At 38.6% G+C, this 144,179-nt stretch overlaps 1 long non-coding RNA gene across 3 annotated transcripts; it reads left to right on the top strand.

Moving 5' to 3' along the window:
- Positions 1-33,929: 33,929 nt before the first annotated feature.
- Positions 33,930-118,262, top strand: LOC131819926 (uncharacterized). 3 transcript variants are annotated; one of them, XR_009349386.1, is made up of 3 exons: positions 33,930-34,134; positions 107,025-107,084; positions 118,062-118,262. It is a non-coding gene; the product is annotated as an uncharacterized LOC131819926 (long non-coding RNA). The 3 variants fall into 3 exon arrangements; XR_009349385.1 differs by lacking the exon at positions 33,930-34,134 and adding an exon at positions 98,451-98,537; XR_009349387.1 differs by lacking the exon at positions 33,930-34,134 and adding an exon at positions 104,669-104,774.
- The last annotated feature ends 25,917 nt before the right edge of the window (positions 118,263-144,179 follow it).

Genomic DNA, 144,179 nt, shown 5'->3' on the forward strand with positions numbered 1-144,179 from the left:
TAAAATTCAATTAGTTAACATATAGTGTACCATTAGTTTCAAATGTAGATTTCAGTTATTCATCCATAGCATATAATAGCTAATGCTCAGTACATACTGTTATAGCTTCTTGAAAGCAGAATTTTAACCCACTGAGCCACCCAGGCGCCCTTGAAAGCAGACTTTTAGATCACATTTTCTGATTACTTCCATGTAGTACAACACTTTCCTGCTAGCAACCATCAAAACATACTGTTTGTTAGAGGAATTTCTTTAATAATAAATAAATAGGAATTTATTTAAATTTATAAATATATAAAATAAATAGGAATTTATTTAAATTTATTTAAAATTGCACACTTTCATTGTTCATAGTTGGTAGCACTGATATATCACTTTCTTTTTACTTCTCAGTGCATTCTCTTTACACAAAATAGATATATATTTTAAAAGAATCTGAATCTGTGGCAAACTTTTAAAAAACCCAATACAGTAAAGTTTATCATTTTTTTTTAATAATTTTTTTATTTTTTATAAACATATATTTTTATCCCCAGGGGTACAGGTCTGTGAATCACCAGGTTTACACACTTCACAGCACTCACCAAATCACATGCCCTCCCCAATGTCCATAATCCCAACCCCTTCTCCCAAACCCCCTCCCCTCGGCAACCCTCAGTTTGTTTTGTGAGAATAAGAGTCACTTATGGTTTCTCTCCCTCCCAATCCCATCTTGTTTCATTTTAAGTAATCTCAATTATCTTCCTCAATTGTGATAGTATATCCTTCTATCTAGGCCAGATATTGTATGAGGGATTTGAAGAGACATACTTTTCTAAATTTCACTTTTCTCATCTGCAAAATGCTTATCAGGATCCTACAATAAAATACACTTACAATTTTTAGATGAAAATTTATTTACTTATTTTAAGATTTTATTTCTTTATCAGAGAGAGTGGGCGAGAGAGCAAGCACAGGCAGACAGAATGGCAGGCAGAGGGAGAAGCAGGCTCCCGGCCGAGCAAGGAGCCCGATGCGGGACTCGATCCCAGGATGCTGGGATCATGACCTGAGCCAAAGGCAGCTGCTTAACCAACTGAGCCACCCAGGCGTCCCTTTTGATGAAAATTTAATCTGTATAAACAATATATTTGCTGTAATGCATGGTTCATGGAAAACATCTTATTTAATTGTAAGCAACAACAGTATTAGAAATTAAGTAAATGTGTCTATAATATTTAAAGTTTTAACACATAATGCCAGTGCTTTGCCTTATTTTCTCAAATCCCTTTACCACTTTCACTGACAGAGTCAAATGTACTTTTTGAAAGAAAGATGCCCTTGTGAATTATTTATAATAGAGATATTAGCAATAATAATAATAATAATAATAAGTAGCAATGAAAATGTTAAAAAAAAAAGTTTTCTTAACTAATTAGGGTTCTTAGACATCAATTAGAGGAACCACCTCTGGCAAGCAAATTAATCTGCAAAACATTCCCAGAACTAACAAGTCAGTCAGATACAGGGTTGTCCGTAGACTGAAAGGTGAAGCAAAAGGACTAGGTTTGGAAAATAGGTAAGGACAGTGAAAAAAATGATCAAATTTTTAGGCAAAATAAATTCTTAGGTGTCCTTTCAATGGAGTCCTGGGCATTATGTAGCAGAAACTCTGGAGATTATCTCAATCCATTGGAGTCACCCCGTTTATTAGCTTGCTATTGAAAAAGTTATTTACAAACTGTAGAGCAAGAGGTTGTAATGTAGAAAACTGATGGTAATGCACAAGATTCTTGGTAACAATAATGCAAGTTAGTGATTTTTCATTAGAGAACATAAATTCTATAACCCAAATTATGGGCCCAGAGCACTTCTGCTGCACAACTCTGCTTATATCCCAAATAACCATGTGAACTAGTTTTAATATCTGCTTCTCTTATTAATATTTGAATAAAAATTATTGACACAAGTATTTTATAATTGTGTGATAATCATATTTAATTTCATGGAGAACAAAACACACTTTAGCATAGCTAGGTTCGTTCACAGAACCAGCCTTGATAACACACTTCTATAAGTTAGAAATGATGTAATAAATGTAGAATATTGGGCACTTGTTTGGTATTCTTTGCCATGTTTTGCACTATCTAAAAAGAGATCAGTGAACTTGGACTGGAGTTAGTAGACATGGAAGAAAATAAAATATTACAGAGAAGAATACTCTGTGGTCCACAACCTAAACGGGCTGGGATTCCCATCATTTGGATCCCTGTAGCTTTACAAAAGTCAATTAAATTTTTGTATCTCCGATTAAAGTTGATCCCCCAGTACTTTTTCAAACATCTCTTGTAAAGTATTGTTTCCCAGAAAAAAAAGGATTTTGCACATATATCTGCCTTTGTCTCTGATCATGATCTCAGTCAGGATCCTGGGATCGAGCCCCATATCGGGCTTCCTGCTCATTACGGAATATACTTCTCAGTCTCTCTCTGCCGCTACATCCCCCTGCCCCACTCATGCTCTCTCTCTCTCTCAAATAAATAAATACAATCTTTAATTTTTTAATTAAAAATAAGATAAATAAAATAAAAAGTCTGGTCTTACTGCCCCATTTAGCTCCTTTTTTTTTCAGTTGTATTTAAAGCAGCATGAGAGAACATGAGGCTCTCAAACTTAAAAAAAAAAAGGAAAAAATTGAGTTTTGTTAGGATTTAAGATCTTGTCTGCTAGACAAAAATGTTGGCTTTGTTAACATGTGAAAATTAACAAAAGAGAATAAGATAGAACTCTAATAATTTTTGTAGAAATTAAAAATTTCCTCCAACCCAATTACATACAGACCCATTAAGTAAATTCATTCCAATGTCCCAAACCGACCTTTTCTAATAGTTATGCATCCGTGTAAACAGGGTCAACCCAAGGAATGAATAAATATTATTATTTTTTTCCTGTCTCTTCCACAGTCACATCTGGGTATATTGGTAGCAAGCCAATTATCTATCTTATAAGACATGATATCATAAGGAAGGGTATTCTGTCCATTTGGAACAACTGAAAATCGTTGTAATTTTATCTTGGTGCAGTAACTTGAGATGGCACAGTGTGGGTTATGAATATATTTTATTTTTTTTACTGGGAAGAAGAGATTATAGAGATATTGGTTATCCAAGAGAAACTGACAGGTGTTGATAGTTGCCAGGTCAATATCCATTTACTTTTTCCTTTAATATCAGAAAGCACTGAGGGATTGACAACAAGGAAATTTAAAACAACATCAAATATTTTATTGTCTCTTTTCTAGTTACATTGTAACCATATGACAAAGTATCAGTCGTACAAGATATCATTCTCTTTTACCTCTATCTTTCTGCCAGAAATGTGGGCTTAATAGTGAGAACTCCAACAGCAATTTTTGCAACTGTGAATAAAAAGCCATGAAAACCTCTAAGATACTTCACTTGACTTTCTTAGGACTCTGAACCAACACCAGAAAACACTCTCTGTAGTCTTCTTGTTAAATGAAAAAATATGGTTAAACCACTTTTGACAGTCTACTACATACAGCAAAATGTAAATCTTAATTGAAATATGTCCTCTCAGCTGTGCTTAAGCAACTGAGTCCTGAGCTTTTCAGGTTTTCAGTCTGAAAGAGTACACCTCTGGTGCTCTGAAAGGGAAGAGAAAGGACACCCTGTTCTCCATATAAATTAAAGAAGAGAAATCTGTGCATTTAAGTGGGCCATATAAAATTTATCAAGCAATTATCTCCTAACTCCTTCCTATCCAAATTACCTGATATGCTCTCCCTACTCCTTTAATCCACGTTACTGCCTTTTCCAGGATTCTGTATCACATCACAACATGTCTTCTGTTATTTCCTTCTTGCAAGCTAGTTTTGTTTTCTCCATCTAAAAAAATCAACAATCATTGTGTATTTCAATTCCCATTTTCCTCAAATGCATTGATTCTTCTTATCTATTACTCTTTTCTCATACTCAGTGTCTTTGTCTTTATGGGGTTTGTACTTTGCTTTACCCCATCCTTTACTGCCCTTATATAATCAAATCTAATAACTTCTTAGAGAAAGTTAAAAATTCCTGCATAGCCACACGTGAACACAAAGTCACTGATTTTTAGCAAACCTATAAGATAGTCAGACATCCATTCAATTTCTTTTTTTAAAGATTTTATTTATTTATTTATTTGACAGAGAGAGATGACAAGCAGGCAGAGAGGCAGGCAGAGAGAGAGGAGGAAGCAGGCTCCCTGCTGAGCAGAGAGCCTGATTTGGGGCTCGGTCCCAGGACCCTGGGATCATGACCTGAGTCGAAGACAGTGGCTTAACCCACTGAGCCACCCAGGCGTCCCTCCATTCAATTTCTTAACTGAGTCTCAAATGCATCCTGAGTTCTAACCTAAACCTAAGTTCTACTTCTTACACGTTGTTCTATGACCAAATTCTTTCAGTTCAGTATTTTGTAACATGTAAATATTACTCAATTGATGCTTTGTTTGTGTATTTCTATGAAAATAATTTGAATGATTTATTGTTATATTTATAGATTTATAATCAAAGTTTCATCAGTTGAAGTTTTTGGAAATTTCAGATATAATGATTAACCTAAAATGATACTGCCTCAAATCCCTCTGATATCAAGGCCCAACACCTGATTATAGCCAAACCTGTGGTGGATAGTTCCATGGGAAATTGCAGCTACTTAACACTGATAGCATCTCATGTTCTCTCTCTCATTTTAGAATGTCTCCAACACAACCCAAAAGTGTAGGAGAGTTAATGTCCTCTGAGGACAGCTCTCAGTGAAGTGGAAATAAGAACCATAGGTAAAATTGTCAGTTTTCAGGTCTTCATGAGGACAACTTAAAGAAGTTTCTTAGGACCTTTCAGTAAAAGCAAGCCTTCATTTTCTATCCACAACAATTATATCAACAATGTACCTCTTTGACAAAGTTGCTTCTTCACTGTATCACTTTCCCATTCTTTTCTACCTTGGGTAATCTCCCAGATAAACTAACAGTACTCAAATCCTTTGTCCTACTCTTTGCTCTCAGGATAAATGGAGCCAAAAGTCTTAGATTAATATCAAGTTCTGAATGGGATCTTAGAGCTATTTCTGTCCAGATTTTCATAAACATAGGGACCTTTGAATTATCAGGCTATAAGTAAGTTCTAAATGGAGGGGGCAAAAGCAAAAAGTAGAAATTTTTATGTTTGATTTTTAATCATGATTAATTGACTTTATTGATTATTAAAAATACTAAAATTATAAAAGCATGGATCTTTGTAAAACAATGTCATTATGTAAGAAATAAGTTGCATAGTCCTTTTGAGAATATTAAACCAAGTGTTCAGGTGCCATCTAATTTCTTGTTTAATCCAGAACTTTGGTGTGCATTATCTTGAGGAATAGGATTTTGAAGTCCAGACAGACTAACAGAAAACTGATCGAAATGTGTGTGTTTATATTTCTGCTTTTGTTGTAAAAATCAAAGTGTGATTGCTGGTTTAAAATGGTAAAACTAATAATTTTCATGGACTCTATTATAAATTTTCTAATTGTATGGGAAGAATCCAATAAACATAGAATTAATTGATTTGCAAATCCTCAAAGAGCTACAGGATCAGGTAGTGGTATGTTCTGATTCAACAGCATCATAATGCAGCATTTTATATGTGTGGCTAATAGATATTTTCATGAGTGTTTGCTAGCTAGTCATCCAATACAGAGAAATATTAGGTAGGGTAATTACTCACAGTTGTGTTTAATAAAATGAGAGAAAATTATCAAATGACACTAATAATAATAATCCTATAGCAGGCTAAATAATTCAATGATAATTACAAGTATTAATCCGGCTTTCTTCCCTGATTATGACTCTTTTCTCCTTTATCCTAATGGGAGTAGCAGATTGTCTGCAATGAATTGTGAAAACCCAGCAGTGACTTTGGCAGTGAAGGCCTCCCATCAATTTTGATAGGTTAAAATGATTCTGGTTGGTCTTGAGCAAATGTGCCAATTTTTTTTTCGGTGTGTGTCAGAAAAGAAAGAAGCAATAGTAAATTCTTGCTGTTATTCCATGGAGCCAATAAAATCATACTGCCAACAAGAGGCTGTTGACACCGTAACTGTAGTTAACTGTCTTGAATACTAGGCCTGGAAATAAAATTCCAATATTTCACATAACCTCTTTTTTTTTTTAAAGAAAAAAACAAAACAAAACAAAACAACTATACAGCTTACATATAGGGCCCTGCTATTGTGTAACTATTTTTGAACATGTCTACTGTGTGTGTATATATATATGTATTTTTTTTCTGTGCAATAAATTCATTTGGAGATAAATTTGGATTGCAAATTATTTTGGGGGAGGCATGGTATTTGTGGCTAGTCTTACAAGTAAAAAGGACTAAAAGAAAGAAGAAAAACATTGTTTATTACAGCATATTTACATCTGTCCAAAGTACTTATTTACTATAATACTGACTAATGTATAATACTGTACACAAAGAAAGAAGTTAAATGAGTTATAATTCAGTTGAAGTATAGCTGGCCATTTTAAAACTTACCACTGAATCTTTCTGGTATGAAATGTGATATCTGGCAATCTGGTCCAGTTCATTACATCAGGTCATTTGTATGTTCTTATTACCATTTTGATAGCATAGCACATTTTATAACCCAGACATTTTACAATGGAACTATGATGCATGTATTTTCAAAAGTATAGACATACATGAAGCTAAGAGGTCAAAAAAGATGAATGTCCGTAGTACCATATAGACTCAACAAATAAAAGTGTCCAAGGCTCTGAGTGAGATTTATGAATATTGTATAAGATTAGGCCAACATGTGGTTTTGATATAAATAATCTGTTCTTAAATTAGAATTACAGTCGTTGAGTACAGTGTTGAAAATGGCAGATAGATTTTAGCTATCTTTGCTCACTAGGGAAAATGGAAAAATGTTTAGTTTGGTCAGATTTTCACTTAACTTCTGAAAAATCTTAAGTTTGAGAGAACCCTTCTGAAATAAGAATCGTTAAAGACATAACCCCTTTGGCACAAGTTTTCAAGAAACTTGTTGGATGTTGTAGACAATTATATGGCACGCGTACTGCTCTAGATGTTTCATGCCAATAATATGTAATCCATACCAAGGCGACATATACATATAGAGATGTTCCTCAGCTTACAAGGGGGCTATGTACAGAGAAACACATAAAAAATTGAAAATGCATTTAATACCCCTAAACTATCAAATATCATAGCTTACCTTAAGCTTATTTAAACATACTCAGAACACTTACATTTGCCTGCATTTGGGAAAAATCATCTTAAGCAAAGCCTATTTTATAACAAAGTATCAAATATCACATGCAATTTATTAAATATTACACTAAAAAAAAGAAGAATGGTTATATATAGAATGGTTGTAAGAATATCAGGTGTTCACCCCTGTAATCTTCTAGCTGACTGGGAGCTGTGGCTCACTGCCGCTGCCCAGCATCACAAGATGGCACCACCACATGTCACTGGCCCAAATTTATAAAGACCCAAATTCAAAATTCAAAGTACAGTTTCTACTGAATCACTTTCACTTTCACATCATTGCCAAATATATCATAAGTTGAATCACTGTAAATCAGGAGCCATCTTATTTGAAAGGTAAATCACAGTCACCCATATACACACAAAAAAAGGCCTTCATGTAGGGCCATCTATGGATCTCTAAACAACATAGCATGACATATCAACGGCAAAAAATGGACGTGAAGGGGACAATTGCTTTGCGTCAGTACTCTGAGCAGTAACATACATGGCCTTACTCACCTAGCAGAACTCCAGAGCTAGCTGATGGCAAGGAATTTTACAAATGTTTGCTGAACAGATGAAGCACTATTCTTTTTAAATTAGTGTGCATATCTGTTTTCTAAAAATATGTTAATTTATTTTATTGACTTATTACAAAACCAAATAATTTCCTCTTATTTAAGTGGCAGGTAAACAGAATTCTTTTTAATTTAAATCAAATGGCTTTTTAGGGAAAATATACTAAAAATTCTGAAACTTGTATTGCTTATGAATCTTTTATTGGAATCCTTATCAAGTTGTATTTTTCAAGTTTTTCCTAAATAATCTTCAATGAATTGAAAATATTTTTTGGATTTTATTCAAGGCTATTAACACACAATTTCACTTTGTTAAATATAGTGCTAAACTTTCAACCAAAACGTTGTTTCTTTTTTTTTCCACTACCACATCCTCCATCTACTGACTGGATTCTCTCCCCAACTAGCACATATATACCATTGTCTATCTTTAGGATAAGTAAGGGTCATCTTTTGTCTTTATTCTATTCCTCGTATGCTTCTGAACTTGTTGAATTTTAATATAGTCACACCATAAGCATCACATATTTGATTCCGCTTTAAATAGTAAACAGTGCACAACCAGAGCATACCTTCAAAGCTATCAATAGACTTACTCTGATATATTATTTTTGTATTTTTGTAAATTAAAATAATTAAATTATAGAACAAGAGTTTCAGGTGGTAGGTATTGTAAGTTTTACCCAAACTGACTTTTGTCAAACTCGTTTTTGTCATCATATATGTCAAGTAGTTTTCTCGGGTTTATTTTTAGAATATCCTTGTATAATGAATATTTACACTGATATCTAGTATAAAAATCTTGCAATTTATTTTAGAAACATTAAGATATTGAAAATCAATCTATTTCTTTAATTCATTGAAGACATTTTTGGCTTGTTTCTAGTACTTTCTTACTGGTTAAAAAATAAATTTGAAGTAGTCTGAATTTCATTATCATATGGCACTTGCCCTTTGATGAATACAAAGACGATATTCTATATTAGCTATCTGAGAAGAATTTATTTTTTTAATTTTATTTATTTGTAAGAGAGTGAGTGAGAGAGAGCACAAGCAGGGGTAGCAGCAGGGTGAGGGAGAAGCAAACTCCCGGCTAAGCAGGGAATCTGTTGCAGAACTGAGTGCCAGGACCCTAAGATCATGACCTGAGCTAAAGGCTCAGGCGTTTAACTGACTGAGCCACCCAGGTGTCCCAATCTGAGAAGAGTTCTGTATGTTATTCCTATTAATATGCAGTTTAAAGTCTAGGTAATTAACTTAATATTTAAGTGGCTATTACATAGATAGCACTATGTTCCAGGCAGAGGGTAAGAAAGAAATATTAAATCAACCATATTCTATGCATTCTAAATGAAAATAATTAATCAATCATAATAAATCCTTCTATTTATGGAATATCAACTTATAAGCTTTCCTCCATATGAACAATGCCAAATACCAGAATAAAGGGTCATCTAATACAAATAAAGGATAGAATTAAAGAATTCTGGTAAGCCATTTAATTTTGAAAAATGGTGTTCTATTGTTGCTGAGTTGTGGTTTTCAGTTACATAATATCTGATAAGTGTAGAAGTAACATGAGTGTTACGTGAGATGAGAAATGGTATATAATTAAGATATTTTTAAATGTACAGATAAATACAAATTTGTAAACATAGCATTATGGAGGAATAAAAATAAATGATAGCTACACACTCTAAAGTGAATAAATCTTGGAAAGCTAATAGAGAAGTAAAACAAGGACAGTGCAAAAAGTATGGTACATTTTTATGAAGTTCAAACAAATTCTGTGAAACCATAGATGGACTTAAAGATACTATTATGTATCAAATATTGTAAAAATTAAGCAAGGAAATAGCAAACATAAAATAACCAAAGCATACAAACTTGGGTAGATACAATAGGTGTGATCATGTTCTACTTCATAAAGAGATGAGTTAATAGATAAATAAAAGTAACTAGACTTTTTAGAAGTTAATAAAACTTTGCCTGTTATTTCTTAGTCATATAAAATATATGGTTTTCTAACAAAAACGTTTATCTTAAAAATATTTAAAAATAAATTTCAGGCTACTCATAAGGTTATATTTACTTTTCCACTGAAGGAAAAGCTGGTTGTTGTAGTTGTAGTTGTTTGTTTGTTTTAGTCTCCTTCTAGTTTTTATTATTATAATGTGGAATGAGGAATGTTAGATTGAAAAGGGAATTATTTTATAGACAAAAATCATTACTTGATTCACCTCCTGGTACAGCAGATGGAACTCCTGAATATATGCCCTTTTGCCTTACGGAAGAGTAACAGTTACGCTTACTTCTGAAACATACTTGGTGGTGGCCCTAAATAGTGACACCATAGTAAACATTTTGAATATTTGCAATTAATTTTTATAGTCATAGGGCTCCAAAAGGCACTGCTGGTATCGTAGCAGGTATTTCAATAAAGCTTAAAGTTGCCTGACTGTTAAAAATATTAACAAGGCACAAAACATGGCAGAAGTATTGTCCTCAGATATTATTTTTTCCATATGCTCCTGATTCCAGACATGACAAGTTATTTTTTAAAAAATTTTTTAATAAAAGATTTTATTTATTTATTTGACAGAGATCACAAGTAGGCAGAGTCAGGCAGAGAGAGAGAGGAGGAATCAGGCTCCCTGCTGAGCTGAGAGCCCGATGTGGGACTCGAACCAAGGATCCTGGGATCATGACCTGAGCCGAAGGCAGAGGCTTTAACCCACTGAGCCACCCAGGCGCCCCCATGACAAGTTATTTTTGATAGATATATATACAATGTATTTTCCAGTTATAAGAAAAATGGTTCTGCTATTTTAAACCTTTTTTTAAAATTACATAATTTTTTAATTAAAATTTTATTTTTTAATGTTTTACTTTTCTTTTCTTTTTTAAAGATTTTATTTATTTATTTGACAGACAGAGATCACAAGTAGGCAGAGAGGCAGGCAGAGAGAGAGAGAGAGAGGGAAGCAGGCTCCCTGCAGAGCAGAGAGCCCGATGCGTGACTCAATCCCAGGTCCCTGAGATCATGACCCGAGCCAAAGGCAGCAGCCCAACCCACTGAGCCACCCAGGCGCCCCAATGGTTTACTTTTCAATATACTACTTAGAATATAAAACCTATTCCATTTTGTAAGAAGTTTAACCATTTAAAAAATGGTAATTTTCTCATTGTGTCTTCCCCTCACATTGCTTTATTTTGAAAAAAAATTTTCACAATAAACATAACTGATGCTTTCCTTCTGATGGTCCCTCTGTTGGTCATAGTGTATATGAGCCATGACAATTAGTTTTACAAAATTTATTGATGTTTGTTGATATGTTTTATCATAACTAATTTTCCCTCCCTTATCTAGATTCCCCAGCTTTCAGACAGGTGGACACTTCAATAAACCATACCCAAGGGTTGTATCAAGTACTTCTTAGACATTCTCTCAGATCCTTGAGGTCTAATTTTGCCTAGGGATTTGCAATAGGTTCTGCCAGAGGCACCACTGTGACAACTGATGTCCATGGTCTATCTCCTGCTAAGCTAAAGAGGTCACTGGTTTCCAAGTTTATCTATACAATTAATGCATTCCAGCAAGTTCTTTTTTTTTAATATTAACAAACTTATTTTAAAGTTTATATGGAGAGGCAAAGACTCACAGTAGTCAACATAGTGTTGAAGGAGAACAAAGACTGAGGACTGACTTAAAATTTACCATAACGATGGGGTGCCTGGGTGACTCAGTGGGTTAAGCCTCTGCCTTTGGCTCAGGTCATGATCCCCAGGGGCTTGGGATCGAGTCCCGCATTGGGCTCTATGCTCAGCAGGGAGCCTGCTTCTCCTCATCTCTCTCTCTGTCTGTCTCTTGCCTATTTGTGATCTCTATCTCTGTCAAATAAATAAATAAAATCTTTAAAAAAGTTTACCATAACGATAATTGTAAGCAAGATATTGTAATACCACAGAAAGACTAGATTAAAGCAACAGAATATATATTATCAATTATATTTTATATTTAATATAAAAGCAAAAGCAATACAAGAGAGCAAAATACAATCTTGTAAACAAATGGTTCTGGAGTAATGGTGAAGCTAAATGTAAAAATATAAAATAAAATAAATTAAAAATATAAAATAAATCCAGGCAGATATCATACACTCTTCACAAAAATTAACTCAGATTGGATTATAAACCTAAACATGAAACATGTAGAAGGTAATATAGAAGAAAATTTAAATGACCTTGGTTTTGGCAATAACTTTAGCTACAAAAGCACAAGCCCTGAATTTAAAAATGTCTACTCTGTGAAACACAATGCCAAGAGAATGAAAAGGCAAAGCACAGACTATGAGAAAAAATTTGCAAAATACACATCTGGCAAAGGACTGTTAATCAAAAATACACAAAGACCCCTTAAAACTCAACAATGGGGGAAAAACCTGATTAAAAATGAGCCAAAGACCTTAGCAGATACCTCACAAAAGAAAATATTACAGATGGCAAATAAGCATATAAAAAGATGCTTCACATCATATGTCATCAGGAAAATGCAAATTAAAACAAAAAAGAGACACCAGTACATACCCAGAATCCAGAGCACTGACAACAGAACACGAAATGTTGGTGAGGATGTGGAGCAACAGGAATGTTCTTCCATGTCTATTGAGAATAAAGAATGGAAAACAACTTGGCAGTTTCTTAAAAAACTAAACATATTCTTGCCAGATGATTCAGCAGTAGCAGTTCTTGGTATTCATCCAAAGAAGATGAAATCTATACCCACAAAGATGTCTATAGTAGTTTTATTCATAACTGACAAAAGCTTGGAAGCAACCAAGATATCCTTCCATAGGTGAAAGGAAAAATAAAGTGTAGTATAGGCAAACAATGGAATATTATTTAATGCCAGAGAAATGAATTACCAAGCCATGAAAATATATGGATATAAATATTTAATAAATATTTGATTTTAGGCTTCTACCAGTCTATCAATAGTATTAGTATATTTTAACAGTGAATGCTCAGCATTCATGAATTTACCTAATAAAATATTTTGGTCTCAATATTTTAAATACTTCAACCTCTATGATTATATTCCTAATAATTTTGAATTGGGGTAAATAAACCTTAATTTTTTGTAACTTGTTTCTTATTGCAAAAGAGATCAATGAAATTTTAGAAAATACAAATTTACAAAAAAAAAGTTTAGTTTACTATTGCCAAATAATTTAAAACTTTATCTTATATTCAAATACATATATTTTTCTAAATTGATTTATATGCTACTAAAACCAAAAACTTTTAGTTATACTAGATTTCATATCATGCAATCAATGCCAGAAATCCATCTGGCAATGATTTGTCTTAAATAGAGTTAAGATGGGTGTTATTACAATGCAAGATGGAAACAAAGATAGTATAACAATTGGTGTTACATAACTTTTCCGTTTTGATCAAGTTACTAATCTACAAAAGGCTTTTATCAGTGACAGACTTGGGAATTTAACAAAACTTTTAAACTAGCATGTGCGACTCATTCCTAGAAAACAACACAAGAAAACAACACTTTATTTAGATTAAATCATGACTATTTCTCCATTTGAATAAAAAAGGTCGCAACCCCAATAAGTTTATTGAACATGAAAAGTTGAAATGCTATAATGCTCCTAAGGAATTAAATGATCCAGTCATGAATTACAAAAAAAGGATATAAATTACCAAAGTGTTTGTATAATTGGAATGTACAACTGCCCATTATCGTTCAATAGTGTAGGCTTGTACAAGAACTCTATAAAAGAACTCCACTTCTAAACTGTGGAACATATGTTCCCTTTCCCCCTATATACAACTATTAAGCCATTCATTTAGCTTTTAAAATATCCACTTAATACAGGCTTTTTACACATTTGAACAGGCAGCAGGGCTCTATTCTTATTGCTTACATCTGAAGGATAGACGTCTAGCGTAAGAGGTAAAGCCCATAAAGGAGCCCAATAATAACAACAAAATACAGTTTAGTGAGCCCTTACAATCTGCCAGCTACCTTTCTGAGAATACTTCAATTAATAAAACATATAAAATACCTGACCACAAAGAGCTTACATTCTTTTGAAATATAATAGTGAAATAAACCAATAATAGAGGGGCACCTCGGTGGCTCAGTCCATTGAGTGACTGCCTTTGGCTTGGGTCATGATCTCAGGGTCCTGGGATGTAACTCCCCAGCACGCTTTCTAGGCAGTGGGGTGTTTTCTTCTTCCTCTGCGCACCCTCCCAATTCTCTCTCTCTCTGTCTCAAATAAGAAAATAAACCAGTAATAGAATAATGATTGATGGTTGATGGTGATAAGTGTTACAAAGAAATACAAGAAAGGGAAAAGCCATTGCAGAATGCTGGGATGAAAGTTAATTTTATTTTGTGTTGGGTGGTTATATCTCATTTAGGAGATATTATTTGCACAAAGACCCAGGAAGTGAAGGAGAGTTTTATACAAATATTAAAGGAAAAGATTGCTCTAGGCAGAGCAAGTAAGTATATAGACTTTGTGTGAACAGCTTGTCTGTTGCTTTTGAGGAAAAGCAAGGAGGCCAATGTGGAGTTCATACTGGTAGAGAGAGGAAGAATGTATTGATGTATGACCTTCTAGTACATTGAAACGCCTTCAGTTTTTATTTAATATGAAAGGGGAACATACCAAAAGACTTTCAACAGCAGAATAAAATCATCTGACTTGATTTTTAGGTTAAATTGCTGTACCAAAATAAATTTGCAGGGAGAAAGGAGTGCAGTATGTGTGGAAGTGGGGTTATCAATCAAGTCAATAATTCAGGAACATATGATGGTGTTTTTAGCATGCTGGGTGTTAATAGAAGTGGTGAGGTATGGTTTTCATTTTGTATATATTTGGATGGTGAATATTCTGGTGAACGGGATGGGGTATGTGCAGGACAGACAATATCAACATTTATTTTACCTGCACAAACAGAAGGGTGGAGTCTTCATTTCCTGATATGGAGAGAACTCTGAGTTCAAATGTTCTTCCTCATTAAATGGCATAGTGATGATGAGGATTTAGTCAGACAGTGAAAGAGAGCAGTAAGCAAAGTGTTAAGCGGTAAGACATTATAATACATTTGAACATCAAAAAACGTTGTGTTGGATCATCTGTTTATGTGAGTAAATAAATAAATAAAGCTTCCTGGGGTTCTGATAGAGGTAAAGAAGACTGCTATATGATCCAAAGGGGCACGTGCACCAAATGTTTAAGGCAGTAATATCCACAATAGCCAAACTATGGAAAGAACCTAGATGTCCATCAACAAATGAATTTATATATATATATATATATATATATATATATATATATATATATATGCGATGGAATACTATGCAGCCATCAAAAGAAATGAAATCTTGCCATTTGCGTTGACATGGATGGAACTAGAGGGTATTATGCTTAGCAAAATAAGTCAACCAGAGAAAGACACTATCATATGATCTCCCTGATATGAGGAAATGGAGGTGCAATGTGGGGGGTTTGGGGGACAGGAAAAGAGTAAATGAAACAAGATGGGATCGGGAGGGAGACAAACCATAAGAGACTCTTCATCTCACAAAACAAACTGAGAGTTGCCGGGGTGGTGGGGAGGGTAGGGAGAGGGTGGTGGGGTTATGAACATTGGGGAGGGGATGTGCTGTGGTGAGTGCTGTGAAGTGTGTAAACCTGGCGATTCACAGACCTGTACCCCTGTGGCAAATAATACATTATATGTTAATTAAAAAAGAAGAAGAAGAAGAAGACTACTATAAATCATATGCTCTGGTGTTCAGCAAAGAGTGTGTAATCAGGCATATTTTATTAAAGTAACCAAGTAAAATGATGGTCGAAAATTGGAATAACAGAAAACATAAAAATCAGAGATTTAAAAAAAAATATGGGACAGTGTAGAGAATATAGTGAATGATATTATAATAGTGTTATATGGTGACAGATGGTGGCTATATTTGTAGTGATCATAGAATAATGTATGGAGATATTGAAAACCTGAAACCAATGTAACACTGAATATCAACTATACTCAAATGAAAAAATAGTAAAAATTAAACATTTTAATTTAAAAAGATAAAAAGAGGGACAAGAATTTGAAAAGTCAATTTCAAAAAGAGTAAGATGAGGCTAAGACATACTCTGAACCTTGAGGAAAACACCATTTTGAAAATTCTTCCCATTTTGAGAAAACTCAAATGAATCAGTACCATAAAAGAACCCATTTTAACTGAGAGATGTAATGAATGCTCAAGAAATAATTTTATGACAGGATAATTCCTCCCTCTGAAACAGCATACAGAAACCAGGGGAAACACCTGGAAGCAAAATAAGCTATACTGAAAATAAGAATTAGGAAAAAGATAAATGATGAAAGATAAGAAAATTAGACCTGCGACAAAGACCTAGTGAAGAGAATTTTTAGCTTGTGGTTTAATGTTTTTGAGGATAATCTAGAGTTCATAACTGCCTTTAGGCAGACTGGTTGTAGGCAGTTTAGGCAGACCCCTAAGACAGGCCTACTTTGGGCAGGTGGTGTTGGAGGAGGCCATTGGGCTGGACAAAGACAAATCCAACCATTTGACTAAAGTGTCTGTGAAGATGTTGAAGTCAGATGCAACAGAGAAAGACCTGTCAAACCTAATCTCAGAAATGGAGATGATGAAGATGATTGGACAGCACAAGGACACCATCAACCTGCTGGGTCCTGCACACAGGACGGTCCTTCGTACACTCTCATGGAATATGCCTCCAAAGACAACATACAGGAGTACCTGCAGGCCCAGAGGCCTCCTGACCTGGAGTACTGTTACAATATCAGCCACAATGCAGCAGAGCAACTCTCCTCCAAGGACCTGGTATCCTGTGCCTACCAGGTAGCCTGAGGCATGGAGTACCTTGCCTCCAAGAAGTGCATACACCAAGACCTGGCCACCAGGGAAGTGCTGGTGACAAAGGACAACATGATGAAGATCTCAGACTTCAGCCTTGCCAGAAATATCACCACATCAGTTACTATAAAAAGACAACCGACAGTGGACTGCCTGTGAAGTGGATGGTCCCTAAGGCCATGTTTGACCAGATCTACATCCACCAGAGTGACTTCTGGTCTTTTGGGGTGATCCTGGGCAAAATTTTCACTCTGGAAGCCTCCCATATCCTGGAGTGCCTGTGGAGGTGGTTTTCAAGCTGCTGAAGGAGTCATTTGATGGATAAGCCAATAAGTGCACCAGAGAGTTATACACAATAATGAGGGGTGGCTGGCATGTGGTACCTTCGAGCTGCTGGTAGAAGACCTGGATCATACTGTGGCCTTGACCTCCAACCAGGAGTACCCGGACCTGTCCTTGGCCCTGGAACAATACTGTCTATGCTTTCCCAACACCCAAAGCTCCACCTGCTCCTCAGAGAAGAATTCCACCTTCTCTCATGTGCCGTTGCCCAGGGAGGCCTATCTGCCCTGACACCCAGCCCAATTGCCAATGGTGGACTCAAATGACTAGTATCCCTATTACTCCTGTCCAGATTCTGTCATAAGCTGTAACCCTTACCCCCCACCCTCCCTGAAAGACTCACTGCCTTCTCCTTTGTCCCTTTCCTACTGGCAGGAGCCGGCTGCCTACCTGAGGCCTCCACCCGTTGAAGTTCACCTCTCTTCCCCTTTCTCTTCCTCCTCCTTACAACCTGCTCATGAAAGAAAGGCACAGAGAGGCAGGTACTTGCTCGTGGCTACTTCCTTCCCTCCCATATGTTGGACCAAGACCCCTCCCTGTCATCTGGTACTGCCTGGACGTCGAGGGAGTTGGAGATGAGGCATGCCAGTGAAAGCTGTCGGAGCTTTCCTGTTTTGGTTTTGTCTGCTTAGCATAACATGTAAGACTGAGTTCTGGTGGCAGGGACCTAGTCCTTGGGGCTATAGCACTAGCGAGGGGAGGTCAACTGCTCTGGGCCTTGGCTAAGAGCAACCCCTGCTCCAGAGATATGGTGCCAAGGGCTTATTAATTTTGATACTAATTTGCTTTTCTGACCAAATACCTGGTATCAAAAGATGGGAAGGCAAAGACTGGAAGCAGTGTTGTGACCATTGGGTCCAGCCCCAAACTATGAAGAAAACACAAAGTGTATAAATCTGAGTAAGTATATATTTACACACCTTTTTAAATAGGTTGTTATCAAAGATTTAATCAATGGGTAATATGCTTCTCGTGGCTGGGAAGCATCAGTTGCCATATATTAAAAACAAAGAAAAGAGGTGTCTGGGTGGCTTCCTCCATAAGTGTCCCTTCTTTTCAGGTCATGATCCCAGGGTCCTGGGATGGAGCCCCACATCAGGCCCTATGCTCAGTGGGAAACCTGCTTCTCCTTTTCCCTCTGCCCTGCTTATAGTTCCTCTTCCTGTCTCTCTGTCTGTCAAATAAATAAAATATTTAAAAAAATACAAGAAAGAAAAAAATGTTTTTAAAAGGTCTTTTTTTTTTTTTAATTTTCTAGGGGTGCCTGGAAGACTCAGTTGTTTAAGCAGATGTTTGCCTTTGGCTGAGGTCATGATTCCAGTGTACAGGGATCCAGCCCTGCATGGGACTACTTGCACCCCAAGGAGCTTGCTTCTTCCTCTCCCTTTGCACGTGATTCCCCCTGCTTGTGTGCTTCTTCTTCTCTCTCTCTCTCTCTCTCTCTCTCCTGCTGTCAATAAACAAAATAAAATCTTTTACTAAATAAATAAATAAACAAACAAACAAATAAATAAATAAATAAATCTACTTTCACTCTAGGTCCCTTAACAAAAATTGGTACTGCTTTATTTAAAAAAAAAAAAAAAGATAATTTAGAAAGATGCTTCCAGAGTTAAAAAGCTGTTTTGTTTCTTTGTCAGGATTAAATATATAAGTGCTTTAAAAAGTAAAAGAAAATATATGCTATATTAACACTAATCACACTATAACTTTGGTGGTTATATCAAGATAATGAAAAGTGATTTTAAAGCAAATTTCATTATCAGACATAAAGATCAATTCAAAATTACAGAAGAGTAAAAGGATGAATTCATCAGGGAGTATAATAATTCTTGACTTTTAATACTTAATAACAGGGCACCTGGGTGGCTCCGTGGGTTAAGCCGCTGCCTTCGGCTCAGGTCATGATCTCGGGGTCCTGGGATCGAGTCCCACATCGGGCTCTCTGCTCAGCAGGGAGCCTGCTTCTCTCTCTCTCTCTCTGCCTGCCTCTCTGTCTACTTGTGACCTCTGTCTGTCAAATAAACAAATAAAATCTTTAAAAAAAATACTTAATAACTGATTTGGGGATATATAGGGAAAAACTAAGAACAAAAATCATAACTTCTACCTTAGAAGAGAAATGGAAAAAAATTTCAACACCCTTATTTTAAGATTATATAAGATTATATAGACAAATGGTCATCAAATTGGTAAGATATGTAAGACTTGAACTAAATTATCAACTAACTAGATATGCTTGATATTACAGAACACTCCCAACAACTGCAGACTACATATATCTTAATCCATGATTTTCTTTGCAAAATCAACATTGATAATGTTCTAGTCATACCGCCGTGTACCAGGAAAGAAGTAGCATATTTCTTGAAAAACACAGCTATCAAAGCTCCATTGAGAAACCGTAAAGATGGAGAAGGGATTTGCAAATTATATATCTGATAATGGACATCTACTCTGATTATTAAAAAATGAATAAAAATAAAAAACCTTACTAATAACCAAACAGAGTATCCAATTTTACATGTGAAGAACATTATTGAAGAGACATGTCACCAAAAGTATATGGATGGCTTATAAGCACATGACAAATTTCTCAACATTTAGACATTGAAGAAATACAAATTAAAATCATAATGAGACATGCTTACATATCTATTAGAATGGCTAAAATTATGAAGGCTAATTGTACTTCGTCTGAGCTCGATTGGGAAGCAACAAAAAATCTAAACTGTTGTTGGCATATATCATGATACCACCACTTTGGAAAATAGTTTGAAAATTTTTTTAAATGCAAAATATGTTGCAGTTACACAAATAGCCATTTTACTTCTAGGCATTCAACCAAGAGAAACAAACCCTATGTTCATACAAGGACTTGTATATGAATTTCATAGCAGCTTTATTTTTAAGAATTGAAAACAGTGGAAATGTTCATCAATGTCCATCAATAGAGCAAAGACAAATTATGATCTTTTCATTAAAGAGATTACTGTTCAACATCAAAATGAACTATTTACAATTGGAGATTCTCAAAGTAATGATGCTGAGAAAAGAAAAGCCAGACAATGAATAGTATATACTGTGTGATTCCATGACTATAAAAAATCAAGAAAATACAAATTTATATATAGTCACAGTCATCAAATATATTGGTGTGATTTTAGTGCCTTCTTCTGTGCTCCCATAGCTTCCTCCACTTGGATCTCCGAGCATTTGTTACACCATGTGAAAATATGAACTCTTTTTCTTTATTCTGTATTACTAGAATAAGAATCCTTGAAATTTTATGGACATTTGAACTCTCCGTTATTAGCAGAAATTCTATCACACAGTAAGTTTCCAAATATAAAAGCCAGAGTTTTACAATGACTTCTAAGCTTTTACATGATCTAGCCACTCATTTAACCTCTGTGACCTCTTTCCCTGCTACTCTTCAGTCACTCACAGTGGCCTCCTTGCTATTCCTCAGATATGCCAGGCATGATCCAACCTTATGGCCTTCAAGATAGCCAATTCCTTTGTCTGGAGTGACCTTATTGCTGATAGTTCTGGGCAAATTCATCACCTTTCCATACCTTTGTTCAATTGTCAGCTTCATTGTAACTACCCTGATCTTCCTATTAAAAATTTTAACTCCCCATCCCCTGCCTAGCAATCTTGATTTTTCTCACCCTGATCGAATTTTTCTTTTTCCCCATTGTACTCATCATTTTTGAATGCACTATGCAATTTTTATTAAGGTGTATAGCTTTTGATTGTCTCACCCATTAAAATAAAAGTTCTACAAAGCCAAGTATTTCATTTACCAGTGTAGTCTGAAGTAATATCTGCCATATAATAGGTTCAGTAGACAACTGGTAAATTTCAAAATAAATTAATGTTGAGAGTATACTGAATTTCATAAGTCATTTCAATATTTTTTCCAAAAAATAAACTATGTAAAACATACTTTATATTTACTTTCAAAATATTTTATAGCATATAATGGACAATATACATAAGCCTTAAAGAAACAATCATATAAATAACCATTTCATACCTGCTTAAAAATTGCATAATACCACACTCCTAGATCCTCTCTGAACGCTCTAAAATAACCCATCAAAGGAAATACATTTTAAAAAATAACAGAGTTTTTGGCAAATAATTTAATAAAATTAAAGTTTCATTCATCTATGTAGATCATAATAAATGTTTTTAATAAGCATGAAATTATAACTCTGAAGTGTGCTAAAATGAAACCACCTGCGAAGGGTGAGAGAACAAAAATAAACATCATTTTTCCAAATAAGAGGAATTTATTGCCTTTGAATCAAAGCATGTGGATTTGTTCAAACTGGCAATAAAGGATTATGGAAACACAAACCATAGAAAGTCAGATTTTAGATTTCTAAAAGACTTCGAAGTGAAGAGTATACATTTTTTAAATGCTACATAATGCTACATAATGACAAGATGACAGGTTGTGACAAATAGCATTTTAAAAGCTCTACTCATAATGGAACGGAAGGTGTCATTTCCCTATAATTTTATATATATCATTAATTTACTATATCTGGATACAACATATTACCAAACAGATGTTCATCAAAGACTAAATCATTTCTAATGGAACATAATAATTTGAACCTACATGTATTAATCATTTTTTCCGATCTAACATTTATAGTCTCGCTAAACATTTTATCAGTTGTCGACAAAATTCAAATAAAATAGGATAAAAAGTCGTGTTTGGAAAAGTAGATTTTTTTTCAAATTTGCATTTAAATGAAAATATTTGCTGATATTTTTAAAACTTTAAATGTAATTTTATATATATCTGACCTATCAGATGATATAAAATTCTTAGAGAAAATATGACATATTTTTTTATCTTGGTTGAAGGTATTAATAAAGAGTAACTGTTTGTATTATTTGTATTGTGATATCTTAGTTAATAAACATGAATAACTGGTATAAAATATGTTTTTTTAAAAATTTTATTTATTTACTTGACAGAGATCACAGGAAGGCAGAGAGGCAGCCAGAGAGAGAGGAATGGAAGCAGGCTCCCTGCTGAGAAGAGAGCCCACTGTGGGACTCAATCCCAGGAACCTGGAATCATGACCTGAGCTGAAGGCAGAGATTTTAACCCACTGAGCCACCTAGGCGCCCTAAAATATGTTTTTTTTTATATAGAATTATAGTTCTTGCCAAAATATGGAACTAGCTGGAACTGAATGCCTCCTTCAAAGTCCGCTCTGGAGAAATTATGCAAGTGTAATATGGAACTATTTCAGATATTAACCAAAAACAAAGAAATGATGATAAATTCCTTAAAAGACTCAAAGTTGCTCTTGACTGGTATGTTTCAAGCTCTATTCCTGGTTTGAAGACAGGTTTTAACAGGCCTGTCACTGTAGAAATCAGCTGGATGTTTAGAGGCTATCAGAACTGTACAAAAACCTTAAAGGGGTAAGGACTTGAAAATCCTTTAGAGAGATTAGATCCCTAAGGCATTATTCCTCCACACATTTTCCTCCAATCAATTAAGACTGATGGATGAGGGGCACCTGAGTGGCTCTCTCATCACGTGGGTGGTGGGTTAAACCTCTGCCTTCATCTCAAGTCATGGTCTCTGGGTCCTGGGATCCAGCCCCACATCGGGCTCTACTCAAAAGGAAGCCTGCTTCCCTCCCTGCTTGCCTGCCTCTCTGCTTACTTGTGATCTCTCTCTCTCTCTCTCTCTTTCTCTCTCTCTGTGTCCAATAAATAAATAAAATCTTAAAAAATAAAGGCTGATGGATGATAAATTATGAAAACTGCTCCCTCCAAATGATGCTTCTTCATAAGGATTTAAGAATTTAAAATTTTAAGAATTTAAAATTGAAACTTGATCATAGGATTTATCTTATAGAATAACATCAAGTGAAGGCAGTTATTATTAGTTCTTAAGTATTTGTGATTCTGAACTCTTGGCCTCATTAGTAAATTTATTTTTAAATTCTCCCATGGAGTGGTGATTGGCCTTCAGTCTTTCATTGATGTACATCATTGGGTCAAATGAGATGTGTGAGCCCAGAACTATATATAATCTTCTTTGTATTTCACTGGAGATGGCATTTCTGAGTTTTGTTCAATTGAATTTGGACAGATGTTTTAATAGTCACTTCTAGAGTTGGCCCTGGAGAATATCTTCCTTTTTTTCTCTTCCCGATTCTCTGAAAAACCTAATTCACATTATCACAGTGATATCACAATTCAAGTTTTTCCAAGCACTATAGCTGCAAAATAGAAGGAAGCTACTCAGAATGTAATACTATTGTGAATGATTGAGAAAGAAAACATTATTATAATTAAGCTACCAGGTTTCAATGTATTTTATTGTTGCTTAGAAAATCCTAGCATACCCAGACTTTACAGAGATTTGATGATCCGAAGAGGAGCTGAACTCATGGACCAAAATAACTATGCACATAAAAAGTACAATTACTTACCTAAAAAAGATGATGTGGTTAACTTTATATGGCAATCCAAGTGTTATTGGAACAGGAATATAAAAAAAAGCTTAGGGGCGCCTAGGTGGCGCAGTGGATTAAGCCACTGCCTTCAGCTCAGGTCATGATCTCAGGGTCCTGGGATCAAGTCCTGCATCAGGCTCTCTGCTCAGCAGGGAATCTGCTTCCCTCTCTTTCTCTCTCTCTCTCTGCCTGCCCTCCTTCTACTTGTGATCTCTCTCTGTCAAATAAAGAAAGAAAGAAAATCTTAAAAAAAAAAAAAAAAGAATGACTGTACTTTTAAAAAATAGCTTAAAAGGGGCGCCTGGGTGGCTCAGTGGGTTAAGCCGCTGCCTTCGGTTCAGGTCATGATCTCAGGGTCCTGGGATCAAGCCCCACATCGGGCTTTCTGCTCAACAGGTAGCCTGCTTCCCTTCCTCTCTCTCTGCTCGCCTCTCTGCCTACTTGTGATCTCTCACTGTCAAATAAATAAATAAAATATTTTTAAAAATAGCTTAAAAGTATATGATAAAATAATGATATACATATACAAAGAAAAGATACTATACTGTGAATATAAATTAAGTGAAAATTGTTGAAATAAAGAATACAATAAATGGAGACTAAGATGAATATAGCTGTAAAATGAATAAATGAGTTGGGAAAAACAAACAAACAAACAAATTAATGACTTCTGCCCAAATGCAGCAGAAGAGAAAAAAAAATAAAGAAAATATTTAAATAAGTACTGAGATAAATTTTGGAGAATTAAAGAAAGATAAAAGACACCAGACTTAAAATGATGCCAAACATGAGAAATCAGAAACAAAACAAAACAAAAACCACACACAAAAAAAAACCACTCATATACATTATGGTGAGTTTTAAGAATATCAAAAACAGAGAAGAGCATAAATGATGCCCAAGAGAAGAACAGATCACCTAAAATGTACAAGAATAATACTGACAACAGAATTCTCAATAGTAATAGCATATAAAGGAGACAGCTGGGTGTTTGTATAGATGGAAAAGATATTTGAAACTAGATATTATACATCAACCCAAATTATTTTTTTTAAAGATTTTATTTATTTATTTGACAGAGATCACAAGTAGGCATAGAGGCACAGAGGCAGGCAGAGAGAGAGAGAAGGAAGCAGGCTCCCCGCCAAGCAGAGAGCCCGATGCGGGACTCGATCCCAGGACCCTGAGATCATGACCTGAGCCGAAGGCAGCGGCTTAACCCACTGAGCCACCCAGGCGCCCCCATCAACCCAAATTATTGATTAAATTTGAGAGCACAGTAAAAATACAATGAAGCATGTTAGGTCTTAGAACATTTATCACACAGCGACACACATTTTAGAAAACTTCCTTGGAGGACAGCTCAATTTAGATAGAGAAAACAGAATTATGTACTCAAAGGCACATTTTGAAGGAAGGATTGAATATAGTCTGCACTGCAAATATTCTTTAATCGTATGTTCTGAATTTCCTAAATTTAAGAAGTATTTGTTTAAATATTTATCTTTAAATAAACCCTAGGAGACTTTTTCTTGGATTCTGGAAAATCAGTCCATTGGGATACAAATCTTTTTGCCACTGATGGAAATTGCCTAATGTATTGTTACAGCAATTGTGATTTGCCAATACATGGGTGATGTGTGTGTGTTGTGTGTGTTTATTTTTATTTTTGATGGTTTTACTCTTCTATGAGATTTTTAAGTAGACATAATTTTAATAAATTATGATTTGTTGAAATTTATCTGAGGTTATATATAATAAAATGAAATTTGTGTGAACTAAAGAAGTGCATCTCCATTTTTTTGTTTTAAGAGTAGACTGGTCTTTAAATATTGTCCAAAGAAGTACATTATATTCATTATTAAATTTGATAATATACAATAAAGTATTTATGGGCATATGGAACCATATCAAATTCTACTATTAATTCATATTAATAATTACCATAAGAGGAAAAAGGGATATTTTTCAAAATGAAAATTAGCATATTCTTCGGAATATGATATAGTGTTATTCACTGAACAGAGGGAACAAATGTCAAAGTTTAACACAGTTTACAGAATGTTTTAACATAAATTGAAATTTAAATCTGACCAAATTTCACAGTTTTAAGTAAAATGGTAGCATTTTATATCCTTGAAAAGTGGTAAGTGACCCAAAACATTGCTTAGAAAAACAAATTTAACACTACACTAGTCTGCGATGGTTAAGTGATGGTACAACTTGCCATTGTGTATCATCAAATGGTATATTTTTTTCTTTTGGTCTTGTCATTATATTTTATTTTAGCCATTCTGGTAAGTGTGTAGTGATATCTCAGTGTCATTTTAATTGCATTTCCTTGATGTCTAATTATGTCAAAATATATTATTTTGATGTTTAATGTTCTGAGCTTTCTCAGTTCAAGACCATGAAGCCACTTGGGAAAAATACAGTTGCAGATGCACTCATAGACCAACTCTTATTTAGAAATAAGAAGAAACATTACTACCCATTCCAACAAAAAATAGACTTGTTATGCAGTAGGGATTTTATAAATTACCTGACACAACTTATATAGTAAGATGAAATGGGACAGGTGGCTTCTTGCAGCTATATACAACATCATTTTAATTTCAATTTTCAGTATAATTTTTCCAAGGTATACACAGAATATATATTTAATGTAAATTGTGAACATTTTAAACTCTGTATATGGAAATTAATCAATCTTAAGTTTATAACAATCAAAATTAACGGAAGTTTATTTAAAATTAGTTAGCTTTTTGCAACATGGAGGCTTAAGTGGGTAGAAGAATAAATGAAACAAGATGGGATTGGGAGGGAGACAAACCATAAGTGACTCTTAATCTCACAAAACAAACTGAGGGTTGCCGGGGGGAAGGGGTTGGGGAGAAGGGGGTGGGATTATGGACATTGGGGAGGGTATGTGATTTGGTGAGTGCTGTGAAGTGTGTAAACCTGGTGATTCACAGACCTGGGGATAAAAATATATGTATATAAAAAATATATGTTTATAAAAAATAAAAAATTAAAAAAAAAAAATTAGTTAGCTTTCTCTGCATTGCAAGACAGAATAATCAAGAATTGGTAAGAAAAAAATAATCTCTGTAAAATTACCGGGGGTGCATTAATAAGTGTTCGGTAACCGATCAAACTCACAATTTGGATTGAATGGCAAGTGATTTTTAAAATCTGGAACTCATTGTCAATTTTTTTTTCTTCATTGTGTCTTAATAAATTACTCTGTTCATTTGCATGGAAGTGAAGAAAAATGCATGACATTTCATCTCAACACTAACACTTTTAACTGGCAACTCTGAATGTACTTTACAGCAGTGTCACAAAGTAAAGATCAATGATGTTTCATGAAATATTTGTTATAATTCTCAAGGAGATAGGGAGTTTGTGCAAAAATGCAAATCACTTTGCGACTAAACACATTGTTTATTTCAGCTAATTTTAAGAAAGTATGCTAAGACTCTCTCAAAAAAGGAAGCAATGATTTAGGTTTTCCTTCAAACTCCTTATCTAATCCTGAACCAACAGCACATAGTTCAAAGAGCAACTAATTGGAGCAGCTCCAATTTACACGTTTCCTAACAATGCTTAATTTAGTGGAATTTCTGTCCAATTATGTTAATTTGGTGTAGTGAAAGACAAACATTCAAAAAGATCATCCTTAATTTATATAGATTGCCAAACTCTGCATTTTCTGAATGACGCCCAGGAACGTATTTTCAAAAACAAACAAACAATGGCAGAACCACTATTATGTCATCTCTAGGCAGAAAGTGACTCAGAGCCTACATTACTCTCTACCTGAAAGTATACTGTAGGCACTGAAACTACTACCCTGAGTCTGTGCTATCAAATTCCTTAAGTTAGAAAGTTTTAAACCCGTCTGTGTGGGAGTCTTTCATTTACAGATAGAGACTTGGTTGTTTATACATTTTCATACTTGATTTTTAGGGTGTAATAACTATGTTTTAAAATTCATGGTGGTGGGACGCCTGGGTGGCTCAGTTGGTTAAGCAGCTGCCTTCCGCTCAGGTCATGATCCCAGCGTCCTGGGATCGAGTCCCACATCGGGCTCCTTGCTCGGCGGGGAGCCTGCTTCTCCCTCTGCCTCTGCCTGCCACTCTATCTGCCTGTGCTCCTGCTCTCTCTCTCTCTCTAACAAATAAATAAATAAAATATTTAAAAAAAAATTCATGGTGGTTTTGAATACTGTTGGATAATTGTGCTAAAATGGTATATCCATTCCTCCTAGGAAACAGAAATTATAGAAAGGTAGTGCTTTTCAGATCTGACATCTTTGAGTCATTGCAGTTTCAGTATAAATGCAATAGGAAAAGTGACATTCATGTTTATGATATTTTCTATAAATAAATTAGAATGTACTGGAGGCCTGATATAAAGTGGGATGCCTAAACTTCAGTAAGATCTTGTTTTCAATTCAAAATAAATTTTATTTTTTATTTTTTTTATAATGTCCCTCAATTTCAGATAAGTACCCCCCATTAGGTCCACTCCATTTTTTTTTAAGATTTTATTTATTTTATTTGACTTATAGAGATCACAAGTAGGCAGAGAGGCAGGCAGAGAGAGAGGGAAGAGGAAGCAGGCTCCCTGCTAGGCAGAGAGCCCGATGCGGGGCTCGATCCCAGGACCCTGGGATCATGACCTGAGCCAAAGGCAGAGGCTTTAACCCACTGAGCCACCCAGGCGCCCCCAAAATAAATTTTAAAGTGAATTATGCACCTCTAAGTTCAGAGACAATAAACATCAACCAACACAATTAATAAGTTCTATTTCTTGAAATTTCGGGAGCATTGATAGTCTCATCTCCTGGAAGAACAACAGCTAAAATTTTTGGTCATGGATTCTTGCTAAAATATCACTTTCCCAAAGAAAATTAATCGAATTTTCATTGATTGTTATTGATCATGAAGAATATAACAACCACGATAAAAAGAATAGGAAAACCATGATATCTCATCTGTAAGGGCATGTGGAAAGTAGGAAATGCTAATAAAAATAACTACCATTATTTCCTAAGTTTACATAATATAACAGAACAAAAATATTTCATAACAATATTTTCTAGGCTCATTCTGATAACTCTTTTCTACATTCAAATTTAAAGGTTGAGGCATGTGATATATATTACACAAAAAACATCCCAAGGAATTTGTTAAAAAAAAAAAAAAACTCTTAATAAAGGACAAATGCAAAGGAATTTTTTTCTAATTTAATTAACAAATTGTGAATCGACTTACCTATTTCATCACAGTGTATCAGGCACCAATAATATTTTTTAATCGTCATACCTGATGCAATAGTTACCATCTTTCAGACATACTGATCAGGAACAAGCAAATAAACAAGAGCACTGTAGCTTAAGATCTACCTGCATAAATATAGGACTACTTCAGACAATCTCTTCACCACAACATAGCAATGAATAGAAATCATACATGCTCTGTAATGGACATACAGATGAGATAGAAGGGGATGGGTGTTAATATATGCAGAATCTTTATTAATTACATTGTAAAACATAATATGGAAAAACAGAATACAATTTTAGAAATACCCAGGTCACCATCATTGTTTTATTTTTATATGTGTAGATAAGGAGTTTAATAAACAATCCATGACTATTCAACTTCTTATATTTTGTAAATTTTAGCAAAAGTAACAAACCTAGCAACTAGAAAATTGTATCGATCTGCAAAATACAGCTTTGCCAGTATGGTAGAGGAAAAGCAAAACAAAATAAGTAAGAAAAGTTTAACATTTCACAAGAGTTTTACTTTTATTTTTTTATTTATTATTTTTTATTTTTCATTTATTATTTACTTCTATTTTCTACTTTATTTTAATGAAAATGTCATGACCATAACATAAAAGCAGAATTAAACCAACATGAGAAATTATTTTTTCATAAGTTATAATAAACTAGCTTGGTGATTCATTCAAAAATTATATTACAAACTTCAGTGTTCTTGCAGTAAGTATCACTGCATAAACAAATGAGTCAGGAGTCATAAACTAATGATGATTCTAAATGTTATTTAGAGAGACATTCTGTTCTTAATATATTTCAAATATTCTACACAAGGCAAAGTGGATCCAAGTAATCTGTAGGCAAAATAAGATTTTAGAGAAGTATATATTTCCAACAGTATTTATAAAATATTACCTTTATGTAAGGCATCATCCTGGACTTTGTGGAGAACACACAAAGGAGTAAGAAGTGGCCCTTCAAGAAACATATACAATATCAAGGTTTAACATGAAGCAGCATGTCTTCTCTAAGTAAAAACACATTGTACCAACTGACTTTACTGAAACTTTATATTTATTGCTCTCGTTTTAGGTCATAGTGTCCTTCTGCATGCAGGCTGCTATAACGGACATGATATAGACTGAATAGCTTATAAAGAACAGGAATTTATTTCTCACAGTTCTAGAACTGAGAAGTTCAAGACTAAGGAAGGGGCAGATCCAGGGAGAGCCCACTTCCTCATAGATGGCTATCTTCTCACTGTAAACGTACATGATGAATGAATCAAGAGAACTCTCTGGGGTCTCCTTTAAAAGGACTGTCATCCCACTTATGACCTAATCACCTCCCAAAGGCCCCTATGTTTTAATACTATCACTTCCAGAGTTAGATTTCATAATATGATTTTGGGAGACACAAACATTCACACCATAGTATATATAAACAAAAAAAGACACAAAAACAACAAACAACAAAAATTATTTTAACTACCTATTATTTTCAACTACATAAAATTTTAATTTGTTTCTATATAATATTAAATAACTCATTTGAGTGATTCACTTATATCCAATGCATCTGAGTGCAATTAAATTTGCTTACCCAACATATCCAGCAGCACATTTCTTCAGACTATCCCATTCCCCACCTTACAGGATTTACCACAATTAGAAGACAGGGGATAGAGGATAGATAGATAGATGTATACGTAAACACACTTGTACATACACATATGCACAATTTTCCCTGTTAATGATACTCATGCAAATAAAATTGAAGCTCAAGGAAACCTGTCTTGTGTGTTACTTAATATCCAGTTTTTAGTCAACATCCAAAAACAAATAATCCAATAAAAACCTGGATAGAAGACATGAACAAGTGTTTCCCCAAAGAACACATTCAAATGTTCAGTAGATACATGAAAAGATGTCCATCATCATGTATCATCAGGAAATTGCAAAGCAATACTAGAAAGACATACCACCTCACACCTGTCAGAATGGCTAAAATCAACACTACAAGAAACAAAAAGTGTTGGAGAGAATGTGAAAAAGTAACACTTGTGGGGGCTGCCTGGGTGGCTCAGTGGGTTAAGCCTCTGCTTTCAGGTCAGGTCATGATCTCAGGGTCCTGGAATCAAGTCCCACATCGGGCTCTCTGCCAGGCATGGAGCCTGCTCCCTCCTCTCTCTCTCTCTACTTGTGATCTCTCTCTGTCAAATGAATAAAATCTTAAAAAAAAAAAGAAAAAGTAACAATTGTGAACTGTTGGTGGTGATGCAAACTGATACAGCCATATTTGAAAACAGTATGGAATTTCCATAAAATTTAAAAATAGAAGTCCTTTGTGATCCAACAATCCTGTTGGTGTGTATTTACCCAATGAATATAAGAAAACTTATTCAAAGGGATGCTAGCACCCCTATGTTTATAGCAGCATTATTTGTAAAGCTAAGATATGGAAAGAGCCCAAGTATCCATCAATTTATGAACAAATAAAGAATAAGTGGTATGTATATACAATGGAATTTTAATCTGCCATAAAAAAGACTGAAATCTTGCCATTTGCAATAACATGGATGGAACTAGACAGCATAATGCTAAAAGTGAAATAAGTCAGTCAGAGAAAGACAAATACCTTTACTCATATATGGAATAAAAGAAAAGGAAACAAACAAGCAAAGGGGAAAATAATAAGACATAGAAAGAGAAACAAAGCAAGAAACAGACATTTCATTACGGAGAGCAAACTGATGGTTACTTGAGGGGATCGGAAAGGAGTGATGGATTAAATAAGTGATGGGGGTTAATTAGAGCACTTGTCATGATGAGCACTGAGTGCTATATGTTATATTGTACACATGAAACTAATACAACCATATATGTTAACTAACTGGATTTCAAATGAAAACTTTTTTAAAATCCCAGTTTTTAGCTCACATTCTGGCTTACAAAAGGGATTTAGTCAGAAATTTGGAAATTAGTTAATGAACAAATAAGGGGTGAACAGGCAGTTGTTAGATAAAATTACTATCCTTTCTGGCATGATCTTATACCTTTTATCTAGAATTATTTTTAGCACATTAGACTCTTCTTATTTTATTTTGAGTCATTAAACAAAAATTTCCTCAAAAGACCTTAGACTCCATCCAATTTGAGCAACACTGTGAGAGAGGAAATGGTGTCAAAGAGGAAAAAAAAAAAAGATGAAACTACATGTGTTTACTAGTGAATGCATAGTTCTTCCACAGAAGAAGCTCTAAATGGTCATGGCTCCAGCTTTATATGTGTTCAGTCATATGTTCAGAAGTAGGTAACACTATCAAAAAATATAAAGCATCTGAGATTATTTTCCCTTATTTGAAAGCTGGTGTATGAGTCTGCCGTGGTTTCTTGGGTGTTGATAGAAGACGCAGACTCATGGTTCAGAAATAATATAGTTTATTATTCACAGCAATAGAGGTAGCCAGAATATTAACAGTATTTGTGTGTGTGTGTGTGTGTGTGTGTGTGTGTGTGTGTGTGTGTGTAGGGGTGGGAGTTATATATCAGTTCTGAGCCTCAGTTCCCACAAAAAGAATCAAAACAGAGGCAGATAATATTTGCAAACACAACAGGTTAAGTTAAAAAAAAAAGATACTATTTCTGTCTTCCAAGTCTATTCAATACAACCATCTTCAAAGGATGGTCTAGAACAAATAATAAATGCAGAAATGTAAGCAACCAATTGAAAAGTGTCTCCCAAGAAACACACTTTGAGAGTCTTCATTTGACAAAAATACTATAGGATATTACATGGATCAGGTGCATTGAATACTGGAAGGTTAAAATTACAAGGGACCAAATATTTTTAAGCAGTTCTGGCATCCAGTAGAGTTCAAATAGGTTTTATAAGATTGAGGAAAGAAGCCATCAAAACCTGGGCCCAGGGGCGCCTGGGTAGCTCAGTGGGTTAAGCCTCTGCCTTCGGCTCAGGCCATGATCTCAGGGTCCTGGGATCGAGCTCTGCATCAGGCTCTGTGTTCAGCAGGGAGCCTGCTTCCCCCTCTCTCTCTGCCTCTCTGCCTACTTGTGGTCTCTGTCTGTCAAATAAATAAATAAAATCATAAAACAAAACAAAAAACCTGGGCCCAATTTTCCCAAAAGTATGATTCTGATCCCAAAAGTATGATTCTGATTCTAGTCTCTATGATGTTATCCCTTGAAGACAATGTCTCTAATTGACTTGAATTAGTTTACTAAAGAGCATACCCCCATTTGTTGTAGGAGATGAACAATATTTTAACCTATGCTCACGTAAGTAACTTGGTGCATAATCCCTTTTCTATTAAACCATAGTGCAAGGACCAATGCCGCGTTTTTGAGAGAACCCCAAGCTATTTTTCTAGAATGGCCGTATGCCTATATATCAGGCGTCCTGTTTTCACTCCCTTTGTGGAGCACCTACCCTGGAGGTCATGTAATAACCAATGACCAAAAAACAATCAAAAAGCCCAAACATCCAGGTCGAAGTGCCATCCCTGCCTGGAGATGAGTAGACTGCTCAACAGATCCTGGGCAGGCATCTCAGCCCAGGCCTGTGCTGGGGAAGCTGGTTGCTGGCTTTGGGCGCAATCAGGAAGCCAGCAAACTGACTGGAGAGTGCAGCCAGGGTTAACAGGACTGATGACCTTTTCGCAGCCAGGCCATGGGCGGACACCCGCTCAGGGAGCCAGGCTAGGAGTCTGCCCAGAGCCGGCGCTGGCCACGCTTGCAGCCCCCCAGGGCTTCGGTCCCGCGCCCCAGCCCGGGCCGGCCTCAGGAGGGAGGGGGGCGGGGGCGGCGCAGAGAAGGGGCTTTGCTAATTGCCAAAGCGGGTAGTGAGCTCGGGGAGGACTCAGGAGGGATGGGGGCGGGGGCGGGTCGAGGGCGGCGGGAGAAGGGACGTTGCTAATTGCCAAAGCGGGAAGTAAGCTCTCGGAGGATGTGGCGGAGAGTCTGGGAGGAGGTGGAGCGGCTGGCGGAGGAAAGGCACGCAGCGCCGCGGTGCTGTGCTGCGGCCCAGTCGGGACTGCAGGACCCACCGGACTCGCCGTCCGTGGGCTCCTGCGTGAGGCCCTGCAGTCCCGCTCCTGCTGCCTGCTGCCCCTTCCCGCCCCAAGGCTTCTCCGAACCACCCTCTGCGCACAGGTAAAGTTACACCGCGCCGCGCCCTCACCAGGAGCAGAAAGCTGGGGACGCGACCTGGGGGCGGGGAGGGGGGTTGTCTAGGCCCAGCCTCCCAGGAACCCCAGGGCACCGGGACCACCCCGGACGCTGGGCCGAACCCGGGTCCGCATGGGGTCGGGCTGGGGACAGTGCCTTGCGAGGTGCCCCCCACCAGCGGGCGCACTAGCCCCCATCGTTGGGCACCCCCACTCCCGCGTGCTGAGGACCACCTTCCCTCCCCAGCCTTGGCCCCGCTGCTTTTGTTCTGGACTTGGGATCCCAGGTGGAAACTAGACCCTCAGACCTCCCTGGCAGCAAGGAGGGCAGGGAGGGATTCTTGGTCTTCTGCCCTGGCTCTTCCTCTCTCCCCATTCACAAGCCTTCTGGCTTCCCTTTCCTCTCCTCATTGTCAGTTTTATTAAATGGTTTTCTTCTGCATGTTGACCCGAAGAGCTATTTCATGAAAGAATATACACGAAACTGAGTCGGAGCCCACCTGTGAGAGCCCACCTGTAGAGGCCTTTCTTTAGAATGGTCTCTGGTTCTAGCCTCAGTTCAGAATACTGCATGTACCTGAGGACCTAGTCCAGATGTTTCTTTCATCTCTGACTTGAATTTGAAATCCTCCTCAGACTTCAGCTTCCAGGATTTCTCCAGTCCTTGCTCTCCCACTGTCTTGGTGGGGATCCGCCATGAGTGTTGAACCCAGGAATGAATGAATGATATATACCACAGGTCGCTGGGGCTTTGTCTTGTTTTGCTGAGGTTGGAAAGGCTTGGGAGAGACCCCCTGTATGCAGATACAGAGCAGCATGCAATTGCTTAGATAAACGTGATCCCCACTATATTGCTTGGGCATTGAACATTTCGCCCTTAACCTGTGGCTTGAGCAGTTAGGAGGAGACAATCTGGAGGTGAATCAGAAGATGGCTGAATCCACATGGTGGTGGTCTGGGTTTGGGAGATTTTCCTGGAGATTCAAACGAAAGATCTAAATTCTTCCAGTGGGGAGTGGTAAACATTTTATGGATGGGAGATGGAAAATAAATGGTCTGGTTAACCTTTCCCTCCCCCTCAAAACCCATTATTTGAAAAAACAAAAAGAGAAGTGAAGGGAGAAATCCTCCCACTCCCATCCCCACTCACCTCCATAGCCACCTCCTCTTCCAAGAACCGAACAAACAAGGTGCCAAGAAGTGTTAGGTACCAGCAGTGGTCTCAGATCTCATTCAAGGATCATGGTGAAAGGCATTCAGAGATTGTGGGGGCACAGGGATCCAATTAAGGGGGACAAGTTTAAGGTTTGCCTGGCCCCCTAAAAATTAATGGCACTAGAGAAGATGAGTTTTGGGAACTATAGGTTAATGGATACAATGTGTAAAAAGCTTCAGTGAGTCATGGTGGGAAGAGGCCATGAGGGCAGCAAATACAGTCTTAGATGATGTTATTAATAGCACTACAGGCTCTAGATTTCCTGTGGTGGCAAGACCAGCCCGGCCAAAGTGGATACTCACAACCTGGAACAGAGGGTCTTGGAGATCCCAGCACGTGAGTTATGATGAGAAGGTAAAATGATAGGAGGTGTCCTTTGGAAGGGCTGTCTCCTTGACTTTAAAAGGGAGAACCCACATCTGTAGGTGAAATCTTTTTGGCTACAAAGAGGGCCGAGGCCTCCTAAGGTCAAGGTCTCCTCGTCACTTGCAAAGATGTTGAAGAACATATTCAGACATTTCAAAGATGTCCTCATGTCCATCGGTTCCCACTCTGGAATTCTATCAATAAGGTGAGAGTTCCTCTAGTTGCAAAAAAGATCTAAAAAGACGTCCCTTTCTCATGTAATTTCTGTAACCTCCAGGGCACACCCACCTCCACCTTCCAGCTCTGTAATGAAGCCACAGCTGGTGCCAATTTGTGGAACTCCTTAAAGGCTATTCTCCCTTATATACCCCCGGACCAAGTTCCCATGCTCCCTCACCTGATTTCCTGCACTCACCTCCCACCTGGTGTGTTCACACCTGCAAGTGCCTTTTACCAACCCCTTTGCCAAAAGGCAGCCAGAGTGACCTTTCAAAGACCTATCAGTTCCTGGCATTTGTCTCCATAGAAATCTGCACTGATCTTCTAACAAATTCCCAGTCCTCCAAAGGCACCCATAATCCTCGCATCAGTTTCTTCATAGCCCTCCAACTGACTGATGCCTGTTCTGCCCCATCTCTCTGCCCTTCAACCACACTGCCTCCCTCTTCCTGTGGAGACCCCTCATGGCGCCTGCCTCCAAGCACAGGTGATTCCCATTGATGGGAAGACCCTCTTCCTCTCCCCTATCTCCCCACTCCAGTTACTCCCAGTTATTCCTGAGCTCACAAGCCCCATGGTACACACTCTCCATGCAGCCTGCTCTCTCTTTTCTAGCACTGGCCTCCGTTTCTAGCTGTGGTTGTGTCATGGATGTCCCTCCCCAGCCAGCCTCCAAGCTCTCCTTCCCTTTAGCTCCAACACCTGACACAGTGCCTGGCACGTAGTAAGCCCTGGCTAGCTTCTAAGAGCCTCACTGAGGGACTGAAAGCATTTTAAAAACGTCACCACGTAGGCTCCAAACTGTAGGCAGAAAAATCTTTGCCTGGATTGACATTTTAGAGACGTATTCGTCAAGTTGGATATGTTCACTGACTTTACCTTGTAAAATTAAAAAAAAAAAAAAAGGACCTCTGTATCGCTTCGCATCTAACGAAGGCACATGTATACTATTAGACCACGTTATGAGCTTAATGGAAGGAGACAAGATGTTTTCGCTAAGAAAATGTATAAGACTGTTGAGGTCAAGTGGGAGGAAACAGTCCGTTTGTTGGAGCATTGCTATCTTACTCTATCACAGCCACTCATAAAAATCTGACACGGGGTGAGTCAGAATTGTCTGTCGGAGATGAGTTAGATCTTGCTCATGTTCCTACAGACATGAAATCCAGGAATGAAGAAGGAGGCTTTGAAAGCCTGGGTTGAGGAGGCGGTGTGGTTCACTGCGATGAGCTAAGTGCCCAGGGCCACCGGAGGACATGCGGGCCTGTGTCCTTCCTTTGTTCTGGGGTCCCTCTTGCACCATGTGGTGAGGCTGGTGGCTGGGAGCAGCTCAGGACAGGACCCGGTGGCATCTTACCTCTCCCACCCTCCTGTGGGCTCCAGTGGGCTCCAGTAGGTCCCAGGGGACAGCCTGCCTTCCTTGCAAAGCCCAGTAGCACTGGGAGCAGAAACTGGGACCAAAGAGTGAGCACCCTGTTTGACAAGCTGGACCAGCCACCTCTTCTCCAGATGCAGGGGGAGCCCTGGCATGCTGACTCCTCCCTTCTCCCTTTCCCCTTTCCTCTCTTCCTCCCTCTTCCCTTCCCCTCTCTCCTTCCCTGGTGGTGCCCTTTCCCAATGCCCACTTCATCCCTTTTCCTTTCTACATGCCTGTCTTCTAGAGTTTCTTCTCTTTCCTCCCCATTACTTCCCTTCATCTGAATCTCCTCTTTGGTCCCTTTGTCCCTGCTCTCTGCTCCTCCTCCCCTTCCCTGGCCCCTGTTCCCCTCCATCCCGACTGCAGGCAGAGCTGGACTAACATGCTCACTTGCTAGCTCAGCCACCCTCCAGAGAATCACTCCTTGGTGGCCACCTTCCTGACCCCCTGGTCCCTTCTCCACTTGTTCAGATATTGCTCTGAAGTCTGAGGAGGACAGAGGCGGGGCTGCCACAGAATCAGGCCAGAGGAGAACCAAACCATGTGTCCACACTGTCCCCCAGCACTGCTGCTCTGAGAGCTTTCAGAGTCCTCAACAGGGTTAGGATTTAGGGGCTTCTTCAGAACCGGGAGTGAAAACAACCATAGGTCAAAAGAAAAGCTATGGCCCCCACACAAAAATAATAATCACAAATGAAAACTATGTAAACTCTGAAGTCCCAAAGTCGAAGAATTGCCTTGAATCTGTCGCCAGAAAGCACCCAAGGCCTCACTCTCTGGGTTCTGGGTGCCCTGGGAATGGCAGGAGGCTCTGACATGCTCCTGCCAAACGATGGGGGCTAGCCCGCCCACTGGCGGGGGGGTGGGGGTTACTTCGTGCAGCGCTGTCCCCGGCCAGACCCCTGGCGGACGGGGTGCAGGGAGGCGTCCGGGGTGTTCCCGGTGCCCTGGGGTTCGCGGGAGGCTGGGCCCCGACACCCACCCACCCCGCTCGTGCTCGTGGCCCGGGTTTTCTGCTCCAGGTGAGGGCGCGGTGCGGTATCACTTTACCTGTGAGCAGAGGGTCCTCCGGAGAAGATATGGGGCGGGGAGGGGCAGCAGGCAGCGGGAACAGGACAGCGCGGCCTCGGAGGCTAGGCTGGAGCACGGGAGCGCAAGGGCGGCGAGTACTGTAGGTCCTGCAGTCCCGACTGGGCCGCAGCACAGCACCCTGGCGCTGCGCGCCCCTCCTCCGCCAGCCCCTCCACCTCCTCCCGGACTCTCCTCTGCATCCTCCTCGAGCTCACTTCCCCCCTCAGGAATTAGCAAAGCCCCTTCTCCGGGCCGCTCCCGCCCCGCCCCCGCCCCCCTCCCTCCTGAGTCCTCCGCGAGCTCACTTCCCGCTTTGGAAATTAGCAAAGCCCCTCTCTGCGCCGCCCCCGCCCCCCTCCCGCCTGAGGCCCGGGCCCTGGCTGGGGTGCAGGGCAAAGCCCAGGCGGGCTGCGAGCATTGCCAGCGCCCACTCTGGGCAGCCTCCTAGCCTGGCTCCCTGAGCAGGTGTCCTCGCGCGGCCTGGCTGCAAAAAGATCATCAGTCCTAAACGCCAGCTGCACTCTTGGGTCAGTTTGCTGGCTTCCAGATTGCGCCCAAAGCCAGGAACCAGCTTCCCCAGCACAGGCCTGGGCTGAGATGCCTGCCCGGGATCTGTCTGAGCAGTCTCCTCTTCTCCATGCAGGGATGGCACTTCGACCTGGATGTTTGGGTTTTTTGTTTGTTTTTTTTGGTCATGGGTTATTACATGACCTCCAGGGTAGGTGCTCCACAAAGGGAGTGAAAACAGGACACCGTGATATATAGGCATACGGCCATTCTAGAAAAATAGCTTGGGGTTCTCTCGGAAACGCGGCATTGGTCCTTGCATTATGGTTTAATAGAAAAGGGATTATGCACCAAGTTACTTAAATGAGCATAGGTTGAAATCGTTTACTGAGAGTAAATATGTAAAATAGTTATATTTTAACTATAAATCTATCATCAATCATAAATCTATTACACGAAGGTTACAGGCAATTGAAATGCAAGAGCACTCTCTTCAGGGTTTTAAATAATCCGTGTCTGTCTTGGCACATGAGAATGCAAAGATAGGAAATGGTTTGTAAAAGATCATATAATAGCTTTTACTAATTCTATTTATTTGACAGACAGAGATCACAAGTAGGCAGAGAGGCAGGCAGAGAGAAAGATGGGGAAGCAGGCTCCCCGCCAAGCAGAGAGCCTGATGAAGGGCTGGATCCCAGGACCCTGAGATCATGACCTGAGCCCAAGGCAGAGGCTTAACACGCGGAGCCACCCAGGCGCCCCCAGATGAAATACATTTCTGACTTAGAAACTCCATATAGAATTTTTTTGTCCATGATGACAACTGAAGAAAATGTGTCATCCCTAAACCTAACCTTAACCCCTAACAACGCTGAAACCTAAGCTGACCTTAAAGCCCAAACTAGAACCCTGAATCCCAAACCTGAAATGGAACCCAAAGCCTGTACCTGAGCCCTGGATCCAAGCCCTGAACCACGAACCCAAACCCTAAACCAGACCTCCAAGTCATGAACCCTGAACCCAAATCTCAGCATGAAGCCAAACCCCAAATTTGACCTTGAACTTTATCCCCTAAGCCCTGAGTCTTAAAGCCTAAATCATAAACTTAAAGCCCTAAACTATAACTCTGTTCCCTTGTCCTTCACTCTAAATCCTCACCCTAACACTAAACCCAAAGCCTGATCTAGAACTCTGACTAAAACCTGAACCTGAACCCAAATTCAAACCCTTCACCACACTTTGCTTATACACTTGCCATGGATGGATATTTGCAGTTTCTACCTTTTGATTCTTGTGAACATTGTTTGGGTTGGGGGCTAGGGTTAGGGTCTTGGATTAGGGTAGGGTCCAGGCTTGAGACCAAGTTGAGGTCAGAGTGTGGGTCTGCATCAGGGCCATGTTCAGTGCCACTCTTTGGGTCAAGGACTGTTGTAATTCCACATTGTTTCCAATTCATTGTTCCTTAGCTATTTGGGGGGAAGTTGGGGGGTATTGGGCTCCATGCAGCTTGAATTTCCGGAATGAAATGGCGTCAGCTGGACCCCGGGAGGGAGCAGGACCTTCCACTGAAGGGTGAGCTCCCACAGTCCTGCACTGCCTTCCACCGCCTGCAGAGGGCGCCAGACCGCAGCTCCCGCCCTGAGCCCAGGCTGCGCAGCCACAGCTGGGTTCGGAGCCCCGGAGCCCCGCCTCTTCAGGACCCACTGTGGAGACTTCTGGAGAATGTGGGGCGCCTCCCACCCTGACAGGACAAGCTGAGGAGGGTGTGGCTCTGCAGCCACACTGACCGGACCCGTTGTGGAGGACGCGCCCACACTGGCAGCAGTCCGACCTCCTAAGGACTCTGGAGGAGGTGAGGAGAAGCCGCCTGAGTGGACTGTCAAGGGGTTCGTGGTCTCAGGACCCCACAGAGGAAGGGCGCCCTGTGTAGACACTGGGGCTTCCGTCGTTTTGTGTGAGGAGACGTGGCCTCCTGCTGTGCTGTGCGCGGGGCTGTGGGGTCCCCCCTTTCTGGGCTCGGGTGCTCCTCGGTCCTTGTCTGTGTTTGTGTGCTCGCGGATTCGGTTCCTGGGGCTCCTCAGATGGTCTGCAGTCAGGGAGCGTCCGCCTGCTTCGGTGCTTGTGCTCCCCCCACCTCAGCCCTGCGGGGTCCTTCCCGTGTCCACACCCACTCCAGGCTTGTGCCGAGTCCCGAAATTCAGGAGCCAGAGTGAGGACTCTGTAGACGGTTTTGGGGAGAGTAGGTATTTTCCCAGTGTGGGTTCTTCCCTGAGCACAGTGCCTCCCCATCTCCGTGTGTCCCCCTCCCTGTCTGTCGTCATTGTTGCAGGGCTGTCAGAGGACAGGTCTGTCACCTTCTTGGTTCAGGGGCCTCCCGGGTATCTTGCTGCCTTGGATGCAGGTGTAAATGAGATCGTTCTCCGTAGTCTCTTTCTGATGGTTCCTTCTGAGCACGTAGGAGTGCCACTAATTTGTGCATATTGATTTTTTTCCTTGCAAGTTCTTGAATGTATTAGTTCGATTTGCCTTAAACTCCATCTGCCAGTTATTTGACCAGCAGCATGGGTTTATTTGGGAAGAGCAGAGAATGGCAGTCTGGGCTGAGCAAGCTACGGTCCCATCACAGGCAAGTGCGAGAAACAAAGGAGAGGAACATTATTTCATGGAGGAGGAAGAAGTTGGGAAGGGTGCTTGAAGGAAAGTCCCCTGGAGAAAGGCAGAGTGATGGAGAATTCTCACCAGCTGAGCTGCAAAGCTCCTACAAAAAGTCAGGAGATGAACCTCCGGCTTCCCCTGTGGGGCCTGGAATTGGTGAGTCTCTCCTGTGGGGGATTGCAATGTGGGGTCTGTAATGGGCACTGAGCACCAGGCGCCCCCTTCCAGCCTCCCCTTCTGGCATCCCCCGTCCACTTTACTGGGGCTTCCCTTCCTGCTTTTGCACAGTTCTAACCAGCTTGTGGTGGAAGGTTGTGGAAAACTGAAATTCCAAGTCCACTGCTTCTACTGCACCTGAGATACAGGGGTCCATTATTTAATCCTCCCATGAGTCTCTTGCTAACATGTGTCCTCTCCATGTTGGGTGACCTGGATCTGGGAGGGCTTGGCCTCCATCCCAAAGTCTGATGTTCTCCCTGCTTCCGTGTCGTCGTGCTAACATGGATGTTTGGAAGAGTCATTTCCTCTGCGGTGATTTCAAAGTGCAGTCAGCTTGTTATAGCAGCACAAATACGTGCTGTCTCCACACTCAGATTCCCCAGCCGTCATTTCTTTACCACGTTTGCCACTTCACACGGGATGCTTCAGTGTGTTTGATCCCACACCAGGACAATGTCCTGCAGAACCACCACATAACCTGAAATGAGGAGATCATTACAGAACCCATCCAAGGGTTAGTGTTAGGGACCAGGGACATGGCAGGACTAACCTGAAGACCCCATGGAGAGCTGTCTGGGTGGCTGAGTTGACAGTGTACGTGAGGGTGTCTGGCTCTGGCTTTGTGTCCAGGAGTCAGCTCTGTGTGGGTGTGTCCTCAGCTGGGCATGCAGATTTCTGCTCCTCTGAATCCTTTCCGGAGTTCCAAATGGCACAGTTTCCTTCTGGGCGGCAGGCTGAGTCCTCTGGGATTGCCCAGGTGTCCCCAAATTGTAGGGCACCTACTGCAAGGCCTTAGGGGTCAGAATCCTGAGAACCAAACCAAAGGTTATGGTTAGGGCCCACCACATGGCAGGCCCGATCTGCCAGCACTCTGTCCATCTTTCTGGGGGAGGGGGCAGTCGAGGGATTTGTTCAGGGTGAGTGTCAAGCTCCAGGTTTGCATCCAGGGGCCTGCTGAATATGGGGGTGTCCAGAGGTAGGAATGCAGATTTCAGTTCCTCTGAATCCTTTCTGGGGTTCCAAATGGCATGGTTCCTTTCAGGGTGGCAGGGTGAGTCCTATGGTGTTCCTACTGTCTTCAATCTCTGAGGCTTTGGAGCCAGGCCGTCGGGGACAGACCTCTCAGGACAGAATCTAGGCTTAAGAGTTTGTGCCTATGGGCATGGCTGCACTGATCTGAAAGCACTGTGGCGAGGATCACAGGGGTCTGAGTTGAGAGCATGGTTCAGGATCAGTATCAAGGTCTGGGTTTGTGTCCAGGGGACCGCTGAATGTGGGGGTGGTCTCAGATGTTCAAGACGATTTCCCCTACTCTGAATCCTTTCCAGCATTCCAAATAGCCGGTGGCAAGCTGAAATCTCTGGGATTTCTCAGGTCTTGCCCTTGCCCTTGCAAGGGCAAGATACTTTTTACAGTAAAAGAATTCACCAGATGAGCTGAACAGCAGAAAAGACACAGCTCAGGAGTAAATCAGTGAACAGGAATATCATGCCAAAATCTTCTTTGAGAACACACTACAGAGCAAGGGAAGATAGGAGAGAAAGCTGAGATATAAAGGACAAACCCTCCAACTTTCCAACATCATTCCCTACTTGTTTATTTCCATTGCTGTCAGCTCCTCCCCAGTCAAAAATAAGTCACCTGAGCCAGCCTTTTTTCTTCCTGAGTTTGGGGCACTGCAAAGCCCACCAGAGGGGCCAAGGGCACCCCTGTACCTGCTGAGCTGAGCCCATTTGTACCCCAACATGGAGAAGGTACCAGCCTGGCCCTCTGGTGCTCCATGGTCTGTGGCAGTCCTTCCTTCTGGACCCTGCTTTGCTGCTCTTCCTTCCCTAACCCTGGTCTCAAACTAGGGATTGCTCCTGGAGGAGGAACTCAGGGAGATGAGGCTCAGGAGGGCCTCCCTGCCTGGAATCTCCGTGTGAGGAGTGCACAGCCAACAGATTTTGCGCAGGGACTTGCAAAATGCAGAGAGGCAGATTTCCTTTCTCTCTTTCTCTCTCTCTCTCTCTAGCCTCATACCAGCCGGGAGTTCTTAGAACTTTCTTCAGTGACTTCTAGGTGTAGCTTGGCCACTATTTCCACAGAAAGGCCACTTGAGCATGATCAAACACACGTATAAGCAATTACATTAAAAAAAAAAAAACAATAAGCCAATGCACACAGACCTTTGACAGCAGCACAGGACGCTCAAGGGACCAGAGTTCCTACCTTGGGCAATAGTGGTAGAGGCCGGGTTCTGCCACGCAGGTCCCTAGACCTTTGGCAGTTTCCATGATTGCAAATCCAGACATTCAGAATCCTGAGGGGCAACATACTAACCACAAAAGAGCAAAAATTCATCAGGATTCAGAGAGTGGAAATCCATTTGTACTGGAAAAGAAAGAAGTAGGCTTGCTGTGAATCCAGCAGGGAGGACAGGCATAGATAAAGGCTGGTGTATGGGTCACGGAAACTATTGTTTCTCAAGGGTCATGCTGTCTCTGTAAAATGCTATGAGGACTGTCTCTTGGGGAACTCCTGCTTTCCTACCAGTGACGCCCCCAGATTCTGCTTTGCTAGTCCCATGGATTCCTGGGGATACCCAGTTGATAAGCTACGCTGTCCTCATGACAACACTTGCTAATGGACTGAATGTGTGTGTCTTGTCCCAATTCAGATGTTGAAGCCCTGACCCTCAAGGAGTGCCATCAGGAGGTATGGGCTTTGAGAGGTGATGAGGTCATGAGATTGGAACACTTGTGAATGAGATAAAAGCACTTCTGAGAAAAGACCTGAGAGATTGTTCTGCCAGCTGTCATCCATGCAAGGCTACAACAGAAATATGGGCATCTATAGATAATGAAGCAGTCTCTTGCTAGATATCAGATCTCCCAGGATCTTGCTTTTGGACTTCTCAGTCTCTAGAACTGCAAGGAATAGTACATGTTTTGCTGTTTCAGCCACCCAGTCTGTCATCATTTGTTGCAGCAACTTGAGCTGAATAAGGCAGAGCCCAAGTCCTGGTTAATCCCTGCTTCTACTCATTTCCCCTCAGAAAGAGCTTCTAATCCAGAACTGACCTCTGCTTTCCATTCACGTGCTTCAGACTCCTTCTGTGAGAGCCCAGACTTTGTAAAAGACTCTTCCCTCATGGCAACCAGCATTCTGTGACTCCTGAGGAATGTCCTCCCTGACTATATTGAGTCAATCAATCTGATTTTGATTCTGGAGTCCCAGGATCAAGGACTGCATCAGGCTCCCAGCTTCATGGGGAGTCCGCTTCTCCCTCTGACCTTCTCCCCTCTCATGCTCTCTCTCTCACTCTCTCTCTCTCTCTCAAATAAATAAATAAAAATCTTTTAAAAATCTGATTTTAACGGACCATAAGCTTGTTCTTGCTGGTCTTTGGAAGATTAGGCATTAGCCCTTCGGAGAAAGTTCTGAATGTCTGCTTCATGAAGGGGTGAACTGTGTCCCCAAAGTCTAATCACAGATGCTGAGACAAATCCTCCCAGGTGCTGGTTTTTCAAAGCACTTAATGCTTTGGCTTTGAAGTTCCTCACTTGACAGTTCTGCTTTAATCAGTTTGTGACAAAACAACCAATTGGTGGTGGATGCAAAGTGCACTGATAAAGTTAATGTCAGGGAACAATTTTTTGAGTATCAAGCATGTGCATGTGTGTGCACACACATATCCATGTGCTAAGCATTATGGTAAATGTCTGACAAGAACTAAAACATCAAAATGTCAGGATACCCCATTAGCTGATATTTTTATTATTCCTACATCCTAAACTATGAAAATCAGGGTCAGAGAATAAGAAGTGGCAAAAAGAATCAAGATTTGAGGCAGTTCGATTTCACAGCCAGCCTTGATCAATAGGCATGTACACCTGTGTCTACTTTCAGCTCTGTGTAACCTTGCCATAACCTTGGATAAGCCATTCATCTCTCAAGTTCAGGTTCTTGGTCCAAAGAGGGAAGGGGCACAGGTTGAGTACCTCCGGTGGGACTTCCTGGCAGGCTTGTTCATCCAAGCATTCCTGTTTCAGTTTGAGTAATTGAATCAAGTCTTTGTTTTACCGAAGGCCAAGCTTGTCCAGTGTGTCCATGCCACCAGCCAACAACATTTGTCCATGCCATGTAACAACTGAGCAACGGTTCATAGGAATGGGGGGAGGAAAAGATGTCCACAGGTGTTGACAGATGTTCTGCATGGAGGGACAGGAGCTGGGGCCATCACCTGCTGTTTCTAGTGGCCTTCTCTGTCGAGTTAAAATAAATGGCAATAATTTGCAACGACAGGGATGAAAGTAGAGGGTATTATGCCAAGCGAAATAAGTCAGTCAGAGAAAGACAATTATCATATGATCTCACTCATATGTGGAGTTTAAGAAACAAAACAGAATCATAGGGGAGTAAAGGAAAAAAATAAAACAAGATGAAGTCAAAGAGGGAGACAAACCAGAAGAGACTTTAAAAAAAAAAAAAGATTTTTATTTACTTATTTGACAAACAGAGATCACAAGTAGGCAGAGAGGCAGGAAGAGAGAGAGAGGAGGATGCAGACTCCCCAGGGAGCAGAGAGCCTGATGTGGGGCTCGATCCCAGGACCCTGAGATCATAACCTGAGTTGAAGGCAGAGGCTTTATCCCACTGAGCCAGCCAGGTACCCCTCAGAAGAGACTCTTAATCACAGTAAACAAACTGAGGGTTCTTGGAGGGGAGGGGGATGGGTGGATGGGGTAACTGGGTGATGGACATTAAGGAAGGCATGTGATACAGTGAGCACTGGGTGTTATAAAAGACTGATGAATCACTAACCTGTATGTCTGAAACTAGTATTATATGTTAATTAATTGTATTTAGATTAAAATTTTCTTTAAAAATAATTTTAAAATAAAATAAATAACAATCAAATAATGATCAGAGTTATCCAGCAGGGAGTATCAGATCTAGATGTCAGTTAAATTTAAGGGGCTTGCCGAAGTTTAGGAGAGTCACGCTAGGTCATTTTCCTGTGTGGGGAAGTCTTCAGGGGCAGTTCCAAAGACAAAGAATATTAATATTTCTCCTTCCCCCATTCCTCCTAGAGCCAAAGATGTTTCCTCCACTCACCCACTGGCCCTGTATGTAGGTGTTGCTTTCTCTCTACCAATCAAAAAATCAGTGAGTAACTAGAACTTCACCTTTTCCAGTATCCCCCTACCCCCGACCTTTTGTCTTTAATGGCCATGGGCAACAGGGACAAAGACATTTTTTAAAAACTTACAGAGATCTATTATGCTCTACTACCTTGGCCCGCATGGGCCACTGCAAAGGGATTCTGTGAACCGTGTACTCAGATGAATGGTCATTATCTTCAAAAAGGCAGGGGCAGTGATAGACACAGGAATCAAAAAAGCAAGAGTTAATGGACCATCAGAATAATGGAGTACCAACACTTTTTTGTCCTTGGCTTGAATCCTCAAGGTCCAGTGTCTCAACAGAATTTTCATTTTGGTCTCATCTGACTCACTTGTCCACCCCTGGGCCAGTTGGCAGTTATACTGAGAACTGGAAATTTTCCTTAGAAGAGAGAAAGAGTATTTGTCAGGTAAACCAAGGAAATGTCCATTATAGGAAGTTAGGCCTTTTGTCGTGGTACTCCATTAGCACCCTCCTGACTGTTAAAGAAAAAAAAAATTTGTGACACCCATTAAAGACAGTAAGGAAGATTTTATTCAAGGGATGCTACTACGATGGGATTTTATTTTATAGTATGGGAGAGAAATCTGGCTCAGCTCAGACAAATGGAGATTTACAGCTAAAGAGCATGGTGGGGGTCACTGAATGTAAAATTAAGATGGAACATCAAGGGTAAGGATGAAGGGATTCTGGCTAAACCATCTGGACAGTAATATTGTTGAAGAAAGGCTAGGGTCATAAACTATTGAGATCAGGGGATAAGGAATTTTTTAAAAGACTTATTAATATATTTTAGAGAGAGGGAGCAGGGGTAGGGGTAGAGGGAGAGGGAAAGAGAATTTTAATCAGACTCTTCACTGAGCATAGAGCCTGAGGTGAGGCTTAATCTCAGGACCGTGAGATCATGACCAGAGCAGAAACCAAGAGTCAAACGTTCAACCAGCTGCACCAACCAGGTGCCCTGGGAATAAGGGATTTGATCAGATATTAAGCATTATAGATACTGAAGCACCTGGGTGGCTTAGTTGGTTAAATCTCTGGCTTTGGCTTAGGTCATGATCTGATCCCAGAATCAAGCCTGGCATTGGGCTTGCTGCTCAGTGGGGAGTCTGGTTCTCTCTCTCCCTCTGCTATTCCCCCTGCTCAGGCTCTCTCTCTGTCAAAATAAATAAATCTTAAAAAAAAAAAAAAAGAGTGGTAAGATACCAGGGGTGAGAGATAAGGAATTTGATCAGATATGAAGAGTAGGATAGGAGATTGCTGAAAAATTGACTAAGCAGATTTCTTGCTAAAACTGGGCTAAGTGGGCGGAGCCTGAGGTCAAGGCTGGACAGAAAGAGGACTCAGAGGAACTTGACTCCAGTCTGGTCAAGGAGAAAATCTTCATCATCCATGACCATTGTATTTTCTGCAGTCACACATTTTACTAATTCTTTTATCAGACATTCAGTGAACGAGAAACATGAACACAGCAGCAATAATATAACAAATGTAAGTGCTCTAGCAGAGACAAAGGCAGTATAGGAATCCACTTCATCAGATTTAGAATATGCATGACTCCATGACTGAATTACTATCACTGCTTGACTGTTGAGATTAAGATGTAGTACAGAGGATCAGAGGGAAGGAAGGGAAATCTGAATGGGAGTTATCAGAAAGGGAGACAAACCATGAGGCACCTTTAACTATAGGAAACAAACTGAGAGTTGCTGGGGCGGGAGGGGAGTGGGAGACATGGAGTAACTGGGTGATAGGCATTAAGGAGGACACGTGATGTGATGAGCACCAAGGGTTATCCACAACTGATGAGTTACTAAATTCTCTGAAACCAATGATGTACTATCTAATGGCTAATTGAATTTAAATATCTAAAAAAGACACTTAAAAAAAAGATGTAGCATAACTCACAATATCCTTTGAGTGGAAGAATGTGCGGACTTTCCACACCTCTGCTGTCCAAGTCCCATGGCTAGTAGCCACATGTGGCTAATGACCACTTAAAAGGTGGCCAGTTCAAATGGAGAAATGCTGTAAAAGCAGGATAAACACTGGCTTTCAAAGACATATTGTAACCAAAGGTCAGAGAGTATTGCCACCCTCACATCACAAACATCGCATGACTTCTACAGCTAATGAGAGTGGGACCCAAGATGGGAGAGGTCAACCTGAAAGTCCAGGATGTCAGAAAGAATATGGGGAAGAAAGAGTCACAATCCTGGAGTGGATGGGCTGAGGACTGTCAGATTGCCTTTCTTTTTTTTTTTTTTTTTTTTTTTTTTCTTGGTGATTCTGTCTGTATACGGACAAGGATAATTCACTGGAGATGACATCTGTATGCCTCACCTTTTCAAGGGAAAATTATGAAAACGCATATACACCCACAGCCATAGTTTAATTATATTTGAAATGTATTCAGAACTACTCCAGTCAGTAAATTGCATATTTTCACATTTAGCTTCTCAATTTTCTCTTCGGCACCTCCCATTCTTGAAATGCCAACACAAATCCCATCTCTTGACTAAGGACCATAAACTACCTCACTATCAGAGTCTACACAGTTCATTCATTCATTTGATTCATTCAAAGCAACCTAATCTTGAGTGATGTCTTAGGCGCTCTTCTAGGGACTGGTGACACGGTGAACAAAATAGGTAAAGATCTCACTTTCATGGAGCCTATCTGGTATTTAGGGGAAAATCTTTCCTTATCAACATAAAAAGACTTATTATGGATGTTGCTTAGAATTTCAGTTTTTTTTTTTTCTTGACAGTATCTCAGGTGATCATCTTTGAGGGGGTTCTCCTGAAAAATACCTTTGGGGGGTGCTGACTCGACTTTCTGAGTCAGACACTTTCCTAAAGACAGGGGTCACAGAAAAAGTGACAACTGTCACTCTTGCAGTAAGAACAGGGATCACAGTACTTGAAACAGAGATATGCTGCTCAGCTGTCAGAAAGTCCACAAGGCTCCAAATGTGTGTGGCCAACTAATGGAACCTGTAACTCAGAGGTTGTCATCCTGAGAGCAATGGGAAATCCCTCTATTTAAGGAATCTCCTTGACGGAAGCTTGACAATGGCCTTGATTTACTTACTATGATGTTTAGGTGATTATACACATTAAGAAAAGTGCACAAGGCACTTACATTTCCATGATACCATCAAAGATATTGTTGTTTTATTAAAATGTTACATCTAGAGCTGTAACGTATAGAGTAATTAAGTCAATCAGTATGTGGTACAGGTGAGACTATTGTAACAGCCATACTTCCATAAAAAAAGAAAAATTTTTTGTGGTTTCTGATCTAGGAATCAGCCAGTGAATAATTCTATATCAGTGTCCAGTTACCGGGCTAAACATGTAATCTATTTATATTTCTGAGGGTAAGCTGAATTGTGATCACTGAGCCAGCTGTGTTCTAGTAACTACTCATTTACCCAACATAACAGATATAAGAAGGTAAAAGGCTTCTAAGGAGACTGGTTACTTATATTTTGAACCACATTTTGGCAGGTATAACTTGCAACTTGTGCTTAGTGCTAAGATTTCTGATATTTACTTTCTCCTTCCTTTGGCAAGTCAAGTTAGTTAAAAAGTAATTAGAGTTGAGTCCATTGTTTTTCTTAAATGTTTACAGAGATATAGAACTCTCAAGTTTCTTTACTAGACAGGATTAGATCACATTAGTGATAAAGATCAGAATGATTTACATTGCTAAAACGAGAACTTCCTGTCAGTTTGGAGAAAGCTCATTTTTATAACCAACATATTGGCTGGGCTAGAGATTAATGAGTGCTATGGGTGGGGTGATGAAAGTGATATATTCAATGACCTGTGGAATTTGTTCTGTAATTTCCCCACTCCTCTGGTCAGCAGAGCGTCTTCTTCAGTACCCAGCACTGCCCATAACTGCATTCAGAAAATCACTCTCCAAAAATGGTTATTTGTTTTGCCTTTTTGATAATTTTTTAAAACATTTGATTTATTTACTTGTCAGAGAGAGAGAATGAGAGCATAAGCAGGGGGAGCAGCAGAGGGACGGGGAGAAGCAAGCTTCCTGCTTGGTGGGATTGCACAAGGGCTGAAGAAGACAGAATGGGAAGGGGACAAGGAGAATAGTGGGTTTCAGATTCTTGGGAACAAAGCCCACATTTATTTCTATGTTTATCTCACTGCTCTAAACCCAGGTCACAGCACAGTGCCTGCAGCAGAGTCATGGAAGTGCTCCAGAACTGATAACTATTGCTATTTATGCTACTCAAATTCCTCCACAAAGGGCCAAGTGTCATAGCTTCTCCCAGTTCCCCACACTGAACGCAATGAAGAATCAAACTATCGGGTTAAGGATGGCGAGGGGCATTTAACAGGACCCAGATCACAGGAGCCATATTGTATTGCAGGACCAGGGGTCTTACCAGTGACTAGGTATTCACTCCTCTTGAGAGGCTAGCTCCTTGGATCTCCCTCTTCAATCCTCTGAACCCATGTCTGGCATCAGAAACAAAAGTAAACATAACGTATCGCCCTCGTTTATTTTTTACTATTATTTGTTACAGAGGAAGAGAGAGATCACAAGCAAGGGGAGCAGCAGGCAGAGGGAAGGCAGGCCCCCTACTAGAGCCTGGTATGGGATCCAATCCCAGGACCCTGGGATCATGACCTGAACCAAAGGTAGATGCTTAACTGAGTAAGCTACCCAGGCATCCCTTATTGTCCTTCTTTAAAATTTAATGTATTCTCTCTCCCTCTCTCTTTGTCCCCACTCTGTCACTCATACTCACACAATCACAGAGTCACAGACAATAGCAAGGTATTTCCCATTCTAATTCGCTAAGGCACTATGAGCTTAAGCTCAACAGAATCACTTTGCCAGCTGCTGCTCTACCGTGCCCTGATCCCTGCTCTATCCCCAAGCTCGATCTGTAACTCAAGTGTCATGGTGGTGGCTCTTTCTGCCCTCCCTCCACAAGGCTGTCATCAGCACACTCTTCCCCGTGGCTCCACTCCCCGGCACTGGCTGCCTTTGGTCTACTGGTATGCCCTCTCCTAGAGCTTTTCCACTCTCCCTGAGGGGAAGACAACCCTTACTTCTCCCCTGTGGCTGTCACGTGTCCGCTATATATTGTGACGATCAGCCCAATTAAGAGATTGGGAACTAAAAGACCGGCTTCTGCTTATGGATAAAACTAACTCTGGGGTTTGGGAGACATGACAGCAGCACATGGTGGTAGAACTGAGATGGTTAGGGAGTTAATCTGCATTTTCACATCTGGTCAGCAGCAGAACAAAGAGGACACCCCAGATCTCCTATCTCCCAGAACAGTACTCTTCAGGTAACTTACAGCACCATCCTTCTCCAGCTTTGGAAGTGGCACTTTTCCAACCCCAAAGTCTTGATTCTAGGCAGCACTCCGAGAGATACTCCCTCCAGAATCACCCCTGGCTGGAAGTAGTGGTTGGCCAAGGCCTCTCAAATATCTTGCCTTCAGAGTTGCGCTTGCATCAAACTCAAAACTGTGGCACATACGGGACTTTCCTGTCGGCCTCTAGCTCTAATGACCTATTGGACTTCAGAGGTGCTCTTTTATACCCACTTACCTTATAACATCAACGTGTGACTCCTCTAGAATTCTCTCCATGGTTTTTCTCCTGTACTAATTGTTATGGACTGAATTGTGTCCCCACAAAAGTCATATGAAGAATTCCTAATCTCCAGTGTGACTGCATCTGGAGATAGGGCCTACCCAGAAGAGGGTACTGAAGGCTTGGTGAGGTCACAGGAGTCCTAATCTGCTAGGACTGGTGTCCTCATAAGGGCCCTCATAAGGGCCCCCTCTCTGGGGGCCCACAGAGAAGAGGTCATCTGAGGGCACAGTTGAAAAGATAGTGATCTATAGACCAACAAGAAAATGCTCACTGGAGACCAACCTTGCTGGCACCTTGATCTGGAACTTCTGGCCTCCAGATCTGTGAGAAAATACATTTCTGCCATTTAAGCCCTCCAGCCTGTGTTTGGTATAGCATCCTGAGTAGACAAAAATATACTGATAAAGCCTTCTGTCAAGCTTGGGAGAAACTTTCTATACACTGTGCTCCATGCTTTTGGGTCTAACCCTTCTCTCCATAGCCATTGCTAATATTTGAGCCAGAGAAGTCATAAGTACTAGCAATGTTGGAATTGGATAGGGGATCAATAACCATCTAACACAGTATCCCCAGCTATGAAGAATTAACACACAGACACACAGACACACAGACACACACACACACACACACACACACTACAAACATGGTTATCCCACTTAATTACATTGGTGATTTCTTGATACCCAAGCCCACATGCCAGCTCCCCTTCGGAGTACTAACCTCACTATCTCCCTGTGACCTACCCACCTCCATGCAGACCTAGGACCTTATAACTCAACTCCTGCTGAGCTAATGACAAAAGTTTATGATTCAGTTCCTATCTCTCCTGCTTTATTCATGACCTCTTAAAGTCTAGTGACCCATCCTCCTCTTCTTTCTAAAAAACAAAACAAAACAAAACCCACTGCTTCCTGGGAACCTTTCAGATTTTTAAAAAATTTTTAAAATTTTTTATTTCTTTTCAGCATAACAGTATCCAGTGTTTTTGCACCACACCCAGTGCTCCATGCAATACGTGCCCTCCCCAGTTCCCACCACCTCATTCCCCCTACCCCCCCACCCCTTTTAAATCCTCAGATTGTTTTTCAGAGTCCATAGTCTCATGTTTCACCTCCCCTTCCAATTTCCCTCAACTCCCTTCTCCTCTCCATCTCCCCTTGTCCTCCATGCTATTTGTTATGCTCCACAAATAAGGGAAACCCTATGACCATTGACTCTCTCTGCTTGACTTATTTCACTCAGCATAATCTCTTCCAGTCCCGTCCATGTTGCTACAAAAGTTGGGTATTCATCCTTCTTTCAGATGTTTTTTACCTCTATAATCTACTGGAGGATAACAATGTACCAGAACCCTTGAGTGACCATTAATGCCTATTGGTCACATCGTGTATGCTACGTAGGACCCTATTCTGTGTTCTTAACAATCATGGCTTCGACTCGTTCTGAAGGTGGACTTTAACTGGAGTCTATTGTGCAAATACCTGAAGCAGGAAGTCCCCTGCCCAGTGAATGAGGCATGCAGACTTCCAGAGGTCTTGAGGTCCTCTCTTCAAATATACACATTCACTTTGAGAAATCAGGATTCCCACCCAAACGAGAGACAAATGAAAAGAAAAAAAGTAAAAAAAGAAAAGAGGAAAAAAGAGAGAGAGAGAGAGAGAGAGAGAGGGGAAAGAAAGGGAAGATGAAAAATAAGGTTCAGCCCAGATGGGCCCCAAAATAAGATTAATGAAGTAGACAAACAAAAAGAGATAAAAAGACTGATACAAGTATATGACAAGAGAAATATATATATATATATATATATATATATATATATATATATATATATACACACACACATATATGTATATATATACATGTGCAAATAAAGAAAGAACCTCGTCAAAAAGAACCACAAGTGTAAAATTTATATGCTATCAGGACAAACACAAAAAACACAGAAACACTGGTGGAAGAACATGGGAAAGTTCTTATAAATTCTCAGTGTGTGCGAGGAAGGTTGTTTTGATTCTTCCTGGATGTATCTTGATATCTTTGTTAAAGGACTCAACTTTCCTAAGATAATGGGGATTAAAAATTGGTTTACCTATAGGGGTAGTATTGATTGGGGAAAGGGGATTACTTTAGAGTTTAACTCTATATGAATATTAGAGGATAAAACTAAAAAGGAATAAACTAGACTAAACTAAAATTTTAAAAAGGGAATTCAAAAAATAAAAATGCAAAAGAAAAACATAGGTGTATGTATCGAAAAGTTAGGTTAGAAAGGTATTTGGAATTTGATGTACTGTACAACTCGCTGTGATGGTAAATAGGTTAAAAAAATTACCTATGTGTAAAAAAAAAAAAAAAAATGAACCGGAATAGTGGGAACAAGTGAACAATACAAGTTTTCCTATGAAGTAGTGGTTGTTCTCTTGTAGTCGTTTTTTTTTTCTTTCTTGGTTTGTTTTCTCGGGGAGGGGCCTGCCACGTGGGTTGTCAGTCAATTATGAGTGGCTGCCTTCGGCTCAGGTCATGATCCCAGGATCCTGGGATCGAGTCCATCTTCAGTCTCTCTGCTCAGCAGAGAGCCTGCTTGTAACTCTCCCTTTGCCTGAAGCTCTGCCTACTTGTGCTCTCTCTGTCAAATAAATAAATAAATAAAATCTTTTTAAAAAACTGGAAGGGCTTCTCAGTCACTCTTTCCTACTATCCCCATTTGTACATAAGGAAAGGCAGTGCAAACCTGGAGGGAGGATCCAAGAATAAAAATGAAAGAAAGAAAGAGAGAAAGAAAGAAAGAAAGAAAGTGAAAAAGAAAGAAAATGAAAGGAGAACTGGATGAGAGACTAGAACCAGAGCTTCACCAAAGTATAGCCTTCCAGGAAGTAGAAAATGGGATGTTTGCTTCCAGCTTGGAGAGTATTGGAGCTTGGGTAAAAGAAACAAGCAAAATCCCAATGATTACGAGGCTCTGGAGGAATGGGGTGGGGTACCCAGGTGACCAGTAGGTTACAAACACTGATTCTACCCATTTTCATTAGAAAGAAAAAAAAATACCCTGCAGTTCATCCTCTTCATGCCCCTCCCTCCTGAAAAGAGAGTACAAAGCAGTGACTCTCGAGGTACATAAAAATGAGTGAGACATAAACCAACAATCACAAATGTTTCAGAAAAATCAAGCCACGGAATAAAAGAACAGCTTTAATATGTTTTATCCTTTCTTTCAAGAGAGAATATGCACCTAAGGGGGGGAAAAAGTGTTAGACATTAACATCAATGTAATTAAATTAATCATATGGATAAGCCAGAATATCTTATCATGAAATGAGAGCAGGCAGTTATAAAAATAATTAACCGATATCTTGGAAATACAAATAGCAACAGAAGTAAAAAGAAACCTTTCAAAGAGATGGGTTGAATAGCAGAATGAGCACTGCTTAAAACCAAACCAGAGAGATGGAATATCAAGCTAAGGAATTCTCTAAGAAGGCAACCCAAGGAAGTAAAAGAAAAAACCTCTGAGTGACAGGTAAGGAATTACAGAAGACAGACCTAAAAGTTCCAGTAGAAGTCTACAGACATCCCATCGGTTTGTTATCCTTCCTGCTTATCTTCTCAGCCAAAAGTAAAGCACCTTAGCGCCGTTGGACATTTTCCCAGTTATTGTTGGCTTCTGGCTCAGAGGCTCAAGTGCTGGTTTGGGCCCCAGTTTTCCCCCAGGATTCCCCTACCAGCACCTGTGACTTTTTCAGACAGCCTCCTCAGGAAGCCCAGGACAACCAGCAGCTTCAGCGCTACCCAGTCCCTAGCACTGTGCCTCCTAAGCTAACACTTCGTTACACTCTACCCGTCGAGAGCCGGTCCGAGGCGACGCCCCAGGACTCCAATGAGTCCAGCTGCCAGATGCCAATCCAGCGATGAGAAAGCTCCTGAGCTCCAGAAAGCCACATGGGGACGCTGAGCCCCAAGACCCCTGCATCATGGTCCCGCCCCTCCACGCAGACCCCGCCCCTTTATCAGCCAGGCTCTGTTGGAGTGCGGGGCCTTGTGGGAGTTGTGGTCTCCGCAGGGCCTCCAGCCTCCTGCGGGAAGGTGGGGCTGGCAGCTGGAAGAACCCGGGAACCACAGCTGCGAAGGACGAAGGACGCCTCTGCCTCCCTGGGAACTCAGGCTCTATGGCGGCCAATTAGGCAGGACCACGTGAGTCTCCAAAACAAAGAGCAGGAGCAGGCTGGGCGCCTTCCCCTAGGCCCGCCGCCCTCCTGTCCTCCCACCCTCTCGCACTCCCTCACTCCCATGAGCCCCCTCTCAGGTTTGGGACTTGATGAGGGAGCAGGAGGCTGACTGAGGAAAAAGCAAAAGCTGGCACCTTGCACCCCCTCTCCACCCGCTCCCCTCTGTAATATGTGTAACATTCCTCAGGCACCCCTGACCGCCATAAACGAGAAACAAAGAGTTAACTTGCAGAGCTCACAATCCTGCAAGACAGGCATCTCCCAACTATCTTGATGTTAATGGCTTGGTAAAAGACAACTCCTCTTTAGCATATGAAAACTCCCTTGAAACCTCCCTTACCCTCACCTTCCCCCAACCACAGATTTCTTAACCTGCAGCTCTTCCTGCCCACAGGTGCTGTCCCCATGCCTCAATAAACCACCCTTTTGCAGCAAATATGTCTCAAGAATTCTTTCTTGGTCATCAGCGCCGGACCTCAGCCCACTGAACCTCGACATTAAAGAAATACAAATTAAAATCATAATGAGACATGCTTACATATTTATTAGAATGGCTAAAATTATAAAGGCTAATTGTACTTGGTCTGAGCTAGATTGAGAAGCAACAAAAAATCTAAACTGTTGTTGGCATATATCATGATACAACCACTTTGGAAAATAGTTTGAAATTTTTTTTAAATGACTACTAATATCACCTACATTATTTTAAAGCCTGTTTAAGGCTTCTGAAATACATAGGTTTTGTAAACACTTATTAAGCATCTTGTATATATCAAACACTTTAAAAATCTCTGCTTTAAAAACAAAACAAAACAAAAAAACTCTACCTCAATGGAACTTTGAGTCTGAAAAAGACACAGGCAATATACAAGGCAACAGATAGAATAATTACATATTTGATTATATACTCCGAGGATGTCACATTAAATTGATATGAAAATGATGAGAAGGATCTGGATTTCTTGTCAAAATTTTTTGCCTTAAAAAGAAATTGATATTTAGGGAAAGTTGTTACTGAAAGAGGTCCTGTGTCAACCAAAAATGTTAAACCATGATCTGACTAAATTTTCCAGTTGTGATCATTGCTTTGTTTAGCTGTCTTATATTAAGACTGAATTTAGTAATTCAGTCTCAAATTTCAGTAAGTCTTTTTTTAATGATTTTATTTATTTATTAGAGAGCGAGAGGGAGGGGCAGAGGGAGAGGAAGAACCAGACTCCTTGCTGAGCAGGCAGCTGATGCAGGACTGGATCCTAGTACCCTGGCATCATGGCCTAAGCTGAAGGAAGACACTTAACCAACTGAGCCACCCAGGCACTCTAGACTGTAAACTTCTTAAAGGTAAAAACGTTTATTCTTCTAGTAGTTCCACAGACATTTCTAACATCCATAAGAAAGCATGTACTGATGTAAAATGCCAGCAAATCCAATTATTTAGAAAAGAAAGAAAGAAAGAAAAGATATATCTGGATAAAGAGAAAAACAGAAAATCTAATAATACATTGAATTATTAGAGCAAAGAGTGGAGGAAGAGAAAATAAATATGAAATAGAGATTTCCACTAAAAGAAAAAAATTGAATAAGGCAGGAGATTTAGAAAATTATTATGACAGACTTGAGAAAAAAATAAAATGGGAATTTTTAGAAAATAGCAATGAATGAAAAGGTAAATTGCTCCTACCTCTATAATATTAGCTGTTTGTTGTTGTTGTTGTTGCTAATTTACCTATTTAAGCTAATAAACAAAGAAAGGTTTCATTTAGGGATAAGGTTTATATATATATATATATATATATATATATATATATATATATTGCATTTAGGGATAAGATATATATATATATATATATATACATATATTAATTTTCATTGTTATAAAATGTGTCACAGGGCGCCTGGGTGGCTCAGTGGGTTAGGCCGCTGCCTTTGGCTCGGGTCATGATCTCAGGGTCCTGGGATCGAGTCCCGCGTCGGGCTCTCTGCTCGGCGGGGAGCCTGCTTCCTCCTCTCTCTCTCTCTGCCTGCCTCTCTGCCTGCTTGTGATCTCTCTCTGTCAAATGAATAAATAAAATCTTTTAAAAAAAATATGTGTCACAGAAAGTGTTTAAACTTTAAGATACAGATGCAACATGTAACGAACTACGTTGTTTGAACGTCCAATTTGTAAATGCTATTAGAGGAAACTTGGTGGAAATGTCCTTATGTGGTTGTGTTTCTGGAACTAAGTATATTTATTAATAAGGAATAGTTTAAAATTATGAAATGACCAGGAGTGGACAATTTTCCTAATCCTATCAGCTCTTTGCAGCTCTTTTATTAGCCCCCTTCAGGAATATCAGTTTTATTTATCTAATTAAATTTTATATTAATGTGCTTTTGACTTTTGGCCTTTCTCTTCCTTCTGTTCTTTTTTTCCCCCTAAATTACATGTTTCTGTTTAACAGCTACTATCAATTTTTTGATATGAATTCTCAGCATCAATTTACTAACTCCAGAGATGAAGCAGCATCAATATTTAGAAGCGAAGAATACAAAGCCTTGGGCATCTGGATGGCTCAGTCAGTTAAGCATCTGCCTTTGACTCAGGTGGTGATCCCAGGGTCGTGGGATGGAACCCCAGGTTGAACTTTCTGCTCAGCTGGGAGCCTACTTCTCCCTCTCCCTCTGCCTGCAGCTCCCTTTGCTTGCGTTCTCCCTCTTTTTGTCAACTAAATAAAATAAAATAAAATAATGTAAATAATACAATTATTTATTTATTAAAATGCATTTATTACACAATACATAATGTACTGCATAATTATAATAATGATTAAATAATTTATTAAATATTTATATTAAATATATCGATTTAATTAAATAAATATTTTTTAGAATTTAAAATATTTCAAATTTAGATTGTTAAATATTAAATCATTAAATTAATAAATATCTAAACATAATTAAATAAAATAATTTATTTATTAAAATGAATAAAATAATGTTGTCATTATCTGAGCATGTATTTTTAAATAGTCTAAAAAAACCATCTAATACAGTCTAAATACATTGAGTTCAGATATTTATACAAGTTAACCCAGACACTCAACCCACAGACAGTTTCAAAACATTTGTTTTTATCTACTACTCAAAATACGATTGTAATGTATTTATTTATAACTTTGACATAGCAAGGAAACTTGGAGGAAAAGGAGACATTTGCTTTTAATATTTGAAAATTATTTTGTTGATTTAAAAACAATAAAAACCTTAACACATGAGCATTTCTTCTTAAAAAACACTGTGAAGTTTCTGAGTCACATTCTATTAAAAGTGCTGATAAAATGGCCTCAGTTACTCATTTAAATTATCAGCTGAATGGGTAACAAATGAAGTAGAGAGCTTTTTAATTATTTATGAATGTATTGCTTGTGGATGGAGTGCCACATAGAGTTACCTCTCTTTTTGGCTTTGTTTTGTGAGCAGCAGTGGAATCTATGAATGAGATTAAACATAAGGACATTCACAGAAATTCTTAATGAACTTCTGGGGAAGGGCAATAAGTGCAAGGAAAAACTGCAGCAAGACTAATTACAAATTTCAAGTGGTCATCGCTTAATTATAGAAGCTTTTAAGTTCAAGTAATATATCTTTTTTATGAGCCTATCATATTGTATTAATTACCACAAACTGCACTCTTGAACACTTATCTTTTCACATATTTCTTATTCTTAGTACTTAAAATTACCCTTATGATTGATCAGTAAATGGATTTTACTGACAATGCATTTATTTACATAAATAAATAATGCTGTTTATATATATAAAAACAATTGAATATGTGTATGTGTTCAATGAAATTTTTTTTCAAATTAACATCTTAATTCTACCACATAGGTTACAAATAGATATAGACTTTATAGATTCATCAAATATTTTATTCTCAAATTTATATCTCCTTTGTGAAGTAAATGAAACTGTATATTTTAAATATAATCCTATCACATGTAACAGTTACTAGTGCATCCCAGGACATACATAGGTCAGGTCCTACTCAAGGCATCACGGATAACTGGATTTAACTTTCTATCCTGGGAGTCTTCTGTATATTTCTGTGGCTTTTATACTACAATCAGGAGGAAGAATTCTTTTGCTAAAAGCTTCCAAATCACTATGTGAGTAGATTATTTGTAGACTAGTGATATAATATTATAGTTTAATATGTAAAGCATGATAAAATAAAATGCTATTGCCATATTTAATTTGTTCAGTAAAGCATTCATTTAGTTATCAAGCATTCATTTGCTTTTTTTTAAGATTTTATTTATTTATTTGACAGACAGAGAGCACAAGTAGACAGAGAGGCAGGCAGAGAGAAAGGAAGGGAAGCAGGGTCCCTGCTGAGCAGAGCGCCTGATGTGGGGCTCTATCCCAGGACTCTGGGATCATGACCTGAGCAGAAGGCAGAGGCTTTAACGCACTGAGCCACCCAAGAGCCCCAAGCATTCATTTTCTTTATACAGAAGAGATAGAACAATATTATATAGTAGAAAATACAGTAAATAATCTAGAAACCTTGATCATTTTGTTTTGGCAATTTTAGAACATAAAATTAGCTAAAGCTCAAGTGCAAGTTATATTTGTATCATAGGAGGAAAAGTTAATTAAAAGTTTGTTTATTACCATAGTTTAACACTTCAACAAAATGATAACGAGTCAAAAATTAATGAATATATGAAGTATACAATAAAAACAATAATCTTGAGTGTACGTGACTCACTGTAGGTATTGATAGGCTAGAAATCAAAGGGAAAGTATCTATAGGGTTTGTTCAGTTCCATGCTCATCAGATTAATAGGCTTTCTCATATTGCTTCCTTCACCACATTAATTTGTCTAATGAAGTTTTCAAGAGTAAAAGACAGTGATAGGTTCATGGCTGGAGAGAAGGTACAGAATCTAAGATAGTTCAGCAGTGCTTATTATTTAAGAGAAAGACAGCATGGGAGGTGAGGGGTGGAAGTAAAGGGATAAGAAGAGAGAATCTTAAGCAACCTCCTTGCCCAGCACAGAGCCTATAGGGGCTTCGTCTCATCGCCCTGAGATAACAACCTGAGCTGAAATCAAGAGTCAGATGCTTATCTAATTGAGTCACCCAAGTGCACCATTTTTTTTTCCTGTATCTTTATTTTCATCTCTTTCTGTAACTGAGTTTCCCTTCAAAATCAGGACTTGCATACACAATCTAAATAATTATTTTGGGATTTGATCACGTGGAAGAGGAGAGAATGAGAAGAGCTAAGTGGTCCAGGAGAAACATATATGAGTTCAGACTGAGTGGATTATGATTGTGGACAACTGAGCATCAATCCTAATGCACAGAATACATCTCAGAATTATTTTCCTGAAACAAGAAAGAATCTGTTTAACCCACTGGCTTCTGCATCCTATCCACAGTGGTTAAAATTCATCCCAGAAGTAATTAATGTCCCTGACTTTTCTATTACTGGGCATGAGAGAGGAGCTGAGTGGGCTTGGTCAGTGTCCCACCTAATGAAAGGCAGAGCAGATTCAGGCAAAAAAAAAAAAAAATTATTAGTTCTTTCCAAATTAGATTTAATGGGATTCTATTTTTCATTCATGAATTCATTTTACATTTTATATTTTATCGATTTTTCTAAGCTTTGGCCAATATTCACTGCATTTTTGAATAGCTTTTATCTATTATTGTAAATCATTTTTCTGCTACATTTGTTTAGTCATGGTTATCCATTTCTTCTTCCAAGTTTTTCAGATATGTGATATCAATTTCCAAATAAATTATTTAAAATGTTTATTTTTTATACTAAACTTCTATGAAAAACATTGATATATGTATTATGGCATATTGTTCCCCTTTCAACTTATTTTTTAAAATGTGAATGTGCCTTGGCAAATATATATTGTTTCTTTTTATGTTTATGTAGATTCTTCATAATTTTCCCAAGTTCATTGGCTTATGGTTTCTATTTTTTAAATAATTTTCCTACTGCCAATTAATAGATTTTTTTCCATTACCTTGTCTAAGTTGCTATTGCCATTATAAGTAAAAAGCATCTGGAAATCTATATCCCTGTCCAGTTTCCTCAAATCACTCATTATTTTCAGGATCTAGTTGGATTTTCTTACAGGTTCCAGGTGGACAAGCTTTTGAACTGGTGCTAATTATTATTTCTGTTTCTGGCTTCCTGCATTTACCAGCTTAGGGATCATTTTTAACAATTATGATGAAATGAGGCATCCTATTCTTATTCTCAACTTCATTAATAATGATATTAGTGTAACATGTCCTACAAGATAATAATAGATACATGTAAAATAATTTCATTGACCAAAAAAGTGGTGGAAAATGTAAATAAAACACAGTGGCAACCAACTAGTCATTTCAAGTTGAGCTATTTTTTTCCCCCTTTATCTCCCTGTCTCTTTAATTTCCTGTAGCACATTCCTACAAAGTATTTTAAGGTGTTTTATATGCACATACATAGAGATCATCATGGAGTCTAAATCTAATAATTCCTTGTCAGTTTTAAATATTTTAAGTATTGTTCATTCCTATGTCAGTTGTCTATTAACTTTTTCTCCACACTGCACTTAATTGCAAGGAAATATTTAATTTTAATATAAATTAATTAATCACTTTAATAAATATTTTTACCTTATGGATTAATCTTTGATGCTTATTTCTTAATTTTTTTTAACTTTTAAAATTTTATTTATTGAGAGAGAGAGAGTGAGAGAGAGAGAGAGAACAAGCGCAAGCAGGGGAAGCTGCAGAGGGAGAGGGAAAAGAAGAAGCAGGTTCCCCACCAAGCAGGGAGTCAAGCTCAGTCTCAGGGCCTTGGGATCATGATCTGAGGTGAAGGCAGAGGCTTAGCTGACTGAGCCACTGAGTCTAATTGTTATCTTTGATATTTAAGGAAATACTTTATCATCTCTAATTGATCCCCTATGTCACAAATACAGTTTTCTCTATGGTGCTATTAATTTTATTGTCTTCAAATTAGACTCTTTTTCTAGAAGCATTTTTAATCAGTCTCTTAGGTCTATAATTTAGTTTTTATACATTTCATTTAGTATTTTATTTTATCTTCATCATTTCTGAGTATTCCTGACCAGTACTCATTGGTCAAATCTTTCTTATTAATCTATTCCAAAAATTTGTTTGTTTCTATAAGATTTTGTTATTACTGCTGTCGTTCTTAGGTTTTGCCTTTATATTCTTTTTGTTTTGTTTTGTTGTTTTATGCTTTGGTGTTTTTGTTGTATTGTTTTCTCTTTCTTTTGAATTAATACAATCAAAGCTTTAGATTTCCTTCATACCTTTAATTATTGTCACTTATTTTCACAAATGATATTACCATAGTACAGTGATTCTAAATATTTCTGAATTAGCTGTATTATTTCTTTTTAGGTATAAAGTTAACTTCCAGTTACATGGACTTAATATTTTGGTCATTCTATTCTAGTTTTATTGCCTTATCATTGGAAAATATAGCCTGATACTGAACTCTAGGTAATGATGTGGGAGAGCTAGGTTCTTGTCTCTTGGAGTCAAAGAAGGAATCTCGTGGGCAATGGAGAGTGAGTAAGTGACAGAAGTTTACCAAGTGAATATATAGAAAAAGCTCTCACAACTAAGAGGGATCCCCACACAGTTAACAATGAGTGCCTTCAGGGTTTATTTTTTACAAAAAGGTAACCAGGCAACTTTAATCCTTTTAACATCTCTATCAATAACTGCTGCAATGGCTTACCTCCTTTTTAGGGTCTGATTATTCTTTTTTGGTTACAGGTGTTTATCATAGAGACACCCACCCCACATGACCCACCCCATACACCTAGAGCAGGGTGGTCCTCCATCCCACATGCCTAGATCAGGGTGCTCTTCCCTGGGGTAGGGTGGTCCAATTTATCTCTTTACTCTGGTTTTGCCACACCACATTTTGGGGATTTCTGAGAGCCTGTTCACAAAGTTCCCTGTGGATCTCTTCTTCCTTAGCCCCACATGTCCATTACTCATTTTGAGAGTTGATATTACCAAGTACTGTAATTCTAAAATTTTCTGAATTAGCTGTATTATTTCTTTTTAGGTATGAAGTTAACTTCCAATTATATGAATTTAATATTTTGGTCATTGTTTTCTAATTATATTGCCTTATTCTTGGAAAATATAGCCTGATATTTAACTCTAGGAATTTATTGGCATATACTTCTGGCCTAAATAATGGCCTGTTAGTGTAAATGTTCAACTTATGCTTATATAGTTACTGAAGACTATAGTTTTGGGGTCAGGATTGCTACATTTATTAATAAATCAGGACTATTAGATTCTGTAAATTTTAATGTCTCTTAATTTAATCTAATTAAATTATCAGTTAATGAAAGAAGTTAAATTTTTTATGTACTACTGTATCTAAACTTATCAAAGTCTTTTGCTATAATTAGACAAGTATGTCATCCTATTTTTATACCAAGTTTACATTTAAAAAAATCATACTATCTGAAATATTATTTATTATTATTATTATTATTATTTTTAAAGATTGTATTTATTGGGGTACCTGAGTGGCTCAGTCAGTTAAGTGTCTAACTATAGCTCAGGTCATAATACCCGGGTCCTGGGATAGAGCCCCGCAGGGGGTTCCCTGCTCAGTGGGGTGCTTCTTCCTCTCCCTCTCTTAATCCCCCTGCTGTGTGCATGTTTTCCTTTTCTCACTCTCTCTCAAATAAATAAGTAAAATTTAAAGATTATCTCTCTCAAATAAATAAGTCAAATTTTTTTCTCAATGGGAGGGAGAAGCAGACTCTCCACTGAGCAGGGAGCCTGATGCAGGGCTCAATACCAGGACCCTGGGATCATCACCTGAGCTGAAGACAGACACTTGAACCGACTATGTCACCCAGGCACTCCAGTTGTTTATTTATTTATTTATTTTTATTATGCATATGTTTTATCTCTCTTTTCTTCAAGTCTTTTTTCGATCTTTTTACTTTTTTCATAAAACTGAATTATTTCAAGATGACTTGGTCATCCTCTTTTCCCCCACCCCATAGGTCATAGAGTACATTTTAACTGTTAAAATAATATTAGTATTTAAGTGCTGCCTACACAAATTAAGGCAAATTATCTGTGGTCTGTATTCCTGAAAATATTTTTTTTTATTATGCCTTCCTAATCCAATGACATTTTATAAGGATCTAAATGTTTACATTTGTGATTATTTTTTTCAAGATAATAAAGCTATTACTTCATTCTTTTTTATATCTGATGTTATTTAAAAAATTTCTGTCAGTCTGATTCTTGTTTCTTTATTAATGAATTATTTTTTTTTCTCTCTAACACTTATGATTTTTATTTTTTTTTGTCTTTGGTATGTATGCCCTAGTTTCGGATTCATAGATTCAACTATAGTTATGAATATTTTCTTTCTTTTCTTGTATGTAAGTTTTAATCCAGTGTCTTGACTATTTTATGATTGAGAAATAGATGTTCATTAATATTCAAATATTTCTTTCCGTTTTCTTCTTTCATTTAAAAAAAGTCATTTATTTTATTTTATTTAAAAAATATTTATTTATTTATTTGGAGTAGAGAGAGAGGGTCATGAAGAGTGGCTGATTATATACTTTCAATTTGGGAGGAGGTTAGGGATAGCACAAGCCTCCAAGGTAGTTTATAAACAAGGTTTCCAGGACCTTGAGGGGGCTAGCTATTGTTAGGGAAAGGTCATTTATTACTATTTAGTAAAAACTCAGGGAAGAGACTCTTCTGATGTGTTTCAGTGGGTATATGCTTGGGAGATGATTGCCAATGTATATCTTGAGGGCAGGGGTGGGGAGTAGAGATAAAGAAGTTTCCAAAGTAATTTTTACATGTGAAAGTAGATTTTCAGTATCCTGGGGGGGTGGACTAAGAATGCTTTTTGCCCTGAGTGGATGTGTCCACATGGAAGCAGCTGAGTCCCCAGAGGAACTTCAAGGACTTGTCAACAGGCTATGAGTAGTAAGGAAATCTAATTTTTTCTCTAGCTTTTGTTCCACACACATCACCTACATCTTACACCTCTTTTATATTGATAATTTTAATGCTTTGCTGGTATCCAGATGACTATATCCTTAAGTGACTTCTTATCTCTATTGAATCCATTACGTATTCTACCCATTGTATTCTTAATTCAACTAGATTACATATATTTAATCTAGTAGTACCACTAGGTTCTTATTCTTGTTTTTATTTCAAAATCTTTCCTTATTTCCTTACATTATTTATTGGGTATATTTTAAATCCCTGATATACTCACTTAGTATATATAAGCTGTCAACCTTATTCTTATTTTGAGGTAGCTATATCTTTTTGGGTTTTAGGACATCATACCAACAATGCCAAATAATTTTCAGACAACAGCAGGATCTCCAAGAATTCGACTAAATTCTGACACTATCTACCTGAACATAGCCTAAGATTTCATCAGTTAAGGGATCAGTCCTCCAAGACTATCTCCAACCCCATCTCAGATGCCAGTCTCACTGTAGGCCCCAGGTTATTACCTGTGCTTGTGACGGAGCAACTACAGGTTGGAAGTCCCAGTGGCCTACTTCTTACGTTCTTTTAATTTGCTACAGGGACTCAAAAAACTCAGAAAAATACTTACTTTATGTTTGCCAGCTTATTAAAAGATATAATAGAAGATTTAAATCAATAGATAGATAAAGAAGTGCACAGGGCAAGGTATGGAGAATGGGCACAGAGTTTCTATTACCTTCTGTAAGACTGCCACTCTTCCTGCCTTTTCATACATTTAACAAACTAAAAGCTTTCTGAACCCAGTCCTTTCAGGTTTTCTGTGGAGGCTTCATGACATAGTCATGACTGACTAAATCATTGTCATTTGCTGATCTAATCTCCAGCTCCTCTTCCCTCCCCAGATAATCCTGAATTGGGAGGAAGGGGAGGCATGTTGGGCAAAAAGTTATGAAGGCTTTCACCAAGTGGTTGGTCCTTCAGGCAAACAGCCCTTGCCTTGAGTGAGGTCTGAAGGTCACTTCATTAACATAACAAAACACACCTGTCTCACCCTTATCACAGGAAATCCCAAGAGTTTTAGGAGCTGTGAGTCAGTAGCCATGGTTGAAAACCAAATATTCAGATGACCAAAATATATTTCTTGTAAACCACTATATTACACTACATGCTTAAGTATTTAACTATGTGATCTTTTAAACTAATATTTTTCTAAGAGTCTAAACTGTTCTGTCAGTAATCTGGATTGGGGAGTGATGCATTGCCAAATTTCTGTCGTTTCAGTCCAGGAAGTCAAAGAGAAACAACAGGAGAGCCCCTTAGGGCAGGAAGTTCAAAGTAACAATGTTGACTACTACTCCCTTTTCTTGATTTTTTTTTTAAACAAGCAAATCATCTCTTCAGAGTTGCAGTTTAAAGCCAAGAACATGCGGAATTGGGAGAAAAAAATAGTTAAATTTGGAGACTTGCAGAGGTAGAATCAGAGTAGTGAAAGCCATTACAGTAACGGAACTAACTGAGGTCAGTCTTTGGTGAATCACAGAAACAGGTGGAGTTGTCAAACAAAGGAATCTTTGTTTACAACATACAAGGAGATCACAGGGAATAAGTTCCAAAGCCTTGACTGTTTGAACAGGAGAGACATTTTTATTTAGTATTTAAGATGAATACTCAGAAGGGAGAGTTTTATTATCCCATGTATGGTTGGTCATAAGGTTGTGGATGCATGCACATCCACATATGTATTTGTGCAATATGTATTGCATGTTCACCTGAATGAAGCTTGTATTCCACCGAGGGCAGAAACTTCAACGTTAGAATAAAGCAGAGGTAACTGTTGGACAAGGGAAAGGGACTCTGCAGGCTTCAAGAGCAGCTATAAACTAGATGGGGTCTTGGGCTCATTTTCTGGGACAAGGAATGCAAGGCCTTGATTACTTTTGAAATAGCACTAGGAGTTTTACCACTGATTTATTGTCTCAATAGCTTAGGCTATTTCCTGGTCTGGTGGTGACTGTGAGTTTTCCCATTGCCTTGTTCCCTCAAAATCCTTAACTAGTGAGGTTTTTGCATTTCTTTGTAAGAACCTCCCAGGGAGTTTTGGAAGAAGTGTGCTTGGGCAAGTACACAGGTGGGGTATAGATCATTGAAAATAGCTGGGGACAAAAAATGACTTTTCTTATGTCAGGAAAACTATATCTCATCTTTAATTTTCTGGGAACCTCTCACTCTTTCTGCTGATGTTACCAGCAGTCATCTGAGATATTACTGATTGTTCTCTTGAACCTAAGGAAAAGGAAATGTAGAAAGCAAAAGACAAATCTTTAAAATCTATCCTGCAACTCATCAATTCACTGCAGCCACCTCTCTGTCTTTCCCTTTCTCTTTTTCTCTCTTTCTCTTTCTCTCTCACTTTCTCTCTCACATATGCACAACACATGCAAATCAACTTAAAACAAATTTTAATTTTCCCTATTCCATTTTAATATACTTGAGGCATGATCATTTTCTTAGTAAATACAAGAAAAAAAAATCTAGGATTCCATCATTCTGTGTGATTAAAGTATTGAGGAATTTACTTCCAATAGCACTTATAAAAACATATTTTATTTAAGTAATATTATATAATTAGGTGCCTGCATTTTTCTTATTCTCCAACTAGTGTTATTTGGCAATTAATATTTTGTCAATCAATATTCCCCTATATCTGAATGTGTGGGCAGTGAGAGATGAGTTAGAGGCAAGGATGGTGAACACTCCCAAGAACTGCAGACTACATATATCTTAAGCCATGATTTTCTTTGCAAAGGTCAACATTGATAATGTTCTAGTCATACCTCTGTGTACCAGGAAAGAAGTAGCATATTTCTTGAAAGACACAGCTATCAAAGCTCCATTGAGAAACCGTAAAGATGGAGAAGGGATTTGCAAATTATATATCTGATAATGGACATCTACTATGATTATTAAAAAATGAATAAAAATAAAAAACCTTACTAATAACCAAACAGAGTATCCAATTTTACATGTGAAGAACATTATTGAAGAGACATGTCACCAAAAGGATATAGATGGCTTATAAGCACATGACAAATTTCTCAACATTTAGACATTAAAGAAATACAAATTAAAATCATAATGAGACATGATTACATATCTATTAGAATGGCTAAAATTATAAAGGCTAATTGTGCTTGGTCTGAGTTAGATTGAGAAGCAACAAAAAATCTAAACTGTTGTTGGCATATATCATGATACCACCACTTTGGAAAATAGTTTGAAAATTTTTTGAAATGCAAAATATGTTGGAGTTACACAAATAGCCATTTTACTTCTAGGCATTTAACCAAGAGAAACAAACCCTATGTTCATACAAGGACTTGTATATGAATTTCATAGCAGCTTTATTTTTAAGAATTGAAAACAGTGGAAATGTTCATCAATGTCCATCAATAGAGCAAAGACAAATTATGATCTACTCATTAAAGAGATTACTATTCAACATCAAAATGAACTATTTACAATTGGAGATTCTCAATGTAATGATGCTTTTCTCAAAGAAAAGCCAGGCAATGAATAGTATATGCTGCGTGATTCCATGACTATAAAAAATCTAGAAAATACAAATTTATATATAGTCACAGTCATCAAATATATTGGTGTGATTTTAGTGCCTTCTTCTGTGCTCCCATAGCTTCCTCCACTTGGATCTCCGAGCATTTGTTACACCATGTGAAAATATGAACTCTTTTTCTTTATTCTGTATTACTAGAATAAGAATCCTTGAAATTTTATGGACATTTGAACTCTCCGTTATTAGCAGAAATTCTATCACACAGTAAGTTTCCAAATATAAAAGCCAGAGTTTTACAATGACTTCTAAGCTTTTACATGATCTAGCCACTCATTTAACCTCTGTGACCTCTTTCTCTGCTACTCTTCAGTTACTCACAGTGGCCTCCTTGCTATTCCTCAGATGCCAGGCACGATCCAACCTTATGGCCTTCAAGATAGCCAATTTCTTTGTCTGGAGTGACCTTATTGCTGATAGCTCTGGGCAAATTCATCACCTTTCCATACCTTTGTTCAATTGTCAGCTTCATTGTAACTACCCTGATCTTCCTATTAAAAATTTTAACTCCCCATCCCCTGCCTAGCAACCTTGATTTTTCTCACCCTGATCGAATTTTTCTTTTTCCCCCTTGTACTCATTAGTTTTGAATGCACTATGCAATTTTTATTAAGGTTTATAGCTTTTAATCATCTCACCCATTAAAATAAAAGTTCTACAAAGCCAAGCATTTCATTTATCAGGGTAGTCTGAAGTAATATCTGCCATATAATAGGTTCAATAGACAATTGGTAAATTTCAGAATAAATAAATGTTGAGAGTATACTGAATTTCATAAGTCATTTCAATAATTTTTTCCAAAAAATAAACTATGTAAAACATACCTTAAATTTACTTTCAAAATATTTTATAGCATATAATGGACAATATACATAAGCCTTAAAGAAACAATCATATAAATAACCATTTCATACCTACTTAAAAACTGCATAATACCACACTCCTAGATCCTCTCTGAATGCTCTAAAATAACCCTTCAAAGGAAATACATTTTTAAAAATAACAGATTTTTTGTCAAATAATTTAATAAAACAAAAGTTTCATTCATCTATGTAGATCATAATAAATGTTTTAATAAGCATTAAATTATAACTCTGAAGTGTGCTAAAATGAAACCACCTGCGAAGGGTGAGAGAACAAAAATAAACATCATTTTTCCAAATAAGAGGAATTTATTACCTTTGAATCAAAGCATGTGGATTTGTTCAAACTGGCAATAAAGGAATATGGAGACACAAACCATAGAAAGTCATATTTTAGATTTCTAAAAGACTTCGAAGAGAAGAGTATACATTCACTTCTCACTTATTGCTCCTACATATTCATGAATTTGAGAGAAAAAATAGGCCCTGTGTGTCTTAGCAGCTAATGGGATATATTTTGATATTTACATGCTTACACATATTATGTGTTATAGTCTTCTCTTTTACATGCTGTGAAAAGGTTAACCCCTATTCTGCAGAGATCTGAAAATGTAAAACAGTGCCTGAGTAGCTGAATTCATCTAATTCGAATTTCTTGCAGGTCTAAGACCTATTGTTTTTCACTTGACTGCCTCCTTTTTCATCTGTCAATTGGTTACAGATTCTGGTACTGAAGAGAATACATTGGGGCTGGTGGCTCAGTGGGATAAAGCCTCTGCCTTCAGGATCTCAGGATCCTGGGATCGAGCTCCACATTGGGACATAATGTAACGACAGATAGTTTATATGGGAGCCCTTTGGGTACTCTGGTGGATGAATGCTTTTAAGTTAATTTTTCATGGACATGGGGAGTTAGAGAAGAGAAGGGAGGTGGGGGAAATTAGAAGGGGAGCTGAACCATGAGAGACTATGGACTCAGAAAAACAATCTGAGGGTTTTGAAGGGGCGGGGGGTTGGGAGGTTGGGGTACCAGGTGGTGGGTATTATAGAGGGAACTGCTTGCATGGAGCACTGGGTGTGGTGCAAAAAGAATATTCACTTGATAAACTTCTGTCACTTACTCACTCTCCATTGCCCACGAGATTCCTTCTTTGACTCCAAGAGACAAGAACCTAGCTCTCCCACATCATTACCTAGAGTTCAGTATCAGGCTATATTTTCCAATGATAAGGCAATAAAACTAGAATAGAATGACCAAAATATTAAGTCCATGTAACTGGAAGTTAACTTTATACCTAAAAAGAAATAATACAGCTAATTCAGAAATATTTAGAATCACTGTACTATGGTAATATCATTTGTGAAAATAAGTGACAATAATTAAAGGTATGAAGGAAATCTAAAACTTTGATTGTATTAATTCAAAAGAAAGAGAAAACAATACAACAAAAACACCAAAGCATAAAACAACAAAACAAAACAAAAAGAATATAAAGGCAAAACCTAAGAACGACAGCAGTAATAACAAAATCTTATAGAAACAAACAAATTTTTGGAATAGATTAATAAGAAAGATTTGACCAATGAGTACTGGTCAGGAATACTCAGAAATGATGAAGATAAAATAAAATACTAAATGAAATGTATAAAAACTAAATTATAGACCTAAGAGACTGATTAAAAATGCTTCTAGAAAAAGAGTCTAATCTGAAGACAATAAAATTAATAGCACCATAGAGAAAACTGTATTTGTGACATAGGGGATCAATTAGAGATGATAAAGTATTTCCTTAAATATCAAAGATAACAATTAGACTCAGTGGCTCAGTCAGCTAAGCCTCTGCCTTCACCTCAGATCATGATCCCAAGGCCCTGAGACTGAGCTTGACTCCCTGCTTGGTGGGGAACCTGCTTCTTCTTTTCCCTCTCCCTCTGCAGCTTCCCCTGCTTGCGCTTGTTCTCTCTCTCTCTCTCACTCTCTCTCTCTCTCAATAAATAAAATTTTAAAAGTTAAAAAAAATTAAGAAATAAGCATCAAAGATTAATCCATAAGGTAAAAATATTTATTAAAGTGATTAATTAATTTATATTAAAATTAAATATTTCCTTGCAATTAAGTGCAGTGTGGAGAAAAAGTTAATAGACAACTGACATAGGAATGAACAATACTTAAAATATTTAAAACTGACAAGGAATTATTAGATTTAGACTCCATGATGATCTCTATGTATGTGCATATAAAACACCTTAAAATACTTTGTAGGAATGTGCTACAGGAAATTAAAGAGACAGGGAGATAAAGGGGGAAAAAAATAGCTCAACTTGAAATGACTAGTTGGTTGCCACTGTGTTTTATTTACATTTTCCACCACTTTTTTGGTCAATGAAATTATTTTACATGTATCTATTATTATCTTGTAGGACATGTTACACTAATATCATTATTAATGAAGTTGAGAATAAGAATAGGATGCCTCATTTCATCATAATTGTTAAAAATGATCCCTAAGCTGGTAAATGCAGGAAGCCAGAAACAGAAATAATAATTAGCACCAGTTCAAAAGCTTGTCCACCTGGAACCTGTAAGAAAATCCAACTAGATCCTGAAAATAATGAGTGATTTGAGGAAACTGGACAGGGATATAGATTTCCAGATGCTTTTTTACTTATAATGGCAATAGCAACTTAGACAAGGTAATGGAAAAAAATCTATTAATTGGCAGTAGGAAAATTATTTAAAAAATAGAAACCATAAGCCAATGAACTTGGGAAAATTATGAAGAATCTACATAAACATAAAAAGAAACAATATATATTTGCCAAGGCACATTCACATTTTAAAAAATAAGTTGAAAGGGGAACAATATGCCATAATACATATATCAATGTTTTTCATAGAAGTTTAGTATAAAAAATAAACATTTTAAATAATTTATTTGGAAATTGATATCACATATCTGAAAAACTTGGAAGAAGAAATGGATAACCATGACTAAACAAATGTAGCAGAAAAATGATTTACAATAATAGATAAAAGCTATTCAAAAATGCAGTGAATATTGGCCAAAGCTTAGAAAAATCGATAAAATATAAAATGTAAAATGAATTCATGAATGAAAAATAGAATCCCATTAAATCTAATTTGGAAAGAACTAATAATTTTTTTTTTTTTTTGCCTGAATCTGCTCTGCCTTTCATTAGGTGGGACACTGACCAAGCCCACTCAGCTCCTCTCTCATGCCCAGTAATAGAAAAGTCAGGGACATTAATTACTTCTGGGATGAATTTTAACCACTGTGGATAGGATGCAGAAGCCAGTGGGTTAAACAGATTCTTTCTTGTTTCAGGAAAATAATTCTGAGATGTATTCTGTGCATTAGGATTGATGCTCAGTTGTCCACAATCATAATCCACTCAGTCTGAACTCATATATGTTTCTCCTGGACCACTTAGCTCTTCTCATTCTCTCCTCTTCCACGTGATCAAATCCCAAAATAATTATTTAGATTGTGTATGCAAGTCCTGATTTTGAAGGGAAACTCAGTTACAGAAAGAGATGAAAATAAAGATACAGGAAAAAAAAATGGTGCACTTGGGTGACTCAATTAGATAAGCATCTGACTCTTGATTTCAGCTCAGGTTGTTATCTCAGGGCGATGAGACGAAGCCCCTATAGGCTCTGTGCTGGGCAAGGAGGTTGCTTAAGATTCTCTCTTCTTATCCCTTTACTTCCACCCCTCACCTCCCATGCTGTCTTTCTCTTAAATAATAAGCACTGCTGAACTATCTTAGATTCTGTACCTTCTCTCCAGCCATGAACCTATCACTGTCTTTTACTCTTGAAAACTTCATTAGACAAATTAATGTGGTGAAGGAAGCAATATGAGAAAGCCTATTAATCTGATGAGCATGGAACTGAACAAACCCTATAGATACTTTCCCTTTGATTTCTAGCCTATCAATACCTACAGTGAGTCACGTACACTCAAGATTATTGTTTTTATTGTATACTTCATATATTCATTAATTTTTGACTCGTTATCATTTTGTTGAAGTGTTAAACTATGGTAATAAACAAACTTTTAATTAACTTTTCCTCCTATGATACAAATATAACTTGCACTTGAGCTTTAGCTAATTTTATGTTCTAAAATTGCCAAAACAAAATGATCAAGGTTTCTAGATTATTTACTGTATTTTCTACTATATAATATTGTTCTATCTCTTCTGTATAAAGAAAATGAATGCTTGGGGCTCTTGGGTGGCTCAGTGCGTTAAAGCCTCTGCCTTCTGCTCAGGTCATGATCCCAGAGTCCTGGGATAGAGCCCCACATCAGGCTCTCTGCTCAGCAGGGACCCTGCTTCCCTTCCTTTCTCTCTGCCTGCCTCTCTGTCTACTTGTGCTCTCTGTCTGTCAAATAAATAAATAAAATCTTAAAAAAAAGCAAATGAATGCTTGATAACTAAATGAATGCTTTACTGAACAAATTAAATATGGCAATAGCATTTTATTTTATCATGCTTTACATATTAAACTATAATATTATATCACTAGTCTACAAATAATCTACTCACATAGTGATTTGGAAGCTTTTAGCAAAAGAATTCTTCCTCCTGATTGTAGTATAAAAGCCACAGAAATATACAGAAGACTCCCAGGATAGAAAGTTAAATCCAGTTATCCGTGATGCCTTGAGTAGGACCTGACCTATGTATGTCCTGGGATGCACTAGTAACTGTTACATGTGATAGGATTATATTTAAAATATACAGTTTCATTTACTTCACAAAGGAGATATAAATTTGAGAATAAAATATTTGATGAATCTATAAAGTCTATATCTATTTGTAACCTATGTGGTAGAATTAAGATGTTAATTTGAAAAAAAATTTCATTGAACACATACACATATTCAATTGTTTTTATATATATAAACAGCATTATTTATTTATGTAAATAAATGCATTGTCAGTAAAATCCATTTACTGATCAATCATAAGGGTAATTTTAAGTACTAAGAATAAGAAATATGTGAAAAGATAAGTGTTCAAGAGTGCAGTTTGTGGTAATTAATACAATATGATAGGCTCATAAAAAAGATATATTACTTGAACTTAAAAGCTTCTATAATTAAGCGATGACCACTTGAAATTTGTAATTAGTCTTGCTGCAGTTTTTCCTTGCACTTATTGCCCTTCCCCAGAAGTTCATTAAGAATTTCTGTGAATGTCCTTATGTTTAATCTCATTCATAGATTCCACTGCTGCTCACAAAACAAAGCCAAAAAGAGAGGTAACTCTATGTGGCACTCCATCCACAAGCAATACATTCATAAATAATTAAAAAGCTCTCTACTTCATTTGTTACCCATTCAGCTGATAATTTAAATGAGTAACTGAGGCCATTTTATCAGCACTTTTAATAGAATGTGACTCAGAAACTTCACAGTGTTTTTTAAGAAGAAATGCTCATGTGTTAAGGTTTTTATTGTTTTTAAATCAACAAAATAATTTTCAAATATTAAAAGCAAATGTCTCCTTTTCCTCCAAGTTTCCTTGCTATGTCAAAGTTATAAATAAATACATTACAATCGTATTTTGAGTAGTAGATAAAAACAAATGTTTTGAAACTGTCTGTGGGTTGAGTGTCTGGGTTAACTTGTATAAATATCTGAACTCAATGTATTTAGACTGTATTAGATGGTTTTTTTAGACTATTTAAAAATACATGCTCAGATAATGACAACATTATTTTATTCATTTTAATAAATAAATTATTTTATTTAATTATGTTTAGATATTTATTAATTTAATGATTTAATATTTAACAATCTAAATTTGAAATATTTTAAATTCTAAAAAATATTTATTTAATTAAATCGATATATTTAATATAAATATTTAATAAATTATTTAATCATTATTATAATTATGCAGTACATTATGTATTGTGTAATAAATGCATTTTAATAAATAAATAATTGTATTATTTACATTATTTTATTTTATTTTATTTAGTTGACAAAAAGAGGGAGAACGCAAGCAAAGGGAGCTGCAGGCAGAGGGAGAGGGAGAAGTAGGCTCCCAGCTGAGCAGAAAGTTCAACCTGGGGTTCCATCCCACGACCCTGGGATCACCACCTGAGTCAAAGGCAGATGCTTAACTGACTGAGCCATCCAGATGCCCAAGGCTTTGTATTCTTCGCTTCTAAATATTGATGCTGCTTCATCTCTGGAGTTAGTAAATTGATGCTGAGAATTCATATCAAAAAATTGATAGTAGCTGTTAAACAGAAACATGTAATTTAGGGGGAAAAAAAGAACAGAAGGAAGAGAAAGGCCAAAAGTCAAAAGCACATTAATATAAAATTTAATTAGATAAATAAAACTGATATTCCTGAAGGGGGCTAATAAAAGAGCTGCAAAGAGCTGATAGGATTAGGAAAATTGTCCACTCCTGGTCATTTCATAATTTTAAACTATTCCTTATTAATAAATATACTTAGTTCCAGAAACACAACCACATAAGGACATTTCCACCAAGTTTCCTCTAATAGCATTTACAAATTGGACGTTCAAACAACGTAGTTCGTTACATGTTGCATCTGTATCTTAAAGTTTAAACACTTTCTGTGACACATATTTTTTTTAAAAGATTTTATTTATTCATTTGACAGAGAGAGATCACAAGCAGGCAGAGAGGCAGGCAGAGAGAGAGAGAGGAGGAAGCAGGCTCCCCGCCGAGCAGAGAGCCCGACGCGGGACTCGATCCCAGGACCCTGAGATCATGACCCGAGCCAAAGGCAGCGGCCTAACCCACTGAGCCACCCAGGCGCCCTGTGACACATTTTATAACAATGAAAATTAATATATGTATATATATATATATATATATATCTTATCCCTAAATGCAATATATATATATATATATATATATATATATATATATATATAAACCTTATCCCTAAATGAAACCTTTCTTTGTTTATTAGCTTAAATAGGTAAATTAGCAACAACAACAACAACAAACAGCTAATATTATAGAGGTAGGAGCAATTTACCTTTTCATTCATTGCTATTTTCTAAAAATTCCCATTTTATTTTTTTCTCAAGTCTGTCATAATAATTTTCTAAATCTCCTGCCTTATTCAATTTTTTTCTTTTAGTGGAAATCTCTATTTCATATTTATTTTCTCTTCCTCCACTCTTTGCTCTAATAATTCAATGTATTATTAGATTTTCTGTTTTTCTCTTTATCCAGATATATCTTTTCTTTCTTTCTTTCTTTTCTAAATAATTGGATTTGCTGGCATTTTACATCAGTACATGCTTTCTTATGGATGTTAGAAATGTCTGTGGAACTACTAGAAGAATAAACGTTTTTACCTTTAAGAAGTTTACAGTCTAGAGTGCCTGGGTGGCTCAGTTGGTTAAGTGTCTTCCTTCAGCTTAGGCCATGATGCCAGGGTACTAGGATCCAGTCCTGCATCAGCTGCCTGCTCAGCAAGGAGTCTGGTTCTTCCTCTCCCTCTGCCCCTCCCTCTCGCTCTCTAATAAATAAATAAAATCATTAAAAAAAGACTTACTGAAATTTGAGACTGAATTACTAAATTCAGTCTTAATATAAGACAGCTAAACAAAGCAATGATCACAACTGGAAAATTTAGTCAGATCATGGTTTAACATTTTTGGTTGACACAGGACCTCTTTCAGTAACAACTTTCCCTAAATATCAATTTCTTTTTAAGGCAAAAAATTTTGACAAGAAATCCAGATCCTTCTCATCATTTTCATATCAATTTAATGTGACATCCTCGGAGTATATAATCAAATATGTAATTATTCTATCTGTTGCCTTGTATATTGCCTGTGTCTTTTTCAGACTCAAAGTTCCATTGAGGTAGAGTTTTTTTGTTTTGTTTTGTTTTTAAAGCAGAGATTTTTAAAGTGTTTGATATATACAAGATGCTTAATAAGTGTTTACAAAACCTATGTATTTCAGAAGCCTTAAACAGGCTTTAAAATAATGTAGGTGATATTAGTAGTCATTTAAAAAAAATTTCAAACTATTTTCCAAAGTGGTTGTATCATGATATATGCCAACAACAGTTTAGATTTTTTGTTGCTTCTCAATCTAGCTCAGACCAAGTACAATTAGCCTTTATAATTTTAGCCATTCTAATAAATATGTAAGCATGTCTCATTATGATTTTAATTTGTATTTCTTTAATGTCGAGGTTCAGTGGGCTGAGGTCCGGCGCTGATGACCAAGAAAGAATTCTTGAGACATATTTGCTGCAAAAGGGTGGTTTATTGAGGCATGGGGACAGCACCTGTGGGCAGGAAGAGCTGCAGGTTAAGAAATCTGTGGTTGGGGGAAGGTGAGGGTAAGGGAGGTTTCAAGGGAGTTTTCATATGCTAAAGAGGAGTTGTCTTTTACCAAGCCATTAACATCAAGATAGTTGGGAGATGCCTGTCTTGCAGGATTGTGAGCTCTGCAAGTTAACTCTTTGTTTCTCGTTTATGGCGGTCAGGGGTGCCTGAGGAATGTTACACATATTACAGAGGGGAGCGGGTGGAGAGGGGGTGCAAGGTGCCAGCTTTTGCTTTTTCCTCAGTCAGCCTCCTGCTCCCTCATCAAGTCCCAAACCTGAGAGGGGGCTCATGGGAGTGAGGGAGTGCGAGAGGGTGGGAGGACAGGAGGGCGGCGGGCCTAGGGGAAGGCGCCCAGCCTGCTCCTGCTCTTTGTTTTGGAGACTCACGTGGTCCTGCCTAATTGGCCGCCATAGAGCCTGAGTTCCCAGGGAGGCAGAGGCGTCCTTCGTCCTTCGCAGCTGTGGTTCCCGGGTTCTTCCAGCTGCCAGCCCCACCTTCCCGCAGGAGGCTGGAGGCCCTGCGGGGACCACAACTCCCACAAGGCCCCGCACTCCAACAGAGCCTGGCTGATAAAGGGGCGGGGTCTGCGTGGAGGGGCGGGACCATGATGCAGGGGTCTTGGGGCTCAGCGTCCCCATGTGGCTTTCTGGAGCTCAGGAGCTTTCTCATCGCTGGATTGGCATCTGGCAGCTGGACTCATTGGAGTCCTGGGGCGTCGCCTCGGACCGGCTCTCGATGGGTAGAGTGTAACGAAGTGTTAGCTTAGGAGGCACAGTGCTAGGGACTGGGTAGCGCTGAAGCTGCTGGTTGTCCTGGGCTTCCTGAGGAGGCTGTCTGAAAAAGTCACAGGTGCTGGTAGGGGAATCCTGGGGGAAAACTGGGGCCCAAACCAGCACTTGAGCCTCTGAGCCAGAAGCCAACAATAACTGGGAAAATGTCCAACGGCGCTAAGGTGCTTTACTTTTGGCTGAGAAGATAAGCAGGAAGGATAACAAACCGATGGGATGTCTGTAGACTTCTACTGGAACTTTTAGGTCTGTCTTCTGTAATTCCTTACCTGTCACTCAGAGGTTTTTTCTTTTACTTCCTTGGGTTGCCTTCTTAGAGAATTCCTTAGCTTGATATTCCATCTCTCTGGTTTGGTTTTAAGCAGTGCTCATTCTGCTATTCAACCCATCTCTTTGAAAGGTTTCTTTTTACTTCTGTTGCTATTTGTATTTCCAAGATATCGGTTAATTATTTTTATAACTGCCTGCTCTCATTTCATGATAAGATATTCTGGCTTATCCATATGATTAATTTAATTACATTGATGTTAATGTCTAACACTTTTTCCCCCCCTTAGGTGCATATTCTCTCTTGAAAGAAAGGATAAAACATATTAAAGCTGTTCTTTTATTCCGTGGCTTGATTTTTCTGAAACATTTGTGATTGTTGGTTTATGTCTCACTCATTTTTATGTACCTCGAGAGTCACTGCTTTGTACTCTCTTTTCAGGAGGGAGGGGCATGAAGAGGATGAACTGCAGGGTATTTTTTTTTCTTTCTAATGAAAATGGGTAGAATCAGTGTTTGTAACCTACTGGTCACCTGGGTACCCCACCCCATTCCTCCAGAGCCTCGTAATCATTGGGATTTTGCTTGTTTCTTTTACCCAAGCTCCAATACTCTCCAAGCTGGAAGCAAACATCCCATTTTCTACTTCCTGGAAGGCTATACTTTGGTGAAGCTCTGGTTCTAGTCTCTCATCCAGTTCTCCTTTCATTTTCTTTCTTTTTCATTTTCTTTCTTTCTTTCTTTCTCTCTTTCTTTCTTTCATTTTTATTCTTGGATCCTCCCTCCAGGTTTGCACTGCCTTTCCTTATGTACAAATGGGGATAGTAGGAAAGAGTGACTGAGAAGCCCTTCCAGTTTTTTAAAAAGATTTTATTTATTTATTTATTTGACAGAGAGAGCACAAGTAGGCAGAGCTTCAGGCAAAGGGAGAGTTACAAGCAGGCTCTCTGCTGAGCAGAGAGACTGAAGATGGACTCGATCCCAGGATCCTGGGATCATGACCTGAGCCGAAGGCAGCCACTCATAATTGACTGACAACCCACGTGGCAGGCCCCTCCCCGAGAAAACAAACCAAGAAAGAAAAAAAAACGACTACAAGAGAACAACCACTACTTCATAGGAAAACTTGTATTGTTCACTTGTTCCCACTATTCCGGTTCATTTTTTTTTTTTTTTTTTACACATAGGTAATTTTTTTAACCTATTTACCATCACAGCGAGTTGTACAGTACATCAAATTCCAAATACCTTTCTAACCTAACTTTTCGATACATACACCTATGTTTTTCTTTTGCATTTTTATTTTTTGAATTCCCTTTTTAAAATTTTAGTTTAGTCTAGTTTATTCCTTTTTAGTTTTATCCTCTAATATTCATATAGAGTTAAACTCTAAAGTAATCCCCTTTCCCCAATCAATACTACCCCTATAGGTAAACCAATTTTTAATCCCCATTATCTTAGGAAAGTTGAGTCCTTTAACAAAGATATCAAGATACATCCAGGAAGAATCAAAACAACCTTCCTCGCACACACTGAGAATTTATAAGAACTTTCCCATGTTCTTCCACCAGTGTTTCTGTGTTTTTTGTGTTTGTCCTGATAGCATATAAATTTTACACTTGTGGTTCTTTTTGACGAGGTTCTTTCTTTATTTGCACATGTATATATATACATATATGTGTGTGTGTATACATATATATATATATATATATATATATATATATATATTTCTCTTGTCATATACTTGTATCAGTCTTTTTATCTCTTTTTGTTTGTCTACTTCATTAATCTTATTTTGGGGCCCATCTGGGCTGAACCTTATTTTTCATCTTCCCTTTCTTTCCCCTCTCTCTCTCTCTCTCTCTCTCTCTCTCTTTTTTCCTCTTTTCTTTTTTTACTTTTTTTCTTTTCATTTGTCTCTCGTTTGGGTGGGAATCCTGATTTCTCAAAGTGAATGTGTATATTTGAAGAGAGGACCTCAAGACCTCTGGAAGTCTGCATGCCTCATTCACTGGGCAGGGGACTTCCTGCTTCAGGTATTTGCACAATAGACTCCAGTTAAAGTCCACCTTCAGAACGAGTCGAAGCCATGATTGTTAAGAACACAGAATAGGGTCCTACGTAGCATACACGATGTGACCAATAGGCATTAATGGTCACTCAAGGGTTCTGGTACATTGTTATCCTCCAGTAGATTATAGAGGTAAAAAACATCTGAAAGAAGGATGAATACCCAACTTTTGTAGCAACATGGACGGGACTGGAAGAGATTATGCTGAGTGAAATAAGTCAAGCAGAGAGAGTCAATGGTCATAGGGTTTCCCTTATTTGTGGAGCATAACAAATAGCATGGAGGACAAGGGGAGATGGAGAGGAGAAGGGAGTTGAGGGAAATTGGAAGGGGAGGTGAAACATGAGACTATGGACTCTGAAAAACAATCTGAGGATTTAAAAGGGGTGGGGGGGTAGGGGGAATGAGGTGGTGGGAACTGGGGAGGGCACGTATTGCATGGAGCACTGGGTGTGGTGCAAAAACACTGGATACTGTTATGCTGAAAAGAAATAAAAAATTTTAAAAATTTTTTAAAAATCTGAAAGGTTCCCAGGAAGCAGTGGGTTTTGTTTTGTTTTGTTTTTTAGAAAGAAGAGGAGGATGGGTCACTAGACTTTAAGAGGTCATGAATAAAGCAGGAGAGATAGGAACTGAATCATAAACTTTTGTCATTAGCTCAGCAGGAGTTGAGTTATAAGGTCCTAGGTCTGCATGGAGGTGGGTAGGTCACAGGGAGATAGTGAGGTTAGTACTCCGAAGGGGAGCTGGCATGTGGGCTTGGGTATCAAGAAATCACCAATGTAATTAAGTGAGATAACCATGTTTGTAGTGTGTGTGTGTGTGTGTGTGTGTGTCTGTGTGTCTGTGTGTTAATTCTTCATAGCTGGGGATACTGTGTTAGATGGTTATTGATCCCCTATCCAATTCCAACATTGCTAGTACTTATGACTTCTCTGGCTCAAATATTAGCAATGGCTATGGAGAGAAGGGTTAGACCCAAAAGCATGGAGCACAGTGTATAGAAAGTTTCTCCCAAGCTTGACAGAAGGCTTTATCAGTATATTTTTGTCTACTCAGGATGCTATACCAAACACAGGCTGGAGGGCTTAAATGGCAGAAATGTATTTTCTCACAGATCTGGAGGCCAGAAGTTCCAGATCAAGGTGCCAGCAAGGTTGGTCTCCAGTGAGCATTTTCTTGTTGGTCTATAGATCACTATCTTTTCAACTGTGCCCTCAGATGACCTCTTCTCTGTGGGCCCCCAGAGAGGGGGCCCTTATGAGGGCCCTTATGAGGACACCAGTCCTAGCAGATTAGGACTCCTGTGACCTCACCAAGCCTTCAGTACCCCCTTCTGGGTAGGCCCTATCTCCAGATGCAGTCACACTGGAGATTAGGAATTCTTCATATGACTTTTGTGGGGACACAATTCAGTCCATAACAATTAGTACAGGAGAAAAACCATGGAGAGAATTCTAGAGGAGTCACACGTTGATGTTATAAGGTAAGTGGGTATAAAAGAGCACCTCTGAAGTCCAATAGGTCATTAGAGCTAGAGGCCGACAGGAAAGTCCCGTACGTGCCACAGTTTTGAGTTTGATGCAAGCGCAACTCTGAAGGGAAGATATTTGAGAGGCCTTGGCCAACCACTACTTCCAGCCAGGGGTGATTCTGGAGGGAGTATCTCTCGGAGTGCTGCCTAGAATCAAGACTTTGGGGTTGGAAAAGTGCCACTTCCAAAGCTGGAGAAGGATGGTGCTGTAAGTTACCTGAAGAGTACTGTTCTGGGAGATAGGAGATCTGGGGTGTCCTCTTTGTTCTGCTGCTGACCAGATGTGAAAATGCAGATTAACTCCCTAACCATCTCAGTTCTACCACCATGTGCTGCTGTCATGTGTCCCAAACCCCAGAGTTAGTTTTATCCATAAGCAGAAGCCGGTCTTTTAGTTCCCAATCTCTTAATTGGGCTGATCGTCACAATATATAGCGGACACGTGACAGCCACAGGGGAGAAGTAAGGGTTGTCTTCCCCTCAGGGAGAGTGGAAAAGCTCTAGGAGAGGGCATACCAGTAGACCAAAGGCAGCCAGTGCCGGGGAGTGGAGCCACGGGGAAGAGTGTGCTGATGACAGCCTTGTGGAGGGAGGGCAGAAAGAGCCACCACCATGACACTTGAGTTACAGATCGAGCTTGGGGATAGAGCAGGGATCAGGGCACGGTAGAGCAGCAGCTGGCAAAGTGATTCTGTTGAGCTTAAGCTCATAGTGCCTTAGCGAATTAGAATGGGAAATACCTTGCTATTGTCTGTGACTCTGTGATTGTGTGAGTATGAGTGACAGAGTGGGGACAAAGAGAGAGGGAGAGAGAATACATTAAATTTTAAAGAAGGACAATAAGGGATGCCTGGGTAGCTTACTCAGTTAAGCATCTACCTTTGGTTCAGGTCATGATCCCAGGGTCCTGGGATTGGATCCCATACCAGGCTCTAGTAGGGGGCCTGCCTTCCCTCTGCCTGCTGCTCCCCTTGCTTGTGATCTCTCTCTTCCTCTGTAACAAATAATAGTAAAAAATAAACGAGGGCGATACGTTATGTTTACTTTTGTTTCTGATGCCAGACATGGGTTCAGAGGATTGAAGAGGGAGATCCAAGGAGCTAGCCTCTCAAGAGGAGTGAATACCTAGTCACTGGTAAGACCCCTGGTCCTGCAATACAATATGGCTCCTGTGATCTGGGTCCTGTTAAATGCCCCTCGCCATCCTTAACCCGATAGTTTGATTCTTCATTGCGTTCAGTGTGGGGAACTGGGAGAAGCTATGACACTTGGCCCTTTGTGGAGGAATTTGAGTAGCATAAATAGCAATAGTTATCAGTTCTGGAGCACTTCCATGACTCTGCTGCAGGCACTGTGCTGTGACCTGGGTTTAGAGCAGTGAGATAAACATAGAAATAAATGTGGGCTTTGTTCCCAAGAATCTGAAACCCACTATTCTCCTTGTCCCCTTCCCATTCTGTCTTCTTCAGCCCTTGTGCAATCCCACCAAGCAGGAAGCTTGCTTCTCCCCGTCCCTCTGCTGCTCCCCCTGCTTATGCTCTCATTCTCTCTCTCTGACAAGTAAATAAATCAAATGTTTTAAAAAATTATCAAAAAGGCAAAACAAATAACCATTTTTGGAGAGTGATTTTCTGAATGCAGTTATGGGCAGTGCTGGGTACTGAAGAAGACGCTCTGCTGACCAGAGGAGTGGGGAAATTACAGAACAAATTCCACAGGTCATTGAATATATCACTTTCATCACCCCACCCATAGCACTCATTAATCTCTAGCCCAGCCAATATGTTGGTTATAAAAATGAGCTTTCTCCAAACTGACAGGAAGTTCTCGTTTTAGCAATGTAAATCATTCTGATCTTTATCACTAATGTGATCTAATCCTGTCTAGTAAAGAAACTTGAGAGTTCTATATCTCTGTAAACATTTAAGAAAAACAATGGACTCAACTCTAATTACTTTTTAACTAACTTGACTTGCCAAAGGAAGGAGAAAGTAAATATCAGAAATCTTAGCACTAAGCACAAGTTGCAAGTTATACCTGCCAAAATGTGGTTCAAAATATAAGTAACCAGTCTCCTTAGAAGCCTTTTACCTTCTTATATCTGTTATGTTGGGTAAATGAGTAGTTACTAGAACACAGCTGGCTCAGTGATCACAATTCAGCTTACCCTCAGAAATATAAATAGATTACATGTTTAGCCCGGTAACTGGACACTGATATAGAATTATTCACTGGCTGATTCCTAGATCAGAAACCACAAAAAATTTTTCTTTTTTATGGAAGTATGGCTGTTACAATAGTCTCACCTGTACCACATACTGATTGACTTAACTACTCTATACGTTACAGCTCTAGATGTAACATTTTAATAAAACAACAATATCTTTGATGGTATCATGGAAATGTAAGTGCCTTGTGCACTTTTCTTAATGTGTATAATCACCTAAACATCATAGTAAGTAAATCAAGGCCATTGTCAAGCTTCCGTCAAGGAGATTCCTTAAATAGAGGGATTTCCCATTGCTCTCAGGATGACAACCTCTGAGTTACAGGTTCCATTAGTTGGCCACACACATTTGGAGCCTTGTGGACTTTCTGACAGCTGAGCAGCATATCTCTGTTTCAAGTACTGTGATCCCTGTTCTTACTGCAAGAGTGACAGTTGTCACTTTTTCTGTGACCCCTGTCTTTAGGAAAGTGTCTGACTCAGAAAGTCGAGTCAGCACCCCCCAAAGGTATTTTTCAGGAGAACCCCCTCAAAGATGATCACCTGAGATACTGTCAAGAAAAAAAAAAAAACTGAAATTCTAAGCAACATCCATAATAAGTCTTTTTATGTTGATAAGGAAAGATTTTCCCCTAAATACCAGATAGGCTCCATGAAAGTGAGATCTTTACCTATTTTGTTCACCGTGTCACCAGTCCCTAGAAGAGCGCCTAAGACATCACTCAAGATTAGGTTGCTTTGAATGAATCAAATGAATGAATGAACTGTGTAGACTCTGATAGTGAGGTAGTTTATGGTCCTTAGTCAAGAGATGGGATTTGTGTTGGCATTTCAAGAATGGGAGGTGCCGAAGAGAAAATTGAGAAGCTAAATGTGAAAATATGCAATTTACTGACTGGAGTAGTTCTGAATACATTTCAAATATAATTAAACTATGGCTGTGGGTGTATATGCGTTTTCATAATTTTCCCTTGAAAAGGTGAGGCATACAGATGTCATCTCCAGTGAATTATCCTTGTCCGTATACAGACAGAATCACCAAAAAAAAAAAAAAAAAAAAAAAAAAGAAAGGCAATCTGACAGTCCTCAGCCCATCCACTCCAGGATTGTGACTCTTTCTTCCCCATATTCTTTCTGACATCCTGGACTTTCAGGTTGACCTCTCCCATCTTGGGTCCCACTCTCATTAGCTGTAGAAGTCATGCGATGTTTGTGATGTGAGGGTGGCAATACTCTCTGACCTTTGGTTACAATATGTCTTTGAAAGCCAGTGTTTATCCTGCTTTTACAGCATTTCTCCATTTGAACTGGCCACCTTTTAAGTGGTCATTAGCCACATGTGGCTACTAGCCATGGGACTTGGACAGCAGAGGTGTGGAAATTCCGCACATTCTTCCACTCAAAGGATATTGTGAGTTATGCTACATCTTTTTTTTAAGTGTCTTTTTTAGATATTTAAATTCAATTAGCCATTAGATAGTACATCATTGGTTTCAGAGAATTTAGTAACTCATCAGTTGTGGATAACCCTTGGTGCTCATCACATCACGTGTCCTCCTTAATGCCTATCACCCAGTTACTCCATGTCTCCCACTCCCCTCCCGCCCCAGCAACTCTCAGTTTGTTTCCTATAGTTAAAGGTGCCTCATGGTTTGTCTCCCTTTCTGATAACTCCCATTCAGATTTCCCTTCCTTCCCTCTGATCCTCTGTACTACATCTTAATCTCAACAGTCAAGCAGTGATAGTAATTCAGTCATGGAGTCATGCATATTCTAAATCTGATGAAGTGGATTCCTATACTGCCTTTGTCTCTGCTAGAGCACTTACATTTGTTATATTATTGCTGCTGTGTTCATGTTTCTCGTTCACTGAATGTCTGATAAAAGAATTAGTAAAATGTGTGACTGCAGAAAATACAATGGTCATGGATGATGAAGATTTTCTCCTTGACCAGACTGGAGTCAAGTTCCTCTGAGTCCTCTTTCTGTCCAGCCTTGACCTCAGGCTCCGCCCACTTAGCCCAGTTTTAGCAAGAAATCTGCTTAGTCAATTTTTCAGCAATCTCCTATCCTACTCTTCATATCTGATCAAATTCCTTATCTCTCACCCCTGGTATCTTACCACTCTTTTTTTTTTTTAAGATTTATTTATTTTGACAGAGAGAGAGCCTGAGCAGGGGGAATAGCAGAGGGAGAGAGAGAACCAGACTCCCCACTGAGCAGCAAGCCCAATGCCAGGCTTGATTCTGGGATCAGATCATGACCTAAGCCAAAGCCAGAGATTTAACCAACTAAGCCACCCAGGTGCTTCAGTATCTATAATGCTTAATATCTGATCAAATCCCTTATTCCCAGGGCACCTGGTTGGTGCAGCTGGTTGAACGTTTGACTCTTGGTTTCTGCTCTGGTCATGATCTCAGGGTCCTGAGATTAAGCCTCACCTCAGGCTCTATGCTCAGTGAAGAGTCTGATTAAAATTCTCTTTCCCTCTCCCTCTACCCCTACCCCTGCTCCCTCTCTCTAAAATATATTAATAAGTCTTTTAAAAAATTCCTTATCCCCTGATCTCAATAGTTTATGACCCTAGCCTTTCTTCAACAATATTACTGTCCAGATGGTTTAGCCAGAATCCCTTCATCCTTACCCTTGATGTTCCATCTTAATTTTACATTCAGTGACCCCCACCATGCTCTTTAGCTGTAAATCTCCATTTGTCTGAGCTGAGCCAGATTTCTCTCCCATACTATAAAATAAAATCCCATCGTAGTAGCATCCCTTGAATAAAATCTTCCTTACTGTCTTTAATGGGTGTCACAAATTTTTTTTTTCTTTAACAGTCAGGAGGGTGCTAATGGAGTACCACGACAAAAGGCCTAACTTCCTATAATGGACATTTCCTTGGTTTACCTGACAAATACTCTTTCTCTCTTCTAAGGAAAATTTCCAGTTCTCAGTATAACTGCCAACTGGCCCAGGGGTGGACAAGTGAGTCAGATGAGACCAAAATGAAAATTCTGTTGAGACACTGGACCTTGAGGATTCAAGCCAAGGACAAAAAAGTGTTGGTACTCCATTATTCTGATGGTCCATTAACTCTTGCTTTTTTGATTCCTGTGTCTATCACTGCCCCTGCCTTTTTGAAGATAATGACCATTCATCTGAGTACACGGTTCACAGAATCCCTTTGCAGTGGCCCATGCGGGCCAAGGTAGTAGAGCATAATAGATCTCTGTAAGTTTTTAAAAAATGTCTTTGTCCCTGTTGCCCATGGCCATTAAAGACAAAAGGTCGGGGGTAGGGGGATACTGGAAAAGGTGAAGTTCTAGTTACTCACTGATTTTTTGATTGGTAGAGAGAAAGCAACACCTACATACAGGGCCAGTGGGTGAGTGGAGGAAACATCTTTGGCTCTAGGAGGAATGGGGGAAGGAGAAATATTAATATTCTTTGTCTTTGGAACTGCCCCTGAAGACTTCCCCACACAGGAAAATGACCTAGCGTGACTCTCCTAAACTTCGGCAAGCCCCTTAAATTTAACTGACATCTAGATCTGATACTCCCTGCTGGATAACTCTGATCATTATTTGATTGTTATTTATTTTATTTTAAAATTATTTTTAAAGAAAATTTTAATCTAAATACAATTAATTAACATATAATACTAGTTTCAGACATACAGGTTAGTGATTCATCAGTCTTTTATAACACCCAGTGCTCACTGTATCACATGCCTTCCTTAATGTCCATCACCCAGTTACCCCATCCACCCATCCCCCTCCCCTCCAAGAACCCTCAGTTTGTTTACTGTGATTAAGAGTCTCTTCTGAGGGGTACCTGGCTGGCTCAGTGGGATAAAGCCTCTGCCTTCAACTCAGGTTATGATCTCAGGGTCCTGGGATCGAGCCCCACATCAGGCTCTCTGCTCCCTGGGGAGTCTGCATCCTCCTCTCTCTCTCTTCCTGCCTCTCTGCCTACTTGTGATCTCTGTTTGTCAAATAAGTAAATAAAAATCTTTTTTTTTTTTTAAAGTCTCTTCTGGTTTGTCTCCCTCTTTGACTTCATCTTGTTTTATTTTTTTCCTTTACTCCCCTATGATTCTGTTTTGTTTCTTAAACTCCACATATGAGTGAGATCATATGATAATTGTCTTTCTCTGACTGACTTATTTCGCTTGGCATAATACCCTCTACTTTCATCCCTGTCGTTGCAAATTATTGCCATTTATTTTAACTCGACAGAGAAGGCCACTAGAAACAGCAGGTGATGGCCCCAGCTCCTGTCCCTCCATGCAGAACATCTGTCAACACCTGTGGACATCTTTTCCTCCCCCCATTCCTATGAACCGTTGCTCAGTTGTTACATGGCATGGACAAATGTTGTTGGCTGGTGGCATGGACACACTGGACAAGCTTGGCCTTCGGTAAAACAAAGACTTGATTCAATTACTCAAACTGAAACAGGAATGCTTGGATGAACAAGCCTGCCAGGAAGTCCCACCGGAGGTACTCAACCTGTGCCCCTTCCCTCTTTGGACCAAGAACCTGAACTTGAGAGATGAATGGCTTATCCAAGGTTATGGCAAGGTTACACAGAGCTGAAAGTAGACACAGGTGTACATGCCTATTGATCAAGGCTGGCTGTGAAATCGAACTGCCTCAAATCTTGATTCTTTTTGCCACTTCTTATTCTCTGACCCTGATTTTCATAGTTTAGGATGTAGGAATAATAAAAATATCAGCTAATGGGGTATCCTGACATTTTGATGTTTTAGTTCTTGTCAGACATTTACCATAATGCTTAGCACATGGATATGTGTGTGCACACACATGCACATGCTTGATACTCAAAAAATTGTTCCCTGACATTAACTTTATCAGTGCACTTTGCATCCACCACCAATTGGTTGTTTTGTCACAAACTGATTAAAGCAGAACTGTCAAGTGAGGAACTTCAAAGCCAAAGCATTAAGTGCTTTGAAAAACCAGCACCTGGGAGGATTTGTCTCAGCATCTGTGATTAGACTTTGGGGACACAGTTCACCCCTTCATGAAGCAGACATTCAGAACTTTCTCCGAAGGGCTAATGCCTAATCTTCCAAAGACCAGCAAGAACAAGCTTATGGTCCGTTAAAATCAGATTTTTAAAAGATTTTTATTTATTTATTTGAGAGAGAGAGAGAGAGTGAGAGAGAGAGCATGAGAGGGGAGAAGGTCAGAGGGAGAAGCGGACTCCCCATGAAGCTGGGAGCCTGATGCAGTCCTTGATCCTGGGACTCCAGAATCAAAATCAGATTGATTGACTCAATATAGTCAGGGAGGACATTCCTCAGGAGTCACAGAATGCTGGTTGCCATGAGGGAAGAGTCTTTTACAAAGTCTGGGCTCTCACAGAAGGAGTCTGAAGCACGTGAATGGAAAGCAGAGGTCAGTTCTGGATTAGAAGCTCTTTCTGAGGGGAAATGAGTAGAAGCAGGGATTAACCAGGACTTGGGCTCTGCCTTATTCAGTTCAAGTTGCTGCAACAAATGATGACAGACTGGGTGGCTGAAACAGCAAAACATGTACTATTCCTTGCAGTTCTAGAGACTGAGAAGTCCAAAAGCAAGATCCTGGGAGATCTGATATCTAGCAAGAGACTGCTTCATTATCTATAGATGCCCATATTTCTGTTGTAGCCTTGCATGGATGACAGCTGGCAGAACAATCTCTCAGGTCTTTTCTCAGAAGTGCTTTTATCTCATTCACAAGTGTTCCAATCTCATGACCTCATCACCTCTCAAAGCCCATACCTCCTGATGGCACTCCTTGAGGGTCAGGGCTTCAACATCTGAATTGGGACAAGACACACACATTCAGTCCATTAGCAAGTGTTGTCATGAGGACAGCGTAGCTTATCAACTGGGTATCCCCAGGAATCCATGGGACTAGCAAAGCAGAATCTGGGGGCGTCACTGGTAGGAAAGCAGGAGTTCCCCAAGAGACAGTCCTCATAGCATTTTACAGAGACAGCATGACCCTTGAGAAACAATAGTTTCCGTGACCCATACACCAGCCTTTATCTATGCCTGTCCTCCCTGCTGGATTCACAGCAAGCCTACTTCTTTCTTTTCCAGTACAAATGGATTTCCACTCTCTGAATCCTGATGAATTTTTGCTCTTTTGTGGTTAGTATGTTGCCCCTCAGGATTCTGAATGTCTGGATTTGCAATCATGGAAACTGCCAAAGGTCTAGGGACCTGCGTGGCAGAACCCGGCCTCTACCACTATTGCCCAAGGTAGGAACTCTGGTCCCTTGAGCGTCCTGTGCTGCTGTCAAAGGTCTGTGTGCATTGGCTTATTGTTTTTTTTTTTTTAATGTAATTGCTTATACGTGGGTTTGATCATGCTCAAGTGGCCTTTCTGTGGAAATAGTGGCCAAGCTACACCTAGAAGTCACTGAAGAAAGTTCTAAGAACTCCCGGTTGGTATGAGGCTAGAGAGAGAGAGAGAGAAAGAGAGAAAGGAAATCTGCCTCTCTGCATTTTGCAAGTCCCTGCGCAAAATCTGTTGGCTGTGCACTCCTCACACGGAGATTCCAGGCAGGGAGGCCCTCCTGAGCCTCATCTCCCTGAGTTCCTCCTCCAGGAGCAATCCCTAGTTTGAGACCAGGGTTAGGGAAGGAAGAGCAGCAAAGCAGGGTCCAGAAGGAAGGACTGCCACAGACCATGGAGCACCAGAGGGCCAGGCTGGTACCTTCTCCATGTTGGGGTACAAATGGGCTCAGCTCAGCAGGTACAGGGGTGCCCTTGGCCCCTCTGGTGGGCTTTGCAGTGCCCCAAACTCAGGAAGAAAAAAGGCTGGCTCAGGTGACTTATTTTTGACTGGGGAGGAGCTGACAGCAATGGAAATAAACAAGTAGGGAATGATGTTGGAAAGTTGGAGGGTTTGTCCTTTATATCTCAGCTTTCTCTCCTATCTTCCCTTGCTCTGTAGTGTGTTCTCAAAGAAGATTTTGGCATGATATTCCTGTTCACTGATTTACTCCTGAGCTGTGTCTTTTCTGCTGTTCAGCTCATCTGGTGAATTCTTTTACTGTAAAAAGTATCTTGCCCTTGCAAGGGCAAGGGCAAGACCTGAGAAATCCCAGAGATTTCAGCTTGCCACCGGCTATTTGGAATGCTGGAAAGGATTCAGAGTAGGGGAAATCGTCTTGAACATCTGAGACCACCCCCACATTCAGCGGTCCCCTGGACACAAACCCAGACCTTGATACTGATCCTGAACCATGCTCTCAACTCAGACCCCTGTGATCCTCGCCACAGTGCTTTCAGATCAGTGCAGCCATGCCCATAGGCACAAACTCTTAAGCCTAGATTCTGTCCTGAGAGGTCTGTCCCCGACGGCCTGGCTCCAAAGCCTCAGAGATTGAAGACAGTAGGAACACCATAGGACTCACCCTGCCACCCTGAAAGGAACCATGCCATTTGGAACCCCAGAAAGGATTCAGAGGAACTGAAATCTGCATTCCTACCTCTGGACACCCCCATATTCAGCAGGCCCCTGGATGCAAACCTGGAGCTTGACACTCACCCTGAACAAATCCCTCGACTGCCCCCTCCCCCAGAAAGATGGACAGAGTGCTGGCAGATCGGGCCTGCCATGTGGTGGGCCCTAACCATAACCTTTGGTTTGGTTCTCAGGATTCTGACCCCTAAGGCCTTGCAGTAGGTGCCCTACAATTTGGGGACACCTGGGCAATCCCAGAGGACTCAGCCTGCCGCCCAGAAGGAAACTGTGCCATTTGGAACTCCGGAAAGGATTCAGAGGAGCAGAAATCTGCATGCCCAGCTGAGGACACACCCACACAGAGCTGACTCCTGGACACAAAGCCAGAGCCAGACACCCTCACGTACACTGTCAACTCAGCCACCCAGACAGCTCTCCATGGGGTCTTCAGGTTAGTCCTGCCATGTCCCTGGTCCCTAACACTAACCCTTGGATGGGTTCTGTAATGATCTCCTCATTTCAGGTTATGTGGTGGTTCTGCAGGACATTGTCCTGGTGTGGGATCAAACACACTGAAGCATCCCGTGTGAAGTGGCAAACGTGGTAAAGAAATGACGGCTGGGGAATCTGAGTGTGGAGACAGCACGTATTTGTGCTGCTATAACAAGCTGACTGCACTTTGAAATCACCGCAGAGGAAATGACTCTTCCAAACATCCATGTTAGCACGACGACACGGAAGCAGGGAGAACATCAGACTTTGGGATGGAGGCCAAGCCCTCCCAGATCCAGGTCACCCAACATGGAGAGGACACATGTTAGCAAGAGACTCATGGGAGGATTAAATAATGGACCCCTGTATCTCAGGTGCAGTAGAAGCAGTGGACTTGGAATTTCAGTTTTCCACAACCTTCCACCACAAGCTGGTTAGAACTGTGCAAAAGCAGGAAGGGAAGCCCCAGTAAAGTGGACGGGGGATGCCAGAAGGGGAGGCTGGAAGGGGGCGCCTGGTGCTCAGTGCCCATTACAGACCCCACATTGCAATCCCCCACAGGAGAGACTCACCAATTCCAGGCCCCACAGGGGAAGCCGGAGGTTCATCTCCTGACTTTTTGTAGGAGCTTTGCAGCTCAGCTGGTGAGAATTCTCCATCACTCTGCCTTTCTCCAGGGGACTTTCCTTCAAGCACCCTTCCCAACTTCTTCCTCCTCCATGAAATAATGTTCCTCTCCTTTGTTTCTCGCACTTGCCTGTGATGGGACCGTAGCTTGCTCAGCCCAGACTGCCATTCTCTGCTCTTCCCAAATAAACCCATGCTGCTGGTCAAATAACTGGCAGATGGAGTTTAAGGCAAATCGAACTAATACATTCAAGAACTTGCAAGGAAAAAAATCAATATGCACAAATTAGTGGCACTCCTACGTGCTCAGAAGGAACCATCAGAAAGAGACTACGGAGAACGATCTCATTTACACCTGCATCCAAGGCAGCAAGATACCCGGGAGGCCCCTGAACCAAGAAGGTGACAGACCTGTCCTCTGACAGCCCTGCAACAATGACGACAGACAGGGAGGGGGACACACGGAGATGGGGAGGCACTGTGCTCAGGGAAGAACCCACACTGGGAAAATACCTACTCTCCCCAAAACCGTCTACAGAGTCCTCACTCTGGCTCCTGAATTTCGGGACTCGGCACAAGCCTGGAGTGGGTGTGGACACGGGAAGGACCCCGCAGGGCTGAGGTGGGGGGAGCACAAGCACCGAAGCAGGCGGACGCTCCCTGACTGCAGACCATCTGAGGAGCCCCAGGAACCGAATCCGCGAGCACACAAACACAGACAAGGACCGAGGAGCACCCGAGCCCAGAAAGGGGGGACCCCACAGCCCCGCGCACAGCACAGCAGGAGGCCACGTCTCCTCACACAAAACGACGGAAGCCCCAGTGTCTACACAGGGCGCCCTTCCTCTGTGGGGTCCTGAGACCACGAACCCCTTGACAGTCCACTCAGGCGGCTTCTCCTCACCTCCTCCAGAGTCCTTAGGAGGTCGGACTGCTGCCAGTGTGGGCGCGTCCTCCACAACGGGTCCGGTCAGTGTGGCTGCAGAGCCACACCCTCCTCAGCTTGTCCTGTCAGGGTGGGAGGCGCCCCACATTCTCCAGAAGTCTCCACAGTGGGTCCTGAAGAGGCGGGGCTCCGGGGCTCCGAACCCAGCTGTGGCTGCGCAGCCTGGGCTCAGGGCGGGAGCTGCGGTCTGGCGCCCTCTGCAGGCGGTGGAAGGCAGTGCAGGACTGTGGGAGCTCACCCTTCAGTGGAAGGTCCTGCTCCCTCCCGGGGTCCAGCTGACGCCATTTCATTCCGGAAATTCAAGCTGCATGGAGCCCAATACCCCCCAACTTCCCCCCAAATAGCTAAGGAACAATGAATTGGAAACAATGTGGAATTACAACAGTCCTTGACCCAAAGAGTGGCACTGAACATGGCCCTGATGCAGACCCACACTCTGACCTCAACTTGGTCTCAAGCCTGGACCCTACCCTAATCCAAGACCCTAACCCTAGCCCCCAACCCAAACAATGTTCACAAGAATCAAAAGGTAGAAACTGCAAATATCCATCAATGGCAAGTGCATAAGCAAAGTGTGGTGAAGGGTTTGAATTTGGGTTCAGGTTCAGGTTTTAGTCAGAGTTCTAGATCAGGCTTTGGGTTTAGTGTTAGGGTGAGGATTTAGAGTGAAGGACAAGGGAACAGAGTTATAGTTTAGGGCTTTAAGTTTATGATTTAGGCTTTAAGACTCAGGGCTTAGGGGATAAAGTTCAAGGTCAAATTTGGGGTTTGGCTTCATGCTGAGATTTGGGTTCAGGGTTCATGACTTGGAGGTCTGGTTTAGGGTTTGGGTTCGTGGTTCAGGGCTTGGATCCAGGGCTCAGGTACAGGCTTTGGGTTCCATTTCAGGTTTGGGATTCAGGGTTCTAGTTTGGGCTTTAAGGTCAGCTTAGGTTTCAGCGTTGTTAGGGGTTAAGGTTAGGTTTAGGGATGACACATTTTCTTCAGTTGTCATCATGGACAAAAAAATTCTATATGGAGTTTCTAAGTCAGAAATGTATTTCATCTGGGGGCGCCTGGGTGGCTCCGCGTGTTAAGCCTCTGCCTTGGGCTCAGGTCATGATCTCAGGGTCCTGGGATCCAGCCCTTCATCAGGCTCTCTGCTTGGCGGGGAGCCTGCTTCCCCATCTTTCTCTCTGCCTGCCTCTCTGCCTACTTGTGATCTCTGTCTGTCAAATAAATAGAATTAGTAAAAGCTATTATATGATCTTTTACAAACCATTTCCTATCTTTGCATTCTCATGTGCCAAGACAGACACGGATTATTTAAAACCCTGAAGAGAGTGCTCTTGCATTTCAATTGCCTGTAACCTTCGTGTAATAGATTTATGATTGATGATAGATTTATAGTTAAAATATAACTATTTTACATATTTACTCTCAGTAAACGATTTCAACCTATGCTCATTTAAGTAACTTGGTGCATAATCCCTTTTCTATTAAACCATAATGCAAGGACCAATGCCGCGTTTCCGAGAGAACCCCAAGCTATTTTTCTAGAATGGCCGTATGCCTATATATCACGGTGTCCTGTTTTCACTCCCTTTGTGGAGCACCTACCCTGGAGGTCATGTAATAACCCATGACCAAAAAAAACAAACAAAAAACCCAAACATCCAGGTCGAAGTGCCATCCCTGCATGGAGAAGAGGAGACTGCTCAGACAGATCCCGGGCAGGCATCTCAGCCCAGGCCTGTGCTGGGGAAGCTGGTTCCTGGCTTTGGGCGCAATCTGGAAGCCAGCAAACTGACCCAAGAGTGCAGCTGGCGTTTAGGACTGATGATCTTTTTGCAGCCAGGCCGCGCGAGGACACCTGCTCAGGGAGCCAGGCTAGGAGGCTGCCCAGAGTGGGCGCTGGCAATGCTCGCAGCCCGCCTGGGCTTTGCCCTGCACCCCAGCCAGGGCCCGGGCCTCAGGCGGGAGGGGGGCGGGGGCGGCGCAGAGAGGGGCTTTGCTAATTTCCAAAGCGGGAAGTGAGCTCGCGGAGGACTCAGGAGGGAGGGGGGAGGGGGGCGGGGCGGGAGCGGCCCGGAGAAGGGGCTTTGCTAATTCCTGAGGGGGGAAGTGAGCTCGAGGAGGATGCAGAGGAGAGTCCGGGAGGAGGTGGAGGGGCTGGCGGAGGAGGGGCGCGCAGCGCCAGGGTGCTGTGCTGCGGCCCAGTCGGGACTGCAGGACCTACAGTACTCGCCGCCCTTGCGCTCCCGTGCTCCAGCCTAGCCTCCGAGGCCGCGCTGTCCTGTTCCCGCTGCCTGCTGCCCCTCCCCGCCCCATATCTTCTCCGGAGGACCCTCTGCTCACAGGTAAAGTGATACCGCACCGCGCCCTCACCTGGAGCAGAAAACCCGGGCCACGAGCACGAGCGGGGTGGGTGGGTGTCGGGGCCCAGCCTCCCGCGAACCCCAGGGCACCGGGAACACCCCGGACGCCTCCCTGCACCCCGTCCGCCAGGGGTCTGGCCGGGGACAGCGCTGCACGAAGTAACCCCCACCCCCCCGCCAGTGGGCGGGCTAGCCCCCATCGTTTGGCAGGAGCATGTCAGAGCCTCCTGCCATTCCCAGGGCACCCAGAACCCAGAGAGTGAGGCCTTGGGTGCTTTCTGGCGACAGATTCAAGGCAATTCTTCGACTTTGGGACTTCAGAGTTTACATAGTTTTCATTTGTGATTATTATTTTTGTGTGGGGGCCATAGCTTTTCTTTTGACCTATGGTTGTTTTCACTCCCGGTTCTGAAGAAGCCCCTAAATCCTAACCCTGTTGAGGACTCTGAAAGCTCTCAGAGCAGCAGTGCTGGGGGACAGTGTGGACACATGGTTTGGTTCTCCTCTGGCCTGATTCTGTGGCAGCCCCGCCTCTGTCCTCCTCAGACTTCAGAGCAATATCTGAACAAGTGGAGAAGGGACCAGGGGGTCAGGAAGGTGGCCACCAAGGAGTGATTCTCTGGAGGGTGGCTGAGCTAGCAAGTGAGCATGTTAGTCCAGCTCTGCCTGCAGTCGGGATGGAGGGGAACAGGGGCCAGGGAAGGGGAGGAGGAGCAGAGAGCAGGGACAAAGGGACCAAAGAGGAGATTCAGATGAAGGGAAGTAATGGGGAGGAAAGAGAAGAAACTCTGGAAGACAGGCATGTAGAAAGGAAAAGGGATGAAGTGGGCATTGGGAAAGGGCACCACCAGGGAAGGAGAGAGGGGAAGGGAAGAGGGAGGAAGAGAGGAAAGGGGAAAGGGAGAAGGGAGGAGTCAGCATGCCAGGGCTCCCCCTGCATCTGGAGAAGAGGTGGCTGGTCCAGCTTGTCAAACAGGGTGCTCACTCTTTGGTCCCAGTTTCTGCTCCCAGTGCTACTGGGCTTTGCAAGGAAGGCAGGCTGTCCCCTGGGACCTACTGGAGCCCACTGGAGCCCACAGGAGGGTGGGAGAGGTAAGATGCCACCGGGTCCTGTCCTGAGCTGCTCCCAGCCACCAGCCTCACCACATGGTGCAAGAGGGACCCCAGAACAAAGGAAGGACACAGGCCCGCATGTCCTCCGGTGGCCCTGGGCACTTAGCTCATTGCAGTGAACCACACCGCCTCCTCAACCCAGGCTTTCAAAGCCTCCTTCTTCATTCCTGGATTTCATGTCTGTAGGAACATGAGCAAGATCTAACTCATCTCCGACAGACAATTCTGACTCACCCCGTGTCAGATTTTTATGAGTGGCTGTGATAGAGTAAGATAGCAATGCTCCAACAAACGGACTGTTTCCTCCCACTTGACCTCAACAGTCTTATACATTTTCTTAGCGAAAACATCTTGTCTCCTTCCATTAAGCTCATAACGTGGTCTAATAGTATACATGTGCCTTCGTTAGATGCGAAGCGATACAGAGGTCCTTTTTTTTTTTTTTTAATTTTACAAGGTAAAGTCAGTGAACATATCCAACTTGACGAATACGTCTCTAAAATGTCAATCCAGGCAAAGATTTTTCTGCCTACAGTTTGGAGCCTACGTGGTGACGTTTTTAAAATGCTTTCAGTCCCTCAGTGAGGCTCTTAGAAGCTAGCCAGGGCTTACTACGTGCCAGGCACTGTGTCAGGTGTTGGAGCTAAAGGGAAGGAGAGCTTGGAGGCTGGCTGGGGAGGGACATCCATGACACAACCACAGCTAGAAACGGAGGCCAGTGCTAGAAAAGAGAGAGCAGGCTGCATGGAGAGTGTGTACCATGGGGCTTGTGAGCTCAGGAATAACTGGGAGTAACTGGAGTGGGGAGATAGGGGAGAGGAAGAGGGTCTTCCCATCAATGGGAATCACCTGTGCTTGGAGGCAGGCGCCATGAGGGGTCTCCACAGGAAGAGGGAGGCAGTGTGGTTGAAGGGCAGAGAGATGGGGCAGAACAGGCATCAGTCAGTTGGAGGGCTATGAAGAAACTGATGCGAGGATTATGGGTGCCTTTGGAGGACTGGGAATTTGTTAGAAGATCAGTGCAGATTTCTATGGAGACAAATGCCAGGAACTGATAGGTCTTTGAAAGGTCACTCTGGCTGCCTTTTGGCAAAGGGGTTGGTAAAAGGCACTTGCAGGTGTGAACACACCAGGTGGGAGGTGAGTGCAGGAAATCAGGTGAGGGAGCATGGGAACTTGGTCCGGGGGTATATAAGGGAGAATAGCCTTTAAGGAGTTCCACAAATTGGCACCAGCTGTGGCTTCATTACAGAGCTGGAAGGTGGAGGTGGGTGTGCCCTGGAGGTTACAGAAATTACATGAGAAAGGGACGTCTTTTTAGATCTTTTTTGCAACTAGAGGAACTCTCACCTTATTGATAGAATTCCAGAGTGGGAACCGATGGACATGAGGACATCTTTGAAATGTCTGAATATGTTCTTCAACATCTTTGCAAGTGACGAGGAGACCTTGACCTTAGGAGGCCTCGGCCCTCTTTGTAGCCAAAAAGATTTCACCTACAGATGTGGGTTCTCCCTTTTAAAGTCAAGGAGACAGCCCTTCCAAAGGACACCTCCTATCATTTTACCTTCTCATCATAACTCACGTGCTGGGATCTCCAAGACCCTCTGTTCCAGGTTGTGAGTATCCACTTTGGCCGGGCTGGTCTTGCCACCACAGGAAATCTAGAGCCTGTAGTGCTATTAATAACATCATCTAAGACTGTATTTGCTGCCCTCATGGCCTCTTCCCACCATGACTCACTGAAGCTTTTTACACATTGTATCCATTAACCTATAGTTCCCAAAACTCATCTTCTCTAGTGCCATTAATTTTTAGGGGGCCAGGCAAACCTTAAACTTGTCCCCCTTAATTGGATCCCTGTGCCCCCACAATCTCTGAATGCCTTTCACCATGATCCTTGAATGAGATCTGAGACCACTGCTGGTACCTAACACTTCTTGGCACCTTGTTTGTTCGGTTCTTGGAAGAGGAGGTGGCTATGGAGGTGAGTGGGGATGGGAGTGGGAGGATTTCTCCCTTCACTTCTCTTTTTGTTTTTTCAAATAATGGGTTTTGAGGGGGAGGGAAAGGTTAACCAGACCATTTATTTTCCATCTCCCATCCATAAAATGTTTACCACTCCCCACTGGAAGAATTTAGATCTTTCGTTTGAATCTCCAGGAAAATCTCCCAAACCCAGACCACCACCATGTGGATTCAGCCATCTTCTGATTCACCTCCAGATTGTCTCCTCCTAACTGCTCAAGCCACAGGTTAAGGGCGAAATGTTCAATGCCCAAGCAATATAGTGGGGATCACGTTTATCTAAGCAATTGCATGCTGCTCTGTATCTGCATACAGGGGGTCTCTCCCAAGCCTTTCCAACCTCAGCAAAACAAGACAAAGCCCCAGCGATCTGTGGTATATATCATTCATTCATTCCTGGGTTCAACACTCATGGCGGATCCCCACCAAGACAGTGGGAGAGCAAGGACTGGAGAAATCCTGGAAGGTGAAGTCTGAGGAGGATTTCAAATTCAAGTCAGAGATGAAAGAAACATCTGGACTAGGTCCTCAGGTACATGCAGTATTCTGAACTGAGGCTAGAACCAGAGACCATTCTAAAGAAAGGCCTCTACAGGTGGGCTCTCACAGGTGGGCTCCGACTCAGTTTCGTGTATATTCTTTCATGAAATAGCTCTTCGGGTCAACATGCAGAAGAAAACCATTTAATAAAACTGACAATGAGGAGAGGAAAGGGAAGCCAGAAGGCTTGTGAATGGGGAGAGAGGAAGAGCCAGGGCAGAAGACCAAGAATCCCTCCCTGCCCTCCTTGCTGCCAGGGAGGTCTGAGGGTCTAGTTTCCACCTGGGATCCCAAGTCCAGAACAAAAGCAGCGGGGCCAAGGCTGGGGAGGGAAGGTGGTCCTCAGCACGCGGGAGTGGGGGTGCCCAACGATGGGGGCTAGTGCGCCCGCTGGTGGGGGGCACCTCGCAAGGCACTGTCCCCAGCCCGACCCCATGCGGACCCGGGTTCGGCCCAGCGTCCGGGGTGGTCCCGGTGCCCTGGGGTTCCTGGGAGGCTGGGCCTAGACAACCCCCCTCCCCGCCCCCAGGTCGCATCCCCAGCTTTCTGCTCCTGGTGAGGGCGCGGCGCGGTGTAACTTTACCTGTGCGCAGAGGGTGGTTCGGAGAAGCCTTGGGGCGGGAAGGGGCAGCAGGCAGCAGGAGCGGGACTGCAGGGCCTCACGCAGGAGCCCACGGACGGCGAGTCCGGTGGGTCCTGCAGTCCCGACTGGGCCGCAGCACAGCACCGCGGCGCTGCGTGCCTTTCCTCCGCCAGCCGCTCCACCTCCTCCCAGACTCTCCGCCACATCCTCCGAGAGCTTACTTCCCGCTTTGGCAATTAGCAACGTCCCTTCTCCCGCCGCCCTCGACCCGCCCCCGCCCCCATCCCTCCTGAGTCCTCCCCGAGCTCACTACCCGCTTTGGCAATTAGCAAAGCCCCTTCTCTGCGCCGCCCCCGCCCCCCTCCCTCCTGAGGCCGGCCCGGGCTGGGGCGCGGGACCGAAGCCCTGGGGGGCTGCAAGCGTGGCCAGCGCCGGCTCTGGGCAGACTCCTAGCCTGGCTCCCTGAGCGGGTGTCCGCCCATGGCCTGGCTGCGAAAAGGTCATCAGTCCTGTTAACCCTGGCTGCACTCTCCAGTCAGTTTGCTGGCTTCCTGATTGCGCCCAAAGCCAGCAACCAGCTTCCCCAGCACAGGCCTGGGCTGAGATGCCTGCCCAGGATCTGTTGAGCAGTCTACTCATCTCCAGGCAGGGATGGCACTTCGACCTGGATGTTTGGGCTTTTTGATTGTTTTTTGGTCATTGGTTATTACATGACCTCCAGGGTAGGTGCTCCACAAAGGGAGTGAAAACAGGACGCCTGATATATAGGCATACGGCCATTCTAGAAAAATAGCTTGGGGTTCTCTCAAAAACGCGGCATTGGTCCTTGCACTATGGTTTAATAGAAAAGGGATTATGCACCAAGTTACTTACGTGAGCATAGGTTAAAATATTGTTCATCTCCTACAACAAATGGGGGTATGCTCTTTAGTAAACTAATTCAAGTCAATTAGAGACATTGTCTTCAAGGGATAACATCATAGAGACTAGAATCAGAATCATACTTTTGGGATCAGAATCATACTTTTGGGAAAATTGGGCCCAGGTTTTTTGTTTTGTTTTATGATTTTATTTATTTATTTGACAGACAGAGACCACAAGTAGGCAGAGAGAGAGGGGGAAGCAGGCTCCCTGCTGAACACAGAGCCTGATGCAGAGCTCGATCCCAGGACCCTGAGATCATGGCCTGAGCCGAAGGCAGAGGCTTAACCCACTGAGCTACCCAGGCGCCCCTGGGCCCAGGTTTTGATGGCTTCTTTCCTCAATCTTATAAAACCTATTTGAACTCTACTGGATGCCAGAACTGCTTAAAAATATTTGGTCCCTTGTAATTTTAACCTTCCAGTATTCAATGTACCTGATCCATGTAATATCCTATAGTATTTTTGTCAAATGAAGACTCTCAAAGTGTGTTTCTTGGGAGACACTTTTCAATTGGTTGCTTACATTTCTGCATTTATTATTTGTTCTAGACCATCCTTTGAAGATGGTTGTATTGAATAGACTTGGAAGACAGAAATAGTATCTTTTTTTTTTAACTTAACCTGTTGTGTTTGCAAATATTATCTGCCTCTGTTTTGATTCTTTTTGTGGGAACTGAGGCTCAGAACTGATATATAACTCCCACCCCTACACACACACACACACACACACACACACACACACAAACACACACACACACACACACACACACACAAATACTGTTAATATTCTGGCTACCTCTATTGCTGTGAATAATAAACTATATTATTTCTGAACCATGAGTCTGCGTCTTCTATCAACACCCAAGAAACCACGGCAGACTCATACACCAGCTTTCAAATAAGGGAAAATAATCTCAGATGCTTTATATTTTTTGATAGTGTTACCTACTTCTGAACATATGACTGAACACATATAAAGCTGGAGCCATGACCATTTAGAGCTTCTTCTGTGGAAGAACTATGCATTCACTAGTAAACACATGTAGTTTCATCTTTTTTTTTTTTTCCTCTTTGACACCATTTCCTCTCTCACAGTGTTGCTCAAATTGGATGGAGTCTAAGGTCTTTTGAGGAAATTTTTGTTTAATGACTCAAAATAAAATAAGAAGAGTCTAATGTGCTAAAAATAATTCTAGATAAAAGGTATAAGATCATGCCAGAAGGGATAGTAATTTTATCTAACAACTGCCTGTTCACCCCTTATTTGTTCATTAACTAATTTCCAAATTCCTGACTAAATCCCTTTTGTAAGCCAGAATGTGAGCTAAAAACTGGGATTTTAAAAAAGTTTTCATTTGAAATCCAGTTAGTTAACATATATGGTTGTATTAGTTTCATGTGTACAATATAACATATAGCACTCAGTGCTCATCATGACAAGTGCTCTAATTAACCCCCATCACTTATTTAATCCATCACTCCTTTCCGATCCCCTCAAGTAACCATCAGTTTGCTCTCCGTAATGAAATGTCTGTTTCTTGCTTTGTTTCTCTTTCTATGTCTTATTATTTTCCCCTTTGCTTGTTTGTTTCCTTTTCTTTTATTCCATATATGAGTAAAGGTATTTGTCTTTCTCTGACTGACTTATTTCACTTTTAGCATTATGCTGTCTAGTTCCATCCATGTTATTGCAAATGGCAAGATTTCAGTCTTTTTTATGGCAGATTAAAATTCCATTGTATATACATACCACTTATTCTTTATTTGTTCATAAATTGATGGATACTTGGGCTCTTTCCATATCTTAGCTTTACAAATAATGCTGCTATAAACATAGGGGTGCTAGCATCCCTTTGAATAAGTTTTCTTATATTCATTGGGTAAATACACACCAACAGGATTGTTGGATCACAAAGGACTTCTATTTTTAAATTTTATGGAAATTCCATACTGTTTTCAAATATGGCTGTATCAGTTTGCATCACCACCAACAGTTCACAATTGTTACTTTTTCTTTTTTTTTTAAGATTTTATTCATTTGACAGAGAGAGATCACAAGTAGAGAGAGAGAGAGGAGGGAGCAGGCTCCATGCCTGGCAGAGAGCCCGATGTGGGACTTGATTCCAGGACCCTGAGATCATGACCTGACCTGAAAGCAGAGGCTTAACCCACTGAGCCACCCAGGCAGCCCCCACAAGTGTTACTTTTTCACATTCTCTCCAACACTTTTTGTTTCTTGTAGTGTTGATTTTAGCCATTCTGACAGGTGTGAGGTGGTATGTCTTTCTAGTATTGCTTTGCAATTTCCTGATGATACATGATGATGGACATCTTTTCATGTATCTACTGAACATTTGAATGTGTTCTTTGGGGAAACACTTGTTCATGTCTTCTATCCAGGTTTTTATTGGATTATTTGTTTTTGGATGTTGACTAAAAACTGGATATTAAGTAACACACAAGACAGGTTTCCTTGAGCTTCAATTTTATTTGCATGAGTATCATTAACAGGGAAAATTGTGCATATGTGTATGTACAAGTGTGTTTACGTATACATCTATCTATCTATCCTCTATCCCCTGTCTTCTAATTGTGGTAAATCCTGTAAGGTGGGGAATGGGATAGTCTGAAGAAATGTGCTGCTGGATATGTTGGGTAAGCAAATTTAATTGCACTCAGATGCATTGGATATAAGTGAATCACTCAAATGAGTTATTTAATATTATATAGAAACAAATTAAAATTTTATGTAGTTGAAAATAATAGGTAGTTAAAATAATTTTTGTTGTTTGTTGTTTTTGTGTCTTTTTTTGTTTATATATACTATGGTGTGAATGTTTGTGTCTCCCAAAATCATATTATGAAATCTAACTCTGGAAGTGATAGTATTAAAACATAGGGGCCTTTGGGAGGTGATTAGGTCATAAGTGGGATGACAGTCCTTTTAAAGGAGACCCCAGAGAGTTCTCTTGATTCATTCATCATGTACGTTTACAGTGAGAAGATAGCCATCTATGAGGAAGTGGGCTCTCCCTGGATCTGCCCCTTCCTTAGTCTTGAACTTCTCAGTTCTAGAACTGTGAGAAATAAATTCCTGTTCTTTATAAGCTATTCAGTCTATATCATGTCCGTTATAGCAGCCTGCATGCAGAAGGACACTATGACCTAAAACGAGAGCAATAAATATAAAGTTTCAGTAAAGTCAGTTGGTACAATGTGTTTTTACTTAGAGAAGACATGCTGCTTCATGTTAAACCTTGATATTGTATATGTTTCTTGAAGGGCCACTTCTTACTCCTTTGTGTGTTCTCCACAAAGTCCAGGATGATGCCTTACATAAAGGTAATATTTTATAAATACTGTTGGAAATATATACTTCTCTAAAATCTTATTTTGCCTACAGATTACTTGGATCCACTTTGCCTTGTGTAGAATATTTGAAATATATTAAGAACAGAATGTCTCTCTAAATAACATTTAGAATCATCATTAGTTTATGACTCCTGACTCATTTGTTTATGCAGTGATACTTACTGCAAGAACACTGAAGTTTGTAATATAATTTTTGAATGAATCACCAAGCTAGTTTATTATAACTTATGAAAAAATAATTTCTCATGTTGGTTTAATTCTGCTTTTATGTTATGGTCATGACATTTTCATTAAAATAAAGTAGAAAATAGAAGTAAATAATAAATGAAAAATAAAAAATAATAAATAAAAAAATAAAAGTAAAACTCTTGTGAAATGTTAAACTTTTCTTACTTATTTTGTTTTGCTTTTCCTCTACCATACTGGCAAAGCTGTATTTTGCAGATCGATACAATTTTCTAGTTGCTAGGTTTGTTACTTTTGCTAAAATTTACAAAATATAAGAAGTTGAATAGTCATGGATTGTTTATTAAACTCCTTATCTACACATATAAAAATAAAACAATGATGGTGACCTGGGTATTTCTAAAATTGTATTCTGTTTTTCCATATTATGTTTTACAATGTAATTAATAAAGATTCTGCATATATTAACACCCATCCCCTTCTATCTCATCTGTATGTCCATTACAGAGCATGTATGATTTCTATTCATTGCTATGTTGTGGTGAAGAGATTGTCTGAAGTAGTCCTATATTTATGCAGGTAGATCTTAAGCTACAGTGCTCTTGTTTATTTGCTTGTTCCTGATCAGTATGTCTGAAAGATGGTAACTATTGCATCAGGTATGACGATTAAAAAATATTATTGGTGCCTGATACACTGTGATGAAATAGGTAAGTCGATTCACAATTTGTTAATTAAATTAGAAAAAAATTCCTTTGCATTTGTCCTTTATTAAGAGTTTTTTTTTTTTTTTAACAAATTCCTTGGGATGTTTTTTGTGTAATATATATCACATGCCTCAACCTTTAAATTTGAATGTAGAAAAGAGTTATCAGAATGAGCCTAGAAAATATTGTTATGAAATATTTTTGTTCTGTTATATTATGTAAACTTAGGAAATAATGGTAGTTATTTTTATTAGCATTTCCTACTTTCCACATGCCCTTACAGATGAGATATCATGGTTTTCCTATTCTTTTTATCGTGGTTGTTATATTCTTCATGATCAATAACAATCAATGAAAATTCGATTAATTTTCTTTGGGAAAGTGATATTTTAGCAAGAATCCATGACCAAAAATTTTAGCTGTTGTTCTTCCAGGAGATGAGACTATCAATGCTCCCGAAATTTCAAGAAATAGAACTTATTAATTGTGTTGGTTGATGTTTATTGTCTCTGAACTTAGAGGTGCATAATTCACTTTAAAATTTATTTTGGGGGCGCCTGGGTGGCTCAGTGGGTTAAAGCCTCTGCCTTTGGCTCAGGTCATGATCCCAGGGTCCTGGGATCGAGCCCCGCATCGGGCTCTCTGCCTAGCAGGGAGCCTGCTTCCTCTTCCCTCTCTCTCTGCCTGCCTCTCTGCCTACTTGTGATCTCTATAAGTCAAATAAAATAAATAAAATCTTAAAAAAAATGGAGTGGACCTAATGGGGGGTACTTATCTGAAATTGAGGGACATTATAAAAAAAATAAAAAATAAAATTTATTTTGAATTGAAAACAAGATCTTACTGAAGTTTAGGCATCCCACTTTATATCAGGCCTCCAGTACATTCTAATTTATTTATAGAAAATATCATAAACATGAATGTCACTTTTCCTATTGCATTTATACTGAAACTGCAATGACTCAAAGATGTCAGATCTGAAAAGCACTACCTTTCTATAATTTCTGTTTCCTAGGATGAATGGATATACCATTTTAGCACAATTATCCAACAGTATTCAAAACCACCATGAATTTTTTTTTAAATATTTTATTTATTTATTTGTTAGAGAGAGAGAGAGAGCAGGAGCACAGGCAGATAGAGTGGCAGGCAGAGGCAGAGGGAGAAGCAGGCTCCCCGCCGAGCAAGGAGCCCGATGTGGGACTCGATCCCAGGACGCTGGGATCATGACCTGAGCGGAAGGCAGCTGCTTAACCAACTGAGCCACCCAGGCGTCCCACCACCATGAATTTTAAAACATAGTTATTACACCCTAAAAATCAAGTATGAAAATGTATAAACAACCAAGTCTCTATCTGTAAATGAAATACTCCCACACAGACGGGTTTAAAACTTTCTAACTTAAGGAATTTGATAGCACAGACTCAGGGTAGTAGTTTCAGTGCCTACAGTATACTTTCAGGTAGAGAGTAATGTAGGCTCTGAGTCACTTTCTGCCTAGAGATGACATAATAGTGGTTCTGCCATTGTTTGTTTGTTTTTGAAAATACGTTCCTGGGCGTCATTCAGAAAATGCAGAGTTTGGCAATCTATATAAATTAAGGATGATCTTTTTGAATGTTTGTCTTTCACTACACCAAATTAACATAATTGGACAGAAATTCCACTAAATTAAGCATTGTTAGGAAACGTGTAAATTGGAGCTGCTCCAATTAGTTGCTCTTTGAACTATGTGCTGTTGGTTCAGGATTAGATAAGGAGTTTGAAGGAAAACCTAAATCATTGCTTCCTTTTTTGAGAGAGTCTTAGCATACTTTCTTAAAATTAGCTGAAATAAACAATGTGTTTAGTCGCAAAGTGATTTGCATTTTTGCACAAACTCCCTATCTCCTTGAGAATTATAACAAATATTTCATGAAACATCATTGATCTTTACTTTGTGACACTGCTGTAAAGTACATTCAGAGTTGCCAGTTAAAAGTGTTAGTGTTGAGATGAAATGTCATGCATTTTTCTTCACTTCCATGCAAATGAACAGAGTAATTTATTAAGACACAATGAAGAAAAAAAAATTGACAATGAGTTCCAGATTTTAAAAATCACTTGCCATTCAATCCAAATTGTGAGTTTGATCGGTTACCGAACACTTAATAATGCACCCCCGGTAATTTTACAGAGATTATTTTTTTCTTACCAATTCTTGATTATTCTGTCTTGCAATGCAGAGAAAGCTAACTAATTTTAAATAAACTTCCGTTAATTTTGATTGTTATAAACTTAAGATTGATTAATTTCCATATACAGAGTTTAAAATGTTCACAATTTACATTAAATATATATTCTGTGTATACCTTGGAAAAATTATACTGAAAATTGAAATTAAAATGATGTTGTATATAGCTGCAAGAAGCCACCTGTCCCATTTCATCTTACTATATAAGTTGTGTCAGGTAATTTATAAAATCCCTACTGCATAACAAGTCTATTTTTTGTTGGAATGGGTAGTAATGTTTCTTCTTATTTCTAAATAAGAGTTGGTCTATGAGTGCATCTGCAACTGTATTTTTCCCAAGTGGCTTCATGGTCTTGAACTGAGAAAGCTCAGAACATTAAACATCAAAATAATATATTTTGACATAATTAGACATCAAGGAAATGCAATTAAAATGACACTGAGATATCACTACACACTTACCAGAATGGCTAAAATAAAATATAATGACAAGACCAAAAGAAAAAAATATACCATTTGATGATACACAATGGCAAGTTGTACCATCACTTAACCATCGCAGACTAGTGTAGTGTTAAATTTGTTTTTCTAAGCAATGTTTTGGGTCACTTACCACTTTTCAAGGATATAAAATGCTACCATTTTACTTAAAACTGTGAAATTTGGTCAGATTTAAATTTCAATTTATGTTAAAACATTCTGTAAACTGTGTTAAACTTTGACATTTGTTCCCTCTGTTCAGTGAATAACACTATATCATATTCCGAAGAATATGCTAATTTTCATTTTGAAAAATATCCCTTTTTCCTCTTATGGTAATTATTAATATGAATTAATAGTAGAATTTGATATGGTTCCATATGCCCATAAATACTTTATTGTATATTATCAAATTTAATAATGAATATAATGTACTTCTTTGGACAATATTTAAAGACCAGTCTACTCTTAAAACAAAAAAATGGAGACGCACTTCTTTAGTTCACACAAATTTCATTTTATTATATATAACCTCAGATAAATTTCAACAAATCATAATTTATTAAAATTATGTCTACTTAAAAATCTCATAGAAGAGTAAAACCATCAAAAATAAAAATAAACACACACAACACACACACATCACCCATGTATTGGCAAATCACAATTGCTGTAACAATACATTAGGCAATTTCCATCAGTGGCAAAAAGATTTGTATCCCAATGGACTGATTTTCCAGAATCCAAGAAAAAGTCTCCTAGGGTTTATTTAAAGATAAATATTTAAACAAATACTTCTTAAATTTAGGAAATTCAGAACATACGATTAAAGAATATTTGCAGTGCAGACTATATTCAATCCTTCCTTCAAAATGTGCCTTTGAGTACATAATTCTGTTTTCTCTATCTAAATTGAGCTGTCCTCCAAGGAAGTTTTCTAAAATGTGTGTCGCTGTGTGATAAATGTTCTAAGACCTAACATGCTTCATTGTATTTTTACTGTGCTCTCAAATTTAATCAATAATTTGGGTTGATGGGGGCGCCTGGGTGGCTCAGTGGGTTAAGCCGCTGCCTTCGGCTCAGGTCATGATCTCAGGGTCCTGGGATCGAGTCCCGCATCGGGCTCTCTGCTTGGCGGGGAGCCTGCTTCCTTCTCTCTCTCTCTGCCTGCCTCTGTGCCTCTATGCCTACTTGTGATCTCTGTCAAATAAATAAATAAAATCTTTAAAAAAAATAATTTGGGTTGATGTATAATATCTAGTTTCAAATATCTTTTCCATCTATACAAACACCCAGCTGTCTCCTTTATATGCTATTACTATTGAGAATTCTGTTGTCAGTATTATTCTTGTACATTTTAGGTGATCTGTTCTTCTCTTGGGCATCATTTATGCTCTTCTCTGTTTTTGATATTCTTAAAACTCACCATAATGTATATGAGTGGTTTTTTTGTGTGTGTGGTTTTTGTTTTGTTTTGTTTCTGATTTCTCATGTTTGGCATCATTTTAAGTCTGGTGTCTTTTATCTTTCTTTAATTCTCCAAAATTTATCTCAGTACTTATTTAAATATTTTCTTTATTTTTTTTTCTCTTCTGCTGCATTTGGGCAGAAGTCATTAATTTGTTTGTTTGTTTGTTTTTCCCAACTCATTTATTCATTTTACAGCTATATTCATCTTAGTCTCCATTTATTGTATTCTTTATTTCAACAATTTTCACTTAATTTATATTCACAGTATAGTATCTTTTCTTTGTATATGTATATCATTATTTTATCATATACTTTTAAGCTATTTTTAAAAATATTTTATTTATTTATTTGACAGTGAGAGATCACAAGTAGGCAGAGAGGCGAGCAGAGAGAGAGGAAGGGAAGCAGGCTACCTGTTGAGCAGAAAGCCCGATGTGGGGCTTGATCCCAGGACCCTGAGATCATGACCTGAACCGAAGGCAGCGGCTTAACCCACTGAGCCACCCAGGCGCCCCTTTTAAGCTATTTTTTAAAAGTACAGTCATTCTTTTTTTTTTTTTTTTAAGATTTTCTTTCTTTCTTTATTTGACAGAGAGAGATCACAAGTAGAAGGAGGGCAGGCAGAGAGAGAGAGAGAAAGAGAGGGAAGCAGATTCCCTGCTGAGCAGAGAGCCTGATGCAGGACTTGATCCCAGGACCCTGAGATCATGACCTGAGCTGAAGGCAGTGGCTTAATCCACTGCGCCACCTAGGCGCCCCTAAGCTTTTTTTTATATTCCTGTTCCAATAACACTTGGATTGCCATATAAAGTTAACCACATCATCTTTTTTAGGTAAGTAATTGTACTTTTTATGTGCATAGTTATTTTGGTCCATGAGTTCAGCTCCTCTTCGGATCATCAAATCTCTGTAAAGTCTGGGTATGCTAGGATTTTCTAAGCAACAATAAAATACATTGAAACCTGGTAGCTTAATTATAATAATGTTTTCTTTCTCAATCATTCACAATAGTATTACATTCTGAGTAGCTTCCTTCTATTTTGCAGCTATAGTGCTTGGAAAAACTTGAATTGTGATATCACTGTGATAATGTGAATTAGGTTTTTCAGAGAATCGGGAAGAGAAAAAAAGGAAGATATTCTCCAGGGCCAACTCTAGAAGTGACTATTAAAACATCTGTCCAAATTCAATTGAACAAAACTCAGAAATGCCATCTCCAGTGAAATACAAAGAAGATTATATATAGTTCTGGGCACACACATCTCATTTGACCCAATGATGTACATCAATGAAAGACTGAAGGCCAATCACCACTCCATGGGAGAATTTAAAAATAAATTTACTAATGAGGCCAAGAGTTCAGAATCACAAATACTTAAGAACTAATAATAACTGCCTTCACTTGATGTTATTCTATAAGATAAATCCTATGATCAAGTTTCAATTTTAAATTCTTAAAATTTTAAATTCTTAAATCCTTATGAAGAAGCATCATTTGGAGGGAGCAGTTTTCATAATTTATCATCCATCAGCCTTTATTTTTTAAGATTTTATTTATTTATTGGACACAGAGAGAGAGAAAGAGAGAGAGAGAGAGAGATCACAAGTAAGCAGAGAGGCAGGCAAGCAGGGAGGGAAGCAGGCTTCCTTTTGAGTAGAGCCCGATGTGGGGCTGGATCCCAGGACCCAGAGACCATGACTTGAGATGAAGGCAGAGGCTTAACCCACCACCCACGTGATGAGAGAGCCACTCAGGTGCCCCTCATCCATCAGTCTTAATTGATTGGAGGAAAATGTGTGGAGGAATAATGCCTTAGGGATCTAATCTCTCTAAAGGATTTTCAAGTCCTTACCCCTTTAAGGTTTTTGTACAGTTCTGATAGCCTCTAAACATCCAGCTGATTTCTACAGTGACAGGCCTGTTAAAACCTGTCTTCAAACCAGGAATAGAGCTTGAAACATACCAGTCAAGAGCAACTTTGAGTCTTTTAAGGAATTTATCATCATTTCTTTGTTTTTGGTTAATATCTGAAATAGTTCCATATTACACTTGCATAATTTCTCCAGAGCGGACTTTGAAGGAGGCATTCAGTTCCAGCTAGTTCCATATTTTGGCAAGAACTATAATTCTATATAAAAAAAAAAACATATTTTAGGGCGCCTGGGTGGCTCAGTGGGTTAAAATCTCTGCCTTCAGCTCAGGTCATGATTCCAGGTTCCTGGGATTGAGTCCCACAGTGGGCTCTCTTCTCAGCAGGGAGCCTGCTTCCATTCCTCTCTCTCTGGCTGCCTCTCTGCCTTCCTGTGATCTCTGTCAAGTAAATAAATAAAATTTTTAAAAAAACATATTTTATACCAGTTATTCATGTTTATTAACTAAGATATCACAATACAAATAATACAAACAGTTGCTCTTTATTAATACCTTCAACCAAGATAAAAAAATATGTCATATTTTCTCTAAGAATTTTATATCATCTGATAGGTCAGATATATATAAAATTACATTTAAAGTTTTAAAAATATCAGCAAATATTTTCATTTAAATGCAAATTTGAAAAAAAATCTACTTTTCCAAACACGACTTTTTATCCTATTTTATTTGAATTTTGTCGACAACTGATAAAATGTTTAGCGAGACTATAAATGTTAGATCGAAAAAAATGATTAATACATGTAGGTTCAAATTATTATGTTCCATTAGAAATGATTTAGTCTTTGATGAACATCTGTTTGGTAATATGTTGTATCCAGATATAGTAAATTAATGATATATATAAAATTATAGGGAAATGACACCTTCCGTTCCATTATGAGTAGAGCTTTTAAAATGCTATTTGTCACAACCTGTCATCTTGTCATTATGTAGCATTATGTAGCATTTAAAAAATGTATACTCTTCACTTTGAAGTCTTTTAGAAATCTAAAATCTGACTTTCTATGGTTTGTGTTTCCATAATCCTTTATTGCCAGTTTGAACAAATCCACATGCTTTGATTCAAAGGCAATAAATTCCTCTTATTTGGAAAAATGATGTTTATTTTTGTTCTCTCACCCTTCGCAGGTGGTTTCATTTTAGCACACTTCAGAGTTATAATTTCATGCTTATTAAAAACATTTATTATGATCTACATAGATGAATGAAACTTTAATTTTATTAAATTATTTGCCAAAAACTCTGTTATTTTTAAAAATGTATTTCCTTTGATGGGTTATTTTAGAGCGTTCAGAGAGGATCTAGGAGTGTGGTATTATGCAATTTTTAAGCAGGTATGAAATGGTTATTTATATGATTGTTTCTTTAAGGCTTATGTATATTGTCCATTATATGCTATAAAATATTTTGAAAGTAAATATAAAGTATGTTTTACATAGTTTATTTTTTGGAAAAAATATTGAAATGACTTATGAAATTCAGTATACTCTCAACATTAATTTATTTTGAAATTTACCAGTTGTCTACTGAACCTATTATATGGCAGATATTACTTCAGACTACACTGGTAAATGAAATACTTGGCTTTGTAGAACTTTTATTTTAATGGGTGAGACAATCAAAAGCTATACACCTTAATAAAAATTGCATAGTGCATTCAAAAATGATGAGTACAATGGGGAAAAAGAAAAATTCGATCAGGGTGAGAAAAATCAAGATTGCTAGGCAGGGGATGGGGAGTTAAAATTTTTAATAGGAAGATCAGGGTAGTTACAATGAAGCTGACAATTGAACAAAGGTATGGAAAGGTGATGAATTTGCCCAGAACTATCAGCAATAAGGTCACTCCAGACAAAGGAATTGGCTATCTTGAAGGCCATAAGGTTGGATCATGCCTGGCATATCTGAGGAATAGCAAGGAGGCCACTGTGAGTGACTGAAGAGTAGCAGGGAAAGAGGTCACAGAGGTTAAATGAGTGGCTAGATCATGTAAAAGCTTAGAAGTCATTGTAAAACTCTGGCTTTTATATTTGGAAACTTACTGTGTGATAGAATTTCTGCTAATAACGGAGAGTTCAAATGTCCATAAAATTTCAAGGATTCTTATTCTAGTAATACAGAATAAAGAAAAAGAGTTCATATTTTCACATGGTGTAACAAATGCTCGGAGATCCAAGTGGAGGAAGCTATGGGAGCACAGAAGAAGGCACTAAAATCACACCAATATATTTGATGACTGTGACTATATATAAATTTGTATTTTCTTGATTTTTTATAGTCATGGAATCACACAGTATATACTATTCATTGTCTGGCTTTTCTTTTCTCAGCATCATTACTTTGAGAATCTCCAATTGTAAATAGTTCATTTTGATGTTGAACAGTAATCTCTTTAATGAAAAGATCATAATTTGTCTTTGCTCTATTGATGGACATTGATGAACATTTCCACTGTTTTCAATTCTTAAAAATAAAGCTGCTATGAAATTCATATACAAGTCCTTGTATGAACATAGGGTTTGTTTCTCTTGGTTGAATGCCTAGAAGTAAAATGGCTATTTGTGTAACTGCAACATATTTTGCATTTAAAAAAATTTTCAAACTATTTTCCAAAGTGGTGGTATCATGATATATGCCAACAACAGTTTAGATTTTTTGTTGCTTCCCAATCGAGCTCAGACGAAGTACAATTAGCCTTCATAATTTTAGCCATTCTAATAGATATGTAAGCATGTCTCATTATGATTTTAATTTGTATTTCTTCAATGTCTAAATGTTGAGAAATTTGTCATGTGCTTATAAGCCATCCATATACTTTTGGTGACATGTCTCTTCAATAATGTTCTTCACATGTAAAATTGGATACTCTGTTTGGTTATTAGTAAGGTTTTTTATTTTTATTCATTTTTTAATAATCAGAGTAGATGTCCATTATCAGATATATAATTTGCAAATCCCTTCTCCATCTTTACGGTTTCTCAATGGAGCTTTGATAGCTGTGTTTTTCAAGAAATATGCTACTTCTTTCCTGGTACACGGCGGTATGACTAGAACATTATCAATGTTGATTTTGCAAAGAAAATCATGGATTAAGATATATGTAGTCTGCAGTTGTTGGGAGTGTTCTGTAATATCAAGCATATCTAGTTAGTTGATAATTTAGTTCAAGTCTTACATATCTTACCAATTTGATGACCATTTGTCTATATAATCTTATATAATCTTAAAATAAGGGTGTTGAAATTTTTTTCCATTTCTCTTCTAAGGTAGAAGTTATGATTTTTGTTCTTAGTTTTTCCCTATATATCCCCAAATCAGTTATTAAGTATTTTTTTTAAAGATTTTATTTGTTTATTTGACAGACAGAGGTCACAAGTAGACAGAGAGGCAGGCAGAGAGAGAGAGAGAGAAGCAGGCTCCCTGCTGAGCAGAGAGCCCGATGTGGGACTCGATCCCAGGACCCCGAGATCATGACCTGAGCCGAAGGCAGCGGCTTAACCCACGGAGCCACCCAGGTGCCCTGTTATTAAGTATTAAAAGTCAAGAATTATTATACTCCCTGATGAATTCATCCTTTTACTCTTCTGTAATTTTGAATTGATCTTTATGTCTGATAATGAAATTTGCTTTAAAATCACTTTTCATTATCTTGATATAACCACCAAAGTTATAGTGTGATTAGTGTTAATATAGCATATATTTTCTTTTACTTTTTAAAGCACTTATATATTTAATCCTGACAAAGAAACAAAACAGCTTTTTAACTCTGGAAGCATCTTTCTAAATTATCTTTTTTTTTTTTTTTTAAATAAAGCAGTACCAATTTTTGTTAAGGGACCTAGAGTGAAAGTAGATTTATTTATTTATTTATTTATTTGTTTGTTTATTTATTTATTTAGTAAAAGATTTTATTTTGTTTATTGACAGCAGGAGAGAGAGAGAGAGAGAGAGAGAGAAGAAGAAGAAGCACACAAGCAGGGGGAATCACGTGCAAAGGGAGAGGAAGAAGCAAGCTCCTTGGGGTGCAAGTAGTCCCATGCAGGGCTGGATCCCTGTACACTGGAATCATGACCTCAGCCAAAGGCAAACATCTGCTTAAACAACTGAGTCTTCCAGGCACCCCTAGAAAATTAAAAAAAAAAAAAAAGACCTTTTAAAAACATTTTTTTCTTTCTTGTATTTTTTTAAATATTTTATTTATTTGACAGACAGAGAGACAGGAAGAGGAACTATAAGCAGGGCAGAGGGAAAAGGAGAAGCAGGTTTCCCACTGAGCATAGGGCCTGATGTGGGGCTCCATCCCAGGACCCTGGGATCATGACCTGAAAAGAAGGGACACTTATGGAGGAAGCCACCCAGACACCTCTTTTCTTTGTTTTTAATATATGGCAACTGATGCTTCCCAGCCACGAGAAGCATATTACCCATTGATTAAATCTTTGATAACAACCTATTTAAAAAGGTGTGTAAATATATACTTACTCAGATTTATACACTTTGTGTTTTCTTCATAGTTTGGGGCTGGACCCAATGGTCACAACACTGCTTCCAGTCTTTGCCTTCCCATCTTTTGATACCAGGTATTTGGTCAGAAAAGCAAATTAGTATCAAAATTAATAAGCCCTTGGCACCATATCTCTGGAGCAGGGGTTGCTCTTAGCCAAGGCCCAGAGCAGTTGACCTCCCCTCGCTAGTGCTATAGCCCCAAGGACTAGGTCCCTGCCACCAGAACTCAGTCTTACATGTTATGCTAAGCAGACAAAACCAAAACAGGAAAGCTCCGACAGCTTTCACTGGCATGCCTCATCTCCAACTCCCTCGACGTCCAGGCAGTACCAGATGACAGGGAGGGGTCTTGGTCCAACATATGGGAGGGAAGGAAGTAGCCACGAGCAAGTACCTGCCTCTCTGTGCCTTTCTTTCATGAGCAGGTTGTAAGGAGGAGGAAGAGAAAGGGGAAGAGAGGTGAACTTCAACGGGTGGAGGCCTCAGGTAGGCAGCCGGCTCCTGCCAGTAGGAAAGGGACAAAGGAGAAGGCAGTGAGTCTTTCAGGGAGGGTGGGGGGTAAGGGTTACAGCTTATGACAGAATCTGGACAGGAGTAATAGGGATACTAGTCATTTGAGTCCACCATTGGCAATTGGGCTGGGTGTCAGGGCAGATAGGCCTCCCTGGGCAACGGCACATGAGAGAAGGTGGAATTCTTCTCTGAGGAGCAGGTGGAGCTTTGGGTGTTGGGAAAGCATAGACAGTATTGTTCCAGGGCCAAGGACAGGTCCGGGTACTCCTGGTTGGAGGTCAAGGCCACAGTATGATCCAGGTCTTCTACCAGCAGCTCGAAGGTACCACATGCCAGCCACCCCTCATTATTGTGTATAACTCTCTGGTGCACTTATTGGCTTATCCATCAAATGACTCCTTCAGCAGCTTGAAAACCACCTCCACAGGCACTCCAGGATATGGGAGGCTTCCAGAGTGAAAATTTTGCCCAGGATCACCCCAAAAGACCAGAAGTCACTCTGGTGGATGTAGATCTGGTCAAACATGGCCTTAGGGACCATCCACTTCACAGGCAGTCCACTGTCGGTTGTCTTTTTATAGTAACTGATGTGGTGATATTTCTGGCAAGGCTGAAGTCTGAGATCTTCATCATGTTGTCCTTTGTCACCAGCACTTCCCTGGTGGCCAGGTCTTGGTGTATGCACTTCTTGGAGGCAAGGTACTCCATGCCTCAGGCTACCTGGTAGGCACAGGATACCAGGTCCTTGGAGGAGAGTTGCTCTGCTGCATTGTGGCTGATATTGTAACAGTACTCCAGGTCAGGAGGCCTCTGGGCCTGCAGGTACTCCTGTATGTTGTCTTTGGAGGCATATTCCATGAGAGTGTACGAAGGACCGTCCTGTGTGCAGGACCCAGCAGGTTGATGGTGTCCTTGTGCTGTCCAATCATCTTCATCATCTCCATTTCTGAGATTAGGTTTGACAGGTCTTTCTCTGTTGCATCTGACTTCAACATCTTCACAGACACTTTAGTCAAATGGTTGGATTTGTCTTTGTCCAGCCCAATGGCCTCCTCCAACACCACCTGCCCAAAGTAGGCCTGTCTTAGGGGTCTGCCTAAACTGCCTACAACCAGTCTGCCTAAAGGCAGTTATGAACTCTAGATTATCCTCAAAAACATTAAACCACAAGCTAAAAATTCTCTTCACTAGGTCTTTGTCGCAGGTCTAATTTTCTTATCTTTCATCATTTATCTTTTTCCTAATTCTTATTTTCAGTATAGCTTATTTTGCTTCCAGGTGTTTCCCCTGGTTTCTGTATGCTGTTTCAGAGGGAGGAATTATCCTGTCATAAAATTATTTCTTGAGCATTCATTACATCTCTCAGTTAAAATGGGTTCTTTTATGGTACTGATTCATTTGAGTTTTCTCAGAATGGGAAGAATTTTCAAAATGGTGTTTTCCTCAAGGTTCAGAGTATGTCTTAGCCTCATCTTACTCTTTTTGAAATTGACTTTTCAAATTCTTGTCCCTCTTTTTATCTTTTTAAATTAAAATGTTTAATTTTTACTATTTTTTCATTTGAGTATAGTTGATATTCAGTGTTACATTGGTTTCAGGTTTTCAATATCTCCATACATTATTCTATGATCACTACAAATATAGCCACCATCTGTCACCATATAACACTATTATAATATCATTCACTATATTCTCTACACTGTCCCATATTTTTTTTAAAATCTCTGATTTTTATGTTTTCTGTTATTCCAATTTTCGACCATCATTTTACTTGGTTACTTTAATAAAATATGCCTGATTACACACTCTTTGCTGAACACCAGAGCATATGATTTATAGTAGTCTTCTTCTTCTTCTTCTTTTTTAATTAACATATAATGTATTATTTGCCACAGGGGTACAGGTCTGTGAATCGCCAGGTTTACACACTTCACAGCACTCACCACAGCACATCCCCTCCCCAATGTTCATAACCCCACCACCCTCTCCCTACCCTCCCCACCACCCCGGCAACTCTCAGTTTGTTTTGTGAGATGAAGAGTCTCTTATGGTTTGTCTCCCTCCCGATCCCATCTTGTTTCATTTACTCTTTTCCTGTCCCCCAAACCCCCCACATTGCACCTCCATTTCCTCATATCAGGGAGATCATATGATAGTGTCTTTCTCTGGTTGACTTATTTTGCTAAGCATAATACCCTCTAGTTCCATCCATGTCAACGCAAATGGCAAGATTTCATTTCTTTTGATGGCTGCATAGTATTCCATCGCATATATATATATATATATATATATATATATATATATATATATAAATTCATTTGTTGATGGACATCTAGGTTCTTTCCATAGTTTGGCTATTGTGGATATTACTGCCTTAAACATTTGGTGCACGTGCCCCTTTGGATCATATAGCAGTCTTCTTTACCTCTATCAGAACCCCAGGAAGCTTTATTTATTTATTTACTCACATAAACAGATGATCCAACACAACGTTTTTTGATGTTCAAATGTATTATAATGTCTTACCGCTTAACACTTTGCTTACTGCTCTCTTTCACTGTCTGACTAAATCCTCATCATCACTATGCCATTTAATGAGGAAGAACATTTGAACTCAGAGTTCTCTCCATATCAGGAAATGAAGACTCCACCCTTCTGTTTGTGCAGGTAAAATAAATGTTGATATTGTCTGTCCTGCACATACCCCATCCCGTTCACCAGAATATTCACCATCCAAATATATACAAAATGAAAACCATACCTCACCACTTCTATTAACACCCAGCATGCTAAAAACACCATCATATGTTCCTGAATTATTGACTTGATTGATAACCCCACTTCCACACATACTGCACTCCTTTCTCCCTGCAAATTTATTTTGGTACAGCAATTTAACCTAAAAATCAAGTCAGATGATTTTATTCTGCTGTTGAAAGTCTTTTGGTATGTTCCCCTTTCATATTAAATAAAAACTGAAGGCGTTTCAATGTACTAGAAGGTCATACATCAATACATTCTTCCTCTCTCTACCAGTATGAACTCCACATTGGCCTCCTTGCTTTTCCTCAAAAGCAACAGACAAGCTGTTCACACAAAGTCTATATACTTACTTGCTCTGCCTAGAGCAATCTTTTCCTTTAATATTTGTATAAAACTCTCCTTCACTTCCTGGGTCTTTGTGCAAATAATATCTCCTAAATGAGATATAACCACCCAACACAAAATAAAATTAACTTTCATCCCAGCATTCTGCAATGGCTTTTCCCTTTCTTGTATTTCTTTGTAACACTTATCACCATCAACCATCAATCATTATTCTATTACTGGTTTATTTTCTTATTTGAGACAGAGAGAGAGAGAATTGGGAGGGTGCGCAGAGGAAGAAGAAAACACCCCACTGCCTAGAAAGCGTGCTGGGGAGTTACATCCCAGGACCCTGAGATCATGACCCAAGCCAAAGGCAGTCACTCAATGGACTGAGCCACCGAGGTGCCCCTCTATTATTGGTTTATTTCACTATTATATTTCAAAAGAATGTAAGCTCTTTGTGGTCAGGTATTTTATATGTTTTATTAATTGAAGTATTCTCAGAAAGGTAGCTGGCAGATTGTAAGGGCTCACTAAACTGTATTTTGTTGTTATTATTGGGCTCCTTTATGGGCTTTACCTCTTACGCTAGACGTCTATCCTTCAGATGTAAGCAATAAGAATAGAGCCCTGCTGCCTGTTCAAATGTGTAAAAAGCCTGTATTAAGTGGATATTTTAAAAGCTAAATGAATGGCTTAATAGTTGTATATAGGGGGAAAGGGAACATATGTTCCACAGTTTAGAAGTGGAGTTCTTTTATAGAGTTCTTGTACAAGCCTACACTATTGAACGATAATGGGCAGTTGTACATTCCAATTATACAAACACTTTGGTAATTTATATCCTTTTTTTGTAATTCATGACTGGATCATTTAATTCCTTAGGAGCATTATAGCATTTCAACTTTTCATGTTCAATAAACTTATTGGGGTTGCGACCTTTTTTATTCAAATGGAGAAATAGTCATGATTTAATCTAAATAAAGTGTTGTTTTCTTGTGTTGTTTTCTAGGAATGAGTCGCACATGCTAGTTTAAAAGTTTTGTTAAATTCCCAAGTCTGTCACTGATAAAAGCCTTTTGTAGATTAGTAACTTGATCAAAACGGAAAAGTTATGTAACACCAATTGTTATACTATCTTTGTTTCCATCTTGCATTGTAATAACACCCATCTTAACTCTATTTAAGACAAATCATTGCCAGATGGATTTCTGGCATTGATTGCATGATATGAAATCTAGTATAACTAAAAGTTTTTGGTTTTAGTAGCATATAAATCAATTTAGAAAAATATATGTATTTGAATATAAGATAAAGTTTTAAATTATTTGGCAATAGTAAACTAAACTTTTTTTTTGTAAATTTGTATTTTCTAAAATTTCATTGATCTCTTTTGCAATAAGAAACAAGTTACAAAAAATTAAGGTTTATTTACCCCAATTCAAAATTATTAGGAATATAATCATAGAGGTTGAAGTATTTAAAATATTGAGACCAAAATATTTTATTAGGTAAATTCATGAATGCTGAGCATTCACTGTTAAAATATACTAATACTATTGATAGACTGGTAGAAGCCTAAAATCAAATATTTATTAAATATTTATATCCATATATTTTCATGGCTTGGTAATTCATTTCTCTGGCATTAAATAATATTCCATTGTTTGCCTATACTACACTTTATTTTTCCTTTCACCTATGGAAGGATATCTTGGTTGCTTCCAAGCTTTTGTCAGTTATGAATAAAACTACTATAGACATCTTTGTGGGTATAGATTTCATCTTCTTTGGATGAATACCAAGAACTGCTACTGCTGAATCATCTGGCAAGAATATGTTTAGTTTTTTAAGAAACTGCCAAGTTGTTTTCCATTCTTTATTCTCAATAGACATGGAAGAACATTCCTGTTGCTCCACATCCTCACCAACATTTCGTGTTCTGTTGTCAGTGCTCTGGATTCTGGGTATGTACTGGTGTCTCTTTTTTGTTTTAATTTGCATTTTCCTGATGACATATGATGTGAAGCATCTTTTTATATGCTTATTTGCCATCTGTAATATTTTCTTTTGTGAGGTATCTGCTAAGGTCTTTGGCTCATTTTTAATCAGGTTTTTCCCCCATTGTTGAGTTTTAAGGGGTCTTTGTGTATTTTTGATTAACAGTCCTTTGCCAGATGTGTATTTTGCAAATTTTTTCTCATAGTCTGTGCTTTGCCTTTTCATTCTCTTGGCATTGTGTTTCACAGAGTAGACATTTTTAAATTCAGGGCTTGTGCTTTTGTAGCTAAAGTTATTGCCAAAACCAAGGTCATTTAAATTTTCTTCTATATTACCTTCTACATGTTTCATGTTTAGGTTTATAATCCAATCTGAGTTAATTTTTGTGAAGAGTGTATGATATCTGCCTGGATTTATTTTATATTTTTAATTTATTTTATTTTATATTTTTACATTTAGCTTCACCATTACTCCAGAACCATTTGTTTACAAGATTGTATTTTGCTCTCTTGTATTGCTTTTGCTTTTATATTAAATATAAAATATAATTGATAATATATATTCTGTTGCTTTAATCTAGTCTTTCTGTGGTATTACAATATCTTGCTTACAATTATCGTTATGGTAAACTTTTTTTAAAGATTTTATTTATTTATTTGATAGAGATAGAGATCACAAATAGGCAAGAGACAGACAGAGAGAGAGATGAGGAGAAGCAGGCTCCCTGCTGAGCATAGAGCCCAATGCGGGACTCGATCCCAAGCCCCTGGGATCATGACCTGAGCCGAAGGCAGAGGCTTAACCCACTGAGTCACCCAGGCACCCCATCGTTATGGTAAACTTTTAAGTCAGTCCTCAGTCTTTGTTCTCCTTCAACACTATGTTGACTACTGTGAGTCTTTGCCTCTCCATATAAACTTTAAAATAAGTTTGTTAATATTAAAAAAAAAGAACTTGCTGGAATGCATTAATTGTATAGATAAACTTGGAAACCAGTGACCTCTTTAGCTTAGCAGGAGATAGACCATGGACATCAGTTGTCACAGTGGTGCCTCTGGCAGAACCTATTGCAAATCCCTAGGCAAAATTAGACCTCAAGGATCTGAGAGAATGTCTAAGAAGTACTTGATACAACCCTTGGGTATGGTTTATTGAAGTGTCCACCTGTCTGAAAGCTGGGGAATCTAGATAAGGGAGGGAAAATTAGTTATGATAAAACATATCAACAAACATCAATAAATTTTGTAAAACTAATTGTCATGGCTCATATACACTATGACCAACAGAGGGACCATCAGAAGGAAAGCATCAGTTATGTTTATTGTGAAAATTTTTTTTCAAAATAAAGCAATGTGAGGGGAAGACACAATGAGAAAATTACCATTTTTTAAATGGTTAAACTTCTTACAAAATGGAATAGGTTTTATATTCTAAGTAGTATATTGAAAAGTAAACCATTGGGGCGCCTGGGTGGCTCAGTGGGTTGGGCTGCTGCCTTTGGCTCGGGTCATGATCTCAGGGACCTGGGATTGAGTCACGCATCGGGCTCTCTGCTCTGCAGGGAGCCTGCTTCCCTCTCTCTCTCTCTCTCTGCCTGCCTCTCTGCCTACTTGTGATCTCTGTCTGTCAAATAAATAAATAAAATCTTTAAAAAAGAAAAGAAAAGTAAAACATTAAAAAATAAAATTTTAATTAAAAAATTATGTAATTTTAAAAAAAGGTTTAAAATAGCAGAACCATTTTTCTTATAACTGGAAAATACATTGTATATATATCTATCAAAAATAACTTGTCATGGGGGCGCCTGGGTGGCTCAGTGGGTTAAAGCCTCTGCCTTCGGCTCAGGTCATGATCCCAGGATCCTTGGTTCGAGTCCCACATCGGGCTCTCAGCTCAGCAGGGAGCCTGATTCCTCCTCTCTCTCTCTGCCTGACTCTGCCTACTTGTGATCTCTGTCAAATAAATAAATAAAATCTTTTATTAAAAAAATTTTTTAAAAATAACTTGTCATGTCTGGAATCAGGAGCATATGGAAAAAATAATATCTGAGGACAATACTTCTGCCATGTTTTGTGCCTTGTTAATATTTTTAACAGTCAGGCAACTTTAAGCTTTATTGAAATACCTGCTACGATACCAGCAGTGACTTTTGGAGCCCTATGACTATAAAAATTAATTGCAAATATTCAAAATGTTTACTATGGTGTCACTATTTAGGGCCACCACCAAGTATGTTTCAGAAGTAAGCGTAACTGTTACTCTTCCGTAAGGCAAAAGGGCATATATTCAGGAGTTCCATCTGCTGTACCAGGAGGTGAATCAAGTAATGATTTTTGTCTATAAAATAATTCCCTTTTCAATCTAACATTCCTCATTCCACATTATAATAATAAAAACTAGAAGGAGACTAAAACAAACAAACAACTACAACTACAACAACCAGCTTTTCCTTCAGTGGAAAAGTAAATATAACCTTATGAGTAGCCTGAAATTTATTTTTAAATATTTTTAAGATAAACGTTTTTGTTAGAAAACCATATATTTTATATGACTAAGAAATAACAGGCAAAGTTTTATTAACTTCTAAAAAGTCTAGTTACTTTTATTTATCTATTAACTCATCTCTTTATGAAGTAGAACATGATCACACCTATTGTATCTACCCAAGTTTGTATGCTTTGGTTATTTTATGTTTGCTATTTCCTTGCTTAATTTTTACAATATTTGATACATAATAGTATCTTTAAGTCCATCTATGGTTTCACAGAATTTGTTTGAACTTCATAAAAATGTACCATACTTTTTGCACTGTCCTTGTTTTACTTCTCTATTAGCTTTCCAAGATTTATTCACTTTAGAGTGTGTAGCTATCATTTATTTTTATTCCTCCATAATGCTATGTTTACAAATTTGTATTTATCTGTACATTTAAAAATATCTTAATTATATACCATTTCTCATCTCACGTAACACTCATGTTACTTCTACACTTATCAGATATTATGTAACTGAAAACCACAACTCAGCAACAATAGAACACCATTTTTCAAAATTAAATGGCTTACCAGAATTCTTTAATTCTATCCTTTATTTGTATTAGATGACCCTTTATTCTGGTATTTGGCATTGTTCATATGGAGGAAAGCTTGTAAGTTGATATTCCATAAATAGAAGGATTTATTATGATTGATTAATTATTTTCATTTAGAATGCATAGAATATGGTTGATTTAATATTTCTTTCTTACCCTCTGCCTGGAACATAGTGCTATCTATGTAATAGCCACTTAAATATTAAGTTAATTACCTAGACTTTAAACTGCATATTAATAGGAATAACATACAGAACTCTTCTCAGATTGGGACACCTGGGTGGCTCAGTCAGTTAAACGCCTGAGCCTTTAGCTCAGGTCATGATCTTAGGGTCCTGGCACTCAGTTCTGCAACAGATTCCCTGCTTAGCCGGGAGTTTGCTTCTCCCTCACCCTGCTGCTACCCCTGCTTGTGCTCTCTCTCACTCACTCTCTTACAAATAAATAAAATTAAAAAAATAAATTCTTCTCAGATAGCTAATATAGAATATCGTCTTTGTATTCATCAAAGGGCAAGTGCCATATGATAATGAAATTCAGACTACTTCAAATTTATTTTTTAACCAGTAAGAAAGTACTAGAAACAAGCCAAAAATGTCTTCAATGAATTAAAGAAATAGATTGATTTTCAATATCTTAATGTTTCTAAAATAAATTGCAAGATTTTTATACTAGATATCAGTGTAAATATTCATTATACAAGGATATTCTAAAAATAAACCCGAGAAAACTACTTGACATATATGATGACAAAAACGAGTTTGACAAAAGTCAGTTTGGGTAAAACTTACAATACCTACCACCTGAAACTCTTGTTCTATAATTTAATTATTTTAATTTACAAAAATACAAAAATAATATATCAGAGTAAGTCTATTGATAGCTTTGAAGGTATGCTCTGGTTGTGCACTGTTTACTATTTAAAGCGGAATCAAATATGTGATGCTTATGGTGTGACTATATTAAAATTCAACAAGTTCAGAAGCATACGAGGAATAGAATAAAGACAAAAGATGACCCTTACTTATCCTAAAGATAGACAATGGTATATATGTGCTAGTTGGGGAGAGAATCCAGTCAGTAGATGGAGGATGTGGTAGTGGAAAAAAAAAGAAACAACGTTTTGGTTGAAAGTTTAGCACTATATTTAACAAAGTGAAATTGTGTGTTAATAGCCTTGAATAAAATCCAAAAAATATTTTCAATTCATTGAAGATTATTTAGGAAAAACTTGAAAAATACAACTTGATAAGGATTCCAATAAAAGATTCATAAGCAATACAAGTTTCAGAATTTTTAGTATATTTTCCCTAAAAAGCCATTTGATTTAAATTAAAAAGAATTCTGTTTACCTGCCACTTAAATAAGAGGAAATTATTTGGTTTTGTAATAAGTCAATAAAATAAATTAACATATTTTTAGAAAACAGATATGCACACTAATTTAAAAAGAATAGTGCTTCATCTGTTCAGCAAACATTTGTAAAATTCCTTGCCATCAGCTAGCTCTGGAGTTCTGCTAGGTGAGTAAGGCCATGTATGTTACTGCTCAGAGTACTGACGCAAAGCAATTGTCCCCTTCACGTCCATTTTTTGCCGTTGATATGTCATGCTATGTTGTTTAGAGATCCATAGATGGCCCTACATGAAGGCCTTTTTTTGTGTGTATATGGGTGACTGTGATTTACCTTTCAAATAAGATGGCTCCTGATTTACAGTGATTCAACTTATGATATATTTGGCAATGATGTGAAAGTGAAAGTGATTCAGTAGAAACTGTACTTTGAATTTTGAATTTGGGTCTTTATAAATTTGGGCCAGTGACATGTGGTGGTGCCATCTTGTGATGCTGGGCAGCGGCAGTGAGCCACAGCTCCCAGTCAGCTAGAAGATTACAGGGGTGAACACCTGATATTCTTACAACCATTCTATATATAACCATTCTTCTTTTTTTTAGTGTAATATTTAATAAATTGCATGTGATATTTGATACTTTGTTATAAAATAGGCTTTGCTTAAGATGATTTTTCCCAAATGCAGGCAAATGTAAGTGTTCTGAGTATGTTTAAATAAGCTTAAGGTAAGCTATGATATTTGATAGTTTAGGGGTATTAAATGCATTTTCAATTTTTTATGTGTTTCTCTGTACATAGCCCCCTTGTAAGCTGAGGAACATCTCTATATGTATATGTCGCCTTGGTATGGATTACATATTATTGGCATGAAACATCTAGAGCAGTACGCGTGCCATATAATTGTCTACAACATCCAACAAGTTTCTTGAAAACTTGTGCCAAAGGGGTTATGTCTTTAACGATTCTTATTTCAGAAGGGTTCTCTCAAACTTAAGATTTTTCAGAAGTTAAGTGAAAATCTGACCAAACTAAACATTTTTCCATTTTCCCTAGTGAGCAAAGATAGCTAAAATCTATCTGCCATTTTCAACACTGTACTCAACGACTGTAATTCTAATTTAAGAACAGATTATTTATATCAAAACCACATGTTGGCCTAATCTTATACAATATTCATAAATCTCACTCAGAGCCTTGGACACTTTTATTTGTTGAGTCTATATGGTACTACGGACATTCATCTTTTTTGACCTCTTAGCTTCATGTATGTCTATACTTTTGAAAATACATGCATCATAGTTCCATTGTAAAATGTCTGGGTTATAAAATGTGCTATGCTATCAAAATGGTAATAAGAACATACAAATGACCTAATGTAATGAACTGGACCAGATTGCCAGATATCACATTTCATACCAGAAAGATTCAGTGGTAAGTTTTAAAATGGCCAGCTATACTTCAACTGAATTATAACTCATTTAACTTCTTTCTTTGTGTACAGTATTATACATTAGTCAGTATTATAGTAAATAAGTACTTTGGACAGATGTAAATATGCTGTAATAAACAATGTTTTTCTTCTTTCTTTTAGTCCTTTTTACTTGTAAGACTAGCCACAAATACCATGCCTCCCCCAAAATAATTTGCAATCCAAATTTATCTCCAAATGAATTTATTGCACAGAAAAAAAATACATATATATATATACACACACAGTAGACATGTTCAAAAATAGTTACACAATAGCAGGGCCCTATATGTAAGCTGTATAGTTGTTTTGTTTTGTTTTGTTTTTTTCTTTAAAAAAAAAAGAGGTTATGTGAAATATTGGAATTTTATTTCCAGGCCTAGTATTCAAGACAGTTAACTACAGTTACGGTGTCAACAGCCTCTTGTTGGCAGTATGATTTTATTGGCTCCATGGAATAACAGCAAGAATTTACTATTGCTTCTTTCTTTTCTGACACACACCGAAAAAAAAATTGGCACATTTGCTCAAGACCAACCAGAATCATTTTAACCTATCAAAATTGATGGGAGGCCTTCACTGCCAAAGTCACTGCTGGGTTTTCACAATTCATTGCAGACAATCTGCTACTCCCATTAGGATAAAGGAGAAAAGAGTCATAATCAGGGAAGAAAGCCGGATTAATACTTGTAATTATCATTGAATTATTTAGCCTGCTATAGGATTATTATTATTAGTGTCATTTGATAATTTTCTCTCATTTTATTAAACACAACTGTGAGTAATTACCCTACCTAATATTTCTCTGTATTGGATGACTAGCTAGCAAACACTCATGAAAATATCTATTAGCCACACATATAAAATGCTGCATTATGATGCTGTTGAATCAGAACATACCACTACCTGATCCTGTAGCTCTTTGAGGATTTGCAAATCAATTAATTCTATGTTTATTGGATTCTTCCCATACAATTAGAAAATTTATAATAGAGTCCATGAACATTATTAGTTTTACCATTTTAAACCAGCAATCACACTTTGATTTTTACAACAAAAGCAGAAATATAAACACACACATTTCGATCAGTTTTCTGTTAGTCTGTCTGGACTTCAAAATCCTATTCCTCAAGATAATGCACACCAAAGTTCTGGATTAAACAAGAAATTAGATGGCACCTGAACACTTGGTTTAATATTCTCAAAAGGACTATGCAACTTATTTCTTACATAATGACATTGTTTTACAAAGATCCATGCTTTTATAATGTTAGTATTTTTAATAATCAATAAAGTCAATTAATCATGATTAAAAATCAAACATAAAAATTTCTACTTTTTGCTTTTGCCCCCTCCATTTAGAACTTACTTATAGCCTGATAATTCAAAGGTCCCTATGTTTATGAAAATCTGGACAGAAATAGCTCTAAGATCCCATTCAGAACTTGATATTAATCTAAGACTTTTGGCTCCATTTATCCTGAGAGCAAAGAGTAGGACAAAGGATTTGAGTACTGTTAGTTTATCTGGGAGATTACCCAAGGTAGAAAAGAATGGGAAAGTGATACAGTGAAGAAGCAACTTTGTCAAAGAGGTACATTGTTGATATAATTGTTGTGGATAGAAAATGAAGGCTTGCTTTTACTGAAAGGTCCTAAGAAACTTCTTTAAGTTGTCCTCATGAAGACCTGAAAACTGACAATTTTACCTATGGTTCTTATTTCCACTTCACTGAGAGCTGTCCTCAGAGGACATTAACTCTCCTACACTTTTGGGTTGTGTTGGAGACATTCTAAAATGAGAGAGAGAACATGAGATGCTATCAGTGTTAAGTAGCTGCAATTTCCCATGGAACTATCCACCACAGGTTTGGCTATAATCAGGTGTTGGGCCTTGATATCAGAGGGATTTGAGGCAGTATCATTTTAGGTTAATCATTATATCTGAAATTTCCAAAAACTTCAACTGATGAAACTTTGATTATAAATCTATAAATATAACAATAAATCATTCAAATTATTTTCATAGAAATACACAAACAAAGCATCAATTGAGTAATATTTACATGTTACAAAATACTGAACTGAAAGAATTTGGTCATAGAACAACGTGTAAGAAGTAGAACTTAGGTTTAGGTTAGAACTCAGGATGCATTTGAGACTCAGTTAAGAAATTGAATGGAGGGACGCCTGGGTGGCTCAGTGGGTTAAGCCACTGTCTTCGACTCAGGTCATGATCCCAGGGTCCTGGGACCGAGCCCCAAATCAGGCTCTCTGCTCAGCAGGGAGCCTGCTTCCTCCTCTCTCTCTGCCTGCCTCTCTGCCTGCTTGTCATCTCTCTCTGTCAAATAAATAAATAAATAAAATCTTTAAAAAAAGAAATTGAATGGATGTCTGACTATCTTATAGGTTTGCTAAAAATCAGTGACTTTGTGTTCACGTGTGGCTATGCAGGAATTTTTAACTTTCTCTAAGAAGTTATTAGATTTGATTATATAAGGGCAGTAAAGGATGGGGTAAAGCAAAGTACAAACCCCATAAAGACAAAGACACTGAGTATGAGAAAAGAGTAATAGATAAGAAGAATCAATGCATTTGAGGAAAATGGGAATTGAAATACACAATGATTGTTGATTTTTTTAGATGGAGAAAACAAAACTAGCTTGCAAGAAGGAAATAACAGAAGACATGTTGTGATGTGATACAGAATCCTGGAAAAGGCAGTAACGTGGATTAAAGGAGTAGGGAGAGCATATCAGGTAATTTGGATAGGAAGGAGTTAGGAGATAATTGCTTGATAAATTTTATATGGCCCACTTAAATGCACAGATTTCTCTTCTTTAATTTATATGGAGAACAGGGTGTCCTTTCTCTTCCCTTTCAGAGCACCAGAGGTGTACTCTTTCAGACTGAAAACCTGAAAAGCTCAGGACTCAGTTGCTTAAGCACAGCTGAGAGGACATATTTCAATTAAGATTTACATTTTGCTGTATGTAGTAGACTGTCAAAAGTGGTTTAACCATATTTTTTCATTTAACAAGAAGACTACAGAGAGTGTTTTCTGGTGTTGGTTCAGAGTCCTAAGAAAGTCAAGTGAAGTATCTTAGAGGTTTTCATGGCTTTTTATTCACAGTTGCAAAAATTGCTGTTGGAGTTCTCACTATTAAGCCCACATTTCTGGCAGAAAGATAGAGGTAAAAGAGAATGATATCTTGTACGACTGATACTTTGTCATATGGTTACAATGTAACTAGAAAAGAGACAATAAAATATTTGATGTTGTTTTAAATTTCCTTGTTGTCAATCCCTCAGTGCTTTCTGATATTAAAGGAAAAAGTAAATGGATATTGACCTGGCAACTATCAACACCTGTCAGTTTCTCTTGGATAACCAATATCTCTATAATCTCTTCTTCCCAGTAAAAAAAATAAAATATATTCATAACCCACACTGTGCCATCTCAAGTTACTGCACCAAGATAAAATTACAACGATTTTCAGTTGTTCCAAATGGACAGAATACCCTTCCTTATGATATCATGTCTTATAAGATAGATAATTGGCTTGCTACCAATATACCCAGATGTGACTGTGGAAGAGACAGGAAAAAAATAATAATATTTATTCATTCCTTGGGTTGACCCTGTTTACACGGATGCATAACTATTAGAAAAGGTCGGTTTGGGACATTGGAATGAATTTACTTAATGGGTCTGTATGTAATTGGGTTGGAGGAAATTTTTAATTTCTACAAAAATTATTAGAGTTCTATCTTATTCTCTTTTGTTAATTTTCACATGTTAACAAAGCCAACATTTTTGTCTAGCAGACAAGATCTTAAATCCTAACAAAACTCAATTTTTTCCTTTTTTTTTTTTTAAGTTTGAGAGCCTCATGTTCTCTCATGCTGCTTTAAATACAACTGAAAAAAAAAAGGAGCTAAATGGGGCAGTAAGACCAGACTTTTTATTTTATTTATCTTATTTTTAATTAAAAAATTAAAGATTGTATTTATTTATTTGAGAGAGAGAGAGAGCATGAGTGGGGCAGGGGGATGTAGCGGCAGAGAGAGACTGAGAAGTATATTCCGTAATGAGCAGGAAGCCCGATATGGGGCTCGATCCCAGGATCCTGACTGAGATCATGATCAGAGACAAAGGCAGATACATGTGCAAAATCCTTTTTTTTCTGGGAAACAATACTTTACAAGAGATGTTTGAAAAAGTACTGGGGGATCAACTTTAATCGGAGATACAAAAATTTAATTGACTTTTGTAAAGCTACAGGGATCCAAATGATGGGAATCCCAGCCCGTTTAGGTTGTGGACCACAGAGTATTCTTCTCTGTAATATTTTATTTTCTTCCATGTCTACTAACTCCAGTCCAAGTTCACTGATCTCTTTTTAGATAGTGCAAAACATGGCAAAGAATACCAAACAAGTGCCCAATATTCTACATTTATTACATCATTTCTAACTTATAGAAGTGTGTTATCAAGGCTGGTTCTGTGAACGAACCTAGCTATGCTAAAGTGTGTTTTGTTCTCCAAGAAATTAAATGCATCATTATCACACAATTATAAAATACTAGTGTCAGGAATTTTTATTCAAAAAGTAATAAGAGAAGCAGATATTAAAACTAGTTCACATGGTTATTTGGGATATAAGCAGAGTTGTGCAGCAGTAGTGCTCTGGGCCCATAATTTGGGATATAGAATTTATGTTTTCTAATGAAAAATCACTAACTTGCATTATTGTTAACAAGAATCTTGTGCATTACCATCAGTTTTCTACATTATAACCTCTTGCTCTACAGTTTGTAAATAACTTTGTCAATAGCAAGCTAATAAACGGGGTGATTCCAATGGATTGAGATAATCTCCAGAGTTTCTGCTACATAATGCCCAGGACTCCATTGAAAGGACACCTAAGAATTTATTTTGCCTAAAAATTTGATCATTTTTTTCACTGTCCTTACCTATTTTCCAAACCTAGTCCTTTTGCTTCACCTTTCAGTCTACGGACAACCCTGTATCTGATTGACTTGTTAATTCTGGGAATGTTTTGCAGATTAATTTGCTTGCCAGAGGTGGTCCCTCTAACTGATGTCTAAGAACCCTAATTAGTTAAGAAAACTTTTTTTAACATTTTCATTGCTACTTATTATTATTATTATTATTATTATTATTATTGCTAATATCTCTATTATAAATAATTCACAAGGGCATCTTTCTGACAAAAGACAAAGAGCTGGCTACTAGTAGAAAAAGTACATTTGACTCTGTCAGTGAAAGTGGTAAAGGGATTTGAGAAAATAAGGCAAAGCACTGGCATTATGTGTTAAAACTTTAAATATTATAGAAACATTTACTTAATTTCTAATACTGTTGTTGCTTACAATTAATTAAGATGTTTTCCATGAACCACGCATTACAGCAAATATATTGTTTATACAGATTAAATTTTCATCAAAAGGGACGCCTGGGTGGCTCAGTTGGTTAAGCAGCTGCCTTTGGCTCAGGTCATGATCCCAGCATCCTGGGATTGAGTCCCGCATCGGGCTCCTTGCTCGGCCGGGAGCCTGCTTCTCCCTCTGCTTCTGCCTGCCATTCTGCCTGTGCTTGCTCTCTCGCCCACTCTCTCTGATAAAGAAATAAAATCTTAAAATAAGTAAATAAATTTTCATCTAAAAATTGTAAGTGTATTTTATTGTAGGATCCTGATAAGCATTTTGCAGATGAGAAAAGTGAAATTTAGAAAAGTATGTCTCTTCAAATCCCTCATACAATATCTGGCCTAGATAGAAGGATATACTATCACAATTGAGGAAGATAATTGAGATTACTTAAAATGATAAACTTTACTGTATAGGGTTTTTTAAAAGTTTGCCACAGATTCAGATTCTTTTAAAATATATATCTATTTTGTGTAAAGAGAATGCACTGAGGAGTAAAAAGAAAGTGATATATCAGTGCTACCAACTAATGGCTATAATATCATTACCTTATTTATGAACAATGAAACAGTGTGCAATATTTAAATAAATTTAAATAAATTCCTATTTATTTTATATATTTATAAATTTAAATAAATTCCTATTTATTTATTATTAAAGAAATCCCTCTAACAAACTGTATGTTTTGAAGGTTGCTAGCAGGAAAGTGTTGTACTACATGGAAGTAATCAGAAAATGTGATCTAAAAGTTTGCTTTCAAGGGCGCCTGGGTGGCTCAGTGGGTTAAAATTCTGCTTTCAAGAAGCTATAACAGTAAGTACTGAGCATTAGCTATTATATGCTATGGATGAATAACTGAAATCTACATTTGAAAGTAATGGTACACTATATGTTAACTAATTGAATTTTTAAAAGTTAATAAAAAAAACCACTATTTTATAAAACAATATACCCAACAGGCTCTTTTGCTTTAAAATACTCACTTTGTAATGAGAGTCATTACTTTTGTCTAGCCAATTCTTACACCACTGTTTATCCCTTCCCTGCTTTATCCCTTCCCAGTATCAATAAAGGCTCACTTGGGTTACCTAGAAGCCATGAGAAAGCTTGTAATAGATCTGGCTGGTTTTCACCAGCAATTTGACCACCATGTGCACAGGGAAGTCTATTGATAAAGACTTTATTGCAATAAGTTGCAAATACATGGATGATTTTGAATTCTCTTTCTTGAGGTCTTGTTTCATGATAATAAATTTAGGGTGGCTTATTGGAATGGATGTTATTAACATATCTTCATAGTTCTAAGTACATGGAATTGTAAAATAGATTAATGAATGTGGCATTACTGACAACTGTCCTCATTTTGAAATCAAATTACAGTGTACTCAGATGAGGAAGCAAAGCAGATATGGGATTTTGAGTGAAATAATTTAAAAAAGTCTTAGGGGTATGATCACACTATTGGGTCATTCAGTAGAAAAATGTCAACTGATTGAGATTCTGTGTTCCCTGATTTCAGAGAGAAGTTAAGATAAATAAGTAACACGAGGAGACTAGGAAGCCAAACATAAGTGATAATTTTGTGCCAGGGTGTGTATACATCTGTTTATCTTCTTGTTTTACCACTAAGGTTGCTCCTAGAAGAGAGTTTAAATATGTGTTGGAGCTAATCTCTGTGGATTACACAAGAAACCACATCCTACAGCTCTCCCTGAAACACCCCTAATGATTTCAATGTAATTTGGTTTTTGCATTTTTAGAAATAACAAAATACTTTGCAAACTCATCTACTTTATTACCACCACAAGTGAGTCAGCTGACTCCACATTTTAACACAGTGACAGTCACAGAGGAATGGAGGAATGAGTAGAGTTATCAATATATGTGCTTTTAAGAAGTATGACAGGATAGCAGCTATTTCCAGGAACCAAAACATGGGTCAGCAGCTGTGCAGGAAAAGTGATGGAATAAATTACTCATTTCAGAGGAGTTCTATAACATATTAGTTCTATAATGTATCTTCAGCACCCAATTATGCGCTTTGATCTAAAGATAAGGATTTACAGTTAAGGTCCCATTTATGATTTGACTGGTAGGGTCTGAATCATTTTTACTATTGTTTTGATTATTACTTGAAACCTATAGTAGTACTTGGGATATGTGTTGTGTATTCTGTGAACATGTGCTATTTTTAGATTAGATAACTTCTGTCTCGAACCCCTGTTAATTTGTTTGTTTTGTTTATTTGATAGTGGTTTCAGTAAATGGATATATCTGAAAAATTGCAAAGCCACTATTAAAATAAGTTATTATGATATATAGCATGGAATTGCACATTCCTCTTTTGAATCCGACAGAGCTTCACCATATCCTTAACAACTTGGGAAAAACATGCTATTATTTTTCTTTATAAAATTTCTCCTGTTAGGCTGTGATGGTTGTCATCAGCAGTAACTCCTCTTAAGGCTTTGTCAAAAGAGTTGAAAAAATTGGAAAGGTGTGAATGAAGCTGTTTGCTGAATATAAAGAAAAGAGCATTGAAATACAATTCACACTCTTACTTCTCCTACTATGCTTTCAGATGTTTGACATTTGAAAATTTTGCTTCTAGAAGAGATGCCCTATATAATTCTTACTTTAAGGAGCAAGTTGCTTTTATAATTTTTTTATTATTCTACCATTCAAGTATTTCCATTTAAATTAAATTCAATACCATTTAAAAAAAATCAAAAGTGCAGCCAGTATTCAATTCCTGGGCTAAATAATTTTAGAAAGCTTTATGTTATTGAACCTACAGGGTTTTTCTGTTGTTTTAACTCTTTCTGTGATTTTTCCCATTAGTCACGTAATTGACTGCAATATAACAGACATGGAGGATAAAGAAGAACTGAATAGAACAATCCTTGGCCTCATGAAGTTGAGAATCTAGCAAGGGAGTCAAACAATTCAATCATTCAGAGACAATTTACTGAGTGCCTGGTTTAAGATGAGAACAACAAAACCCCAGCACAGAGAAATCATTTTAGTGGGAGAGATAGATAATAGGTAAGCCAACTTTAAAAAAAAAAATCGTACTGGTTTTTCTTTAATAGTGATGCATATTTGAACTAAATAAGCACATTTTAAAAAGAGCAGTGATTGAGAAGAGGCTTTTTAACTGAGTGGTCCGAAAGGGCCTCCCTGAAAAAGTCTGTTTTGAACAGATTTCTGAATAATATCAGCTAGGAAGCTGTGTAAAAATCTTAGGGATGGGTGATTTTTCCAGTCAAAAAACTGTAAAGGCTCCAAAGTCACAATAGAGCTATAAGTTTCTCTAATAAAGTAACTTCTGACAAAGAATGAGAAGAAATAACTAACCCAAGTTTGAAAGAAAAGGGACAGACTTTTTATGGAATTCATATTTAATTAAAGCTCTAAAGGACAAAAATACAATAGAGCAAAATTCTGGTCACGCTGATATACCTAATGAAAGTTCATAAACAAGGTGTGGGTAGCAAAGAGTGTGTGGGAATGTTGGTAAGAACAGTGGGGAAGAGTCATCCCTGAACATGTTCTTAAATGAAGCAATTCTTGTGTTGTTTTAAAGGGTAAATTGGAGTTTGCCTAAGTGATTAGAGAAGGATGCCTCAGCTTATGGAAGTTCAAAGCCATAAAGATGTGATAAACTACTGCAGACATTTTCATGTATATTTGTTGTTGCTTCTAGTAATGGTGATCTAAAAACTCCTACTTAAGACAACTAATAATCCAGACAAAATAGCTTTTAAAGTTAAAAATATCAGAATGATTATAAAAATCAAGGGTGGGATTACTGTGCCAAAATACGAAATACAATGAGAGCCTAGAGATATATGCCCTGAAGCCATTTTAGCTATGAGAGCATTTGAAACTGCTAAAACACACTGAGCTGTGTTGTTAATAGACTCTTGATACTAGAGAAACAAAATTCAAAATCCAGCAGCAATCAAATTTGAGGACTTTGGTACAACCCAAATTTAAGTTGAGATCCCCAAAGCACAAGGAGAAGCAGAAATAAGACTATAGCCTACCTTGCCTTCTGTGTAAACTGAGAAAGTCAATCACTGAATTTGGAGTATGATTGTCTTGTAGAGTCTCCAATATAAGATAAAATCCTGCCAAGGAGGACCATACCATTATTATAGCTCTTAATTATCCCTACTCAATAAGAGTTTCAAATATAATGTCTTGAACATAGCAAAATGTAACAAACCACACAAAGAAAAACCATTAACAAGATTTGATAGACAAAATGGGATTAAGTATGATGTTAAAATGATCAATAAAGATTGTAAAATGGCTTGATTACTCTGCTCAAAGAAATGAGAGGGGAAGCAAATTGAACAAAAACTGAAACTAAAAATATTGAGAAAGGTTTTATAAATGAACCAAATGGATACTCTAGAACTTTAAAGATATGACAGCTAATTTAAGATACCACAGGGGTGCCTGGGTGGCTCACTTAATTAAACCTCCAATTCTTTTTCCTTTTTTTTTTAACACCTTAATTGTATTTTATTTCTTTCATTTTGGCTCAGGTCATGATGTCAGGGTTGTGAAATAGAGCCCAGAGTTGGGCTCTGTGCTGAGCGTGGAGCCTGCTTAAGATTCTTTCCCCTTCTTTTTCTATCCCTCCCTGTGCTCTCACTTGCTCGCTCTCTCTTGCTTGCAAATAAATAGATAGATACATAGATAATAGACAAAGCAAAATAAAAGCAGATTATGAAAATAAATATAAAGATTTTGAAATGAAAACAAGTTCAAAATAAAATAGAGAAGACCTACACAGCTAAAAGTTCATTCAGAAAATCTATTAAAGAAGTCAGTATGACACAAATCAAAAGATTTGAGCATGTACTTTACAGAAAGGGTAATCCAAATGGCCACTCATATATAAAAACTGTTTATCTTTATTATGAATCTGGAATTAAATTGAATTAAATTAAAAATAAATTAAATCCTAAAATGACATACTATTACACACTTACCATATTGGGCAACAGTAAAATTGTCTTGCAAGAATGTGAAAGAATGAAAGTGCCCATAATAAAAACATTTGAGGTAAGTTGGACAATATTTAGAAAACTTAAAAAACTTAAATAAAGATTTGGTCCATTCCTAGAAATACAACATGGAACTAAATGAATATTTTCACCAGGATATGCACACAGATGATTATAGCTATTTCATTCATAACGGCAGATCAGTAGTGGTCTATTTGCACAATGTTACATTAAATAAGAGAGAATATTAACAAACTGGGAGGAGGGGCTAGGTTGTTATCATAAACAGATCTTCTATGGTGCTGATTATGTTCTATTTCTCAAAATCTTTAAGTTAAAAAAGTTTTCAAATTTATATCTAGATAGATAGATAGATAGATAGGTAGGTAGATGATAGATAGACAAATATACCAGAAGCTGCAATGCTAGGCTAAGACCAGGCTTTAAAGGGCTTTTCTATGCTCTACTAAATACTTTAAACCATTCATTATATCATAGCTCAGTGTTCAAATCTCCATTTGTTTCCTCAGTTTCCTCATATTTATCTTAAGGTGACCTGATCCAGACTTTTGATCACCTTTGTCTAAATATTTCTATTTTAACAAAGTCCTTTTTAACACTGAGAGTCTAAAACATAGAAAAATACTCTGATTGTTATCTCACTAGAGTGGAAAATATATAGTTACCCATTAACTAATGATATCCATGTCTACATTAGATCCATGACATTTTTAATTCTTGGGAGCTTTTGGTTAAATGAATTTTTTAAGCTTCCTTTAAATGAAGCTTTAAGCCATCACCACATGAATAAAATTAAAGAACTAAATGAAAACAAGCCAAGTATTTACAGAGTAATAGAATGTGCAGTGGAAAGAATACAATTCTGAAATCATAAAGCCTAAATTAGTGTGATGCATCTTTACTAGCCATGTAATCATAAACCAGTTATCTAAATGTGTTAGCCTCAGTTTTTTCACCCATGAAATGGTGATGATAATACTTATTATGCAGAGTTGTTGTGTGGATGTGATGAAGCATGGAGCATGAGAGTCTCATATTCCATGCTAAAATGATAGCTATTTTTATACTTATAATAATTCTAATAATAGTAATTAAATTGTTCAAAATGGTAATATTCATTTATATTGAGGCATTGTATTGACTATTCACAGATACATTTACCAAAATAAATTTCATTTTACTTTACCCCCTCTGAGGATATATATTCCCTAATTCAATATGAATCTCATTATGAATAATAATTATCATAATAAATATGCTGATTTTTCTTCTATTTATTTTTAGTGAAGTATCCTTTACTGAATAAGCAAGTCTGTCTAATTCAAAATTTGCATGCTGCTTTCTTATGAAACTAGATTATAGAGTTGTATGAAATAAATTCATGCAGTTAAGACATTTATGTTTGGAAAAATGGGTGGTCAGTTTAGTATTTCAAAAGAAGATTTTAAATTTAAACCTTAAAACTGAGCTCCTTCAGCCTTATTTATAGGCCATCCTTCATGCTTCATAAGTACTCCTTCATTGTAAACTAAGTAATAGTTTTTGTCACAGTGTCTATAACGAAAATGGATTTTATATTCTATTATTTCAGAGTTCGTTGCAGTTTCTACTTCCTTACTTCCTTTTTTGAAAAATAGATTAATTCTACAAAAAGTTTTTTCCAGCTTTATTGAAAAAAAACGACATATTATAATTTGTAAATGTAAGAAATGATTTCTTATAACATTGCAAACTTTTAACATTGTGTAAATTTTGTACAATTTGATAAATTGGTATACATCTTTATTGCAATATAATCTATATAAAAATGTTAATACATCTACTATCTTGTATAGTTGCCACTGTTTTTTATGCATGTATCGTAAGGAATTTTAAGATCTATTCTCTTAGCAACTTTTATGTATATAGTATAGTAGAGATAAACTTCAGAGGTCTTGTGGGTTTTGTTCCAGACTGCCTCAATAAAGTGATTATCTCAAAAAACTAAGTCAAATTATTATTTTTTTTTGGTTTCCCAGTGCAAATAAAAAATTATGTTTCCCAGTGCATATAAAAAATAATCACTATACTGTACTGTTCAAAAGCATTATGCTTTTTAAGAAAAACCATGTATATACCTTAAGTAAACTAGTTCTGAGTTTTCAGTGGGTCATAATTACTGATCACAGATCACCATAACAAATACAATAATAATGAAAAAACTTGAAATATTGCAAGAATTACCAACATGTGACAGAGAGACACAAAATGAACAAATGTTGTTAGAAAAATGGTGGCAGCAGACCTCTTTTATACAAGATTGCTATAAACTTTCAACTTGTAAGAATGTGATATATGCAAAGTTTAATAAAGGGAAGCACAATAAAAATGTATGTATATATTATTAACTATGATCATCATGCTGTACATTAGATCCCCAGAACTTTTTCATATTATAGTTGCAAGTTTGTACCCTTTGACCACCTTATTCCACCCAGGTTCACCTCTTGTCAACTCAACTCTAAGTTTCCATTAGTTTGCCTTTTCCTCAGATTCTGTATGTAAGGGATATCATAATACATAAATTTAAAAAATATATACAATCTTTGAAATATTTCACTTAGTATAACGCCTTCAAGATCCATCCATGCTGTTGTAAATGGCAGTATTTCTTAATTTTTCATGGTTAAGTAGTATTCCATAGTATATTTTTACCATACTTATTTTATTCTTTCATCCATTAATGGATACTGAAGTTATTTCCATCTCTTGCTTAGAGTTAATAATTTTATAATAAACATAAGAGTGCAGATATGTCTTTGAACAGTGATTTCGTTGCCTTTAGATATATACCTAGAAGTGGGATTACTGAATCATATGGTAATTTTACTTTTAATAATATGAATAATCTCCATACTGTTTTCCATACAAATTTATATCCCTATCACAGTGCATAAGTTCCCCATTTTCCCCAATATTTACCAAAATTTGTTAGTTTCAATTTTTGGGTAGTATGTATTATAAGAGGTAGTAATATCTTGCTGTGTTTTTCAGAGGTAAACAACAACAACAACAACATAATGACTTTGCCCTGAGTTTTTTACGTTGAGCACTTTTTAATGCTCCTGTTGGTCATTTATATAACTTTTTTGAAAAAAAAAAGTCTATTGAGATCCTTTTGCTATTTTTTAAATTATATATATTTTTTCTATTTGTATCTGTTGGTTATTAACCTCTTTTCAGATATAAGATTTGTAAGTATTTTCTTACATTCTGTGGATTGTGTTTTCATTCTCTCTCTCTTTTTTTTGGCAATGCAGAAACTTTAGTTTGATGTAGTACCATTTATTTATTTTTGCTTTTTTTGCTTGTGTTTTTGGTCTGGTATCCAGAAAACTATTGGCAAGACCAATGTCAAGGAGAATTTGTCCTATGTTTTCCTTTAGGAAATGTAATGTAGTTTCATGCATAACCTTTAAGTCTTTAATTTATTTCAAGTTAAGACTTATGAGTGATATAAGGTTCCAGTTTCATACTGTTTATGTGACTATTCAGT

This window comes from Mustela lutreola, chromosome 17 (assembly GCF_030435805.1).
Source record: "Mustela lutreola isolate mMusLut2 chromosome 17, mMusLut2.pri, whole genome shotgun sequence".
NCBI classification, from domain to species: domain Eukaryota; kingdom Metazoa; phylum Chordata; class Mammalia; order Carnivora; family Mustelidae; genus Mustela; species Mustela lutreola.